The sequence below is a fragment of the Ixodes scapularis genome, unplaced genomic scaffold (genome assembly GCF_016920785.2).
Source record: "Ixodes scapularis isolate PalLabHiFi unplaced genomic scaffold, ASM1692078v2 ptg000943l_1__unscaffolded, whole genome shotgun sequence".
Lineage (NCBI taxonomy): Eukaryota > Metazoa > Arthropoda > Arachnida > Ixodida > Ixodidae > Ixodes > Ixodes scapularis.
Window position 1 is genome coordinate 491,317 of NW_024610073.1, and position 144,179 is coordinate 635,495.

The window sequence follows — 144,179 nt, forward strand, 5'->3', positions numbered from 1 at the left end:
AGAAGGGGCTTCTCGTGGCGACGGTCACAGTGCACCGCCAGGTGGCCAGACGGGGACTGACCGATCGCCACCGCACGCTCTCTGACCCTATCACAGATGCACCTCCATGTTTCACCAACGTTCACCATATGACGGGGCAATTTCGTACGAGACGCTAGTGGTGCGCTCGTGGAACTTAGCGACACGTCGTTTTTTGCGGGTCTCTCCCGGTCTGCTCTTGTTTGTTTGGTGCAGAAAAAACAACCGGTACGTCAAAGCGATGGGCCACCTTGTTCAGATTGTGGGACATCTTGGGAATACAAGGCAAGACGACGGACCTACCCACCCTCCCGAGAGCCCCTTCGCACACTGCACCGTTTTTGTCCGTGTTTCTCGGCGTATTATAGCGTGACTCATAACAACTAGACCGTAGCTAATTTAGCGAAGTAAAAAATGAGGCAAATAAACTTTGGCCAAAAACTAAGTAGGAAAAAGCACCCACAACCGACAAACTGGCCAGCCCACAACTGCGTCGAAACCGCGAAGAGAACCAACCCCTCGCCAGCTTGTCGCGTGGCCTCGGTGCACCCGCCCTCCGAGGGCGGAGTTTCCACGGACGGAACCGTCTTACGCCGGCCACGTACGGCAAAAGCGACATGTGCAAGCGCTGAGAGAAGACTTTGAGTTCCGGTCGTGGAACCCGTTAACAAATCTCGCAACCCGCTCCCGCAGCTTGTGACCAGTCTGTGTTGGCCCACCGGCAGAACCCCTCGTCTGCCGACTGACGGGGAGGCGGTGCTGGAAGGAAGTGTGGCGTCCGAGCAGCTTGGCACTGGTTCTCCGCCAGTCCTCCAGGCCCAGTGCGGCACTCAGAGGTCGTCGTCTCCGATGCCTTCGAAAGCGTCGTTCTCCATCGTGGCTTTCGGAGATGTGAGAGACGTTCCCCGTTTTCCGTCCTTGAATGAAACGGTTCATTTAGTCAGAGGGTCTATTTTTCTATTACCATTATTACTATTAATAAGACAAAGAGCAAAAGTTGCGGGAGACCAACCATTCTCGGCTAGACTGGTTGCGCTCCATGCGGCAGAGACTATCCCATTTTGCCAGTTTCTATGTCTTCCCGGCTCGCAGCCGCCCGTTAATATTCGTAATCGCTTAGAGTCCGTAATTGTGCAACCGCTTTACCGTCTCCCACTGGCACGTGCAACCAGCTTTGCACCGGCAAGTTAGGAGCATTTGGGTTTCCCCCGTTGGCTCGGAAAGCTCTCTCTCTCTCTCATGTTCCGTCCTTTCAGAGTTCATTTTCTGTCAAATTTATCAATTTGCAATACTAACAAAACTAATTAGGTTACATCAGAACCAAGTACATATCGTAGTCAGATTGTAATGGCAGATAAGCTATGTAAATTTAACTTTCATTGAATCACAAGTTATAATAGAAAAAAAAAGTCAATTAGAAACAACTGGATTTCTTTTTTTCAACACCCATTTATGAAAAGGTTAATTTTATTGCAACAAGAAAAATGTCACACACGTGAACAATAAAAAACGGATGAAATAAAAGATCAGTCAATAAAACACAATTCCAGGAGTGAAGTTACAGACCGTAAATGAAAGTACACAAGCGGAGGTGGGTCGGCAAGCCCCAACACAAAGTTGAAGACCGCGTCGTGCAGCTGCACCGACTTTGTGCAAAATCCTTTTACGCAACCACGTGAACGTAAACTGAAGTACACAAGCGGAGGCGGGTCGGCAGGCCACAGCAGAGTTGGACATCATGCTGGGGGGATCGGTGGCCGAGTGGGCTAGCGCAGAGCACAGAGTGAAACCTTGCGCTGCGGAACCTAGGATCCTCGGTTCAATCCCCACCCCTGCCCGTTTCCATCCGGATGAGCATTGCACCGGCGTGCGGTCGTGTATCACTACGGCCTGGTGCACGTTAAAGGGGTACTTCAACGAAATTTGAAATATTTCCGTCGCGTTCAAAAAAAGGTTGAATATGATCCACAATATCCGTAAATGACAATTGCACGTTTGACGTTTGTATTTTGAGCCTGCTGGCTGTATTTTTCGTTATAAACGGCCCACTCTATGGCAAGCGCTCGGAGAAGGCCTAGCGGAGACCATGTGACATCCAACGCAATCGTGACGTAGGTCGTCTCAGTACGAGCAAAGCTACGGCGAGGCTGACGTCGAGAGGATGGCCTAGTCATTCCAGCCACCGAAGCTGCTGCTTTTGTACGAATTTTGAGTGACGGGTTAATCTTCTGTAATCTTGTAGGGGGACAATAGCGACTTCTGCGACACACAAAAGGCATTCTCGGGAAGAGGGGAGTACCTCCTGCCCCTCTTCTCTCGTCGTGGGCGGAGGCGAGACAACCTCCGTCACTAGCTGTCAAGGTTTCTAGACGGGCATTACAAGCGAGACGTTAGCGACATCCACCAGGTGCTCTTTGCTAATCGTTTAATTCGTTTTGAAATTCCTTTTCGTGACTTTTTTAACAAAATATTGGAATGTTCGATGTGATACTGCTTCTTTGAACACATATAGGCCAAAAAATGAGCGCCAAAATTTCGTTGTAGTATCAAATTAAAAATACATTGTTTTTTTTGTTTTTTTTTTTTCGAAGGGAGCAAGTCTCCTTTTTATTAGTGAAAACGGGTAGAAATAAATAACAAACGAAATACCGGCAAACTGATGAACCGGAAAATCAAGCGGGAAAATAACACGAGTCTGATATCGCCGATAGCTGTGGTCGGCCGTAAATCTGTATCCGAATCCATAGTAGTGAGAGTGGTCCGTCGCGTTTGTGCTTACAACGATGCACGTGCCGTTGCAAACTTCATCAAATCTATCGCAGCTTTTGCGTCACAACCACTTCGCTAACTCCGGAATCCAGACATCATGGCAAGCAGAAGACAGGCAGATTTGCGGTAGTGTGATCTGTTTGCAGATCGCACTACCGCAAATAAGTTTCCAGTGTACCATATAAAAAAAAAGGAACTTAGGTTGGCTTTTTGAGTTTGTCCAAAAACAAGACAGGGAACTCGACCACGAGTTGACACTAATCGGCGAGTTCAGCATTATTCGTAGTTTCCAAAGTATTAAAAAAACTCGAATACTTCCAACAGCAAAAGTGCGAAGCGAATCGAATCGAATAGCAAGCATTATTCGCTTACTACTCCCAAATAGCTCGCATGTTGCCTGCACTAAGCATGCCAAGCAATCTCAAACTCTACCCTCATTTTGAATACTATTCACTGTAGCAGAATGTGTCCTGATCCGTGCCATCAGACAATTGCCAATGCAGCACTTTGCATAAGTGTTTCGTTGCATCTGGAAAGCTCGTGGTCACAAATGACTGCCACCAAGGGCAGCTCATGATGAACGAACGAGGGCAAACAACATGCTAAGGTTGAGTCTGACTCAGTTCAGCCGTTCAAACAATGCAAAGACCCAGAAAAGAAGTAAGGATGGTCAACTGGAGAGAAGTCCCTTGGAGAGGAGAGCAGTTCTGGGGAATCTACGACTTGGGACGCACCGCCGTCAACTCAAGTATCATTCCTACTTCGCCTTCCCTTTGATCTCCATCTTAATGCGGGTAACAGGCGAGGAAATAGGCTACTTCTTTTATTACCCCCCCAGTACAATCCTGAAAACTAGTACTCATTACCGAGGCTGGTTCAATTAAATATTTCTTTTAAGTCTTTTGCGCTGTTCCCGTCTATTTTCATGGCAATCGTTACTGTTTGTGCTGCCCCCCACTTTATCGAATTATAAAATTGTTCTTTGTCCTTTAGACTTTCTTTAATGAGAGACTATGGTAGCCATATTAAAAAAATCTATGGGCTAAATTCTTTAAATTCACTTCTCAGAATGCAGCAAGATCAGAACTCACGGTCAATTTTTTGGGGAAATCTCTGGGCCTGGGCTTTGAATCTTCTCCCTGGAAGGAATAAGGGACAAAGATGCTGTCAGGATGTTGGTGCACACAGGTAAGCCTGCTACATGCACGACCAAAAGCTTTACTGCGGTCAGCTTTCCACGACTGACAAAACCCTCACCAAGATGTCCGTAAAAGGCTTAATTCTGCTTTCATGGACCGAAATCAGAGTTATGTTAGACTGTCCACTTTCTAAGCTTTTAGCGCTCTTTACAGGCACCATTGAACACTTTGTTTGCAACGGATACATACTTACAATAGTGCCGTCACAGGCAGGAACCATAAGAAGCTAAACATTTCATAGCCAACCAGATATTTATCTCGCTTTAACTCTGACCTCAAAACCCACACTGAAAACAATCCATCGTGAGAACTAAGATTACGCAAAATTTGACTGCCACTTTGATGGAGCAACTTATTCTAAGATAATGATAAGATATCAGGTTGACAAAATACCGAGGCATTCGTCATGCGGTTCTTTCTTCCTCGCCCTTCACCGCAAAGTTACTGTATCGAAAGGATGTCAATTCAGAAGCATAAGTTGATGCTTTCAAAAATTGATGCTGACATAAAGTTGGTACGGCTACAACACTTTGGGAAAAGTTTGGCAGAGATACGACACCCCTAAAAAGCTTGCGGCGGCAAAGTAGGCACCTGTACTCAAATCTGTCCTTGGCGCTACTTATATCATTCATAGGCATAATCTTCTCTTGCCATAATTTACACAGGACCTATACCATAACCTACAAAGAACCTATACTGTAACCTATACAAAACCTGTACCATAATCTACATGTAAATCATAACATAGTCTACACGGAACCCATACCATAATCTATGTGGAAACATACCAAAAATTATGCAAAATCTACATCATAATAAAAAACAAAACAGTGGAAAGATGAGGACAAAGTGAAAGGTAACCAACAGGACACGTTTAGCATCCACAGGGTGGCACAAAAAAAAAAATATGCAGGGTTTCTTTTTACCGCAAAAATAAACTAAGCATCGCCGAACGCTCATTCTCAGCCCAAAGGTAGCGCTAGAGGTCACAACCAGATGCCAAAGTTTCAGCCCGATCCGATGCCTTATTCAAAAGTTATAAGTGATTTTCTGAAAATTTCAATGGGAAAATGGAGCCCATTTTTGTCTGTTTTCGGTTTCTGGTGCCATAGAGCCCCATGTACTTGAAAACTCCGTCGGCCGCCATTTTCCCAACAGAGTTTGTGCTAAAGGTAACTAGACTGCAATCTACACAAGATCTCTACAAGAGTTGTCCTTCCAGCAGGTCCAAGTTGGACTTGTGGCTCCCCGATAAGCGCACTAGCCTCCCCAAGTTTGATTTGACTAGACCTTAGCTCAAAAAATATCTTGGGAAAGATTCTCAGTCTCGGCTAAAAGATGTGCCAGAAACGTCCTTTTGCGATTGACGTGCTGAGAGGAGGCTGCTCAGCCAGGAAGACGTTGCACGAGATGTAGGAGCACTCAAAGTGCAACTCCAAGGAGACCACGGGCTGCGAATGGGGAAAGTGTGGGGTTACAGCAGCAGGATGTATTCCCACGTCAAGCTGGCCAGCTAGAAACTTGCGTCGGTGTTCGCATCAATGTATTCTTGCAAGGCACTCTGCTCAACAATGGGGGCGGTCAAATCAAAAGGGCGTGCGACCCCGACGGGCAAACACCCACGGACGTCGTTTGAGCTAAACAACAGGGGGCTTGATTCACAAATGATGCCCAATGAAGGAACATAATGAGCAATCAATTTATGAGTGGAATTCCCCGTGACCGGCGAGTAGTAGGAAAAAAACTTTCAGCCTTTCCACTCTCGTAAAGAAGGAAGACCAGCAGAGCTGTACTTGACATACTGCCACAACGCGCCCGATTCCAGCTTCTTCTTGTCCGACACACCGCCAATCGTGGATACGTTTCCGGCGAACCAGAGTCGGTCGCACACGGCGCACGTGCCAAACAGGTTCTCCACGAACTCCCTCCGGAACCTCGCCGTGGCACCCGGGAGCTGTTCAGCTGGTGTGGAGTGCAGTCGTCGCCGGGCCTCACGCTTCCGCTTCATCTCCGTGGCACGATCAACGTCCGTGGTGTTGGCCCGCCGGTGCCCTTTACTTCGCTGGTTCTGTTCTCGGCGGCAGCGTTCCAGGCGAGCGATGTGCTCTTTGGCAAGGGAATCTGAAGCGCAGGACGCAGTGAAAGTCGAGGTGACAGCAACTTGGTGGCGGTTGCGGACCCATTCACGCTGCTGCGTACGTCGCCACTCCTTCCGCAGCCTGTCTCCTTTTCCCGAAAGGGCATGCGGCCGACCCATCGAGAGTCCAAACCGAAACTGATAAAAGCGTGGGAAAAAGCAAGCAAAACAGACGAGGACGAAGAAACAAATATGACGAGCGCTGCGCTCGTTATGTGTGCTTCTTCATCGTCGTCGCCTGGTTTTCGCGCTGTTTCCTACGATGAATTTCCACCAACGCGCCCAACTATCAATTAGTCTATGATAGCTGGAAAGGCTGCCACCATCTACGAGTGACGGCGGAAACCATACTGGTTGTATTCTTGCCGCTGTGGCCTATAGATGGCGGTAGCTGTCCAGGTAGGTTTGTGTCCACATACCGGACACGATCCTGGGGAACCTAGCCCTTAACAGCTCCGCTGTAAAAGCTGTCATGCCGCCTTTTTGCTGTGGTTATTCGTCTAAGATACAGTAAAACCTCGTTATAACAAAATGGGATATAACAAACTAATGGATATAACAAAGCAATCATAATTCCCCTTGCTTGCTAATAGTGGAGAGATGGACATTGGCTATAACAAACTAATGGTTATAACAAAATAATTAGGACCGCTCCTTCAACTTTGTTATAACGAGATTTTACTGTACTTCCTTGTCATGGCTTTCTGGCCGCGCCACACCTGTACGGTAATGCAAAGCCAACCAGAATCTACCCAGAATCTATAGCATAAATGCGAAGCCAGCACAGAGCTGCGGTGGGAGACTCACGGCGTCCCGGACGATGCCGTCGCTGGAGGCGGAGCGGCTGACCGAGATCTGGTAGCCGCTGCCGTCTCTGCGCAGAAAGCTCCACGAGCCCCTGCGGCCGGCCTTGGGGTGTGAGAGCCCACCAGGTTGGCCGGGACGGCTGGCGCCTTGCTTCTTCAGCAGCAGCTCCCCCACCATGCCCTGGAGGCAGACGCTCAGCAGGATTGCCTGCACCCAGAGACCGCCATCTTGGCCCTTCTAAGACCGCTCCATCCGCGTCATACTCCACTTGGAACATGGATCACTGTAAACAAACACCTACCCCCAAAACACTGCCCATCCCGTTATCCTATTCAATTATCCGCCGAGCAAAAACGATCGACGCAGTACCAACAAATGCAATAGACTCACGAAAGAAAGAATAGCAACCATCCCTGATTACAGAACTAATTACAAGATTCAAGTCATTTTCAAGGACTACAAAATAACCAGGATTTCAAGGCCCTGTTGTTACAAATGGTTTCCAGAAGAAATAATCCGGTGCATTGAGCTCGCTAAAATGCAGAAAAGGCAATTTTTTTACAAAAAAGAAGACATAAGGCAGTGCATTGAGCTCCCTAGGATGGGGGAAAAGCAATTTTTAGATAATTTGTATAAGAAATAAGACAATGCATTAAGCTCTCCCTCCCCCAGAAAAATATATATGTTAAAAAGGTTCCTAGAATGCAGAAGCAATTTTATACACCGCCCCACACTGCCCCGCCCCGCCCCGCCTTGCCCCACCCCGCCTTGCCCCGCCCCCTCCCCCCCCCCCCAAAAAAAGAACTTTTTAGAGAAGTACAGTAAACCCCCGTTAACTCAAAGTCCTATAAACCAACAAAAATTTCGAGAAAAACAAAATATTCGAGATAAGCAGTGTACTGAAATTTCCGAAGTACCGACCACGAATTTAGAAATTCTAGTGCTTCCGAGAATCATACCAATCGCAGCTTACTTTTCAAGCAAGAAATCGCTTACTACAACGAGAGAAAATTAATTAGAAACAAGCGTACCTGGTACGTGCAATGCGAGCGTCACGGAGCTGTGAGGTGTTGCGATGAGCCTTTGCAATAATATCGGGAAGCAGGTCACTGCACGGCTACACATTTTATTTCTCCCACTCACTTATTGGGCACTGAAAAACGTCGCAATATCCATTTGCTTCGCGTTTGGGGCCACAAGAGCATCTTAAAGCATTTTCAAGGAACGCATCACTCACTGCCGCTGCACTCAACCTTGTTCCGGAGTAGATACAGCATGTTCCACGTCTCGGCCGACGTCAAAATCTCTCGAGGTGGTTCATCGTCCTCCTCTTTGTCGTCCACATTGCCCAAAGCTGCCAGAATAATATCAGCATCGGTCATGTCGCCGGTCACTGGGACATCTCTCACGTACGAAGCACACTCCTCAAGGTTGACGTTGCCATCCGCTCCGTTGTCCGCACAACCGGTAAGACTTGGTCACAGAGTTCATCCCAGTCATTGTACTTCCGCATGGCCTGTGTCTCTAGCGGGGTGCGAGACAACCCTGCATGCCTGAAGCAGTTCGCAATCGACGCTGGCATGACTTGTTTCCAGGAGTGCTCGATGAGGTGAACCGCGCCTAGGAGGTCGACTTTGTACCCCTTTCCGGTCTCGTAGGACAACAGAATCCGTCGGAGGAGGCTTTTACAGCGGAGCTGTTAAGGGCTAGTTTCCCCAGGATCGTGTCCTCCGCAAAGAAGTGAACGCACTGAACTCTGGACACCTACCGCCATCTATGAGCGACAGCGGCAAGCCACGTATCTGGTTGCCGCCGTCGCTCATAGATGGCAGCAGCCTTTCCAGTCTGGCAGAGCCGTCTATGGGGAGAGCCTGGCCAGTGGGTGTGGCGACAAAGGCACTGGAGAGGAGAAAAGTGAAGGCAAGGGAGAACACCAAAGGAGCGACAGAGAAAAAAGGCAGCAAAGAGGAGACGACCGCCATTTTGACACAACACTGTCGGTGCACCGAGCACTGTGGAGGCTACGCATCGTCTGCTACGGGCTTATTTCTTTTTCGCCTCAATAAAAGTTTGCGTTCAAACGTAGAGAAACTTTACTCATTAGCTCTTCAAGCCACCGAGGAATAACACAATGTGAGCAGAACGTAAGGGCGCAAGTGAGCTGGTGTATATCAAACATTTTAGCGGAAAACCCGAGACTGAGGTATTGACAGACGACGACAAAAAGAGAAGGAGAACGTCCCTCCTTCTCTTCTTTGTCGTCGTCTGTCAATACCTCAGTCTAGGGTTTTTCACTAAAATGTTTAACACTAAATCACTTTCTTGCCAGAGCCTGCCCAATAAAAAGAAAAAACCGAAATTCTGATGTCGATCCCATGCATTCCGCCGGGCGAATGAATGAAAATGGCGGCCCTCCCCGCTCAGCTGAGAGCAGCCGGGAGTTTATGCGTATGCCTTCATGCGCAAGCAGTCACGACTCTCGCTCTGCGCCGCGGGCTGACTGGCGTTACGGCGGCGAGATCATAGACTGGCCAAACTCTTCCCATATACGGCTCTGCGCTCTGATTTGCCGACTTGTGGCCGGCCATCACTTTCCATTGAACAGCTCTGCTGGTCTTCCTTCTTCGCCAGAGTGGAAAGGCTGAATGTTTTTCTATACAGCTTTCGACTTATTTCGATCACTCCTCGATCCATTGGCTGGAGAACAGAGGTCATGTTTGGGAGCAGCAACTCCAACTGTATCGCCTTGAGGTTGTCGATCCTCCCATGTCCTGAGCAATCGTCGACAAAAAAAAGTACTTTGCGCTTTTCTTTTGCCAGTTTGCGATCCAGTGCACGCACATATCCCTCAAAGAGCCCGCTCTCATCCGGGCCGTCTTGCTAGATTGGTAGATCACCTCCTTTGGCAAGCGAGCATTTCGGAAGCACACGCCGGTTATCCGCAGCCGCTCTTTGCATGGACCGCTTTGCATGGACCGGTTGCGCCGGTTATCCGCAGCCGCTCTTTGCATGGACGCCACATTGTTTCACTTCTTGAATCAATCGAACCAGCCCTTGTTGCAGCTGAAGTTTGCCTATTTGCGGGACCAGGGCGTCTGCCTTTTCCATTATCACTGGGCCGCTCACTGCAAGGTTGGCCGCGCGGACATTCTGTAGCCATTGCAAAACCGCTGCTTGGACGTTGGGAGTTACGCTGCCTCCCAACAAAGGAGCAAACCTTTTGCTCGAAAAGGTTTGCTGAAATCCTTCCAAGACTTTGTCCTTGTTCTTGACGATTGTCTAGAGTGTTGACGAAGGGAGGCTGAACTCCTTGGCGATGCTTGACTTTGTCCGACCCCCTTTTTCAACTTCTTAGACGAGGGCCACTTTCTGCTCCAAGGTCAACAATCTGCACTGCCTCGGCTCTGCCATCTTCGCGATGGTCACGATGTGGCAGAAAACAAACAGACGACACTGCCACTGCGATGACACTGTCGAAACGAGATGGGAGGCGGCGCGTCCGCAATGCTTCCTTCTTTTTTTTTCTTCAACGGCTGTCTTTTTGTTAGGGTTATTTTTAGGTACCAGCCACTTCGTCCGCAATGGAGATAACCTTTCTTCTTTAGCCTTAATCTTTTCAAGCATTTATTTTTTTTTTTTTTTACATACAAGGTTTTGAGATATTCATTGATGCCCGTTTCAGAAACTTTTCGAGATAAACAATGTCAGAATACATGGTGCCCATGGGGATTGATTTCACAATGTAAAAAAAGATAAGACTTAGCCTATCTTTTGAGATATCTGTGTTGGAGTTAAAGGGGGTTTACTGTAAGTGCGTGTATTGAGCTCCCTTTAGTTGGTAACAGGGTTCAGGGGAAGCTGGTCCCTGCCCTTTAGCAGGACAAACGACAAAGGTCGCCTCCATCGTTGGCTCTGCTGGAAAGAAGTGAGAGGAGCTTCCCTTGAACCAACATAAAATGTATAAAGAAAATATTGATTGCAGGAGAGAGCCGGTCACCTGGCTGCTGACCACAGTGACCCACTGGAGCTTGTTCTTGCTCATGAGGTACTCAAAAGAGAGCTCCAGCCTCTGCTGGGTGTGCCCCTCTCCATTCACCTCCTCTCCCACCTGCAGGGGAACAAAGACTCCTTAGCATAACCCATCTCTAAAAGCTCACTCTCCCAGCACAAGTGCTCCTTGCATCAGTCAGATTAGCAGTTTTCTGTCGCTCACATGCTCGGGTAATAATGAAATTACGGAAATTTGATTACTGTTCTTGGTCGGGTAATCAATAGCTGTGATGAACTGCTTTTAACCCGCCATTTTGAGCCTCGGTAACTAAAAAATTTAAACTCTAAATCACTTTTCCAACCTGCGTTGGATGTCCCCAGAGAGGCGGCTGCGGTGCACAGGAAGGTACTCACGGCGGTGGTGATCCTCCAGCAGCGTATCCTCGTCACTCGGAAGCTGACCTCCTTCACTTGGTCCTGGGGGGAAAGAACTCGAGCTCAGGCCCCCCTGCCCCCGATCTCCAGCAAGAGTCGAGCTCTCTCCATATCAAAGGCACTCCCGTCGTTTCTAGCCGGGTCCTGGCAGTCCTTTATACCATGCTACGAGAGGAGACCCATCTCGCTGGCCACTATCACAATGCTTAGGAGGGTCTTTTTGCACGCGCGACAGCCCCTCTGCGGTGGTGCAGACCATGAGACGGCACGAAAGTCTTGCACGCCATCACCCACCTCCCGCAGACGAAACTTACGGGAGCGTCATGCGTGTGCCAAATGCTCGGAGATATCGGCCCATTCGAGCGCTTGTCTCGGGAGTCTGAGCTGCAAATGGTGGCTCCCACTCCCGAGCCTCTGGGCGGCCGATCGCAACGTGCGAGATGTCACGACCGGCGGCCAACACAAAATCGAGCGGGAGTGGGGGCTTTGAGGGTACGCCGGTACGCCAGCCGCCGCCGAGAAAGGGAAAAATGTGCAATGCTTGACGCCCCAATAGACTCTTTTTACAAATGCACCCCCGCAAATGGCACTTTGGGATAGCAAATCGCCATGTTTCGGTCAGCTTCGTCCACAATGAGCTGAACCGTATCGCGCCGTTACATCGGAACTCTGTGTCGTCAATTTCATGATATTTTGCCACACGCAGCTCTCTGCCTCATCATGAACGCCGCCGCCATCAGTTTCTGCGGTGCACCCCTTGCTGTGTTGTAGGCAGCCAAGTTATCTGCTCGTACGCGGGGAAGGTTCGTAGTTCCTCTACTTCTCCCACCATGTTTTATGGCATCACACTAATGTACGAGGCATTGAGAAAAAAAATTTATAGAGTTTTTTTCATTGCAAAAATAAAGTATGCATGGCCAAACGCTCATTCTCCGCCAAAAGGTCGAGCTAGAGGTCTGACCCAGATGCCAAAGTTTCAGCACCAACCAATATTTTATTCCAAGGTTATAAGGAGGGTTCGGAGTTTTCGGTTTAAACCGATAAAAGTTTGCCGAATCCATTTTTGGAAATTCGGTTTTAACCGAAACAGGTCAGTTTCTTAGGGCTGCATCGAGGTGGGTGGGGCAGGGGGGGACAGAGAGAGAGGGCTTTGCAAGGTTCGACATTGTGCGACGTCTTCATGATTGCCCTCTTCCAAGGTTCAACATGCAACCAAAGAGGTCTTGGATTGGCCTTCACGGGGCATCTGTGTCCTTTCTGTGATCGGCCTTAGTGTGTCAAGTTCACGGTCCTAAAAAAAGAAGTTTAGATGTGGGCTAGTATAAGGTTTTTTGCTTTATGCACTTCAAAGGACATCGACAAAAGCCCTTAATACCTTTGTTAACACCCCCTCTCAAACTTCCCTATAGTTAAAAACATATATACAATGGAATTTTTTTTTTTTTGTTTTTACGATTTCGTTTGTTTTTGTACAGTCATCACTTTGGATCGTCATATCATCAGAATGAAAGGGAAAAAGAAGCGTGCTGAAGATTAAGCCCGCGAATTCCGCGATTTTGAGGTGTGTCCTGACGGAAGTGGTAGCGAAGACCATGTATGTGTATGTGTCGTTATTCTTTGAGTGATCACAAATATCACAGTGGCAAGGATCATCTGATCCGGTGTCCGACAAGTTTTCTTCCATATTCACCGAAAAAAAAAATAACGGTAAACTTTTTGGGGAAGAAATATACACCAAAAAATACCGAAAATTAAATTTTAAAATAAACACTGAAAAAAGTATGCCAAATTTTGAAAAAATAAAAAACCAAAAAAGTGGAACAAGTTATTAAAATGCAATTAAATGCAAAGGTGCAAGCGAGCTGGACAAGAATGATGAAAATAATCTTTGGAGAAGGGGCACAAGAGGGACAAAGGACAAACACAAATCTCCAAACACAGCTAGGTGACTGGTGTGCGACCGAAAAATCCGCCTGGTCCTGGTATCGAACCAGGGACCTCTCCATTTCCAGTGGAGCGCTCTACCAACTGAGCTAACCAGGAGTTAGACATCAGTAGAGCAAACAGGTTTCTATCAGCTGCCACCAGTCAAACACCAACAAGGTTGAACGGCCTGCATTTTTAAAGTTATGATAATAATGCAATTGAATGCAAAGGTGCAAGTGAGCTGGACAAGAATGACGAAAATAATCCCTGGAGAAGGGAAACAAGAAAAAGAACAAACAAAAAAACTTCTAGCCTTTCCACTCTGGTGAAGAAGGAAGATCAGCAAAGCTGTATTATGGTGGAACGACTTCAAGGACGACGTCAGGGACGACGCCTAGAGGACGACCTCAAGGACGACCTTAGGGACGGTGTCTAGGACGACCTCAAGAGCGACGCCTAGGACAACCTCTGGGACGACGCCTAGGCCAACTTCAAGAATGACGTTTAGGATGACCTCAAGGACGACTTCTAGGACGATCTCGAGGATGACATCTAGGACGACGCTTAGAGAAATTCAGCCTTTCCACTCTGGTGAAAAGCAGAGTGGAAAGGCTGGAAAGGTTGCCGCCATCTATGAGCGAGGCCAGCAAGCCGGTCGTGTGGTTGCTGCCGTCGCTCATAGATGATGGTACCTGTCCAGAGTTTTGTGTCGACATTTGTTTAATACCGGACACGATCCTGGGAAACCTAGCCCTTAACAGCTCCGCTGTAAAAATCTCCCCAACACAGCTAGGTGACTGGTGTAGTGTTGTGCCCATCTAACAGATGGTGCCACGGCGGTATTATTGTTTTCTTCCCGGGGGCAGCGGGGAAATAAAACCCCTTTTTGTTTGGCAGTCACTGGGTGTGCAGCTCTCTCGATCCCTCCTCGACCACCTCAGGTGCTGTCTTATCGTAACCGTCTGGTCGGCCTGGTCGCGACATGGTGTCAGAACTGGAATGGCCTAGCGTGGGCCGCCTTCCATGCTAGGCTTCCCAGGGTTCAACAGCCTCAAGCCTCAAGCCGCCTTCACGCTGCTTCGCCATTGCGCTGCTTCACACCATCACGCAACCTCGTATCACATTCATCTCCAACGTGGTGACCGCCTCTGCTTCTGCGTTCCGCCATGGCGGAAGTTGAGGCGGCACGAGAGTCTGGCGTCCCCCCTGTCGCCGTCACCTTTCCAAGTGTGGGCCTGGCTCCGCTGCCCAAGTTCAACTTCGCTAACCCGGACAAGTGGCCACACTGGATTCTTCAGTTCGACTATTACAGTTTTGCGTCGGGCCTGCACCAAGCGTCCGGGGAAGTCCAGGTGCACACCTGCTCTACACAATGGGTTCCGAAGAAGCGCGTCGCATTCTTGAGACGCTAGGCCTGTCTTGTCGGAACTCCCACTCCAGACTGTCCGTGGCAGCGAGTCGAAGTGGACCTGTTTGAACTGAAGGGACGGCACTATGTCGTCATTAGTGGACTACTTACTCTCACTTCCTGGAAGTGGTGAGCCTTACGTCTACGACATCAAGTTCCGTCATTGCCGCCATAAAGAGCTCCGTCACTTGTTTTGGAATCCCGGACTCTGTGGTATCAGACAACGCTCCACAGTTTTCTTGGACAGAGTTTGGTTCCTTTGCGGCCACCTATGGGTTCGCACATTAGACAAGCAGCCTGAGGTATCCCCAAGCAAACGGGGAAGCAGAGCACATGGTCCGGACGCTCAAGGCATTTTGTCAAGTTGGACAACCCGCACATGGCCTTGCTGGTCTATCGTGACACCCCTGGCGTGACTGGCTACAGCCCCTCGGAACTGCTGAAGGGCTACAGCCCCTCGGAACTGCCTACAGACTTGGCTTCCAGGGGTCACCAGATCACTCGCTTTCAAGTGGCCATCGCCAAAGGTCGTCAGACGCCGAGACAAGCTGGTGCGAAGTCGTCAAAGGAACGACTTGGAAGCAGGCGAGGACGCTTGGGTCCAGGACATTTCGTGTGCGGCAAGACCAGGCACAGCGACCCCGTTCCTACGTCATCGAGGCGCCTAGTGGGGCGGTGCAACGCAACCGCAAGCATCTGGGGCCATCCACTGCCAGCCACACCTGGTCAGTCAAGCCCCGTAGCTGCGCCGCAAGCGAACGCTCCGACTCCTGACTCGTCGGATGTGCCTAGCACCTGTGGGATTGCTCAAGGTGTTCGGGTACCCCGTTATGGGTGGCAAGTGGAGCCACCAAAGAGGCTCAAGTTATAAGCTCAAGGTTTGGCTGCAGAAGACACTACGAAAGAGGGATGTAGTGTTGTGCCCATCTAACAGATGGCGCCACCGTTCCACATGGCGTTAATATTGTTTTCTTCCCGGGAGCGGCGGGCAAATGAAATTCCTTTTTGTTCGGCAGTCATTGGGTGTGCAGCTCTCTTGATCCCTCCTTGGCCACCTCGGTTGCTGTCTCATCGTGACTGTCTGATCGGCCTGGTCGGCCTGGTCGCAACAACTGGTGCGCGACTGAAAAAATTTTTCTGGTCCTGGTATTGAATCAGGGACCTCTCTACTGGAAATGAAGGGGTCCATTTCCGGTGGAGAGATCCAGGGATCTCTCCACTAAAAATGGAGAGGTCCCTGGTTCGATACCAGGACCAGGCAGATTTCTTTCGGTCGTGCACCAGTTAACTAGCTGCGTTTGGAGATTTCTGCTTGTCCTTATTTTCGTCATTAAATTATTTTCGTCGTTATAAGAGATTTTCCGAAAATTTCCATAAGAAAATGGGGCTCACTTTTGCCCACTTTCGGTTTCTACCGCCAAAGAGCACCATGCATTCGAGAGCTCCGTCATCTACCATTTTTCTATTGACATTTTCAAGTAGTCATTTCTATCTTTCAAATAAAATATTGGTTTGCGCTGAAACATTGGCATCTAGTTCAAACCTCTAGCGCTACCTTCGGGCAAACCTTCGGCGATGCGAAGTTTATTTTTGAGGTGAAAAAAACCCCGTAAATTTTTTTCGGGGACACCCTGTACATACGCATCGCGGTTTCTTGTTTCCTTCGAGTCCAGTAGAGAACAGCTAGAACCGTCCCGCTTCATCATGCCCCAATTCTGTATGAGCAGTTCCTGACATCGCTCACCTAGCTCATTCTGGCCATCAGGCGTGGCCAGCTGACACTACACATCGGCGAATGTGAAATGCCGGGCAACAACAGCATTGTGGCGTCTGCTATAGCGACCTAAACATGGCAGCCTGTCCCAGTTGGCACTAGGGGCGCCCTTTTACACGTGGGGTCTATTGGAAGACGGTAGGTCCCTTTTGGTTGATTCGGTGGAGAAGAATACATCAGAAATGACTAGGGGTGTCTGAATACCGAATAGTAGTTCTCGAATAGAATACCAAATCGAATAGTGATTTTATTTGTAGAGATTTTTCAAAGTGAGCTGCGAATGAGATTATTATATGTGCAAAGTATGTGCCTGGGGCAGAATATCCTACCTGCCGACCTAGCAACATAAAAATTCGGGAGACCGCCGTGCACAAGGGGGTCAAAACAATAATTTTCTTTTTAGTTTGACAAAGAAACCACGTGAAGAGGCACTCAGCTCAGGCCAACTGCCAATGGTGCCCTTCTACGGCACAAACATGGTTCTGATGCTTTCGTGAAGCGATGTGTGTCTTGATGTCAAGCTTGCCGCCGTGCAAAACGCTCACACATCACAGCCGCACATGATACAGAATCCATACTTGTCAACTTTCTGTGAAGCGACAAAAGCATGGAAGCTCAGTCGCCTATTATCTCAGAAATACTTGCAAGTACTTCCTGGCTTTTGAAAGCGCCATCGATTGTTCCAACTAAACTCGGGGAAACACTAAGAACAGTTCGGTGTTCCGCACCTCACTCGATGACTTGACAAAGCCAACTGAAGCCTAGCGCACCCATGATCATATAAAGCCGTGTTCGAAATGCGCTCAAGCTTCCTCAGAAGTAGAGGTTTCGTACCTTGGCGTTTGAAAATCTACCCTCATTTTATGCGGCTGCTCTGAGTTTTCATGAGGTAACCCGCTGGAGTAACCTAAACCTACTCTCAAGTAACTCGCACTGACACGTGCGTGATGATTTGAGCAATAGGGCGGGCGTCATAAAAAAGTAAAAATAAACCTAGAGTGGCCATTCTTCGGGAGTTTTGAGGTCGCATCCGTACAATCGGGAGATGCTATCAAGATTCGGAAGGCTCCCAGATGATTCGGGAGAGTTGGCAGCTATGAAAAATGGATCTCTAAGGAACAAAAGCTCAAATGTATAAAAGTTCTCGTGAAGAAAAAAAAAACAGCTGCTGATGGATGTTGGGCACTAAAGATCCAATTTTATGCTGCAAACATAATCTATCTACCCTTAACGTCACAAAGACCCCAGTTACAGCCACGCGTGCCTTTTTTTCTCATTAAAAGCATGACCTAACAGCGCGACATGTCCTTTTTTTAATATTTATATATCTCAGAAAAGGGGCATTTTGCAATATGTGGTCTCAATTTTAAGGGAAAAAAACGGCACCTGTATATATATATATATATATAGAGAACGAAGAGGGGAGAAGGTGATTATTGAATTTATTGCATTAAAGTTAGGGAAAGGGAAAGGGAAAGAGAGCTGGCGAAAAATTGGGCCAGGAGCGGGGACTGAACCCGCAACCTTCGCCTGACCGGGGCGACGCCTTAACCGATTAGACCATCCTGGCCACTGGTTTCGGCGGACTCAATTTCTGACCAGCTCTCTGTGTACTGTTTAGTTTCGAATTCGCTTAACTGGGTAGACGACAACCGTTGCTGATTTAAGGCCCGCGCTATTTCCGACATGCGGCAGTGACGTGGCACGTCATCTCAGCTTGCAAATGTCGGAAAGGGCCCGTCTTCCAGGATATCTAGGGAACCACTCCTCCGCATAGGGACAGGCTGCACCGTATATATAATGGGATTGAGTGAAGATTGACAAGTGCAGCCGTAGTAATATTGAGAACGAAGAGGGGAGAAGGTGATTATTGAATTTATTGCATTAAAGTTAGGGAAAGGGAAAGGGAAAGAGAGCTGGCGAAAAATTGGGCCAGGAGCGGGGATTGAACCCGCAACCTTCGCCTGACCGGGGCGACGCCTTAACCGATTAGACCATCCTGGCCACTGGTTTTGGCAGACTCAATTTCTGACCAGCTCTCTGTGTACTGTTTAGTTTCGAATTCGCTTAACTGGGTAGACGACAACCGTTGCTGATTTAAGATATCCTGGAAGACGGGCCCTTTCCGACATTTGCAAGCTGAGATGACGTGCCACGTCACTGCCGCATGTCGGAAATAGCGCGGGCCTTAAATCAGCAACGGTTGTCGTCTATATATATATATATATATATATATATATATATATATGTATATATATATGTATATATATATATATATATATATATATATATATATATATATATATATATATATATATATATATATATATATATATATATATATATATATATATATATATATATATATATATATATATATATATATATATATATATATCTTCACCCGACCGGACATTGGGAGGCCCAGAGTTCAAATCCTGGCTCCGCCGTTTTTTGGCTTTCGGCGGGTTCCTGAAAACTTGGATTCTTTAATTCATTGGATTAAGTATGGTTCATTCATCTGCACAAATTTGTTTATATTTATATATATATATATATTTAAAGATAGCTGTTTAATCTCAGCAAACAGGCTTAAACAATATAATCGGAAGTAAGAAAAAAAAACGTGGTTAGGTGGCGCAAGTCACCGTCCAACTGCCGCTATGCATCAGTTCCTCCGTCTTAGAGAGCCTAGATTTCAAAGAGGGAGCAAGCAAAGCTGAAACAGGGGAGACGGCTTCAGCGGAGATTGGTCGTAAGTGTGCATGCCTTGTGTTGTCGCGTGCAAAGAAGGCAAGCAAAGGGAAGAGCGACGACGACTGACTGGTCGACGCTTTCATCCCTTTCTCACAGTTTGCAACTCAAACGCGGTTATCAAACGGTTGGAAACCTTCTCAAATCTAGGCACACTATTTTTTCCTTCCATTTCAATCCAAATGAGAATTTGCGGGTTGCGGTTCCGAAAGAACGAAGAAGTGAACTCGGCTGGTTTCGTCGGCGTAATTTTTTGTGGTTTTCTATATGTGATCTTGCAGTCGCCGATTTCTGCGAGCGTGGCAAGTGTGTTCTACATCGGCGCTTCAATTTGAAACGAGGGGCTTTACTCGTGAAAAGAATTAGGCATGACGCGGGATTCCGGCGTCCCAACAATTCCTCTCTGGAAGCAGCGCAAACGGGGTGTTTCGGTCGTGATTCAAGGTTAGATTTTGTCACAGTCATGACTAAATCTCTACGCTAAGAAGCTTGTGGCATCCGTTTTCTTTTGTCAAACCTGTGCGTTAGATTCTTGTGGAATGGTAGGACCAAGAGGTGTTTCTCGCATGATCTGTCGAACACGACGGTGCTAACATCGGAGAAAAAACGGCTCTTTTGTTAGCTCCACGCCGACCGTGCCTCGTTGGCTCAATATATGGAATATTCGAGTGTCCGAATACTAGGAATTCGATTCACGAATCCAATTATTCGGGAACTCGCTATTCGCTTCGAATTCATGTGTTTGAGTATTTGCACACCCCTAGAAACGACTGCTCCCAAAGCCTTCCTTTGTCCTTTTGTAGGGCTCCCAGAGAGCGGGGAGCACCCTCCCGTGATTGGGGGCTGCCCAAAGTATTTCCGAGTGCGGCGAGTGTAACGTCCACCCCTCTCAGGCAGCGTGTGACGTACCTGAGCCAGGGCCAGCCGGAAGTTGAGCTCCCTGCCGCCGGCGCTGATGAGCACCCTGGTGTCGGGCTGCGGGTAGTCGCAATGGCAGGGGGCAAACTGCAGGTAGCCGTAGTACTTGAGCGTGCACGCCAGCTGCAGGTACTGCAAACACGGCCTCCTTCAGCCCCTGCTTCGCTCCAGGCAGGCTAACATCATCAAAGGGAAGGTTACAGCGCAAGGTCAATCTCAGAAAGACAAGCATAAGCGCTGTGTTTGTCCTTCTGAGATTGATCTTGCGCCGTTTCGTTAAGACTGGCTAACATGTTCACCGTGTCTTCCTCACCAAGGAATGAGCCAACGCAGCATCCCAACTGGCCGGCGCCAGCTTCCCAATGTTGTCCGCTAACGTGAGCGCGGCAATGCTAGCCAAAGTTGAATGTGCCGTTGCGGAGGGAAGCCCAAACCGGACAGCGGTCGTCTGGTGAACCCCCGGCAGTTTCGACGAGCTTCGGTGCACACTCGAGTCCCAAATTAGGGTAGGCTTGCCCGAGCGAAGGGTGACCTCTCGCAGCACCGTCTTTTTGGTAGCCTAGCTGGGAGCCCAAACTTGAGTTGCTGCATCGGTAGCGGACGCCGTCTGGAAAATGGTGCAGCTCTAACTGGCTTCACACACCAAGTCTGCAGGCGCATCTATTGACATTCCATGATCATGGTGGACGGACTTTATCACGCAGGAGAAGGCGGTGTGGCGCAATCACGCGCATACTTGGGCTCGTTTGCCGTGCTCTCCAATGGGCGAAGAAAGTTTAAACTAAGGACTTAAAGCGGACGACTGATTTTCTCAGGAGCCTAATATACTAACGAGCCTTACAAAAAAAGAAGAGGTTTACAATTCTTAGTAATGCCGCATTAGAACGCAGCTCTTGAGGAGGAGGAGGGGAATGTGAGGAGCAGAGGGTATGCCCCACCTCCTAGCTAAATTTAGCATCGAAATGTTACCACTAAATTTAGTGGAAAAATTTTCCCGTCACATTTAGCGGAAAAATTTAGACAAAATTTTTCTCCTAACTTTTTGAATTAGCGGGGAAAAGTTTTCCGCTCATTTTAGAGGGGAAATTATTCTAGTAATTTTGGTGAGTATTTTTCTGCTAAATTGAGCAGGAAAAGTTTTCCGCTAAATTTAAAGAAAAAATTTTTCCGCTAAATTTAGCGGGGAAATGTTCCTCTAAATTTAGTGGGAAATTTTCCCACTAAATTTAGCAGGAAAATTTTCCCATAATGCAATGCGCAGCTACGTCCGCTTGGATTATTCCCATAATGCAACAGGCGCAGTTACGTCGACGGCGACGCCGCTCAAGCTGGAAACGGGCGCCTGAGAGCTGCGCTCTAAAACACTTTTTTTGGCCATTCAAGGGGCAATTTTTTCCCGCTGGAACATGGGGCTAAAGCACCAGACTGGCCAAATTTCCAGCACATTTTGGTCCAGAGACTCATCCGAGGGATTCCCAAGCAGGCTCCCCTTCACTCAAAGTAGAAGCATGCTGCGGAGTCCCTCCTAACCCCGAGTCTGCCTCGCAACAGAGATAGGGCTCTAAATTTGGTTTATTTATCAGGAAAAGTTTTTGTGACAGACCTGTCCTATTCATGCATTTACAAAAATGCTTTTTTTTTAGTTGTGTCCTTTTATGCCTGGTTATGTCCTAGAAGTGTGAAACCTGGTTATCAAGCTTCTAGAGTTTAAGAGAATGGCCTCCAAAAGTCTATTTTCTCAAAGAGACACTGACAGGGTATGTAGTCCAGCAACCCAAAGCCCACATCTCAAAATTCTTTTTCTTTTACTCCAAAAAAACTACCAACTGAGAACTGGCCAGTTTGAGCCGTGCTCACGCTCTTCTCCGTGGTCACCTGCCAGTCAGACACACCAAATATAATCGAAGCAGTGGATCACCAGACACACGCTCAATATTAAAAAAAAAAAAAGAAACCCATTTTTTGTGGCTTTTAAAAGCTGCAAATACTTTGATTGAAGAAAAAAAAAAGAAATAGCACGGAGTACATATACTGTGCACTTCTCAAACTGGTGTCGTATCGCAGGAGCCGCAAGCTGGATGAACCGGACCAAGCGATGGAAGCAGACGACGGGCGTGGGACCTCTACCTCAGAACTGTCATTCGCGGTACCGGTGAATCTGTCTATCTTCGAAAGGAGAATTTTATTGTTTAGCGATCGAAACACGTAGGGTTTATTCCGTACGACACACCCGACCACCAAGCATGATTCGCACGAAGATGTCGCCGAGTCGTTGCCCCTTCTCGTGGCTGAAGACATTGCTCGCCTTACGAACACAAATTGGTAAGAGCTTAAAAAACGTACAAATGCCAAGCACAAAGTGCTTGATGTTTGTGCAATATTCATTCGCTTCACAGAGCCAAAGGAATGTAGGGAAAACAAAAAACTATGTGGCCGGCTGTAGCGGTGTGATTTCCGGCAACTCTCTCCTCTACATTTCTCCCTCCTCCCCAGTCCCCTTGTCGCGGCCATTAACTCCGTGCTCACGTATCAACTTTGGTAACGAGCGGTTGCGTTATTTTTTTATTTTATTTTGCTTTATTAAAAATTTATGTGACAGTGTAGTAAAATGTTGATTGGGTGGTCTTCCAACACCAGCAAAAATTAAAAAAATCTTTTCGGGAGTGTCAGTGTTCCTTTGTATTGCATCAATTTGATGAAATCGAGCATATTAATCTCGCTAATGTAGGAGACAACAATAACTTAAAAAGTCTAATTTTGCGTCAAGTGACAGCCTCACCTGCGGGTAAAAAGTGGAATCGATAAAAAAATGGTAAAATATAAGGAAAAATGTTAACATTCCTGCATGGGCATAATGTTGAGTGACTACACTAATTGCTAGAGGATCTCAAATAAATGTTTGACGTCACATTCAACATAAAAATTAACAAGACAAAAAATAACTCCCTTTTTTTTCTTTCCGGTTTTATGAAAGTCTACACTTTCTTGGCAGTCGTATAAATAAGCTTAAAAAAGGAAGCTATGGCAATCCACTCCTCATGCCTCGACTCCAGTTTCCCTCCTCTTGTGAGGCGCCACGCGGGATTCCGAGACAGCCTCTCGCCCCCGTGGCGCACCTCGACGGTTGTGGGCTTCCAAAGCAGTGCGTATCTCCCACACATATTTTCTACACTTTTAGGACAACACACATTTCCTACACTATTGCAAATAGAGATTGCCATTATTAGATGCACATTTTTTATGGAACATTCCAACTCATAAAGCAAAACAAATAAAGGAATAAATTGGAACGAACACAATCAAATTAAACGAAAGCAAAAATTTGAATTAACCGAGGTCGAACTAACGAAAGTTTACTGCAATAGTTTCCTCTCGTCCATTCATTTCCGTTCGGAAAGGAGCTCTGCTTACATAATCTCTTCAAAACTCATACAATATTCTGTTTTCTTTTGGGCTAAGTAATGCTTCCTCCAAGTATTTGCTTCTCAGCCCTTTCTCATGTCAATCAACCGGACAACAATACCACCATACTAGGCTAAAAGCACGAGCTTCGCACAAAGAGGCACCTCTGCTCCATCAACTCTACTATAAAAATTGTTAGCAAAGTAAAAGCTGTTGCATGAGGAGATATTTGTTTCCATGACTGGTGAGCCTAGTGAATTGAGACTACAGCGTGATTGCTCTTGTTCTATTGAAAACGGACAGCATGTTGGTGCTCTAAATCGGATCAGTCGTGGGACCAAAGTATATGCAAACCAAAGCAAAAGATGTCACTGGCAAAACGGCAAGCTAACAAAAAGCAGAGAGCACGAGATCCCTTCTCTGGAATATACCTCCGGTATTGCTGGGAGAGTCGGCTGCTTTCCAATATAAAACAAAATTGCTGTTTCTTTTTTATCCCAACCCTTTCCGGTTAACCCTGGGCCTTTTGGGAGTAGGCTATCTGGCCCCCCCACAACAATGAGTTTGAGACTCCTGCCACACATGAACTCAAAACCTCCTTCGCTTTGAAATAGAACATCCCTGTGGCATCCTGGCACGATAATAATAATAATGCCTTTATTTTTTCATCACACCGATGATCACGTTGAAAGCACTTTCCTGCGAGCGAGCAACCAACCCGTCAGGCCTTGACTGAGGAACCTCCTTCTAAAGAGATAACAGAAACAAATTCTGGAGGTGTACTCACCAGTAACCATACTTAAAATTATGACACATTTTGAATTCCATTATAGAAACTCCAATCCTGGAGGACCGGGAATTTACTCTAATTACCTGATTCTGACGCGCACATTTTTTCAAGAAAAATATAGCTAGAAATGGCATGCACATTACAATCCAATACGAAACTGAAACAAAAACCGAAATCACGCTACCAGCAGTCCCACTGTCATCGCTATTACAAGATGCCGGCGTAGCCTCTGCGCCCTGTGCGCAACCACACGTCACCCTCCGGACACAGAGCGAGTTGCGCAGGTTAAACAAGGATGGCGCCACCATAGAGGTGTACAGCAGCGCTCGCGTGGTCGGAGGCGCTCATTACTAAAAACTAAAGAAAACAAAAATGAATCAAACCTGATTCAACTTTAGTTATGACTGCATATTATTTTACTAAATACAAATTACGTATGCTTAAAAATATAATATATTTTTTTTAAAAATTCATGTCAACATCACACTCTCGAGATGTTGCTTTTCTCTGTTTTTGCGTTTCTAAAACGAAACCGCTGCCAGTTCACCGGTGGACCGTTGTGGAGGCGTCCGTGGGTCTGCTCGGTGCTTTCGCTCGCCTTCGGAGCGTCAAGCTTCGGCACCTCGATCATCGCATTGCACGAGCCTCGCACTTTCGGGCAAGTGGAAAGCTTTTCGTGTCTTTGAACCACCTCATTTGTGCGGTTACGCAAAGTCGTGCCCAAGCAGCGTCGGGGACAAGAAGCACCCGTTCGTTTGGATCCCAACTGACGACGGTGAGTTTGAAAGTTTTTACCCCAATTGAAACTTTTCCTAAGCTGATCTTCCAGCCACAAATGGACCTTTTTCCAGTAAGGAGTGCCCCATGACGGTTTCGCCGCCTACTACAAATGGAGGGCAACCGGACTCGCCTTCTCCCATAGGAACAGATTAGCGTCACAAGAAAACAGTGCCCCCCAAAAATGGCGAAAGGGCGGTCAAGGTCAAGTGGAAAAGGTGTGCGCGTGCGCAGACGCTTAAAGGGGTACTCCGCCGTTTTTTTCATAGTCCCCGATTTGCCTAAAAGCTTGCTAGACACACCAACAAACATCGCTGAACTAGTAACCCAAATATTTGGACAAAATAATGTTTTTTCGTGCAGTTACAGAATTTACAATTTTGGACCTCATCGTGTTTTTCAAAGTGAAAAGCTCTACGGGCAACATTGAAAAAGTGACGTCATGGTTGGGTAGGAGTTCACTCTTTGGGCTGTAGACTTTGTTCACATCTGATTACAAACAGTTTCATGGTGTCAAATGAATGCTTTGGAAGGTCGCTCCAGCCCCCGCGCAGCAGCACGATACAAATGCTCGGCATAGTTCAGATTTAGACTGCCTGCTCGAACTGCAATCCAGCCCAACCGTGACGTCAGGGCAATGAAAAGCGCGGGTATATTCGAATCTTCGTTTTGGCGTCGTTTTCATTTGCCGATTTCACAAAAACTATTCTGAATTTCGCGATACTAAATAGCATACCGAAAAGAGTAACGGACGGCGATTTCGAATATATGGTTAGTTGGGGTTGCTCAAAATATCGCCGGAGTTCCCCTTTAATGGAAAAAGGTCAATTGCACCATTCGAGGGTTTTGTACTCTTTCAGGTAATTGAATATATTGTTTCATTTTTGAAATTTACAAAATGTCACCGTGATTTCATTGCGATGTACCCGTTTCGGCAAGCATTCTTAGCACGGTTTTGTGAATGAAGACCGTCCTGCAAATATTTCATGATCTGTAGACTGTTGGCGAAATATCACCTCCTCTACCTCTCGTCGATCTCGTTCACAGCAGTGTCGATCCCCGTCGAGTTAGTCTCTATATACAGTATAGACCACTTACAACGAAACCGCTTATAGTGCAGGACCGGGTATAACGCGGCTTTTTTAAACCACCGGTTCGCCTCCCATAGAACTCCATGTAATTACATACCGCTAAAGTGCAGGCACGCGAAGGGAAATACCGGTTATAGTGCGGTTTCTCGAACAGCCCGCCGACCGCGCCGACACTAGATAACGGCGCTAGCCGCGAACGGCACTCGCGGGGCAAGGAGGTTGCTCGAAAAAGCGGGGAGAAGCGAAAAGGGAAACTTCAGTTGCCATAGCAACGGAGGGACGCATGCACGTGTCGTTCATGTGCGTGCGTGCGTAAGTCCCTCCGCTGTGTTGGAAACAACCGCAACGACAGACCAATCGCAGGTCGAGGAGAAGTGTTCGCGCGCGTTGCATGCCGGTCGCGGGCCAGCTGCTTCTATCCGCGAACATGGCGTCGGTTGTGATCATCGTCGTAGACGGCATGGTGGAAGTTCATCGTTCCCCGTAACAGCGCTATCTTTGACTGTGAATTTTCGTTGTGTGTCGCTATGATAACCCAGCACGTACTAGAAGGGAACATCCACCTACTCGTGCGGCGATGTTGTGGCGGCACTCTCAAGATGGCAGAAACGCCCGTATCGTCGTGTTTGTTTATTTCGACTACAGTGGTGCTTTCTAAACATTTGTGTTTTCGAACATCGCCCGGATTTCTTATTTGGAGCATTTCGTGCCTGTGCCCAAGTGGAAGGTATTACTGGCGCGTACCTTATAAAGGATGCGAATTTTCATGCGTTTTCATCGCCGGAGAAAAGTGATTAGGGTTAGCATTCCCGAATGCTCGCAACGTCCGTCCGCAGGCCGCAACGCCGTTAAAAGGCTGCGCCAGGCAAAAGTCACTTATTTCTTTCAAAATAGGTGACACACTTGAGAGAGAAGTGTACTAGTCTGGTGAAATAAAGACTTTCCTCAAACTAAGCTGTATTTTTCATCTAACATAGAAATAAAATCTTTTACAAAGGTAAGTTGTCTGATGGCATGTATTTTGGCCTGAAAAATTGATGCTTTGGTTATAGCGCGGTACCGCTTATAGTGCGGATTTTAGCGACTCCCGCGACATACGTTACATGCGGTCTACACTGTAAATATTCTTCTCCCAGTTTTATAATATTTCGGAGTTCACATTTTATAATATCCGCCCGTTTTTATTGATGTGTCTCGTGTAGATTCTTTTACAGCCCTGCGACTAGTTTTGCCACGTTTCATTTCTTTCAGAAATAAATAGAAAACTAGATAGTAAAATAATTTTTAAAGACACTTTTAAAATCTTGAAAGATTTACGCATAGAAAGGCGGAATGCAGACAGCAGAGCTCGATCGCGAGATGTGCTATCCGTCCTTCCATGTGCAATTCTTTCGAAAGTTTTTACACCCCCCAACGCACTCCCCTCAAAACAATTAAAACTCGCATTAGGCATTTTTTTCGTTGGTTGCACATAAAATAACATTATTTGCATTGTTGTTTTATTTTCTTTTTCTTTTTGGTGTATTCATACAGATCCTCAAGGCCTGACAATCACTCCAACAAGCCTCAGGGACAGGGAACCCCAATAGACAAAAGGTATGTCCGTGGTAACTTTTTTGTGAAGTGCACTTGATTGTTGGCCAACCTATCAAGCTTCCTGAATATGTAACCATCAGCATGCTAAGTTCCGCCTTAGTGATCTATGCAGTCTAATCTACGATCAACTGTAATGTAAAACGAGAGTGGCTGGGGCAAAGAGAATTACAACAAAAACAAAAGGATAGTAGGAGCAATATTTCATAGCCCCGTTTCTCTTCTGCAAGTGTATGTGTTGTGACGAGACAAACTAATGTGTTCTTACATTGTCCTGTGCAGATCCTGAGAGGATAGAGAACACACATACAGGAAAAATGAGAAAGAACAATGAAGTGGCTGGTCCATCCCATGAGCATCATAAAATCTCGGTGGCCACAACAAGAAAACCTGGTTCAACTCGTGGTTCAACTTGACGGCGCAAGCGACAGGTTTTGGAAGCTCATCAAGAGGCCAAGAGAAATGAGAAATGCCAAAGTGGTCTACAGAGAGCTAGGTCTACACATTATTAAGTCTCTAAAGATTTTGGTTCAGGCCTGTAAGTAAGCAACAAATAAGTTTGCCCGAATTACAATTCATTGTGTTAACTGTTTATTTACATGGACCAGTCAGAATGACACGAGCTTTCAACTAGGCATGAAATCTTGTGGCTGTGCTTCTTGAGACCCTCGAGAGACAATGTTGTCCACTGCGTCAGCAGGTTGCTCCTTGAACGATTTTTATGGAGCAAGATCATAGACTAACAGAAGCCTCTGAGCATCCACTTTGTTGAGATGCATTGTTAGCCTGCTGGTGGCCAACAACCTCTAGGCAGTTTTCTTTTTAGAGTGGGAGGGCGAGGGGGGAAATATCTGTTGCTTCGAACCAGTGATTCCAGGACCTTTGGCAGCTAGAATTCAAACTACCGTAATATCCCGAGTCATCGCCCACCCCCCAACCGCCTGAAATTCGTTAAAAAAGTGGGGTGGGCCATGTCTCGGTGGGTGAGCACAAACACTTAAAAAAAAAACGGAAAAAACCGCCTATTTTTTTCTGCGTATCTAGCGCTGATGCAAAAGAGATACATCAAACTCAAAACTCGATTTAGTTTCATTGTTTTATAGAAAAACAAATGCTCACGAAAGAATGTTTTACTATAGCGAAGTCCGTTGCTTGCATACGCGCTAGAAACACCGCCGATCTGCATTTAGCACGAGCGTTTGTTCCGTGAAAGAATGTCACCATTATGTTTTCCTAGTTAGTAAAAAAAAAAAAAGAAAGAAAAGTTTACAAGAAAATAGAGAAACCGACCAGGCGCAACGAGCGAGCGAGCCGACCAAAGAAGCGACCAAGAGCAATGCTGGGAAAGCGGGAAAGCCGGCGGTCGCGTTGGCAAATACTTTGGCGTCGGGCCAAGTCGGGCGCCTTGTCAATTGCAAGCTCTTGCGCAACTTTCTTGTTTGGTGCGTACATACGTGCGTCCGTGCACGGCGGGCTATCAATGCACGGTTGGGACGCTCTGCAAACGTCTGTGTAGGACGTTCCAGCAAAGCTTTATTTACGCTTTGGCTTTGCCTAAAATATTGCACAACAGCGGTCGCGACGGGCGGGAAGAAGGAGCGGGTTCGCGGTGACCTTACTTCGGGGGAGACAGACTTTGACCTAACACTCCGCGGTTACGTTAACAAACTCTTATTTTGTTATCTCCATCGTTTTCTTTTCGCACGGATACACGACCACTTTGGGGTCGCTCACGGAGGAAATCCGTAAACAAAAAGAAGTGTCTTTCCCTCCTTCGTTTTACTTTGTCACGGACGTCCTCCAACTGTAAGGTCCGCGGCCGCATCATTCGGGTAGGTTGTGTGTTCGCAGATCGCAGAGTCCGCGCTGGGGTATTTGAAGGGGTGGGCGATGACTCGGTGTTTTTTTGGAAATCGATATTGGCCCAAAAAATGGGGTGGGCGATGGCTTGGGGATGGGCGATGACTCGGGATATTACGGTATGTATTTGGAGAGTTTCACTCTTTAAGATCTCAAGTTTTGGTGGACAATATCTGACCCACTAAAATTTTGCATTATTGTCTTATTACACAGGTTGAAGAATTGATGTTTTATCGTAATATACGTTCAAGTTGGCATTTGAGATTCCACAACCTATAACCATTTAAATATCTTCTTAGACATACCTCACCGCAGGAATGACTGAATAAATGCGTCAACGAGTGCGAAAAATGCTGCATCTGTTTCGATTCCCTGGAAGACGCTGACGACAAGTAACGGACTGTCAACTGCTGGACACAAGGTAGGCAAGCAGAACTTACAATTCTTTGCCGTAACACGTGGTATGGCACGCACGAACCGTAAATTTTCAAACAAAACCTACTGCGGTACCGGCGGTACCACGGTAGGGAGCAGCGGCAGGGCACGACGGAAGGGCTGGGCCATATTGGATTTTGAGCGGCTTCGTCTTCGCAAACAGCTAGGAAGCCGCTCCAGCTAGCTCGACGGCGTCAAAAGTAATTATTAAAACGTTAGCGCTTCATTTTATGAACATAATTATCGCTGCTTATTTTAGTTTCGCAATCTATTAATAGAGCAATGAGGCTTCGATTCGTTGCAGTAATGAGCGCCTCCGACCACGGAAGCGCTGCTGAGCGCCCAGTTTTCCCAGAAATCGACTCCATTGGGTCTATGGCAGTGACCGGGTACTGCACACGTGGTCTCAATCTCGTCTTGAATTTCGCAACCTGAGGAGCTGCTCTAGCGATTTGCTTTGTTGTCAGTCGTCAGCGCCGCCGAGACAGACAACTCGTACTTGCGGAGCTGAAATGGCCGCCGCACCAGCTAAGGCGCGGTGTTTTCATTACGAGGCCGGCCTTAAGAAGAAAGTTTGTTTATTTGCCGAGACGAACGGCAACAGAGCCGCTTCGCATACTTTCAGTGTGGCCGAAACTTGTGTTCGTGACTGGCGAAAGCAAAGAGAAAAGATTTTCGCAAGCAAGTCGACCCGGAAAGGATTCAATGGGCCACGGACAGGGCGGTTTCCCGGCGTCGAAGATGCCCTGGCCGACTACGTGAAGAAGCTCAGAGCCGACCAGATGCCGGTGACAACTGAGATAGTGAAAGTCAAAGCTCTCGAGCTAGCTCACCACCAAGGCATACCCAGAAGCACCTTCAAGGCCAGCAGAAACTGGATAACAAAGTTCATAAAAAGGAAAGGGTTCTCTCTTCGGAGGCGGACTGGAATCTGCCAGAAGCTGGCTGAAGTTTACGAAGAGAAGCTTGTAGTCTTCCAATGGTTTGTAATATCAGTGCGCCAGAAGCATGGGTATCTGTTGGGACAAATCGGAAATGCAGATCAGACATCGATGTACCTACTTCGACATGCCCGCCAACACGACAGTGGAGGTGAAGGGAGCTAAACAAGTTTGCGTGCTGTCCTCTGGACACGACAAGACGCGGGTGACGGCAATTCTCCGTTGCACAGCGGACGGTCACAAGTTGCCTCAAATTTGGACTTTAAGCGGAAGATGCTTCCGAAAGACGCGACACTTCCTCGAAACGTCGATGAGCGAGCCAACGAGAACGGATGGATGGACACCAATCTGGTCATCGATTAGATAAACTGTGTGTGGCAGAAAAGGCCCGGCGCCGACCTGGGAGTGCGAGCGATGCTTGTGCTCGACGCATTCAAGTGTCACCTCGACCAGCACGTGAAGAAAAAACTTGCCGCGTGCAACACACCTTGTTGTCATCCCAGGCGGCATGACCTCCCAGCTTCAGCCACTGAATGTGCGCCTCAACAAACCCGTGAAGGACTGGGTGCGGGTACTCTTCAACGAGTGGCTGATTAACGGCCCTCACACGTTCACGCCTGCCAAAAGACTGAAGCGTGCGTCTCTAGAAGGGATGGCTGGATGGCTTTCCAAGGCGTGGAGCACAGTCCCATCTGCTATGGTCGAGTGCTCGTTCAAGAAGTGCGGAATTCCGAACGCGATGGACGCCACCAAGGACGACATGCTGTGGCACAGGGAGCGCGACAAAGAGCTGTCCTAGAGTGAGGACGAGTGATATGCTTATGAGCAAAGTGCTTACATGTAAATAAACTTCCCTTGTTCTTCGTGCACAAACACCGATTTTTCTTGCACATGAAAACCGGGTGCGCGTAAGAATCGAGGGCGCATTAAAATCGGGTAATTACGGTATGCAAAATCTTATGACTAAGTGATGTTCACTGTGCCTCGCTCCAAGGGGAAATAAAGCTAGAAAAACTTGAGCGCGCTGTTGGCGGTCTAAAAGAACTTTAGGTTCGGGCGGAGTCTCGTAAGAAGTGAACCGCTATGCCCCATGCTGCACACCATATTTTTCCAAGGCACCCCAAGTCCAGGCCCTACCTCCGTCGTTCTTGCAGATCCACACAGTTCTGATACCAAAGTCCAAAGACCCAGCAAACTGAAAAAAGTTGCAGTTCCATTACAACTTGTAATGTGGACTCCAAGATTTCTGCTAATATTCTGACCAGTGGATAACAGTTTGCCGCCTACCGTTTAATAGATGAACGGAGCCATGGGCAGCAGCATACCAGCAAACATGCCCGTTGCTCGGGCAGAAACGCTCCAACTTGGTCAAAGTCTTCCACCGTGTAAGCCACTTCTTTTCTAACTCCTCGAGCACAAAAACATTGGGTCTTTGCTACCAAGACTCCTCAACAAAGACTGACTGTGAATGGCACTCTTTCATCAGCAATGAATCTTGAGGTTTCAGTAAAACAGGGTTGTCCTTCATCACCTCTCTTATTTGGAATTGACTTGGAACCTTTAAGTGTTTTGGACAGCATAGAAATTTGTGGATATAAGCTGCCACTTATATATGCGCAGCAAGCTTTAGGCACGAGGGAAAGGTTTTGTGCCGCAACTGGGGCAACCATCAACGAGAGCAGAGGCTCGTGCCTAGGGTTCCGGGCTAGGACACCCAGACAGTTGGTCCGCATTTCATGGTCGGGTACTGCGTCTGAGTACCTCTGTGCTACCGGGGCAATGTGGCAAGACAAGTCATATGTCCCGCCAACCTTGTCGACAAATGTGATATGTCCATATTTGGAAGAGATGAAGCCCACAACATTTTCCTCGTAACTAAGCTCCAGTACATTCTCAGAATGCTTTGTTATACACAATGTCATCTACGTGCGCTTCACCGCATTTTTGCCACATTCGTACGAAGCTCGTCCCAGGAGCGCCGCGGTAATTTGTTTCAATCCTTGGATACTGCAGATGTCGACCTTGCGCGTCCTTTTGTACAATTAGTGTCTAGGTTTACATTCCTCGGAGGGTTGCCGTTTCTTACGCGTATTTTTGCAACTTGGCCTTTGGACGCATTTGCCGCATTGGGTTGCTTCAACGTGCCCAAACAATTTTGTGCGTTTCTGTAAAAGAAGTTGTGGACACAGCTAATTTCCTTAGTCCCTTAAGGATACCTGTCCAAAAGTGGACGAAAGTAATAATACAATGAGCCTGTCGAAAGCTCGCTACCACTGCCAATCCTACTAACCTCTAAACTGGGGCAGGACATATTAAGACGGGCTGAAAGAATGCGAATATCCCCAACAGTCTTTTCTTTTTGTAAACTTGGGTACATCGAGGCTGTCCGTTGAAATGTGGCTCAAAGATGATTTATGACCAGCTTGAAAGCAGTGTTTCCTAGTGCTTTTCCTGGGACGTCCTACAAAGACCCGTACGGAATCTGCTTTTTGTCAGCCAGAGACCCCCTTTGAGCTTCTCTTCTTGCTGTCATCAGCCTCAATGCAGCTCCAAACTCATTCTTAGGTTGGCAAGGAGTGCTTAGCTGCCACTGCTGGACCTGCCTCAACTTTCAGCCTTGTGCGTTGCATGAAATTGCTCGTAAAGGGTTTTCCTAATTTCCATGACCTCCTTGGCACAGTGGTCAAGTGTTGGGCTCACAATCTTGGGCTTGTGGGTTCCCCCTTGGAGGGCGGAATTTTGCTTCAATTTATCGAAGGTTTGTATTTGTTTCGCGTTACTATTCCCGATTTTCCTGCGAGGGCTACCAAAATAAATGCTAGTGCATTTATAAGCTTACTTTTTATACAGCTCCATACATCGCATAAATCATCACGGTAATATTCACCTAGGGCGGATCTTGTTTTTTAAAGCGCTGCTCTTGGGCACCCATTTCCTTCTTGAGCAACATCGGCGTACCTTACACGTTGCATTATGTTACGTTTCCCATAATGATGTCACACGTGATGTCACAAGAGTCACGAGTGACGTCACGAAGGTCACTCATGAAGGTCACGATGAACATCATGACCTCCACAGTGAAGGTCACGGCCTTCACAAGTTACGTCACGAGGGAGGGAGGGGGAAGGGTAGAGAATGAGAGGAGGAAGATCCAAGGGGAGGGGAAAAGGATAAGAGGAGGGGCATACCCTCCCATCCTCCTCCTCAAGAGCTGCACTCTGGTTCGGCAATACAGGGAATTGTAAACATCTTTCAGTTTTAGAGCGCAGCTCTTAGGTGCCCATTTCCTTCTTGAGCGGCGTCGGCGTACCTTACACGCTGCCTTATGTTACGTTTCCCATAATGATGTCACACGTGATGTCACAAGAGCCACGAGTGACGTCACGAAGGTCACTCATGAAGGTCACGATGAACATCATGACCTCCACAGTGAAGGTCACGGCCTTCACAAGTTACGTCACGAGGGAGGGAGGGGGAAGGGTAGAGAATGAGAGGAGGAAGATCCAAGAGGAGGGGAAAAGGATAAGAGGAGGGGCATACCCTCCCATCCTCCTCCTCAAGAGCTGCACTCTGGTTCGGCAATACAGGGAATTGTAAACATCTTTCAGTTTTAGAGCGCAGCTCTTAGGTGCCCATTTCCTTCTTGAGCGGCGTCGGCGTACCTTACACGTTGCCTTATGTTACGTTTCCCATAATGATGTCACACGTGATGTCACAAGAGCCACGAGTGACGTCACGAAGGTCACTCATGAAGGTCACGATGAACATCATGACCTCCACAGTGAAGGTCACGGCCTTCACAAGTTACGTCACGAGGGAGGGAGGGGGAAGGGTAGAGAATGAGAGGAGGAAGATCCAAGAGGAGGGGAAAAGGATAAGAGGAGGGGCATACCCTCCCATCCTCCTCCTCAAGAGCTGCACTCTGGTTCGGCAATACAGGGAATTGTAAACATCTTTCAGTTTTAGAGCGCAGCTCTTAGGTGCCCATTTCCTTCTTGAGCGGCGTCGGCGTACCTTACACGTTGCCTTATGTTACGTTTCCCATAATGATGTCACACGTGATGTCACAAGAGCCACGAGTGACGTCACGAAGGTCACTCATGAAGGTCATGATGAGCATCATGACCTCCACAGTGAAGGTCACGGCCTTCACAAGTTACGTCACGAGGGAGGGAGGGGGAGGGGTAGAGAATGAGAGGAGGAAGATCCAAGGGGAGGGGAAAAGGATAAGAGGAGGGGCATACCCTCCCATCCTCCTCCTCAAGAGCTGCACTCTGGTTCGGCAATACAGGGAATTGTAAACATCTTTCAGTTTTAGAGCACAGCTCTTAGGTGCCCATTTCCTTCTTGAGCGGCGTCGGCGTACCTTACACGTTGCCTTATGTTATGTTTCCCATAATGATGTCACACGTGATGTCACAAGAGCCACGAGTGACGTCACGAAGGTCACTCATGAAGGTCACGATGAACATCATGACCTCCACAGTGAAGGTCACGGCCTTCACAAGTTACGTCACGAGGAAGGGAGGGGGAAGGGTGGAGAATGAGAGGAGGAAGATCCAAGGGGAGGGGAAAAGGATAAGAGGAGGGGCATACCTTCCCATCCTCCTCCTCAAGAGCTGCACTCTGGTTCGGCAATACAGGGAATTGTAAACATCTTTCATTTTTAGAGCGCAGCTCTTAGGCGCCCATTTCCGGCTTGAGCGGCGTCACCGTCGGTGTAATTGTGCAGTGCATTAGGGGTAAATATTCCCACTAAATTTAGCGCAAAATTTTCCCCACTAAATTTAGCAGGAAAATTCCCCTGCTAAATCTAGCGGAAAAATTTCCCCTAAATGGAAGGCAAGCAGGAGAGGAGGAGGGGCATAGCCTCCTCTCTGTACCTTGCGGGCATCTTCTAGCTCCGATTCCCACAGACCCTGTTCCCGTATGAATATGACACTGGAATACTTCGCTCTCGGCAAAAGGGTTTATTCACTCACTCATTGCCTTGGGGGGTTTCGGGATCGGGGGACGGTCAACAGCGAGGCCGGGGGAGAGTCCGCTGCCACAGCAGCTTCTCCGAGTCCCAGCGGTGGTCGCCCACACCGCGTCATGGGGTCATCGTCGTCCAGGGTCGCTGTCCGGTCCGTTTGTCGAGTCGCCACTCGACGTGGTGCCCGCACTCCCTGCGCCAGCGTCCAGCGCCGTCCGAGCTCGCCTCCATGACCGGTCCCTTGTGAAGTCGGCAGCCCAAGCCCAAGCCCTCTTCCTTTGTCTCCGTTGCCCTTCTTAAGACCTTCCCAAGTCCTTGTCCCGCCGACCGTCCAATCGGGAACCTGCCGCGAGCCGATCCTCCGACGTCAGCGCTGGGTGAGGGGGGCGCTTGCCCCGTTCCTCCCGGAGAGCTCGGACATTCCGCGACAGGTTGGCGACTGGAAACGGGAAGGTCACAGGGAACGAAGGAGCGCCCGACAATACGGCGGCGGGGACCGGCAAGGTCACGGAGCGCGGAGGAGCCAGGGAGAGGGTCCCCACACCTCCCCTCCCTCAAGGCTCGGACCCTGGGGGGCTTGAGGTTGCGTGGTCCCCAGGACCCTGGGCAGGGAGCTCGTTCAGCTGAGTGTCGCCGATGACGACGAGCACCCTCGATGATGATGATGGCATCAAACCAAGCAGGTCAGCGGTGAACGTCCATTCACTGGGAAGCTCGTGACCGACGGAACACGGTCCACGAGCTGGTCCGGAGCACCACAGCTCACAACACGGACGGGCACTCAGGCACACACAACACGCCGGCACTTAAAGTTCACTTCCGTCCCTAATGTAGCAGACAGCGAATCGCGCAAAAACGAATACCGGCACCCTATATCAGACAGCGAGACGAAACCAAAATCTTTCGATCGTTGGACATGCCACGAAATAAAAACGAAACTCTTCATTTCAATACTAGCAGGCAGGCAATCATCAAGAACATCACGCTGCGCGTTCATGAGGTACTTAAGTGGAAAACCATTCCTTAACCAAAAAGTATGAGCACTCAATGCATACTTAAATCGTACATACGCCCACTATACAACATTTGCTCCTATCAAACTCAACCGCATCTTTTAAAACAGAAAACAATCTACCAGAGCGTCACAACCGCACACTTCTGACAACAATGTTAATCTCTAACACAAGCTCGAGAAACGCATAGAGCTTCAAAAACGAACAACAACCTCCCGTAAAACAGAAACGGCCACAAATCCTGCCCCGTTCGCGAGGTGCGACTCGAAATATCTACGGAAAATGAACACGCAGTCAACAGTAGCAATTAACCAAGACAGGCACCCATGCACTCGGCGTTCACGCTATCCGAGCTACAAACACGCTACAGCCAAGCTACGCAGCACGCCTTCATCAGAAGGGGTAATCACCTTACTGAGAGGCCGTTGTTCCGTGGTACCGGCCACTTACACCAGTACAAAGGGAACAGTACCTGGATCGTGCGAACAGCAGATCTCATTGGACAGCCTATTTACAAAGCTATGTCCGTAACGTTTGGGCATGTACCAGACGTTACCGCTTCACTGCTCGGAGGCGACCACCCAACAGGAGCGACGAGCGCGTAACGGCGGTCCGCACCGAACGCCGCACGGGCTCGACAACCGCGATAAGCGCATCGACGCACGTTAGAGTTCTCCCCCGACCAAACCCCGACACCGCATAACTAAAAAGTCTTCCAGCTGATGTCAAGGCCGGCCGGGATCGAGCAATAAAGGTACGCCGTCAACGCGTCTCGCGACTTTTCGACGTTCTCGAATCGAGCAACGTGACCACATACAAACGCAGTAGGCTACGCACAAAGCTCGCCCCCAGCCAAGTCAACACGCCGCATGACTGAAAAGTCTTCCTGCGACTGTACAGACAGGCAGGGTTCGAACAATGTAAGTATCCCACACACGCACCTCTCAACTTCCGCGCAACGAGCGCGATACCAAAATGCCAAATAATCTAACCGGCCAGTCTTGGAGATGGACGAGCTAATAAACTATATTTGCTCTGCATAAACAGTTTCCGCAGCGTCGAAGTGTCTACAGCATTTACCGCCGCATTCCAACACCCGCTACCCATTCATGCAAAGGCTGCAGTTTGTACAGCGACGGGCTGACCCAACGCACAACAGTTATAGGCCGCCGACGGCCATGCCGCTGCCATAATTTCTAGGCTTCCCGGGCACGTACCCGCCGACGTGAACCGTACGTTTTCCCGGGCCAACCGCGCATCTGTACAGGATAAAACTATGAACAACTCGTCACATCATCGCAAGACCGCCACTCCCCTCGTGCAGGTTTTGACTGCACGAGCCCAGCTCTTTCCTCACCTAGCTGTCTTTTCTCCCCTAAATTTATAATTTCACTCCAGCCCAGGTCTCTGCACGACCAATTACGCTCTCTACGCCTTCGCGTCCCAACGCGAACCAAAGCACGGCTGAGAACCGTATCCGGCGGCAGCGCAAAGCGCGCGCTGGCCGCCGCTTCTCCGGACCCGGAGAAAACGAAATAAAGAGTAACTCCCGCCTCGAGGCTCAACCATCGATATGGCGGTGTGAGGATCCGGAACCAACTGTGCGCACAATTAAACAGAATCAACCTCACGACTCTACAACCAGAAACGCACGGGTCATCCCCATCGCGTCAGACTGGACTCCACGGAGCATTACACACGCACAGCCACTGATAAGTGAACACGGAAACTCTGTGGCTTTCGGGATTCCGATGCCCACGCACCGGACATCGCGTACCCGGCACGATTTAGTGGGCTCAGCCCCTAAATGTAGCCTTTGGCCACAAGGTACTCGTTCAAAGCGATCTTGGTCGGAACCACAAGAGCGCATCCGTACCTTAAAACGCTGTCAACGACGCTCAAAACCGCGCCGACAGCTCAAGCAAGGCCAACTGGGAGCTAGCATGCGATCAAACCGAGACGCTAGTCTCCTCCCGGACAAAATGCAATGCGGGAATAATTTCCAAACACAGTCCATGCAACCGCCATCCGCAATGGGTGCGTTCTCCACCCGGAGCGATGCCTCTCTAACGCGTCCGATCGGTAACAAATGTTCCAAAACATTACATCGATACGCGAGCAAAGGCGGTTAGGCGCGTCACATCCCCCAAAGCGTGAGCTGGCATCTTTCCTAGCAGACGTGGACGGCCGGAGGCGTAGGTGGGGTGACGCCCGACGCTACATGCCTCGAGGGGTGCGGTAATTTCGACGCACACAGCGCTCTTGCGTAGCAGGATCAACCTGCCAGCAGCGAACGGTGCGCTGAACAGCAAACACTCAAGGCGCTTCTCGTAACGGGGGATAAGTGAATTCCGGACATTCTGCGAAAAAGGGTTAATCCCTAAAGACAACGGTCAAGATCCGCGCCTCCTCGTCAGGCAGGCGATCATGTCAGGGCCTCCGTGCGGCGCTCCCGCAACGAAACTTCGTGCGGCGCTCCCGCGACAAAGATGACCCCCAAAAAGAGCGCGAAACAGTGCCCCAATTCAACCGGAAACAGGTTGGGAATCGAAATGCCTGCCTGATCAAAAATCAGGCCCCACGTTGCGGCGCCAGTTTATGCGGGCATCTTCTAGCTCCGATTCCCACAGACCCTGTTCCCGTATGAATATGACACTGGAATACTTCGCTCTCGGCAAAAGGGTTTATTCACTCACTCATTGCCTTGGGGGGTTTCGGGATCGGGGGACGGTCAACAGCGAGGCCGGGGGAGAGTCCGCTGCCACAGCAGCTTCTCCGAGTCCCAGCGGTGGTCGCCCACACCGCGTCATGGGGTCATCGTCGTCCAGGGTCGCTGTCCGGTCCGTTTGTCGAGTCGCCACTCGACGTGGTGCCCGCACTCCCTGCGCCAGCGTCCAGCGCCGTCCGAGCTCGCCTCCATGACCGGTCCCCTGTGAAGTCGGCAGCCCAAGCCCAAGCCCTCTTCCTTTGTCTCCGTTGCCCTTCTTAAGACCTTCCCAAGTCCTTGTCCCGCCGACCGTCCAATCGGGAACCTGCCGCGAGCCGATCCTCCGACGTCAGCGCTGGGTGAGGGGGGCGCTTGCCCCGTTCCTCCCGGAGAGCTCGGACATTCCGCGACAGGCCGGCGACTGGAAACGGGAAGGTCACAGGGAACGAAGGAGCGCCCGACAATACGGCGGCGGGGACCGGCAAGGTCACGGAGCGCGGAGGAGCCAGGGAGAGGGTCCCCACAACCTTCCCCTCATCCTCCTCAAGAGCTGAGCTCTAATTCGGCATTACAGGGAGTTGTAAACGGCTTTCTTTTCTTTTTAGTGTCATCACCAAGCGTTCAGAATGTAGGCTCAACAACGCAGCAAAGATGTGGGGTGGCGCCAAGTGGGATGAAAAAGAAATGCGTATCTCCTCGCAAATCCGATTTTCCGAAAGGTTCAACCGCTCGGCAATGCCACTACTCTCCGAGCGGACATGCGAACGTGCGAGAGCTTTTGCCGACAACCCCAAGGCAGCATCACGAGGGCAAGAGGTCGTCACTTCGTCGTTCACCTTCTGTCCATTCGGGCCTCGGAGATCTTCACCCGAGGTTAGAGATCACAACGACACGTCCCGGTAGGACGCCCACACCCGAAGGATCTGGAGGCCTCGGCTCCAACTCAGCCATGGCACAATTCCCCCTTCTTGCCAGAGGCAGCTTCTACCTAAGGGTATCCCTTCCAGAACCGGGCTTCCAAGAATTCGTCGAGGGTTATGCACCGAGCTACGCATAAAACCAAAGACAACAAAACATTCTTTCCAATCAGGGGAAAGAATGTCTTGTAACAATAGTCAATTCCGTCTCGTGGGGACGGTCACATTGTTCGTTAAAAGGGGATATTCATTGAACGGGATTTTGCCCCGTAGCGGTTATAAAAACGTGCGGAACAGATTGGGAGATTGTCCGAGACTTGCGTTCTATTTCGTGAAATGGTCCTCTTTCTAGCATATGTAGATTATATCGGCGTTTGAACGTACACACGTACCAAGCTACTAAACAAAGTCCGACGGTGCGGGGGTAAGGCGCCGCATTACCCAGCGAAGCGAGTGGCTCCAGTCCCGTCTTGCCAAGACACCGCGCTTTCATTGCGACATCTCACAATGCTCGGGCCCTAAAACCGGTCTCAGATAAATCACTTTCAGAAAGTAATTTGTTGAGGTTACGGTTAGGCAATAACCCAAAAAAGGGCGGCGCAGCGATGCATTGGGTTCGCTTGACGCTGAGGCTGAAAAGCCCGGGCAGACTTGGAAACAGGGCCTCCCCCTGTTCACCCAGAGAGAGCCGTGGCCACCCACCTCCCTCTTGGAGCCCTTGGCCTGTAGGGCTGCCAGCTGCCTCTGGGTCTCCTTGGGGGCCAGCACCCAGCCCCGGTCCAGGTCGCTCAGGGCCTGCACGTAGCCCAGGTTCAGGGCCACCCGGTCGTCCAGCAGCGCCCGGTCCCAGCCACTGTCCCAGTAGCTGCACCAGGGAACTTGCTCTACAAATGGAAAGTTCTGCCCCCTTTCCGCAATAACTCCCACTTTACTATCTTAAAACCCTGACATGCCACACTTCATTACAAGTGTTCACATTTTTACTAAACTCACTCGGAACATTCAAGCTGCATACCAAACTAACGACGTTAACAGAAACAGTGGGATATTTGAGATGTAACTTTTCAAAGGTGTATTCCTCTCTCAAACTAAGAATGTATAGAACGCTAATTCGCCCCAAAACTTGAATATGCTGCATCAGTTTGGAATCCTGGCCATGAAAACTTAATTTACTAGCTAGAAAGGGGTAAAAATAACTCCCTTCCTTTTATACTCTCTAATTATAATAGAGCAGCCAGCGTAAGCACCGCGAAATTCAGTCTCGATCTACAATCTTCAGCATTTCGCTACAAAAAGTTTTGTCTCGGTCCTTTTCACGAGCTACATCGCCACCCGTACCTTGGCGACAAACTTATTTTTCCTCCTCGACACATTTCATGTTGATTAGATGGTGCTCGTAAGGTCGGTGTTCCATTCTCCGGATGTAACGCTTTCTTTCGGTTTTTCGTACCACGCACACCCGAAGAGTGGAATCCCGTTTCTGGATCAACAGCAACCATTGAAGATCATCGACATTTCAAGAATGCATTAGCTAACGTCATAAAGTAGGAGCCTTTCTAACCATCGTATCTCCTATATCTCCACTCTGCTATTTTTTTAAATAAAGTCGTCGTAACCATTCCCCTCTCTAACGCGCCCTGGCCCCCGAGGGCATTTTAAATCAATAAAGTAAGACTGGCGGGCATCTTTGTGGCACAACGTCTTTATAAACTGTCCGACGCTCGAAATTCCGACCGGCGTGTTCACCCTCATCCAAAACATTTTTTTTTCGGATGCGGCAAGCGCGCGGGTCGGAGTTTCGGGCATCGGACTCTCGATTTACACTCGACCTCGTTGCAAATGCGTCGTTCCGTCACCAGCCATAACCCTGGTGGCGTCGTGGCGGCGGACGTGGCACACGCCCATTCTCCTCCAAGTCGCTCTCCAGCTCCATGGTCCGCAAAAGCTTCGGCGGCCGGGTGTCGGGACGCCCTGGCGACCCTCGCGTTCGCTCGTGCCGTTTGCCGCAACATCTACGACCGAGCGCCAGGGTCGCAACGACCAACTTTTGGGACGTCACTTGCCGCCACCTGGCGATGGCTTTCGTCGCGTGAGGGAGGAGGATGCGCAACAGACCGGTCCAAGACGCGCTCCATGCACTCTGGTGGGGCCCAGCTTCTACACGCGACGCTCTGGACGACCGCGTTGCGGTGCCCCTCGGGAAGCCACCCAGCAGCCTTAGGGTATATTGGCCCGTGCCTGATCGAGAAGATCCGTTCATCTAGAACAGGGATTCTCAAACTTTTTGGTCTCACAGAACCCCAGGAACCCTCAAAAAATGCTGCGAAGGTTTCACGCATATTTCTTTTTCTTTTTTTGGCTGCGGAGGTTTCATGCACTCATAGTCGGAATTAATGAATGCACCACCTTCGGACACCAGGTAGTAAATCCCAGGGCGATACGCTGAGAAACCTATTTTTGCGGACCGTTCAAAGTGGGATCGAAGCGTTAGCATACATGCGGTAGACACTCTGGCAGCCGCAGGGGTGCAACTGCCGCCAAAGTGCGTGACCAAGTGACACTATGCCAACAAGGACGGTCATCCTCCTTGTCATTCCGCTCTTTCGCGGCGCAAACCATCCGAGGGAGAGGCACCTTTTCGGATAATTAAAGCGAGCGTCGGCTATTTCGGTCAAGAGATGCGCGGCTGTGTTGTAGCTTCTCTGCACTAAAAACGGAGACAAATAGAACAGTAGGTCTTACGAAAGCCAATATTGTACGCCGCATGATCATCGAGTGCTACATATAACGAATTATGGAGGTATAAAATACCGTAATATCCCGAGTCATCGCCCACCCCCCACCCGCCTGAAATTCGTTAAAAAAGTGGGGTGGGCCATGTCTCGGTGGGTGAGCACAACCACTTAAAAAAAAAACGGGAAAAAAACGCCTATTTTTCTTTGCGTATCTAGCGCTGATGCACAAGAGATACATCAAACTCAAAACTCGATTTAGTTTCATTGTTTTATAGAAAAAAATGCTCACGAAAGAATATTTTACTATAGCGAAGTCCGTTGCTTGCATACGCGCTAGGAACACCGCTGATCTGCATATAGCACGAACGTTTGTTCCGTGAAAGAATGTCACCATTATGTTCTCCTGGTTAGTAAAAAAAAAGAAAAGTCTACAAGAAAATAGAAAAACCGACCAGGCGCAACGAGCGAGCGAGCGGACCAAAGAAGCGACCAAGAGCAATGCTGGGAAAGCGGGAAAGCCGGCGGTCGCGTTGGCAAATACTTTGGCGTCGGGCCAAGTCGGGCGCCTTGTCAATCGCAAGCTCTTGCGCAACTTTCTTGTTTGGTGCGTACATACGTGCGCCCGTGCACGGCGGGCTATCAATGCACGGTTGGGACGTACGCTCTGCAAACGTCTGTGTAGGACGTTCCAGCAAAGCTTTATTTATGCTTTGGCTTTGCCTAAAATATTGCACAACCGCGGTCGCGACGGGCGGGAAGAAGGAGCGGGTTTGCGGTGACCTTACTTCGGCGGAGACAGACTTTGACCTAACACTCCGCGGTTACGTTAACAAACTCCTATTTTGTTATCTCCATCGTTTTCTTTTCGCACGGATACACGACCACTTTGGGGTCGCTCACGGAGGAAATGCGTAAACAAAAAGAAGTCATGGATGAAGAAAGAATAAACAATTAAAACAGGGACAACACAACCACATCTTAAACCACTTAAAGGGAAGATGGGGCACTTCTACATTTGAGAAAAAACGCTTGAATCGCGTTCATTTGGCCTTTAGATTAACAGATATCAAAAATGTATTTCAATGCGACGTGCCGGAGAGCCATACGAGCAATTTCAAAATAGGGCTGAAGCCCCGCCTCCCTAGCCTTGGGCAGCCAAAAGAGCCGTCGATGACGTCACGGACAGCGACTGTCTTTCGCGTTTTTCTCGCGTTTAACAATACTTACGCAGAAAATGGTTTGGGTATTCTGGTTCACGGGGTAAAAATACACTAGAATTCACTTGTAACTCATTTTTTCCGAGAAGCTCCGTAGCTTCCCTTTAACTTAAACAACTTAAACCAACACGCTCTTCTGCCAAGCAAAAAGAAGTGTCTTTCCCTCCTTCGTTTTACTTTGCCACGGACGTCCTCCAACTGTAAGGTCCGCGGCCATGTCATTCGGGTAGGATGAGTGTTCGCGGATCGCAGAGTCCGCGCTGGGGTATTTGAAGGGGTGGGCGATGACTCGGTGTTTTTTCGGAAATCGATATTGGCCCAAAAAATGGGGTGGCCGATGGCTCAGGGATGGGCGATGACTCGGGATATTACGGTATATTTCCTATTCCCCGTTGATTTCATTTTGACCGTGCTGAATCGTACAACACCGAGAAAGAATTGCGCACCAGTTTGAAACGTAAACTCCTGGAGACGACGACAGACGGCTCGGTGAAAACAAGACAAGAGGCAACGCTCTCCCGTTGCGGGCAGTTGGGTTGTACTCGTGCCGGTCATCTTTCCCGTTCTGTCTACGTTTCACCGTCAAATATATATGTCAAATAAATATGTCGGGCGTCTCAAACACACAGCCTACAAGGCTAAGAGTCCCGGCTCAGATACCTCGAGCGCTAGAATGGCACGCACCATCTCATCTCGCCCAACCATTTTCGCTCCAAAATTAGTTCCGCTCTTTTAACCTATTCGCATAGTTTATACTTGTTTGCGTGCATTTGCGTTTCTTTTTTTTTTTTCCGATTTATTTTTAGCTTTCCAGCTCGTAATGTGCAACGACTCCTGCTAGTCTGCGAGCACCTTGTCAAAAAATACATCTCGGCTGCGCAAACTCTCGACGAGCTAGACCAACTACCCAAGACAAAGCAATGACCTCGGGATTCTCGCCTTTAAAAAAAGACCACCATTAAAAGACGAGTACTTGTTCGGAGTGTCGCGATAAAAATAGTCGAGAAAAAAAGAACCGTTAAATTAGCCGTTTGTTTTTCTAGCAACACATTGAGCTCGGTTGATCCCCTGGTGAACTGAGCAACGGGAACAATGGTGGACTTCCTTCCTTGTTCTATGAAAAAAAGCCAGCGGACTGGCAGGGCAATGGCGTCTCCATTCTCCTTATCACATCGGGTCAGGGCCTAAAGTAGTCATGTAAACTAGGGGTGTGCGAATACCGAATAGTAGTCTTCGAATCGAATACCGAATCGAATCAAGAAAAAAAAGCCGAATATTGAATCGAATATCGAATAGTGATTTTATTTGTAGGAATTCTTCAAAGTGTGCTGCGAATGAGATTATTATATGTCCAGAGTATGCACCTGTTGCAGAATATGCATCTTGTGCAGAACAAAAGCTAAAATGTAAAAAAAAATTCTGGTGAAAAAAAAAAAATTAATAAAAGCAGTTGCTGTTGGATGTTGGGCACTAAAGATCCAATTTTATGGCACAAATATAATCTTACAGCCACGCATGCTTTTTTTAAGCCCAACCTAACACCGCGACTTTTTTTTTTATAAATGTTTGCATATCTCAGAAAAAGGGCATTTTGCGATATTTGGTTTTCATTTTAAGGAAGAAAAAGGGCACCCGGGATGTTATTTCACGTAAATAAACAGATAGGTGTTAAATCTTAGTAAACAGGCTTAAACAATATAATCTGAAGTAAGAAAAAAAAAACGTGGTTAGGTGGCGCAAGAAACCGTCCAACTGCCGCTATGCATCCATTTTTCCGTCTCTCTATCCTGTTTTAGAGAGCCTTGATTTAAAAGAGGGAGCAAGCAAAACTGAAACCACGGAGACGGCTCCAGTGCAGATAGGTCGTAAGTGCGCATGTGTTGTGTTGTCGCGAGGAAAAAGGCGAGCAAACAGAAGGGCAACGACGCCTACTCTCCCTGCCGTGTCTGCCTGCCCGATCCCGATCGACGCTTTCGTTTTTTCGTCACCTTCTCGCAGTTCGTAATTCAAACGCGGCTATCGAACGGTTGGAAACCCTCTCAAATCTAGGCACACTATTTTCCCGTTCCGTTTCGTTCCGAATCAGAATTTGTGGCTTGAGGTTCCAAAAGAACGACGACGATAACTCGGCTGGTTTTATCGGCGTGTTTAACGTGGGTTTCTTTCTGTGATCGTGCAGTCGCCGATTTCTGTGAGTGCGGCAAGTGTGTTTTACATCGGTGCTTCAATTTGAAACGAGGGGCTTTACTCGTGAAAAGAATTAGGCATGGCGCGGGATTTCGGCCTCCCAACAATTCCTCTCTGGAAGCGGCGCAAACGGGATGTTTCGGTTGTGATTCAAGGGTAGGTTGTATCACGATCGTGAGTAAATAGTAAATCTGCGTACTATAAAGTTCGTGGCGTTCGTTACTTTTCTTTTTACTAACCTGTGCGTTAGATTTTTGTGAAATGGTAGGACCAAGAGCTGTTTTTCGCATGGTTTGTCTAACAACACGGCGCTTACATCGGGGGGAAAAATGGCTTTTTTTGTCAGCTCCGCGGCGACCACGCGTCTTTGGCCGAATATATCGAATATTCGAGTGACCGAATACTAGGAATTCGATTCGCGAATCGAATTATTCGGGAACTTTCTATTCGATTCGAATTCGTATATTCGAGTATTCGCACACCCCTAATGTAAACTAATCAAATCTAAGGGTGCTACTGGCAAAACTGTCAGTTTCCAAAAGCACGGAGGGCAAGATCTCTTTTAAATCTTGCGAACCTCTACCTTTCAGGCGTGGGCTATCTGGCCCCCACACTCAAACGAGTCTGAGACCGCCGATATATATCCTTATCACCCTGGCAATATATAGGACAGAATGAAAACAATGCAAGCGTCCCCCAAGCTAGGTATGCTCCGAGAGGGAGAGAAGGACACCAGAGGGGACGTTGAAAGCTCCGGCTGCAACGATTGTCTCCATTGGCCGAACGCATTAAAACGCGAAATGCCGGCGCTTGGCTCTCGCATTCCAACACATCTGACGAGCGCAGCGGGGACAAAGGCTTTAGGCCTTCCCATTAACCGTTCCAACCGGAGCCTCTCCTCTCCTCCCCCCGTTTCTCGGCGCATTTTGTCCATAAAAACGCCCAATCGCAGAGGCGAAAACGGACCAAAATCAAACCTCGGGTGCGAGCGAGTACAAACAACGAGAAAAAGATGCTCGTCGAGCCTTTCTTCTCTTTAAACCCGAGCTTATCTCGATGTAATTTTCCACTTTGGTCGAGTCGGAGGTCCTCCCGGAGGTGCTTTTCTAAGGCTGCAACGCGACCACCAGAGGGCGGGGCAATCTAGGAACTTCACTCGGCCAGGGTGCGGAACCCGTCTCGGACCGCTGCGTTCCACCCGTACACCAGAAACGCTTGCGCAAATGATGTTGCGCAAGCGTGAACTAGGACTCACTGTTAGCGACAAAGTCCCGGCGAGAAATACGAGCCAAGGAGAGTCTCACCGGGGCGGAGCCAGAGAGTGACCCGCAGCCGAGAGGGACGTCGTCGAGCGTAAATGAAGGGAGCCTTAAGGATGGGCCTACCTCTTCCGGACGACCACGCAGTGGCCGGGGCCCGCAGACGCCAGGGACAGGTGCGGGGCCTCAAAGTTCTCCAGGCGCCTCAGGACTGCGGTGGGACAGACAACCGCTTCAGACACGTGCAGGCTGTGTTGCAAATCTTAACCAAATGAATCCGAGTTACTCTGGCAGGTCGCGTCACGTCACAACACAGACTAAAAAGCACTGGACGCGGGCAGGTTTTGGGACGCTAAGGTACAAAACCCTTACCCTGGAATGAGATAGAGTAAATTTTGGAACACGGCCGCAGTCTTCTCCGACGGTCGCGCACTGCTTCGATGCATCGACACGCACAGCCCCAATGGTGACCCCAATTACGAGTCCGAGCAACTGTTTTTGCAACGGTATTTGACCCAAATTTGGCTCTCACCTTTTTTTTTATTGAAACTGAAAGGCTCTACAACTGGCCACACTGAAAACGTGTTGACGGACATTATGGTTCGGGCAGTGGACTTTGAAGGAGTGAAAGGAATGCTGGAGAAGCTCACTCTCGCGAATAGAAATAAAATGTGCGACGAGTTTGGTTTCTTAAATTGCCCGCCCGACCTGCAAGCTTTACAATGTGCGACGTCCTCTCGCCTGAACACTACTTTTATGGCTGCGAGAATGGGTTATGGCGTTGTTTCTTACATTTAAATAAAATATGATGTACGGTTAGATGGCTATGGCGATGCTCACACTCCATCTTGGATGCGCAAAATAGGACACATTATGACCAATCCTAAGACAGAACTCTCCCTATTTATGCGCTTCAAGCTTCTCCATGCTACTCGTGTTGCCATTTCTGCATTACGGAACCTTTCCCTGTCTCATCTTTTGGGGGGATTTCTCACGGGTCCACAAAGTGTGCGACAGCAGGGCGCCTCGCCTGCCTCCCTATTCCCAGGAACGCTAACGTGGCACCCAGCAGAAAATAATTTCGTACCCACCTTGCCCTGGCAGAGATTATCGTGTTTTGCGGTCGAGTAACCGAGGGGTTCGCTGCTATATTCCATGAAACAAGAACTTGTAAAGCCCGGCATTTGTTCGACCAGTCTTCATCAACATCCAAGATTTTCGATCTTGCTCCATCAGAGTCCCAAACTGTTTCACCTCGGAGCGATACTATGCGGTCCAGGAAACGATACGCGACTCTACCCGCAACGCCGAAATCCGAGCAAAATCGGTAAATTCGAGCAGAAAAAAACGTGCCCCCCTTTTGTGCCGGACAGATGAAGAGAGAGTGCGGGGTTGTGCGAATACGTCCACGCAAGAGTTTGTCGCTCCCAAGCGGCTGACAAGTGCCGTCCGTCGCTCGACCCTATTCAGCGAGGTTCGCTAGCGCCATCCGTCGTTCTGCGCCGACGGTAAGTGTCGGGAGCTCTTATCCCTTTTAAAATGCGAATCGGCTGTGCGTTAATGTCAGTTTGTTATTATTGTTTGTAGATTTGGTTACATGTCCCATTTACCATATTTATTGGAACATAGGTCAACCCTTTCTTATAGGTTGACTAAAGGTCAACCTATAATCGTGATTGGAGAATTTTGACCCACATTCTTGATCCAATTTCGTGACCCTACGGTGCACATATTGAGTCACAAAGCCGGCGTTGCCGTAGCGCCGCTTCTCCTTTCGGAAAGCTTTCGGTGCACGAAAACAACCGAAAGACCAGCAGCCGGCAACCCGCCATGGCCACCGCTCGCGCGCATCCTTCCGGCGTCGGGTTTATTCCTGATCGACTTTTTTTGTTTTCATTTCAGTGTCTTCTTAGGTTTGTCGTGTGCAAGTTTGTAGAGCGGAAAATTAGTCTGCAGTCTGGTGTTTCAACTTTAGACTTTTCCAGTGGTGGTACTACCGCTAGTCTGGTGTCTATAAATTGCGCAATGGCGAGTACACAAACACGCGCCAATAAAATTTTCATTTAGAAAAAACAAGTGGCAATGGAGCCGAAGGTGCCTGGATTCTGCGGCGCAAGCTTTCGCCCCAAGTGCTTGGAGGCGCTAGCGGACTAGGCCTAGGCACCCTTTGAAGTCAATTGACAATGTATAAAACCTAGTTTCTTTTATTGATTTATTATATTTGGCGCCATTTTATTTCTTAAAACACCTCGAATGTCGCGCAGATACGTCATATGCGATAGTACAACTTCAGTTTTGCGTAATCGATTTTTCGCACTCAACTACAATCAATTTACCTATACAGTTGAACCTCGATGTAACGAAGTCGGTAAAATTCGCAATTTACTTCGTTACACTGAAATTTCGCTAAATCGAAATTTGGCTTTAGCATGCGAAAAAAAAAATTCCGAAACATTTTACGGGTATGAAAACTCACCGAAAATGACATTTATTTAGAGGCAAAGTAGTCCGCGAGTTTTGCTTGCGCCTTGTCCGACAGTAGCAGCGGCGTCGGCGGCGTCAGCGGCGACGGCGTTCGAGCGCCCAGAGCGCTTGCACGGCATCTTGCTGCCCATGCGACGCCGTGTACCTCCTCAGTACGTCCATTGCGTCGAGCACTTCCCGAGTGCTCGTGATCTCGGCAGTTTCTTCAGGATGGCGTCCGAAACGTTTGCTTTCTCATCCAAAGAAAGAACTTTACGTTTCCTTATGGCAGCAAGCACGTGAGTGAACCGCCCAGTTGAAAAATAGAGCTGTTTAGTTTAGGCGGTGCCAATGTTTCCAACCTACACAGCACTCTTGACCGCACAGTTTACTTAGGGAGCCTACATACTCGCCGACTCCGCTCCCTAAGTTTACTTGCCCCCTTGCGCCCACAGTGTGCTTGCGCCTTTGCTTTACATCACGCTCGCAAGACGATAATCTGTCTTTTCGGTCTTCTCCTAGATGGCACTGCCCGTGCGGTCGCGCGGTCGCGCCATCACGTCGCTCCCCCGCTGAAGTTGGCTCCCGCGCTACCCGCGATACAGTGGACTATGATGATCAGTGAATGTCAGTGGTGATGCTGTTATGCAGTGTTAACTTTTTGCTCGGCATTTTCTGGCCAGCCTCGCGGAATCCGCTTTGCCGCATGCCTCGCCGGCGCTACCGGCGCCGCATCCTCGGGCAGCCTAGGAACGTTGGAAGGCCTGTCCCCGTGAAGTAACCTATCAAGCGCTCGCGTTTGCGCATAATTTTTTTTTTTTTTTTTAGCCACAATTTTTTTGCGAAGTTGTTTTTTAGAGTTAATTTATTTATTTCCTTCTATGGCAATGGCGCTTCGTTATATTGAAATAGCAGCAAAATAGACTTCGTTATATAGGGACTAAAAATACATGGGGTCTATGGGCAAGAAATTATGAAAAATAAAATACTTCGTTAAATCGAGGATTTCGTTACATTGAAGTTTGTTATATCGAGGTTCGACTGTATACTACGAAATTTTTCACCGGTCCTGCGGATTTCGTTATAAAGGTGCACACTCCATTTTACGAGTAAAAAGTTTCGCAATAGGATCGGTGAGATCTATCTTTTTGCAATCCTTTTTAGTTTGGAAAAATTAGTAAGTCATTTACAGCAACCGAGAGAAGAAAGAACGAATTTTGGAACACTGCCTAATGAGAGTCATGCGCAGGAACCAGAGATTTCAGGCCCGACACCTTACAGTTGAGCCCGATTGTATGGAACCCAGGTATTTCAAAATATTGTCTATTTCGAACAGCCAAATCATCCCCTTGGAAATCCCATGCAAAAGTATAAGTGTCTTATGCATCTGTATCGTACTTCATGACCGGGGACATTGGAAACATTAACCCTGGTAAGGGGGCTTCCCCCAACACTGCCATCGCAGCGCGGTTCGCACACGCCGAGGATAAACCAGTCTGGCCACCGGCAGTGCGCAAAGAAGCAGAGAAAAAAACACTCGCAACTAGACTACCCCCTTCCCTTCTCCCCAACCCACCCACAAGAAATAAAGAGTATTTGGCAGGTTGAATATGTCTCCAGTGGTTGCGTAGTTGCACTTTGAACACCTCGTTTATCTTTGTTCAGCTTCCTCTTTTGTCGCTTTTGCTTTGTAGTTTTTCTTTCGGTGCAAAATTTTATGCCAGCTCTTTGTTGGTGGCTTGCTTTACGTTTTCCTACGAATCAAGACAGAGCTATTTTTGGTTGAGTTTTTATGCATCCCACTCTTTCAGTTTTTTTAACAGTTCTTTACTATTTCCACTTTCCATTCCCCGTGCTGTCAAGGTCGCTGCCACATGCATGGGCGTAAAAGCGGGGCGCAGCGAGGTAGATGCGATCTAGCGGCTCTTGGACAGCCTATTTCAGTAAGCTTTCGTTTGTCACAATTTTCAATGTCAGCAGGCACGCACAGAAATTTCAACCGGTGCTTAAAGGGACACTGACAGGGTATCTATGCTCGCCAAGGTTTTTTTTTTTTTTTTTTTTGACACATTACATAGCAGAGCTCAGCTACCCAAAACACAATTTGCGGCTCAAAATTTGTTTTTTTTTCCTCCCAAAAACCATCGATCGAAAATGGTCCGGATTGAGTTGCGCTAACTCTCTTCCCCGTGGTCACGTGCCGTTCAGACACGAGTACCAAATGTATTAGTGGGTCATTAAAGGCACACACTCCATATTAAAAATTTTTAAAAATATGAAACCCATTTTTGTGGCTTCTATGCAACCGCAAATACATTGGTTGCAGACAGTACCAGCAGTACATGTACTGCATACTTCTCAACATGGTGTCGTGTCGCGGGAGTCGCAGGCTGGACAGCCAGACGAAGAGGACCAAGCGATGGCGGCGGACGACGGGCGTGGCTCCTCTACTCCACAACTGTCGTTCGCGGTACCGGTGAGTCTGTCTAGCTTCGGAAAGGGAATTGTTTAACGATCGAAACAATTAGGATTTATTCCGTACGACACGCCCGACCACCAAGCTGATTCGCACGAAGACGTCACTGAGTCGTTGCCCCTTCTCCTGGCAGAAGACATTGCTTGTCTTACAAATACAAATTCATAAGAGCTTAAAAAATGTGCAAACGTCGAGCACAGAGTGCTCAACATTTACGCGTTTTTCCTTCACTTAGTACAACCAGAAAAACAAAGAAAGAAAAAGAAAAGTGGTCGGGTGTAGCAACATGATTTCCGGCAACTCTCTCCTCTACGTTTCTCCCTCCTCCCTAGTCCCATATTACGGCCATTAACCCCGTGCTCGCACTTTGCTTTCGGTTTCGGGCGGTGCTGTTTTTGGAATTTATTAAAAATATACGTTACTCTGTAGCAAAATATCCATTGAGAAACTTTCTGACACCATATTAAAATGCCTGGCAAAAAATAAAACAACTTTATTTGGGGGTGCCAGTGTTTTTTTTTTAAGTTATCTTATTTTTGCCTTTCAAATTACCAGTACATATATAAATATACGACGATTCCCTTTGAGCGTATCCAGGTTCTACTGTATCGCAGTGCCTAAAGGGAAATTCGGGGAGCGGCAGTTCCTTAGCTCCGCCAAGGACAGTCGTTTGCATCTCGTCACTGGATTTGAAGGCACCGGAAAGATTCCTAAGAGAGCGGGAACCTTAAATCACCGAGTCATCGGACGTCCACTAGTATCCTAGCAACCAATTATTTTCCCAAACTCGGAAGAAAAATGATTCTCAACCACACCCTGCAATTCTCGAGGGTGCCGGTGGAAGCGGATGGCATTTGTTTCCGTGCATGTTGCCTCGAACGACGCCTGCACCGCACGAGCACACATGGTCAGCGAGGAATCTACGCCTCAAACAGAGTACAGTCTGCGTACACTCCAGTACACAGTTGACAGAGTGATGGCACATGCAACTGACAACGAAGGAGGATGGCCAAAGCCCAAGCACTGCTCCAAGGGGAGAACCTACTGGTGATATCCGTGTCCCCCTTCTTCACCAGGAACAGGGCGAAGTAGCAGACCAGGTCCAGTGGCAGTCCAATGGCCCTCGCCACAGCCTGGGCAAAGATCAAACTCTTCACCTCTTACGACCCATCCTCAATTCTGATAGAATCCTCGACAGAGGTTCACAAACTCGGGATGCAAAGCATACGCTTCGTATCTGCGTGCGCAATAATCAACTTCAACTCAATGTCTTTTTTGTCAATTTCCTTATTAACAGACTCCAAGTATGTAGATAACCATGATGATCTTAGCCCGAGAGTGGGGTAGAAGGAGGAAATCATTTTTAACATTTGAAGACAAAGTAACAGGAACGGACAGCATCTCTAACTCTGCTAATAATTTTATTCAACCAACCTTCCTCTATACAGAACTACAACCACCACAAAACCACCGAACAACCTGTTTTCGAAGGTCGCGCGCAACCCTCAGCACCAAAACAAAACAAACTAAGTGATGCCCCCTTCAAGGCGCAACCAGCTTACAGTATAGACAAAAACCTTCTAGGCAGCTAGAGGTTACAAAAATATACAATAATTTTAAACTACAACATAAATACACACAGGGATAAATTCAGTTGGTTTGGGCAAAAAGCTTCTTCTGAACACCTAAACCAACTAAAGTTATCACTGTATGTGTATGTCATAGTTCAAAAAGATCCTATATTTTTTATCACCTCTAGAAAGTTTTCTGTCTGTATCGAAAGGTGCTTGTGCTTTGTAGCTGGTATCACTTTGTTTTGTGTTGTGGGTGAAGGTTGTCCGCACATCCTTGAAAAACAGGTTGCCTGGTGGTTTTGTGGCGGTTGTAGCTGTCTATATAAGGAGGTTAGTTGAATAAAATTATTAGCCAAGTTAGAGATGCTGCCTGTTCCTGTTACTTTGTCTTCAAATGTTAAAAATAATTTCTTCCTACCCCAGCATCGGATTATAATCGTCATGGTAAACTTCCTGTGCACTGACTGTAATTTGGTTATGTAGATAAATTTCCCTCGGGCAAATTATAATAATAATAATAAAGCAAAGAGTAAGTTGTCTGTTTCTTGTGCAAGGGTTGCGGTAACATCAGAACAACACCGAGGTCTGATTGGCTCTGACTGAAGGATAGTGGGTAGATGCCTCGACGTCTACCCACTATTTTTTTCAATTAGCCAATAAGAGCTCGGCATTCGGACATCATCGCAGCCCATGTGCAAGGAGCAGACAAACTTGCGCTCCACATAAAGCTCTCCTGAGTTAAAATAAATACCAATATCAATAATGCTTTATTTTTCCTCAGTGCCCACAAACAGCTACAGAGTCTTTTTTGTGTGGTGCACTGCTAGTTTGTGTTTACAGCAACACAATCTAAAATGTACAGAAACATGGGAAAAGACACAAATACAGGTTTGAGAAGCTGATACAACTTGTACACAAACCATTTTGAAGCCTGAGACTGGGGCGAGAAAATTAGAAACATCAACCGTGGAAGAGGCAGAAAAGGAGGAGGAGAAAGTCTCAATTGAGAGTCCCTTTGAGACTGTGTCCTCCCCTTTTATTGTCTCTTCCACAGTTGAGGTTTCTAGTTTTCTTGCCCCAGTCTCGGGTGAGCCATCACAATGGTAAATATACGCCAGGTTGCCTGCGCTCTCCCAGTGATTTCTACACAAACTCCGAGTCAGATCAAATGCCCTTTAGCGAGGCTGGCTTAAATTTACCAAAACCAAGGAAATGATAGAATTCACAATTGCCTATGTTATTAAAAGCAGACTGCATTCGAGATAATGGTAACAATTCACACTTTTTCGGGGGGTAGCTCTCATGAAAGTCTACAGTAACGAGTGAACTCTCAGATTTAATAGTACCGTATAAAGAAAGTGAATATGTTTGATTGGCCTCCTCATTAAAAGCCTTTCACTAAATAATGATAGCAAAGAATGCTAACTAAAAAACAATTTTCGATCAATGTATCAGTCGTAAATAATTCAAATAAATTTCTCGTACACATTTTCAATCCTTTTTGGGTTAAAGATAGTGAGTTGCAAATAACTGAAGCCAATTCGAGCCCAGTGTGTAGGAGGCTGCAGAAACGATGCACCACAGATAATGGTGACGTGAAAGAATGCGATGAACGAGTGCTCATTCCCCACTTTCTCATCGCTGAAGAGATAAACAGTACAGTAAAACCTCGTTATAACAAAGTTGAAGGAGCGGTCGTAATTATTTCATTGTAACCATTAGTTTGTTATAGGCAATGTCCATTTCTTCCCACTATTAGCAAGCAAGGGGAATTATGATTGCTTTGTTATATCCATTAGTTTGTTATATCACATTTTGTTATAACGAGGTTTTACTGTATGTTGCAATACCCTCAAGCACGTAAGAAAACAAGAAAACATAGTTTTCTCGATAAAGAAATCAATTTAGTTTTCCCTGGATTTAGCGATAAAGCGATTTTAGCACACCACTCGAAAATCACACGAATATCAGTTTGCAATAAAAATATAGTCAGCATAGCTCTCGAAATTTAAAAAAAGTTTGATGTCACCAGCAAAACAGAACATTCGAATGCATGATGCGTGAAACTATATCGTTTAGAAACAAAATAAACAACAGTGGTCCAAGGTTTGACCCCTGGGGAAGATCCGAAGTCAATATAAAACGCTTTGAAAATGAGTTTGCAACAGGAACAGTGTTACTGCGTAAACTCAAATAGCTCCTGGACCATTCACGAGCCTAGGGCCATACAAAGACAGCTTGCAAAAAAGAATGATCTACACGGCCTTTGACTCTTCAAAATATACAGCATCAATATGGCCTCCGTTTGTGACTATTGGTACAGAGAAATCTAGAAAAGAGCAAAAATTTGTTTCTACCAAGTTTCCCTCGAGAAAACCATGCAGTACTAATTTTTTTGCTTAGAGACCTAAAAATGTGGTTATGCATAACCATTTCGAAAGCCTCCCCGAAAGTGCCCAATAATGAAACGGGACAGTAATTATTAACTAGCAACACCAGCTTTAAAGATGGGTACAACCATGGAAGACTCCTGTCACGAAACAGTGGAGTCGGGGAAACCGTTGGACGAGCGCAAAGCCAGATTCGGACGGAGGGACCTCCCGGGGGACGAAGGGTGGGCTAAGGCACCTTGACCACTTGGAGAGAGAGGACAGCGGGGGTGACGACAGCAGCAGCAAGCGATGGTACTCCGGCGTAACAGCTGGCTACCGCGAATGAAGCGGCAATATATCGACTATGCTAGTCATCTCAAATATTCAACCTAGAATGTTCGGAAAAGAGCTAAGACGACACTGATTTGGCAATGTCATTCTGGCCCCCTGAGCCTTTACGCAAGAGGTAGGAGTGTACATATCTTCTAGATGAATGGAGAAGCGTACCTTCTCCATCATGCACGCGGGAATATCATTCAAATATCTATATGGGCTGAAATTGCACTCAAGCTGATGCACACTTTCTCAAACACACAAATTTTGGACTTCTTACAAATTTTCAGGGGGGATATCTGAGCATCTAGGACAGACAGAAAGATAACTTTTTTAGCACCATGTAGCTAAATGTGCAAAGCATGCAATGTTGGGGGCAGTATTTTTGATATAGTAGTAGGAAAATTTTGAACCAAAATAATGTTTTATTGTCACACTCTGGGCACTGAACTTCTCTGTGTTCTAAAGTCACTAATAGTGGTTCAATCTAAAAAAGCTTCCAACATTGCATTTTTCATAATTTGTAGTATATGATCATACAATAAAACATTCTTTTTTTTTAATTTTTTTTTATTATTTTTGGAGACATATTGAGCATATTGGGAGATACTTTTATGTGTAAGTGTACTTTGGCAACCTAAATATTGTACAAATGTACCAACTAGAGGTGTGCCGCTATTCAAAACTTGGAAGAATTTGCAAAGTATTGTTTGTTATTCTATTTGATTAGCAGCACATTTCTACTGTTTCAAGTATCCAAGGTTTTCAAAGATTAGAAAATCACGAATTATGTCTTCAGAATTGTCCAATTTCTCCTGTTTTCAGCGACCTTCTGGGGTTGTTTCGCTCTGTTTAGTGGGCTGGCTCGGGGCCCCATTTCTCTCTTTTATGGGTCTACGAGAGTCCTTCAAAACACTACTGGCCATGAAACTTCTCTGTAACACTATAGAAGACATCTGAACGTGACCGAGGGTCGTGCAGGACCTGTGCATCGTACAACCCTCAATTGGGCTCTTTCGAGTTTCGGAACACGCCCTACAACGCCCACAGGGTTCTCTGCAGGAATTGTTGGGGGCGGATAAGCACCACGGGGGTTCTTTGCAATACAGCACCATCTGGCTTGCCGACAGAACGCGCTTTGCGTAGGCAGCTTGAGGGCCCTGTGAGTGGCGCCACACCCCGGTGATAAAACAAGATCCAAATTGCCTCGGAAAAGAAAAAAAAGTGGGAAGGAAAGGCGGGAAGTGAGCGAAGAGGCCAAGATAAATCGGGCCACGGCGCGAGCAAGCATGAAGCAGTGAAAGAAAAGTCCTCTCGGCTTTCTGCTCTCTGCCACTCGCCGCCTGCGGAGAGAACTGCTGCGCGGTGCGCATTGGTCGCGTCTGTTTATTTGGTACTTCTTCTCGGCCAAGCACCTCCCTCACTGCCAGCGGCGCTCTCTGCCCTCGTATGAGAGTGGCGGCCGTCGGTCATGCAAGAACACGCGATAAGGTGGTGGTGTGCAGGCCTGCCGAGTACGACCGTCTGCAGCCACGCGCACAGGCAAAATCACATCATCGTCCTCGGGCATAATCGAGCAGAGGACAGCAAAGGCACTGCCGCCCACCGTGAGGACAACCCTGGATGCCCAGCCTGTTGCCTAGCATCGTACCGCAACAACGCCGTTTCATTCTTTCTGCCACCTTGACATTTAACTCTGACTTTCCCCCGGACCGTTTTTGGACAATGGACTTACACTCGCATTATTTCGAATCAAGTCGCATCGAGAAGACTGACGCCCAAGTGGGAGGTCGCACATTCTACACCGTCAACTATTGTCGAGAATGCCAGCAAGCTCCACGACATACTGAATGACAACGGCAGTGGTCGGAAAAGAATCCAAAGTGCCGCCTGCCCCCCCTTAGGAGTGGTGCTTGCACAAAAACATTCGACTGAGTGGCTATGCTACCGATACGGGGACTGCCCTTGGCCACAACAATCTCTAGCTTTTAAATAGGAATTAAAATTTTTGTTTTTAATGAAATAAACAAATTCCCAGGATATGAAGCTGCGTGAAAGTGGCACTAGCGGGCGCGAACGTTTCGTCAATCTACGGTGGCCTAGACAGGGCTCCGAAACAGGGCCCGTCGGGAGAGGCCCTCACCTCCGTGACGAGCCGAGTGGGGTCCGTGGAGCAGACGCGGACGGTCACCTTCTGCCAGCTCATGAGGAAGACATCGAGGTCCACCTGCTGGGGCGACACTCCTTGGGTCTCCTGCTGGGCCGACAGCAGGAACCCCGTGAACACCTCGTCCGAGCAGATGCGCATGTCCTGGCTCGCTGCGGACAATAACGCGCATGTTGCCGGATCACGCCCTCGCCCTGGACGGCTCTTCGACGAGTGGCCAGCGGCAGCCCGTTGCACTTCTCTACGCCTCTCTACGGAAGACACGCTTGTCTAAATCTGTTTTAGAACAGCTTCGCCACCGATCCTAGTTCCGCGCCCGTGGCAAGAACCGATTTATGAATGCGTGGGAACGGAGAGATCTCTGGTGTCCGTACGCCAGAGATCTCTGGTGTCGGCGCGTCTACTGGTAAGCGTCCGTACGGTTACCAGTAGACGCGCCGAGTGGAAAGCACATGCTCCCGAGTGCCGTGGCAACGAGACATTTAACGCAGAATGTGTTTTATGGCGCATTTCCTACGAGAACGTCGTCCTGAACGAGCGCCATATTGAGCCTCGTAGCGAGCGTCACCAACGAGCGACACGCCGGGAGCGTTACGGACAATAACATTTTATAGAAAGTTAATAAAAAAAATTTCGAACCCAGGCGGGGATCTAACCCGGGTTGGTGTGGTGGCAGTCAGATACTGTAGCCGCCGAGCTGTTAGCGCAGCTGGTCCGGAGGGACCATTGATTTTTATTTGAATGCAAACTTGGCGGCAAGAGCGGCAGGTTTTGGATCAATATAATAGATAAAAATAAAATATATTAATAATAATTAAACAATTAGGAAAATTTATTTATACAGATATATAAAATTAAAATTCATTAATAAAATAAACTAACAAAATAAAAAATAAAATAAAAATATTTAAAAAATAAAAATAAAACTACAGGTTAAATGTACCTAAAAAAATACCTAAAAATAATAATTTTTTTCACTTGCACAAGTCAGACACGGAGTGTGGTTTGTACTAGTCGATTATGCTGACCAAGGCCATGTTCCGAGCTCCCTGGTCAAGATAGTAGTATCGAATTGTCCAGTTGCACGGACGCGTGCCACGAGGTCTTTATCCGTTCGACCGAGTAGGAGCAGGTTGTCCCATTGACGTTCAGCGCATCTTTCGGTAACACATGTGTACGTGCCCCCTTTTGCTGCGCCCAAGCAAAAGAAGGTTCGAGGGATCGCTGTGTTCCCCTTATGCAGGGTGCCCCTTCTCCATGGTGCCCAGCGAAGAGCGTAAGGACCTAATTAATGCGCCTCACAAGTGTCAACCTGCGACAAGCACCCCAAAAGTTTCAAGCGGTGTTGGCGTTAGACATTAAAAACAAATCAAATACTACGTAATCCCAATGAATAATAGAAGGTTTCCTCGCGCGAGTCTCGTGGCAGTCCAATAGCAAAGCCACTAGGACAAACTCGACTGGCAACTGGGATGGAACCGGCGCAGTCTTCCTCAAACAACGGACGATGTACGGCGGTTTAACCCCGTGTCCAAATACCTCGTCCGCAAATGAAAGACAACGCCGTTTGGCAGCTTCCCCGCCGACCCGATACAGCCCGTGGAGAAAGAAGAGGACCTCTGGCACCCACAATGCGTCTCCCACCCGTCCTCAAAAGTGCTTCCTCCCGCCCGACGTCGTCGTAGGAGTGTCGCGCCGTCCCGGACGTAGCAGACGCCCGTCCTGTTGCAGGCGTCTGCTACGTTCCCTGACTGCAGCAGGCAGTTGGGGCAGACACATTCACTCTGTGTTTTTGCCGGTACATCTACTACCGTCGGGACGTCTGACAGCGGGACCTCTGCGACGTCACTCGTTGCCGCTTCGAGACCACTTTTGATGCGAGGGCGGGACACACGAGTCGGATGTGCAGGCGCTGTAATGCTGGACCCTCGGGTGGCAAACCTCAGCCTTGGGGCGGAAAGGAGGCTCACGTACCCAGCTGGATGTACTTCTCGAGGAAGCATCGGCGCTCTTCCGTCTGTGAGGGAGTCAGAGGCAGCAGCTTCTTGGGAGGGAAGGGCGGGAGGGCCGCCGAGCCAAATTCCTTTTTCAGCTGAAGCAAAAGAGAACGCCCCCCCATCCGTTCACGCCCCATCTGCTAAGTACCTATCAATCCACTCAACCCCCAATCCCAAAAGTTTGTCACTCCGTCCACCGGTACATTTTCCACTAAATTTAGCGGGGAAATTGATGTCACCTGACATAAAGACCACTTCGGTTTCCCCGCTAAATTTAGCCAAAAAAAGACATCACGTGACCTACGTACCAAGTTTGTTCCCCTGCTATATTTAGGGAGAAAATTACAGAAAAGCTATAGGTTCTTCTTCACTCCTCGAAACAACTGCTTCGTGTCTTTTTAACCCTTTAATTGCTGGGTTATTTTTTTTTTGTCCCGCATGCATTAGGGTGACCACCTTCCTGCTAGCGAAATGCGGGACACGCTGACCCATGGGGGGGGAGGGTGTATAAGAAAAGAACAGTATTATATTTCAACTGCGTCAACTGCAAAAAAAAAAAACTTAGTGCACAGCCGAGCTTGTGTAAGTTAACCATTGATGCTTTTTAACCTAAGACTGGGGCAGAAGGACAAACATTTTTTTCCCTGCTCTTCAGTTTCAAGTTAAAAAGCATCACGAAAAAAACACAATTGAGGAAAGTTATCAACACACACCACGAAATGTGACTCTGCCAACACGTTTAATATCCTGTCTTGTCCAAAAACATATTATACAGCTGCAAATTGTATTGCGGCAATTAGGCTCAAATAACTTTTACTCCCAGCGATATATTTTAAGGTTTAATGCAACACATGTTAATAAATGTGTCAAAGTTGAAAACATAATATCGACTGCAGCAGAACCCAACTAATCAAAAGGAAAGAGGAAGCAGTAAATATTTTGCGGCTTCTTCTTTCTTGTCGATTCTTATTTTTACCAACATGCTCCTACACAAATTTCAAACCCTATGTTGTTGTTTTTGATTTTTATGAGTTGCAGTCTTTTTGTCTTGTGAAGTCGTTTTCACTAAAAAAAATCTTTCCACAACAACATTGACACAGCATGAAAAAAAAGTTAGGGCGCAGGCGAGCTGGTGTAGGTTTACCATTTTTTTAGACCACCTGAGACTGGGTGGAGGAAACAAGACGACATACAAACACAGCTAACCACTTTCATGATTTTAAAATAATTACAATAATTTATTTTCAACATTTGGCGAGCCATTTTTTCTTCCAATATTTTGCCACCAAAAGAAGAGAACGGTGCATGCGCATTAGTTCTCCTGCAGGAACGTTGATCACTTCCCGCAATGCTTGGATAGGAAATGGTGTACCATCGCGATTCGCACGTTTACCAACGACCACCACACTTCACCGTGCCCCGTTCTTCGGCAGCGCCACGAGATGCGTAGTGAATTTTACGACAGTGTGATGAAAAGCGGAACATTTTAAAGATTTTGATACTGCTTGCGGGACGCGAAACACGAGCCCTTAATGCGGGACAGTCTCGGAGTCGCGGGACGGGTGGTCACCCTAGCTTGCACCCTGTGCCAAGTTTTTTTACGCTGCACGAAAATATTATTTTTTTTTTTTTGCTGCAGAAATGCAGTTTTATGTTTCGAGATGTCCGTTTATTACCAGATTATGTTGCTTTACGTTTAGAGTTAGAGTCGAGCCCGGTTATATCACACCCGGGTATTTCTAATTATTGCTTATATCGAACGGTCCAAACATCCCCTTGAAAATCACATGTAATAGTATAGGAGCGTTGTCTTTTTGTATCGAACTCCCATGGGCTCCCATGGCGGGGACACTTGATATACCGAACTAAGCAGAACTAAGCATGGCGGCCTTTCGCTTCTCCCCCAGTCAGATTGCGCCCACGGAGCACATAGCTCGCGTTGCCGGGCTGTCCGCAGAGCCAGCCTACGCCCAGGGAAATACTCAACAAAAAGCAATTGTAAAAAAAAGTGGAGGATGGCAAAAGCAAAGGAAAAGGCACACACGCGAGGGAAGGCAGGGAGTGCTCCTTAGCCCCAAAATAAAAGCAAAAAAAAAAAGTCTTTGTCAAGTTGAGTGTGTCGACAAACAACGGTTGAGCAATCGCACTTTGAACGCCCTATCCTTGTTTACCCTTTTCGTTTGCCGTTTTTGCTTTGCGCGTTTCTTTTTTTTTTTTTTTGCTTTTATTCTTTTGCTGCTTGAATTTAGTGAGGTTTTTTTGTTGCTTAACTTTATTTTATGGATTAAACGTTTTTTGTTTGTTTTTATGCAGCTCGCTTTTTCCGTTTTTTCATTTTTTTTAATTCGTGTTTTGTCGCCGGTGCTGTGCGAAAATCGCGCGCGCGTAAACGATCGCAAACATTGTCCCGTAAACGCGGCGGTGTTTGTGATCTTCACCAACTAAGCTCTACAGTATTTAGCGGCTCTTAGAGGCTGTATTTGGTAAGGTCCCGTTTGTCGCCGCCTTCAATACTAGCAGAGACGCGCGGAAAGTTCAAGTTGAGCTTAATTTAACATATTTTTGTATATCAAATTATCGATATATCGAACTATCTTACAAACCCCTTTGAATTCGATATATCCGGGTTCGACTGTATTTAACTTCTGAATTGAAGTAAACGTTGAGACCAAAGTCACCTGGAGGAGTCCAGTTAAAACAAATCATAGAGTTCTATTTTTTTTTTTTTTTTTTTTTTTATAGTGCCGTTTTGGTGGTGTTGACTCGTCATCACTTTCATCCCTACACCGAGCACACTCAGTTTCACTGTTATCAGATTCTGAATTCAGTAGCAGTTCCTCGACTAGATCATCCGTCGAGGAGCGCCAAGTTGAAGCACATGGGTTCGCCATTCAAAAACAATGTTGACTCAGAAACGCATACGGAGAAAGTTGCCTCCACAAAACTCTCCACCTGGCTTCAAAAGGTGAAACCACAACTAAAAATTATGGCATATTGATTCGTCCATAAATTCCAGCAAAAAAAAAAATTTCGTCAGCCTGAGTTTAGTTGAAAGTGGCAGGGAATAAATTTAAAACTCGAAACAGCAGGGGGTGTGCCGGGGTTAAATACATAAGACCATTGCAACACAAGGTATTGAGCACAGTGAGGATAATTTTGCATGGGCTTAATCTAACTTCCATATCCTGAAATATTCCAGTGTGCCCAGTCCGGATTACACGAGCACTTTCTTGTCACCGACATCGTCAATGAACAGGCCACTTCTGGAAACACCATGAAAACACGATGCTCAACCACACACGTATAGCCGAATGGCAACATGGCTGCGAGATGCACTTTTGGATACTTTCGGCTTGGATTGGAATGGGGTCTACGACTTTACCATTTGTAACCAAACTTAGTAGCTCTAACTCAATCTAGCCTAGTGTCGCGCTTTCAATCCAATCCAATCTGAGGTGTGGACTGGATTTGTCGGTTGTTCCCTTTGCATCGGGTAGCACACTCCACATCGGGTGAGCAGAGCTCGTGCTCCGCTCTAGGCAGCCCCAGATCCACAAGTCCTTGCTCAGGACACTCGATGGCGTTTCCGGCTCATTTTCCCTGACTGGGCTCGTTTTTTGACAATATCCCTGACAATTCCCTGATTTTTCCCGGGAATTAAAATTTCCCCGACAATTTCAGGTTTTCCCGGTCGCTAGACACCCCGGTTAAACAAATTGAACCGATGGCACTGGTCCTTAAATACTACATTTCATGCCTTCTAGAGCGTGGAAGATAAAGGTAACTGCCAACTTTTTATTTCTATGAGATGCACTATACAAGTTAGCCAAGAACCAAAGCATGCCAATAGTTTGCTATCGCTAGGTGTCTTCGATACCAGTTTCTTTTTCGAGTCGCTAATGGTTCTGCAGCATTTGTTTCGACAGGAAAGTTTGGCGGCTTTCTACTTACTTATTTTGCTGATACAAACATCTTGTCACAATAAAAGAAGTTACCAGCAACCAATCCCTAAATGAGAAGGGGTCCAACATTTCAAAACCAACTTGGTTTCTTCTCTAGGGACGACTGTTAAGGATCAGCTTCTTCCGAGAGGAGGTGTGACCACTGAACCACAGCAATTTCGAAAGCATTACCTGTCTGATGGAGCGAGTCGACGTCATCGGCTTCGAAACCGCGCCAAACGGCTCTTAAATCCTTCTCGCCAGCTCCCAGCTATGAAACCACGTGCAAATAGCCAACGGCACCTTTTGCATTTCAGCCCCATTGGCTGGCGCGCGTCGATCAGGCTCCCATTCGCCGGAGAGGGAGTATGATGTACATGCTTTCGCATTCAGAACTTATAAAGAGTGCTTAGGTGTACCTCGAGCCTTTTTACCTTTTCCTTCACTGTTCGTAATGACTTTAATGGTGACTTCTTCTATCACAATTTTAATCCAACCAGGCAGACTTCTGTCGAATGGTATATGTTTACGACATTTTGAGGACATTTTGCTGTTTTGAAAAGAGCAAAATAAACCACAGGGTATGTTGCTTGAAGTAAAGTAACAAAGACAGATTAAAGGGAAGCTGAAGAGGTTAGCCCATTAGTCTGAGGAATGAACTGAGTCTGACCAAGTCGGTTGGCACCTGAGCACCCAAGGATTGCCTCCAGTATAACTCGACTGGTGTCCCTTGCACTCACAGGGTGGCCCAAAATTGACAGCTCTTCAACATCAAACTGCTTCAGCTGGAGGCCCGCATTGGCAATCCATCGCAAGACACACTGCAAGCGACGAATGCATTCTTCCTTAGTCTTCACAAAAACTACATCTTCGACGTGAAAGGGGACGCCGTTGCAGCCCTTCAAGATACACTGCATCATCCGCTGAAATGCGGCAGGCGCCAATGTGAGTCCAAAGCCGACAGATTGAAACCAGAAGAACCCTTGATGGGAGACAAACGTCATCATTGGCCAACTATCCTTTGAGGCAAATGCAAAGTCCAGTTTGGAAAACCGTGCCACCCTACTCAGTGCACGCCAGAGTTCCCTGCCTAAGGCCAAGGAAATCCGTCCATGACAGCTGCCTCGTTCGGCTTCCGCAAGTCTAGACAGAGGCAAAGCACTCCCTCCTTATTTTGCCACAACTATCGGAGACACCAGGGGTAGAGCCAGGCCACACGCATCAGCATTCCCTACATCGAGGAAAAGAGTGAAGCTCTGGCACGGGTGCTAGACAAGGAGGGCATTCAGATGGCCCACAAGCCAATTTCAAACATTGGACGCTTTATGCTACGACCAAAAGATCGGCCCCCTAAAGAAAAAGCGCAAGGTGTAGTGTACGAGATTCCTTGCACGGAGGGCCTGACCTCGTACATCGGCAAAACAAAGAACTATCATTAACGGATTCGTCAACACAAGGCTGATGTGCGCAACTTGGATCAAGAGCGCAGCGTGGTCGCTGAACGCTGGGAAAAAATTGACCACCGCATTTGACTTGTTTAACACGCGCATCGTGCACATAGAAACTAACCTCCGCCGGAGTCTCTTCCTTGAACCATGGCACATTCAGACCACGCCAATAAACATTATTAAGTCTCTTGGCGCACTGCCATCTGTGTATCTGAACGGGCTCTACCACGTGTCATCAAAAAACGGCCATAGAGGAAGAAGAAGAGATTGTGTGCATTTGCCACCGCCATAGAGGAAAAAGAAGATGGCAATTCCTTTCCTCCACAGTCGCCCCTGATTTTGGAATTGGTTGGTCGACTTGTTTTAATAATGATTTCCCCCAACCAAACAAACTTGTGTCTAATGTTTACTTTCAAGAATGGGACAGTATTGGTAATTTTCGTCGCCCCTTTTCGAACTTGTCTTTGTATTTCGACTGCAAGGTGCTGAAAACATTTGCAGCACTTTACGGCCAGTGAATGTGCGGCAACAGCTCTGAGCTGGCCTCTAGGAGTCGTCTACTTAGCAGAAGCTGCCAATAACCACACTGTATACATACCTACCAGGGCTGGACTGAGATACAGTTAAACCTGGATGTAACAAACCTGCGAACCTGGATGTAACGAACCGGGAACATGCGGCAGCTATGAGAGCAAGCCCGTCTGGTAATCTAGCTGTCCATTGTAGTCGCTGCCCGTGCTCACCAGTTTTGCATGATGTGAAGGTTCTGGCAAAATATAAAGATAAAATATGCCGAGAAGTGCACGAGGCGTTTGAGATTAGAGCAAAGGGAGATGACTGCGTTAGCGAGCCTTCCCTTGCCCTCTCAGGGAGAGAGTTTGATTTTATCAAGAGGTCTTCTGGATTGATGGGATGAATAGGCGTTTTTAACGGCCTATATATTATGTGTTTTTTCATAAATAAACTTTAGTTGCGAGTGCGCCTCGTCCAGTTTACTCTCGTCTTTGTCCTGTCGTTTTTTGGCGCTGTATTTACTGATCATGAACCAACTAGCCCAAATTTCTACTTTGCTGCAGTTCATTTCTTTTACAACGGGCTCTTCTTTATGTTCCCCCACCCACCATCAATCAGTGTACCCTTTAATCAACCTCATCGCCATTACGTGCTGCCGCTCAAGGATTTATGCCTATGCCATTCGGCACGGATGCTACCCAGATGACGTCAACGCTCTCTTCCTTGGTGCACAGCCTTCCACCAGTCACGCCAAAAGAATCTGCCGAATTCTTCGATCTGAAGCATGGAAGCAGGTAGAAAGGTACAGACAGTGCCTTTGGGTCTGTTGCTATCAAAGGGGTGCAGCACGAGAACCGTCTGAGAGAGCCTACAGGGATCACCCAAGGACTGCCGCTCAATATACGGAATTCTTCTGGCAGCAGACGAGGCTGACGCTTCCCAAGAAGCAAAAACGAGGGGAACCACGGCAACAACAAGTTGCCACACTCGGGGATGTTGTACTTCCCCCCAACATCAAGTCAGCACTGGACAAGGGACCCAAGTTCAGCCAGGAGCCGAAGCTGCGATCTGTTGCCAAACTGGCTCTCTTGAGAGGCATAGCGGAGAAAACAAGCCCTGAAGACAAGGAAAGGTGCGTGGCGGACGGTGTTGATGTGCTCTTGCGTACTTCGGGACAAGCTGTGAGGTGCAAGAAAACGTCGCACATCATAGACTACTTTAAAGACCAAGACTTAAAACTGCTTATGTCAGATAAGGAGGGTGGCTTTGTAGTGGCGCCGCGGGACTTGTAGCATGAGAAGGCTCAGCAGGCTGTTCTCAAGAACTTCAAGAAAGTGAGTCCGGGACCTTTGACCAAACTCAAGACGCGCGCTAAGGAACTTTGCAGTGAAATGAACCTTCCTGGACTTCTGAAAAGTGTGCAATCTAGCAAGGGACTCCATTTAGACATTTTCTTTTCTGCCAAGACGCATAAGATAGGTATTCCTTTTAGAGCGATTGTTACAGAGAGGGGATCTTGGCAATCCCAGCTGTCCAGCTTTCTCGCCAAACACCTGTCGTGCTTGGAACTACACGACCCTTTCTTGATTAGAAATTCGGAAACGATTACTGATTATTTGAAGGGAGACGCTAATGGGATGCGTAGTGCTTTTTCTTTGGATGTGGAAGACCTTTTTTATTCTATACTGCACGACCATCTCTTTTCGGGGGTTAGAAAATGCATAGAACGGAACGGTGAGGTGTCATTTGCCAATTCGAGTGGCATCAGTGCAGAGAGTTTTTTGGAAATGTTGTCGTTTTATCTGTCGCACACGTATGTTTCCTTTAAAGGTGATATGTACGTCCAAAGGAAGGGCATTTGCATCAAGTCGTGTGTCGCGCCGGTGCTATCCAATATTTTTTTAAGCCAATGTGACAACACCATTGCCGAGAAGCTGGGGCACGACAACAGCATAAAGATTTATAGGTATGTTGATGATTACCTTGTGTTCAGCGATTTGGCAGAGCGATCGCTGGATGGCGTCGTAACCCAGATGCTCGATGCGTTTTCCTCGTGTTCTGGAGGTCTGAGGTTTACGCACGAGAAGCCGGTAGAAGGGACACTACAGTTCCTTGACCTAAAACTACGCTTTCTGGAGAGCCACATATGTTGGGCGTACGAGCCAAGATCTAAGAAATGCATCCTGCCGTACGAGTCTGCCCATTCAAGATTAGTAAAAAGGGGCATTGCTAGCACGTGTTTGGAGATGGCCCTTAAACGATCTTGTGATCATTCTGTGCAAGACAGCTTTAACCTACAGATTTCACGCCTGCAGAAGGCAGGTTTCCCACAAGGGTGCCTGACTGAGGTTGCGGAAGGATTGTTAAAAAAATTCAAAGGGGCAACCAATCGGTCAAGAGAGAGGCCAAAAACGAGACCGGTAATCATTCCGTACTTGCATGCCATGTCCCATAATTTAAAGAAAGTAGCACAGCGGTTTAGATTACCCGTAGTATTTTCAGCTCCAGAAAAGATGGCACGCTTGTGCCGTAGAATCAATAATCCCCAGACAGACATGGAGCAGTGCGGCACAAAACACAAAACCAAATATGCTGAGTGTGCCGTCGGAGTGGTTTACGAAATTCCGCTGACTTGCGGCTCCGTGTACATCGGCCAGACTGGCAGATGTGTCAATGATCGTGCACGAGAACATGCGGTTCTGAGAGCAAGCCCGTCTGGTAATCTAGCTGTCCACTGTAGTCGCTGCCCGTGCTCACCAGTTTCGCATGATGTGAAGGTTCTGGCAAAATATAAAGATAAAAAATATGCCGAGAAGTGCACGAGGCGTTCGAGATTAGAGCAAAGGGAGATAACTGCGTTAGCGAGCCTTCCCTTGCCCTCTCAGGGAAAGAGTTTGATTTTATCAAGAGGTCTTCTGGATTGATGGGATGAATAGGCGTTTTTAACGGCCTATATATTATGTGTTTTTTCCTAAATAAACTTTAGTTGCGAGTGCGCCTCGTCATGTTTACTCTCGTCTTTGTCCTGTCGTTTTTTGGCGCTGTATTTACTGAGGTAACGAACCTGTATACAACAAAACCCTCTATTTAACTAACTTTTTCAATTCTGCGACGAAATCTTCATAGAAGCACTCGTATTTGTGAACTCCATGTAACGAAGCACTCGAACTGGATAACCTTGATTTAATAAAATCGCTCTGCCGCAATCTCCATTTTTTTTTTTTGTTTACGGATTTTGATAATTTGGACTTGTTCGATATTTCGGACCTAAAGGTGGAACCGTGACTTATCCATAGAAATAGTGTATATTCACAACCAATGTTTCGGACAGCTTAAAGTCCAAAAGTTTGATTATTCGGACAAAATCGTCGCGAGCAATCAGCGGAAAACGCCATCGAGAAGCGGCCATTTTGATTTTTATGTTGGCTGCAAATGGATTGGCTTGGTTTGGCAGCACTACTGGCGCTACTTGAGTACTCCTGAGTATTACTGCTAGGTGACGCTATGCTAGCCCTTTTTTTCCATTTAGCTGCACGTCATCATCATCATCATTATTTTGCTTTTCCCATTTTACCATTTCTTTACGTCGCCAGTTGCCATTTTGCGCTCATGGTTTTGCGCCTCTTATCTCATTCGCACAACGCTGGCTTGGACGTCATAGCCCCGTTTGTTCTGCCGCCGCAATGTGTCATTAAGAAGCGCAGAAAGTACTCGACCATAACGCTAGAAAAGAAGGCAGCGATTCTCAAGCTAACACAAGGTTGCCGAACGGAAACAGAGGCGTAACCTGAAACAAGGCACTGTTTACAGATTTTTTAAGCCCAGTTGGAAGTAATAAAGGCAAGTTTTTCAATCTGCTGATTTTACGGACTGCCCTATTATTCGGACGTTTTTACGGTACCTGCAAAGTCCGAATAATCGGTCGGCGACTGTACCTAAAATGCAGATATATCCTTGTCCAATTGCCACCAAAGGCGAGCAGCCTTTGGTGCCTACCGTGAGGGAGGTCTTGGATGCCATCAATGTATTACGCCGGATCGCCGGCAAAGGACGACGACGGCGCTCTAAACGCTTTGGTGTCCTTTGAGCGCTGCGTGCTACCTTCGCTCGTGCGAAAGACACAAGGCAAGCTTACAGACTTCTTTTCCACTAAATAAATGACGTGATGAGTTTGCCCACGTGGATTTTTAATTTTCGCTTTCTTTCCACGTGTCCTTTACGAGTTTTTCCGCGAAAACTGCATGTAACGAAATCCTCCATATAACGAATTATTGCAAACTTTTATCAATTTCGTTGTATCTAGGTTTAACTGTACTCCAAAAAGTATTCGGGAATACAAATACTGAGATACATGTGTTTTAAATACAGATACAGAGATATGCTTGTCTTTTATGCCATGGGATATCCACAAGATACTTCCGTAAAACCAGCAAAAACGTATTCCGGAATATAGATACTTATAGAAATAACTTTGTTCTTAAATGGTGCTAGGTGTAGTTTGTGGCAAATATGAATGGTCGTTTATGCTTGCGCTCCTTTTCCGTGTCATTTTATGCCGTTTCCCTCACCTCGAACTCTTTATTTATCATTATTGCTGTTAAAGAAAACATGTCGCCCCGTATTTATCATTAATGCCTGCTATGCTTGACAAAAGACGTCTGCCCGAAATGAACCCTGTTTTGCCGCGAGGGTGCATCTCAAACTGTCGTATTATAAGCTTCTGAGATCACCCATAGTGCAAGGAGATTGGACAACAGGACCATACTTTTTCTTCACTCAACTCCTTTACAGCGTTCTCTCTGCTAAATTGGAAAGAGTGGAGGGCTTTGTGAGAAGAGCTGATTTTGTTATTTTGCATGTAATCTTTTTCAAACCAGTTTTTTTTTTTTTTTTTTTAATGTTGGTGATTGAGATGAATTATGTTGTAGGGGTGCTCATATTCTAAATTATGAAGCAACTTGCACCAAACGGATGTTTTTATCTTTTGAATTTATCTTTAAAAGAACAACAAATGTAACGAGATACCTAAATCTGGGAAATTATTGCGATAGGAACGATACATTTCAAATGTATTTTACTACCGAGATACCAATAATTATTTTAATGTATTTCGATACAGAGATACAGGTACTCGAAAGTATCTCTAAAATACTATCGCAACACATTTGTATCGCGACACTGCCCAGCCCTGATACCTGCCAAGTTGGGAGAAAGGAAATCTGGGAGGTATTTTAAGCCTTCATTAGATATGTATCGCACTGCTCATGCTAGCGAAGCACAGCTGGGCCTCGCTATCGTTGCTGTCACCTGATGCAACGGCAAAAACTCCTCGTTTAAATGCGAGAGGGCTACTTTGCGCTTTCCCAGAGATTTTTTTGTCAATCGTACAACTGTATGAAATGGTCGAAATTCAGGAGTCTCCCAGGAATGGGATACGGGCCGTTCGTCTAAAGACAATTCGTAATAAGGCAACTTGTAGCGTGGCAATTCATCACACAGGGCAATCAGTCAAAGGGCGATTTGTCACTGGGAAACTTGTCGAAAAACGAGAAATAATGCTCGAAGATCTTGTTGCCCGTGTACTAGCTTTCTTAGCATTCGGTTGCATTTGTTGTTGAGTTTTTGTGTAGAGTCCCGTTTAGAAAGTTTACTCAATCGTTTCCTTTCAGTTGATAAACATTTTAGCGCATAATTCGATGCTTGGTGGAATGCCGCATAGCAACATCAGTGAGGAGGCATTACGGGCTACGGGTAATTGTCCATAATGTTCTTTATTCACCTTATTTATCCTGCACGCGCAATCGCCAATTTTTATCTCATATTTATAATGCCCCCAATATAATTATGGACATCCACTGTAAGTTGTACTTCACCGAATCTCCAGGCATTCCTGGAGTCACTAATAAATGAGTGCACTATGAGGGAAATGTAGCTCAGCCAAGCTGCGAGTGGGGCCATCTCCACGGGCGTAGCGTGCAACAGGGGACGTTGGGTGATTCCCCATCGCTACGATAGGAGCAATAACATGGACATTGTCGAGGCATGTGCCAGGAATGTATCACTGTGAATGAATATCTCTTCGGTAGAATGACACCAATAAATAAACGTCCATTGAAGATACTTAAAGGGACCATGAAATGATTTTAAAATCGAGTTTCATCCACCGCACGTCGTAAAAGGTGTGAAAAGAAACACAAAAACACAAAATAGGGAGCCCAAAAAAATTATTTGCTATAGAACTTTTGAAAGAAAACTGGACTCTTTTGCGCCTTCCTTCCTTCGCCTGTTCACTACGATGCATACGCAGAATCTGTGCACGTCAGCCGAATCCACATCGCCTATTGGGTAAGAGCCTACCTCACCAGCACCGCGATCGTAAACAATAAATAGCCGGCGAATGTTTCCTAAAAGTTTTGTTAAATAATATTCAGATCCACATTTTGTAGCATAATTAGAGATGTGTGGCGAAAATTGCCAAATTTGATAATGCTGAGAGCCAAGCGCCATCTATCGTGTGGTAAACGAAGCAACCACTGCGCGTGCGCAGTAGGGCAGGGCCGCCAGTTAAGGGCGAAACACATGTACGACGAAACCGTCCGATCCGACGTCCGACCGCGCAATACGACTGTCGGAGGCGAGGGTTTTCGTAGCATCGGAGAGCGTTGAAAACCCTCGCCTCCGACCGTCGTATTGCGCGGTCGGACGTCGGATCGGACGGTTTCGTCGTACATGTGTTTCGCGCTTAACTTGGGTGTCGGCGACCGACGAACATTTATTTTCTTTGTTTTCCTTCCTCTCAAAACTCTGACTGACTGAACGTTTATTTTTCTACGTGTTCTTCCCGCGCGTGCCGACTTCAAGCAGCAAGAAAACAGTACTTAAAACAGACCACGACGAACAAGAACGCTGGATTCACCGACTCCGACGAAGCGTATAGGCCTAGCAGGCATTCCGACTCGGCGCTGCGTTGCTTCGTCGCAAGACCGTCTGCCTACGACCGGCTGGCGTGCTAAAAGGAATATGCCCGCGCGACCCTTGTGGACCCTTCCCGTATTATAGTTTGATCACTGACCTCAATTCTAGATTAAGAGGTGAGGAGGTCAATCTCTTCCCCTTGTTTTCCGAGGCAGTGTTGACGAACACTCGTCGAAAAGGGACTCTCGTCGATTCTATCTTCTTGTTTTGTGTGATATAGAGCTGAAATAAACGCCGTATGGATTGCCTTCGTAACACGGTATGTACACTTTGTTATTGGTATGCCATTTTTATTCTGACAGACTGCACGTCACTGTCGACCCCGGTCCAACCTTTCTTTGCCGAGTGTCGCGTCAGTATCGAGTTGCAATCGTAAAAGAACGGTCCCGAAGCGCTTACCAACAGCGCGAATACAAGACTTCCATCAAGCGCGCGCGTCCGCTCCGAGTGTAAGCAGGTATTTACGTGGCTCTTGCTGACACTCGTAGTTCAAACGTATCTTTTTTAACGTCGGCTCGCTCCTGCATCTCCGAGGCCGCGAAAAACGCCATCTACGTCGCTTTGCAAACGACTGACACGGGCCGGCCCTTCTGCCAACAATGACGGGGTGGTGACAAGACTCGCTGCACTTCCCAACAGGCATACCGGCGTATGGGACTAGTCCCATGCTGTCGCTGTAGCGCAACATATCTCATTGAATTTCGCTCAGCTGCGATGCGGCGATGAGAGGCGCCGATTCAGGAAATACGTCGGTGATATCAGCGCAGTAAAACCTACCGGCGCACCCCAACTCGTTGCCGCTAACACTCCCATTCTCCTACTGCCGAGAGAACTTCCGGTTCCGGAAACGGTCTACGTCACGGCTTCTTTTGCGGTCAGTTGGAGAGAATGAAAAAGTCGATATTTCAATAATTTTTTGTGTAAAAGTTAATAAACCGAGACGAAAACGGATGCCTGTTCGGCATTCAGTGAACATTGACGGTTTAATGTAAAAGTTATCTGGAAAAAGTAAAAAGGTCATTTCATGGTCCCTTTAAATAAGTGCTCCTTCTTTATTAGTGTCAAACATTCTTTAGCTCTTCACTAGAGTTTTATTGGGACGTGCCGTGGCAAAGACACAGTCTGTGCTGCGCAGACACAGACTGCACATGTGCAATACAGACAGAAACTATGCATGCACGATAAGGAAAGAATGTAGCTCATCCACGTGCGCAACACAAACTGCAAATGCGCGACGCAGAAAGAATGTAGCCTGTCCCCGTGCGCGACACACGCAGACTGCGCATGCGCGACTGAAACCTTTCACGTAACACCCCACAATTGCCTAGCAATTTGCTGTCCATTAATGACTGAGAGAGGTGCCAACATTGTGGAGGACAAGGCCTAATTAGTCAGTGTCTATTAGAAATCGGTAAAAATATAATTTCTTGAGTCGAGGAAAAAGTTATTAATTCGAGGAAGGGGGTCCCTGCTAATTGTACTCACTTGGAAAGACATGTACAAATTACTCGAAAAAGGTAATAAAGTTAAGTTACTGAGTATCGACGCCAAAAGTAATTGGATTGGAGTAGAAATTACTCATTTGTAATAGCAATCGAGTAAACTACTAACTACTGTAAAAAAATAGCGAGTTACTTTGAAGTTACTTCCCAAGTTACTCTTTTATATTTTTGTGGTAGCAAAACGAACAGCAGTTATGATCCGTAAAAAAAACGTCGAGCCTAAAATAAATGCAGTCATTTTATGGCTTGCGTTTTAACCAAAATAGATTATTCACTCGTAGAAGCAATTGACTCTCAAAGTTTTTGATAGGGGAGTTTCCCTCTTTTCCTCCTAAAGACGTCCCCAGCCAAGCTAAAAAGGCGTTCCACCGACGTGCTGGATGGAACGGCAGCAGCGTTGAATTTGAGAAACAGGCTATGCAGGGTTGGGTAAGCGAGTGTCGACATCTTAAGTGTCCATGACGAAACATGTGAGGTTGCCCTCGGCTAAAGGGTCCTTTATAACAAACTCTCCTCCTTTTTCTTTTTTTCAGCAAGTTGAGATTGTTATGACTGGCCCTTCTTTATTCCCCTGACGTTCGGAGAGTATGCTGAGTGAGTGCACCTGATTGTCATGGGTTCAAATCTCGCGCCACGACGATGACATCGTCCTGACGACTGCGCGTCTCATTACAGTGCTAGTGCTATGCTACTGAAAAGAAATTGTTTTGGTTCAACAGAATATGAAACAAACTATACTTTGCCGCTGACGCCGCGGCCAAAAAAAAGGATCCCCCAAGGGTGACTCGCAATTTTCGCCGGCGACTAGGTTTCCTGACGCACCTGCCATACCTGAAAAGTAAATCGTTTTCAACAAAGAGGAGGTCCCCTGGCGTAGAAGGTCGGAAGGACGCAAAGAATTACGTGAACAAGCATCGTTACTCGTACAGTTGCAGCTGGAAGCGGGAACGTGCTCCCATGAACGGATTATCCGTGTCTGCATTCGAGCGCGGGGGAGTCCTTCTTTGCAAGGGAGTATGCACTGACGACGAGGTGGCCATGGGAACAGGCGCCCAGCTGCGAGGTCATTCCAGTGGAACCCCCAAACCGCTTGAGGCAGAACTCACTAAAGGCAGTCAACATGAAAACAACAACAATCTTCGGAGTGTCCCCGTCTTTCGCGGTTGCAGCTGGAGTCGCGGCGCCTGAGTGCATTACCGGATTAGGTCAATACCCGACCAAGACTTGGTAAGCATCTCTGCCTGCGTTTGTGCGCGCCGGTGTTCGTTTTGGCTGCTCATCGCCACCTTGGCTTAAAGGGGCGGTGCAACAATTTGCGGACTTTGGCTAATTAATTGCGGGAATTGATCCCGGCCACATATAAAACGAAGGACCGAAAACTATTCTTTCCTGCTTGCCCTAGTTTTCATTAAAAAAAATAAAAGAAATTGGTATCTCTGGCACCCCTCAACTCAACATTGAAGCGGCACCAGCTTCGCCTGTGACGTCATTCGGAGTGGCGTTGGTTTTCGGTTGGGTGCTTCTGGCTTCCGTTTCCCCAGCGCTCGCCGGCTCGCCAGGCTCGCCGCTCTCCCGTCGATTCCCGACCAACATGGCGGCATGGGCGGACGGCCTGAGCGACGTCGAGCGCAAGATGCTTGCGTATAGTAAGTCAGTTGGACTTGTGCGGCGGGCAGTCGTAGTCGAGGTCGAGACACCAGGAACAATAACGATACCACGATACTACGGACCCCACGACCAACGCACTCCGTCGAGCGAGGGAAAGACGAAACGTCCGGGTTGCTCGTGTAGCCGCCGTAGGTGCCTCCGGCGTCGACGGATGACGGCGACGGCAGCTTTGGTTGACTTGCGGTAGATGGCGCCACAAATCTTTTAGCGGCAATATTAGGCTTTTGAAGCGTTTCTGCATGCCTAAACAACAAGATTTTTTTTAAACTTAACCTCAAATCAAGCTTACAATTGCCTAACACTATCACTTACAAAAACCACTCCGAATGACGTCAAACCACAGGTTCCATTTGCGGCCACCATGTGGCCGGAGGTTGGGAAAAAAAGTGTTTTTTATTTTGCGATTACGCAGCGAAATAGAGGTATTTTGGGGTATGGTGGCACTTTTTCTCTTACTTATGCCGAAGTAAACAATATAAAAAATTCAAGCTGCACATTCATTCAGTGTTAAAATCATTGCACCGCCCCTTTAAGGACGCCTGTGATGCAGTTTCTACGGCTGCTCAGTACAAGTGCGTGGGAACGGAATGTGAGGGGGCCCCTTGTTTGGGAATGCCACTTCATCTGCCGGCGACTTACTTATTTCTGTGCTCAAACTTATGTGATGAGCACAATTAGCACTATATTTTGAAAAGACTTGGTAAGCATCTCTGCCTGCGTTTGTGCGCGCCGGTGTTCGTTTTGGCTGCTCATCGCCACCTTGGCTTAAGGACGCCTGTGATGCAGTTTCTACGGCTGCTCAGTACAAGTGCGTGGGAACGGAATGTGAGGGGGCCCCTTGTTTGGGAATGCCACTTCATCTGCCGGCGACTTACTTATTTCTGTGCTCAAACTTATGTGATGAGCACAATTAGCACTATATTTTGAAAGTAGTTAGTAATTTGAGTGGAAGTTACCTGAAAAATGTAGTTAAATTAAACTACTAATTACCTAAATAAAGTTGCAATAGAAAGTTACCAAGTTACTCGGAAAAGTAGTTAAACTACAGTAGTTTGATTAGAGTAGTTGAACTACGTCCAAGTCTGGCAGAAGAACTATGCTCGATAAACATCAGAAATGCTACAAAAATAAGAAATATTTGTTAATAGTTTGACGAAATGACAATGACAAGCTGCCTATGAAGAATTATCCTATACGACGAATAGCCCTGCTACCAGTTGACATGTAGCGAACTGTCATTCGACAAACGGTCTTACAGCCCCCAGATAATACAGGACACTTGGCAGGTATGACTAGGGTGTATACTTTCCGGCGTTCATTTATGGCAAAAATCGGCGGATGTTTTTTGGTGTTTAGGCTCGTGTCTGTCACTGACGCTCGCTCCTTCCTGGTGACGACGCGAAAGTTCGAGAATGCTCGCTCAACATTTGTGCTGGACACGGGAAGCCCCAAAACGTCCAACGAGGCTTGGGACAGTCCTGGTCAGCTGAGGCTAGCCTCTCAGGCCACTGATAGTGATCTTCAAGCTCAGCGGCCCTGGAGGACTGCTGACCTTGGATAACAGTGAAACAAAGCTGCTGTCCTCCAAGAGTCCAAGACAACGTAGGTCACAAAAGAAAGACAGGAACAGTACATGATTCCGGGTAAGATAATGTGTTCGATGGAAGTTGGCGTAGGAGTTTTTTCAGTGAAAAAAAGCAACATTTCTAAAAAAAAAAATTTAGAATTCAGTCTTTTTTTTTTTTTTTTTTGAACAATTTTTATTTCCGTTACCGGCGGATGCTTATTGGTGTTTTTTGGTTAAAACTGGGAAGTATACAGGACTTTTTCGGTGAAAAAAAAACAGCACTTGTTTGAAAATATGAAAAAAAAACTGTGTTTTTCAGTTTTAACCAATTTTGTATTTTCGGCACTGGCAAATGTTTATCGGTGTTTTTCGGTTAAAACCGGAAAGTATAGAGCCTAGGTATGAGATACACCCAGCTCACATTTTACGTTCCTGCAAAAGTGCACAATGTATCCCTTACCTGTTCATGAAGGTTGTGTAGCTGCTTGTAGCGCACGGTGCAGTGGAATGCTCCATTGACATGGATGTTGTATGCCTATGAAAGTGTGAACAGAGCACCCAATGAGAGCCCATAACTGGTAAGAACACTGGACAGCTCAACACCTAATGATAATCATGATGTTTAAAGCCCGAGACTGTGGTGAGGGAAAGAATAGGAAACTTTGAACTTGAAAAAGAAAGGCACAGGAGAAGAAGTCTCAAATGTAGCTAAATCGTTTCTATGGCCCCAATGGACACCAACTCCTCTCACAAACATACAGTTTGATCACGGTGCACTGGGTGAGTCACTGAATAACCTTTTAGCGATGTGCACAGTCAGCAAGACAAGGACAAAGGGAGGACAGGACACAAATGAGTGCCTGTCCTGTCCTCCCTTCGTCCTTGTTCTTGCTGCTCAATTTTTATCAGACTCAGGTTTTACACAAAGAGCCTTATGATATTAAGAGGATCATAAGAAAAACGATAACAATCAAAACAATAGAAAAATGTATTTCCCAGGCCTCGATGCAACTTCCAATTGGTGCATTGTGAAAACAGTGTATGTACGGAAGAAGGGTTCTTGGCCAACGTGTTGTTTCTTCGTCCCCTTGTCCCTGTTTTTTAAGCATTCAGTTAAGAGGGTTGTTGGTGTCTACCATCAAGGATATAGAATGAGCGAGAAAATAAACGATTTAGCTGCTTGTGAGATGTCTTCTCCCTTGCTTTTGTTCTTCGACTTCTCAACCCTCACCACAGTCTTGCCTGCACACTCACATTCTTCTCATTAACCTAAAGATAGACTTTTTCCAAGTAAAGGCCAGAAGTCCACACACGAATCAGTCCCAGGGTGGTGCAGAGAAAAAGCTTAACTACGTATGCGGACTTGACGCAACGAGGAAAATAAAATCATTAGACATTTCGCCTCCCAAGCGGGAGGCATCAGACGGGAATTGGGAATGACCGCACTACAGGCCGACGCATCCCTGTGGACGAAGCAAGTCCTCTCCTCCCTCACCTGACAAATAGCCGTGTTAAGGTCTCGCTTCGTACACACTGGGCGACCCACGTGGGAGACCAAACGACGAATGATTCTGTTTTCCTCATTGCGTCAAGTCGGCATACTTATTTTAATAAAGACGTCTCCCGGCTTCTAGAGTAAGTTTGCAGCTATCTAGCATGTCTGCTTGTACCTGTGTAGCAGAGATACAATATTGAACCAGGTAACCTTAGTCCCGTTAAATGCCTCGCTTGCCAGACGACAAGTGATGCCCATAAAAGGGAAGTTGTCTGGTGCAGTACTCTCTGTTAGGAAAACAATGAATGAACAAACACCCCAGTTGCCTCCAAAAGAAGCATAAAGGCCACTGCCCAAAGTACAGTGGGTGCTGCCGCGAGACAACCCAAACACCTGGCAGATCTCGGTCAAATTCAAATGTGAAGGACGTAACTCTTTGTTACTGAGAAGACACTGCTCCAAGGTACCTACGGCATGATTCCAGCCAAAATAACTGAATAAAGATTGAGCTTCCATGGAGCTACGAGCACTAGGAGGAACATGCGTCTTCCGACGGAGTGCAACCCTCCTTGTCAGAGGTATCTCTAGACCAGAGGTGGCCAGGCTGACCCAGCTTAAGAGCCGCAAACAAAACCACGAAACTTCCAAGAGCCGCACGGCGGGCGGGTCAAACTTTTGTCCAGAGCAATGAGCGAAACTCGAACTACTTTTAATCTATCCGGGTCAAAAGCAGTCCAACTGTACGTAAGTTAGCAGTAGCACGGGTCTACCAAACCGCAACCTGTCTTTTGATGTAAAACGCGTTCCATTTCTCTTTTTGGGGAAGTACTCGTGTGAACAGGAAGGAGGCAGGGCATAGGGGGAGGAGTGGGGAGGGGAGGGAGCCACGAGCCGCACTTTAACATGCAAAGAGGCGCATGCGGCTTGCGAGCCACAGCTTGGCCACCCGTGCTCTAGACTCTAGGGCTCTCTATGCCCTTTAGATGAGGCCCATTCCTACATTACGGGTTCTCAAACTGTGCTCCTCGGAACTCCAGAGTACCCAAATCTCCTCAACAGTCTCTGCCGGTGTGTCATTCTTCTTTGTTTAGACACCATTTTAGGAGATCTGGGCCAGCCGCTGGTGCAGTGGTTCTCAACCACCCATGTTTTGGGGAGCCTCTCTAGATCAATGGAAGTGATGGGGAGGGGTGGGGATAATAGGCAATTACAATGACAAAATGGTAAATAAAAAAAGGAAATGCATGCAAGTGAATTTTGAAGCCCTGGAGCATACACTAATCAACCCTACTCACTCGGGGCATATGTAGGACTGTCAGCATGGACAAAAAATACATTTTATTGCTCAGCCCTAAGAAGGCCTTTGGGGACCCCCATCGGAGAACCACTGCACTGGTCCATGACTAGGAGCCAATCACTGCCTAGCATGTGTGTTTACAAGAGGCTACTTTCTGGTATCAATACCAAGACCAGGAAGGGTTTAATCGAGAAAGATGCCCCTCGACAAGTTTGAAAATCTGTCCCATACAAATGTTCAAGCAAAATCTATCGAGGGCATGGAGGATCAAAAACTTATGGCGACAATGGTCAACCAGATGCACAAGTTAGCTGTACTACAAGCCATGTAGGGCACTGTGCTAATCAGTGTCAATCTCAATAACATGGCACGTTCAAATGACGCTTGAAACTGTTGAGAATGAAACACGTATCAAGCATTGTTCAATTTGTGCCGTGCCCTCTTGTGGTAAAAAACAGAAATGAGTATCTACCCAAAATCCTACAGATTAACTGTTTAAGCTAACTCGCATGGACCGTAAGAGGAAATAGCCTAATGTTACGATGGTTTACCAAAAATTTTAGTTGACAGACCACCCGAGGCACTATGGTAATCACCATCAAATTATATAAATGATGTCTCAAACTGTTGGGAATGAAACACGGATTCAACTGTTTTAAATTTATGTTTTGTCTATACACAAAAAACAAAAACGTGGGTCGTGTATCAGCTACAGAAATCTTTGAGCAAGTATCTTGCAATAAAAAGGAAATCTGAGCACACTAATAATCTCTTATGTAACTGGACAATTAGTATGTTGGAGTAAATCAGTTTGATTTTATTGGCCGCTCGCAGATAAATCCCGTCGTTCCATCCCTCAAGGCGTTTGTTGGCAGCGCAGCGTGGCAAATCTGGTTTGCAACGGTGCCCTTCGATCGGTGCGCGAAGCCAGGACGCGCTCAGCTGCACAACCTACTTCTCGAGCTGCGCACCAGTATTTCCTCACTCACTTCGGACGCAAGTTGAGATCAAAAGGACAGCGACCGTCGCGGCGGCAGCGGAGAAACTGAAAAAGTCTAACCATATCGAAAGAAAAATGCGCCCGAGATGAGAACTGCTACAGTTGCAACACGCGTTTGACGAGCTGTCTTTGCGTCGTTCTTTAGCACGAAACACGAGCAGCTCCCCAACACATCGCGATTCTGATCAAGGTCTACCAGATACTCAACACACACTGAGATCAACAGATCCATAAACAGTGAACGACACTTACAACGTACGACGATCCGTTTTCGTCCTTGAGCTCTTGGGTGTCCGGTATGGAGAAGTGCATTTTGGAGCGCGGAAGTCAGCAGCGTACGAAGCACATCAGAGGCATTCGGGCCAGATGGGGCGCAGATAGAATCTCGGGAGTAGGTCGCCACCACACAGTCGCCCACTCGGCCATGCCCCTTTCGCGCTCTGCCAGCTTCTCGCTTTCCTGCGCCCAGTGTACCCAACATACACAACGTTGTGTCAATGGGGTAATCGCTCTGTAAATCTTCCCGATTATTAGCTAACTGAAAATAAAATATAAACGCGAATAGTTCTTGGCGTTATATTTTAGCAGAAGCACGGCGCTGTATACAAATAACCACAAAGAAGAGAGAAAAACAAAGCAAAAAACTTGGAGTTGCTGGGGTTGCAGGAGTCGACTGCGACGACTGCGACCGAACCAGCCGAGGTTCGAGGCAGGGGGGTAAAGGTGGGTGAGGAGGAGTGGCAAATCCCGTGCGCCGACATCCTGGGTCCCGAGTGAACGAACGCAAAAGAGAGCGACAGAACACGAGAGAAAGAAAGCAACGTTGCCATGGTAACGCGAAGAGTGAAAACTCTTAGCAATATAAACAGTGATAATTTAACGTTGTAAACTAAATTATGAGCTATTCTAACGCTTATAAAAAGCAATAAACTCATTACGCTGCATTAACTTCCCTTCTGTCGAAATCTCGGAAATCTGGTGGTTGCGCAGTTTCGTATTCCTCAACCGCGCCCAGCCGCGCCCCACCAGCGAAGCCGGGTATATGGTTTAGTTTAGCGTTAACGCGAGGCCGTACATCTGCGCGCTTTTCAAAAAGAAAGCTTCGAAAAAAACGTGAATATCTTTCCACCGGTAAGTTCGTGAATTGTTGAAGTTCACGAAACTGCTCTGATGATGTAACCGTGTTTGGGACCCAGAAGGTCTGCCTGCATGATCCGCCGCTTGCGGCAGCCAGAATGTATGGGAAAATGGCGGACCTTTTCCTCTAGAGTTAGTATGTATGATCTCTATGGTTCGAGGGTTCGAGTCAGGGGGGTAAAGGCGGTAAAGGTGGGTGAGGAGGAGTGGCAAATCCCGTGCGCCGACATCCTGGGTCCCGAGTAGACCTGTGCGCCGCCGCGCCGCGCCGCCGCCGCCGCCTGTTTTGCTCTCGCCGCCCTATGCCGCCGCCGGAATCCCCAGAGCCAGCACGCCGCCGTCGCCGCCGCACAATAAATCCGGCGCGCCGCCGGCGTCGCCACTTTTTTTTTTTTTTTTTTTTTTTTTATGGGGGGGGGGGGGGGTGGGGGTATTGGTGTTTTTTTTTTTTCTGCTTCTATGTGAGTTTTACCTACTATATTATGCATAAAAAATTGATAGATTGTTTTGCCTTTCATTTTTACTCCTGTAAATATATCAATAAATGTAGTTCCATAAGAAACGGAGACACAGAACGATAAAAAAACGGACAAAACAACAAGTCTCAAACACCGTTTGTAGTTTATTTGAACAACGAACGATGTTACATATACCTCAAAACCCTCACCACCAAAAAAGAAACACATCCCCATCACTAGGTCACCGAGAGCCGGACACTCAGACAGAACCCATATGATTCATGATTCAGACATATCTAAATGATTCACACCAACCAGCCACCCTGATGACCTCCCTTGAGGGCTGACCAGCCACATTCGATAACAGGCAACTCCAGCTCCAGCACAGCCCTTACAATTCTTAGAAAACACACAAAAAACGCTTCGTATCACTGTCCAACGCCAAGGACGGTGTGCTTACTCAATTACCAGAGGTCAAAATATGCATGGTCTCCCTCAGAACTCTCCTACCATTGCTGATTGTTGGGCGAGTTGGTATTGTGCGTGAGAAAACATGATCGCGCTTTAAGACGTAGAGGAAGAACACCACAGAGCGCTTACTTTCAACTGATTTAATCCAAGCGCCTCAGCGTAGATACACACTGCGTCATCGCACCACATCGCAACCAATCCTTGGCCCCGCCGCGGACCGCAAATACACTATCTCTTTTTCTGCAAAGTCAATTGAAACCACGCATGACTGCAGGTGCAAACCATTATTTGCTTCATCCACTGTTCTCGCTAGGCACAAAGATAAGACTGCTAGAGAGATAATTGAGGCGGACGCCATCAATAGTTGCGGCACGTGTTGTGCACGTGTTTTTTTCTGGTACCCCTGAGGACTACCCCGAAGAGGAGGTTAACCTTTCTAATTTGTGCTGAGCTTTAAAAACTAAATTTACATCGAACCTCTCTGCCACTGATACAAAGTTATGAGAGGTTCCAAGGTAGTAAGGCACACACACAACATTCCTTACAACCCGTTTTTTCAACAGGAGCCGGATTAAACGTATGTACCTTACACCTTGAGCACAACTGTAACAATCCCATCCTGGTGTAATTGTTCAAATGGTTGTGAACGAAAATTGAGCTTGGCAGAAGGTGTTGTCGGTTTTTATCTAGAAATGCCTGACAGGAGTGGAGCAACAGCCCATTGTCACTCAAAAACTCTGAGCAATTGATTGAAATATTGAATCCGCATCATGGGAGAAGGTGCGATGTGATAACTGTAGACATCAAGGACTTATGTTACTCTATGGATTAGTCGGAGCTGTTAATAAGGGTCAGGAGGTGGTGTGATGATAATCTAGTGAAGTTGCAGTCTGCCAATGGGAATGATGTAGATAGTTTTACAGCATTCTGGAGTTTCATCTAGAGTCCACTGCCGTAGACTTTGATGGTTCTCTTTTTATTCAAAAACAGGGTGTGTGTATCGGGTCGTGAATTTCTCCAGTGTTGTCCGAAAGTTTTTTGACAACGAGACTTATGTACACGTTGACACGGTTGTGCGGTCCTTGTCGATTGGACCGCACAACCCTGCCATCACAACAGTCGAATTAAGTGCTTATAGACCTACTGTTGCACACAGGGGCGGATTTAGAGGGGGGGGGGGGGGAGGGGGGGGTCCGGATGTCCTGACCCCCCTCTAGATTTCTGCATGTGTAAAATTTAGGGCGTTAAACGAGGGTGTTAAACGAGGTTTCTAAACATATGGTACGCTTACCAGTACCTGACCCCCCCCCCCCCAATCAGGAAATTCCTGCATCCGCCCCTGGTTGCACACGGTAAGGGGCCTGTGCTGGATGTAGGGCAAGGAATCAGCCAAGCCTCTGTTGGTAGCTGAGCTGTCACTTGAAAATAGTTAAGAGTGGTGTAATTGCGTCTGCGATGGATAACGCTTGTAAAAAATCCCGTATGTTTTGGGTTGGTGAGGCAGTTGAGTTGCAAAAGATGCGTCGTTTGGAAGCGGGCCATCACCATGATGTAATTGTTAGAGATGTGCTCAAGGTGCTGAAGGTTTAATCCGGCTCCTGTGGAAAAACCGGTGGTGAAGAATGTTGTGTGTGTGCTTTACTACCATGGAATCTCTCGTAACTTTATATCAGTGGCTAATAGGTTCGGTGTAAATTTAGTTTTCAAAGCTCAGCACAAATTAGAAAGGTCAACCCCCTTTCTGGTGGTCTTCAGGTGCGCCAGAAAAAAACTTAAGAACCCAGATGTAACTTTTCAGGCAGGAGTGGTGTACGGGACCCTTTCATTTCGTCGAAACTCGTTTCGTGGAATTAAGTATCGCAGACAACATTTCATGGGCACACGTTTCACAGACACACGTTTTGTCGACACGATCGTTTCATCGACACTCGTTAAGCGAATTGCACGCTGTAGGGACATTTCGTCACGCGTGTATCAAATTAGTAAGGGTTCTGATGGAGTTGCCTGTTATCGCATATATGGCTGGTCAAGCGGGGTCGTCTGGGTGGCAGGTTGGTGTGACCATGAATGATTTGGATCTGCCTGAATGTCCGGCTTTCAGTGACCAACACTCTTAAAAAAAAGGGTGTATTCTTACACCTTTGTCTTATATAAGACACCCCAAAACTTCAGACGTCGATCTGACGGTACTAACTTTCACGAGAGGCTTGATAGCCGTGTGGTACAATTTATTAAAATAGCTAATGTACGTTTTAATGACTACAAAAATAATAATAATCGGGGTTTTCTTGGCCCTGCTGCAAAACATCAGTGTTTTCTTTCTGTGGTCTTTGGTACGTACTTTAGCTATTTAATCAGTTATATCGCTCCGTTATCAAGCCTCTTGTAAAATGTGTGGCCGTCTGTGCGCTGTGCGTCAAACTAAAGTTTTGGGGTGCGTTATATGGGACAAAAGGGTGTATGGTGATACCCATTTTTTTAAAGAGTACTTTTTTGGTAGTGAGGGCCTTGACGTATATATAAGAGCGTTCCTTGTTCAAAGAAACTATACCCGTTTTTTCAAGAAAAAAAGAAAGTTTTGAGCGTTTATTTATTTATTTATTAAAGTACCCTCAGGACCCGAAGGCATTACAGAGGGGGAGAGCACATACATGAAACAAAGATGTTCGTATACGCGACGCAAAGTCTTACGAGATTTGGCTGTCGGAGAAAAAAGCAATGATTTTGGCGCTGGAACGTGTACGTCTTGATAACATATATATAGTAGAATCCAGCTACATATATCTTAATTCTCCACATAAAGGTGGAAATTAGTAATGGTTCGCAAGGAGTCGGACTCTTTTTACGAGAGTTCTTGACGTGAAAACGGGTATAAAAGCTGTGTTTGAGACTTGTTGTCTTGTCCGTTATTTTTATCGTTTCGTGTCTCCCAAGTTCTTCACCAGCTCGCCTCTATTTTTAAAGTGTTATAACGGAATGAAAGGTTTTGTAGACCGCAAAACGATTTAATGAAATTTTTGTGAAATAATTTGATACAGAAGGGCTATATTCGCGTCCGTTTTCAGGCTTCTTTCAAACGTATTTTATTTTGATCCACACGCCTGGCTTGTTTCTGTCACATCGTGTTTCTAAGGGTCCTTCTTTCTCGTTTCCACGCCGGGATCCAGCATCGGGGGTCGAAGTAGAGCCCCCATCCGGTCGAGTCGGGGAGGCTCTCCTTACGGGTGTTTGCCGCCAGCGTATTTGCTTACACTCCCGAGCTCAAAATCCTTGCACCCTCGCACGATCCTCTGTTATGCGTCTAGCCATCGTGGAGGGCGGCGTCGGCGTGATGCGCTTGTAATCGGAAGAACTGTCGGGGTGCAAGGCGAGTTGGTTGAAATCAACGTCAATCGCTGCAAATTGTTCGTAAAAAACAAAACAAAAAAAAAAAGATCTATCGCGCGGCAGCTTGGCGGCAATCCGGTGTGCCTTGAGGGGTAAACCCGGAAATGGTGTAGGTTTAATTGTTCACGTTGGTGATGAATTAAGTGTCCGTGGAAAAGCAGGCCAAGTTTCGAGGAAGGAACGTGTAGAGTCCCCGGGTGTGGGGACGTGTGTGAAGAACGACCAGTCCAGTCGGAGCTCTCAGGAAGACTGCTTTATGTCACGAGACATTCCCATTATATCCCAGAATGATGATAACATGACAGATAGGACAACACAGAGAAGAAAAGGAAGTGATAACGAAACATGATGAACACAACATTTCTCCCCCCCTTAAATGACAAGAAAACTAAAAGTGAATATATTACAGTCGAGAAAAAAAGAAGGATAGAAATAGGACATAGCGTAGAAGACACATAACCAACACACCATCAGTTACATATATGTCAATACAGTTTCAACACAGTTTTAACACGCATGCGAACAATACAGTTATTACATCAAAACACATTCACATCATTCAGACTTAGGTGTTCCTGGCCAGGAACTATAAAGCTAATCACGCTTACTTACACGCATCGATTTCTATGAACTCCTATGTACACTTCGTTAATCAAACAAAATCGCCATAGTACAAAGGTGGTCGACGGTTTCGTCGTGGCCTTTGCCGTCCTGGCAGTAGGGGCGTTTCCATTGCACTGTCTGGCGAATGCTCTGCCCCTTCGGAGGGAAAAGGCTCACCGACCGGCGACTGTCCCCTTTGTCCCGAGCCACGTCCCGACGGCGTTGCACAGGGTTCCATCCTGAGTTCACGTGGCTGTCTTGGGGATTCGAAGGGTGGCGGTGTATAAGGTCGACGCTGTTGTCTTTCCCACCGTATCGGACTAGTCGTGGAAGGCTGTATCTGTGGTCGGTGCTGTTTTCGCTGCCACTGCGTGGGAGTAGCGGCGTTTGGCTGCCAGTCATGGTGGCCCCATCTTGCACCTCCGGTAGGGGTTACACCTTGAGGAACTCTTTTGGCTTCACTTGAAGTGGGCTGTCCAAGTGTATCGTTCCTCGTTGCTGGCCTGCTCTGGTTGCGCGTGCTCGTCTCGGGCTCTGGGACGACCGACAACTTTGAAGCGTTCCACGCCCTGCCATCCTCAAGTTGGTACGTCCATCTCCCGACCTGCTTGATTATTCGCATTGGAGGAGTGAACGCTGGGCTTCCCTTGCGTATATGGCCCGGCTTCTTTACCCTAACGAGATCACCCACTCTAAAACGCGGTGTCTTGGCCGCCCGTCTTCCGTCAGTGTAGAATCCGCTCTTCTCTTGTCGTTGCCGTACGCGGTCGCGCATTCGCTGCATTTCCTCAACAGGGTTCTTAAGGAACTCCGTGTACGAGAGTCCAAGGATGTGTAGCCTGTTGCGCGGCTTGCGACCGTGGAGGAGAAGAGCGGGAGAAAATCCCGTAGTCGCGTGCGGTGTACACCGGTAAATGAAAATGTAGTCAAGAACTGCGGCTTGTAGCGATCGGTTCTCGAGTGAAGCACACTGTACGTAGGACTTGAATGTGCGATTAAATCTTTCAACTTGCCCATTGGCTTGCGGATGGTAGTTCGAGACCAGCTGGTGCTTTATACCACGATGAGCCAGGAACCTCTTAAACTCCTCGGACGTAAACTGGGGCCCGTTGTCACATACGACACTCTCTGGATACCCCTCACGCGTGAAGACCATATGTAGAAAATTTGTCACCGCCTTAGTGGTGACGTTGGGGCAGAAGTGTACTTCCGGCCACTTGGAGAAGTAATCGACCAACGTGATTACATAGCGGAGAGCCGGTGGTGCTCTCTCGAAGGGACCGACAATGTCAATTCCGACCTTCGACCACGGCCGCTCTGGCAGTGGGACTGGTTGCAAGGGTGTTGGCGATGTCTTCGCGCTTTTGTCAGCGGTTCTGCAAACACCACATGCTTGTACCGCCGCTTTTACGTCCGCGTTCATGCGTGGCCACCAGTAGAGATCACGAAGGCGAGCCTGTGTCCTGACGATGCCTGGGTGACCCTCGTGCGCCCGCGCGATGAGTGATTTTCTCATGCTCGCAGGAATGACGAACTGATCACCCCGTAACAGTAGACCATCGTACACAGAGAGTGTGTCTTTAATGCTGTAGAAGATGGCTTCGTCAGAAGACGGCTCCCTCCACGGTGGCCATTCCGAGGTGATAAAGGACATCACGGCGGTCAGTTCCGGGTCGTCAGCTGTTTCCTGTTGAAGCTGAGCCTTTGTGATGCATTCGTCTTCCAGCGCGGTGAAAGACACGATCTCTTCGTCGAAATCTGTGCCACCTTCGTCAGCTGGTACAGGGAGCCTGGAAAGTGCGTCCGCGACCTGATTTTCGCTGCCCCGCTGGTATTCCACTTGGAAGTTATACTTCAGGAGGCGTGTCGACCACCGAGTGATTCGGAGTGGACGAAGTCCAGTTCCTCGCGTGCTCAACAACGACGCGAGAGCCTGGTGGTCTGTGCGTAAGGTGAAACGGCGACCCCAGAGGTAGGCGTGCCATTTCTCGCACGCCCACAAGCAGGCAAGGGCTTCTCGCTCTCCCGTGGAGTACTTGCGCTCAGCCGGAGTGAGCGTACGTGAAGCAAAGGCGACAGTCTGAATCTCCTTGCCGTGAAGCTGCTGCAGCACTGCTCCCAGTCCATACGCGGAAGCATCCGTGGCTACGATGATGGGCAGGCCTGGATTGAACATCTTGAGAGTTTTAGCCGATGACAGCAACCTCTTCACACGCCGGAAGCTCTGGTCCGCATCTTGATCCCAAATGTAAGGCGTGTCCTTTCGGAGGTACCTACGCAGAGGCTCCACCTCTGAAGCCAGATGGGGTAGGAAACGAGAATAATATTCAACCATACCGAGAAACGATCTCAGTTGCGTCAGATCTGTTGGAATGGGAGCAGCCTGTAGGCATCCACCTTTGGTTGCAAAGGGGCAATTCCGGCTCCACTAACTTTGTGTCCCAGAAAAGAAAGTTCTGTGACGTCGAAAACACACTTGTTGTTTAGCTTCAGGCCCACGTCAGAAATCCGTTGGAGCACTTCCCGCAGACGTTCCAGATGTTCTTGTGGGGTCCTGCCGAACACGACAATGTCGTCAAGGTAAAACAAAACCCCTTGACAACCATGCAGGATCTTGGACATCATATTTTGAAAGATTGCTGGTGCGGAAGCCAAGCCGAAACATACTCTTTTAAAGCGAAACAGCCCTTCGTGTGTGATGAACGCTGTGATATCACGGCTGTCGGGATGTAAGGGCACTTGGTGGTATGCTGCTGCAAGGTCCAATTTCGAAAAGTGATGTGCACCGTGAAGCGCATTCAGTAGCTCTTCGATGTGTGGGAGGGGGTAGCTGTCAATTACCACCGCTTTGTTTGCGCTACGGAGGTCCACACACATCCGAATGGTCCCGTCCTTTTTCTGCACTACCACAATGGGCGACACCCATTCTGAGGCATTGATGCGTTCAATGACCCCTGCTTCTTCGAGACGCTTAATCTCTTCCGAAACCGGTTGGCGAGCAGTTTGTGGAATTCGCCTCATGCGATGTTTGACAGGTGTAACTGAAGGACGAATTCTCACCTTGCACTCGATTCCCTTGACTCTACCCAGGCCAGGGGTGAACAGGTGATTAAAGTGCTCGAGACACAGTGGAAGTTTTGGTTGTATAGATGCAGGCTTTGCCGGCGTAGCTGCGGACGGTGGCATCACTGTCGCCCGTGCTTGTGGCTGTTGCCGAGCCGCCCACTCTTCCTCCAGCGCCGCCGAAAATTCACCCGGTTGTGACGGTACGGCGGTTGATATTGAAGAATCTGGTTGTCGACCTTCTACAATGTCAGCAGTCTGTGTTTGTAACAGAGAAGGATCTGACGGGCTCGATGACGCTTCGTCAAGTTCGCCGGTCTCCGTGTAGAAGCACGTTTTGGTCGCTCCACTCATTTGAATGTCCAGTGCCACTATAGCGTCCATGCCAAGTAGCGACGTGCCTCTGTCTGCGATGTAGAACAAGACTTGTGCCTGTCGCGTCTTGAACATTACTGTCGCCGTGAAGGCACCCAGGACGTTGATGGGTTCACGGGAAAAGTTCAGTAATGTAACAGGGGGGTGGCACTACTTTTGCATCACTGGCGAATCGCTGTGTGAATGTGGACTTGTCCATTATAGAGACGGACGATCCCGTATCTAACAAGAACGACAGTGGTGTCCCAAACACTTTGACGCTGATAAAAATACGCGTTTTAGAGGCTCCCGTAATGTGATTCACGAGCTCTGCTTCATCGTCGTTATCGAAATCTGATAGAATTTGTTCAACTTCTTCGCACCGGCGCCGCTGAGAGTAAGCTCTGCGCACGCTTCTGCAAACATCGCCGAAATGACCTCGACGGCCACAGTTGTAGCAGTAAAGGTTCCGTGCTGGGCAGGTGTCATAGCTCCGGCAACGTTCCCAGCCGTGACCGCAATTGGAGCACGTGCGCCCATGACTTCTTGTGTAGTCCCGTCGGGGGGACTGCTGTCTCGCGAAGTCTTGCCGCGAACAAGTTGACGGTTTAAACTGGACCACTCTGCGGTCCGACGACTGTATGAATCCTGAGTGTCCACCTCCATAAGATTGGTCGCGACCGGTACCGCCGCAGGCTGTACAAGACGGAGCAGTCGAGGTCTGTCTGTCACGCATGCTGCGGGAGGACGATCTTCGCCTGTCTGTCGGCTGATGCCTGGAAGAACGACTACTGTACCGGCGCTGTGCCTCCCGAGGTGGCTCATTTCTTGAAGACGGCGGAGAACGTTGCCATGAAAAGTCTTCCCTTGCCGGTGATCTTGCTTCAAAGACTCTATTCCTGGTGGTAACCTGACAAGTTGCTTGAGCGTTCGCAGGCGGAGTTGTCAGTGACGCCCATTCTCGCACCTCACGTCGTGAGCGTTCAAGGTTCAGAACCGTTTGGATGACCACGTCAAATGGAAGAGCGGCATCCAGAACCATACGCTCCTGAATTTCGGTCGACGCGACACCAACCATAAACTGCTTCGGAACCTGCTCTTGGGTTTGGTTTCCGAAGTTGGCCGGAATTGCAAGTGCTCGAAGCGCCGACAGGAAGTCTTTGAGCGACTCACCCTCTTCTGGTTTCCGACTGTGAAATTTAAGCTATTGCAGAGTTACGTTCGTAGGTTGCGTGAACTCTGCTTCCAGAAGCCTTACGGTCTCTGAGTAGACGTCTGTCGCAGGTTGACCGACAGCATCTCCGCCGCTTGCTGTTGCCGACGTTGCTGGCGCCCGTTCAACAGCAAGCTGTGGCACTGGTAGGGAGTCGAATATTTGCTGACCGGCCTGGCCGAGACAGTTGAGCAGCATGGCTTGCCAACGCTCTGGGTCGTAGTCTCGAGCACCAGCGGCCAACAAATATTGCTCGAACATCCGAATCCACTGTTCCCATGGAATAGGCGGAGGACCCGGCTTTGTCAAGAACTCCGGAAGGAGACGGCCACCGGACGCCATTGTCGAGGTGGCTCTGTATGGAGGCCGTTCTATTCAGCCGCCATCTTGATTGTCGCTGGGACGAAGAAGGCTTGTCCAGCAGGATCACTCGTCGGGGCCCAACCGACGAAATCGGAGACCGAGCCGTTGCTTGCCCAGGTGAACGGTAAGGCCCAGGGACCTCCTCGTCGCCAAAAATGAATGTAGAGTCCCCGGGTGTGGGGACGTGTGTGAAGAACGACCAGTCCAGTCGGAGCTCTCAGGAAGACTGCTTTATGTCACGAGACATTCCCATTATATCCCAGAATGATGATAACATGACAGATAGGACAACACAGAGAAGAAAAGGAAGTGATAACGAAACATGATGAACACAACAGAACGCCGTTCGTGTACCATACCCTGTCCCTAACCCTGAATGGAGCTGGTCGATGTTTTGCATCGTAGGAACGCTTCATGCCGTGAAGGTAAGCGAGGTTCGCGTTTGCAGCGTCGCAGTTCGCGCGGACGTCGCCGCCCTCGTCGGGAAGCAGGGAAAATTCCATTGGTCGACGTGGGACAAAGTTGAACAGGAGTTCGAACGCTGATGCCTGGAGTCCGGCGTACGGCTGCTGGTTCACTTGAAAGCTGGTTGCCTGGAGATAATCGCTCCAATGGTCGATGTCGCCGTTGACGTTCTTTAGCGCAGACATGGAAGGATTTTTCCGTTGGCGCGTTCGACAAAGCCGTTAGCTTCGGGAGCGTAAAGTACTGTTAGGGATGCTCTGAATATGCCTGTCGGCGAAGTACCGCGAAGCCGAACGAGAGGTTAGGACCCTGTCGTTGTCGGTGATGACGGCTTGCGGCGTATCGAATGAGAGTACGAGTTCTATAAATCGAAGGACGTGCTCGGTCGACTTGTTAGGCACGGGGCGTGCGACAAGCGCGTGGTGAGGTGGAATGCGGTGACAAAATACCTGTTGTCGTCGGTCCTCATCTTGCGGAGGATCTTGCGCCGCGGCTGCCAGCCGGCGACATATTCTCTTACAAACGAGAATAAACAAGACGCCGAAGTACCCGATTCTTCTAACGGACGCACTCTTCACAGAAAAAAATAAAATAAAAAAGTGTGTTCCTTTTTATGGTATTTCCATCTTGATTTCCAAATTCAAACGACTCCTTTCTCTCTCCTCCTCACTCTCTAATTTACACCCCCCCCCCCTCCCCTCTCTCTTCCGCACCACGCCGCCGCCGGTCCGTTGATCCCCGCGCCGTCAACACGCCGCCGCCGGAGGTGTAAACACCGGCGCGCCGCCGCCACCGATTTCTGACCGGCGCACAGGTGTATACTCCGCGACAACTTTTCTTGGCAATGCAGTGGAAGGTACAGACCCGCGTCCCCTCTCCCATTTTGAGTGTACGGAGGCTCTCCTCCTCTCCCCGGAAATGGGGGAGGAGGAGAGCCTGCGTACACTCAAAATGGGAGAGGGGACGCGGGTCTGTACCTTCCACTGCATTGCCAAGGGGAGAGGAGGAGAGCCTCCGTACACTCAAAATGGGAGAGGGGACGCGGGTCTGTACCTTCCACTGCATTGCCAAGAAAAGTTGTCGCGGAGTATACACGTTTCCAAAAACCGCTCCTAGGCCGCCGCCATGTTGCTGATGCTGATGCTGTTGGTGCGACTCTCGCGCCCTCTATCAGCTAGAAATTTTCTGCCACTCTCTGGGACTGTGAAGACCCGCTCAGCGCGGTTCTCTACCTACGTTTTTGCGGTTTTGCATTCGACGTTTTCTCGCCCCTCTTGAAAGTTTCCACTGAATTTTTTTTATGCGTGCTGCGTACCCTTTCTGTGTTATCTTCCATTGTCAGAAATAAGGCTGGTAAGTGCCTGCCATTCAAGCTTTTCTGCTCGACATTCACGGGAAACGAAAGACGTGAAGGACGTCGAACGACCCTCGACGCGATTTTCCGAACATTGTCTCCCCCCTCCCAGAGATAATCCGCGTAAAATCCTCAGCCATCTCCAAAAATAGTTGCCCGAGTTAGGGTGAGAAACGGGTCAGTCACGTTTGTTTCTTTGCCGTGGTGCGGTTGTGAAAAAAGGAAGCTCTCCCCAAGACGTGCCCCAAAACGAAGTCATCCCGGATTCCGTCCGATCGTCAAGATGTGACTGTCGTCGACTGTGACTGTGTTATTTGAGATCTTTCTCAAATAAATTCGTTTCGGATAACGCTGCATCGTGTGGTACGTACGAATGTTAGCACTCCCTCAATTGCATGTCCGTGTCCTGTCCGTCGGTAAACACGTTATTTGTGAGCGTGAAAAATGCATGCCTTTCGGCCCTCTTCTGTTACAATTTATTTTTGACAGCAAAGCCCTTTGTCGTTTCACATGCGGCGAATCCCGCGGTGCCGTCAAAACTTATCGCAAGAAAAAAACAAATAAGTAGAACTATTCATTCCAGTCGCATTCGTTCTGTCGCGCGTGTACCCAACAAAAATAGTTTAGATTTTTTTTTTTTTACTTTTTTTGTTTTTTTAAATGTAGCACAATGCTTTCTCAATGTCCTCGGGAACATACATGTACCATGAAACACAAAATATAGCGGGAAAAGAGAAGAATTTAGCCGCCAGCAGCGTTTGAAACTGCACCTACGCAGGCTGCGCCTATGAAATCACAGTCCACTCGGTTAGGGTTAGGAGGGACGCCGGTGGGAGTCTAGCCTCAAACTCAGTGACTGGGCTCACAAACGGTTTGTTGCCCCTGGGGTCGAGTGTTTTTTGGAAAGGTGAGTAAACCTGTGCGCCGCCGCGCCGCGTCGCCGCCGCCGCCTGTTTTGCCCTCGCCGCTCTGCGCCGCCGCCGGAGTCCCCAGAATCAGCACGCCACCGCCGCCGCCGCCGCCGAGCAATAAATGCGGCACGCCGCCGGTGCCGCCAATATATTTTTTTTTTGGGGGGGGGGGGGTATGTGTGCGTAGTATCGGTGTTTTTTTTTTCTTCTGCTTCTGTATGAGTCTTACCTGCTATACTATGCACAAAAAAAAAGAATAAATACACTGGGGTTTATATGCTTTTTCCCTTTCTTTTTCTACTGTTGTAAATATATCAATAAATGTAAAAGTTCCATACTAAACGGAGACACGGAGCGATAAAAAGAACGGACAAGACAACAAGTCTCAAACACAGTTTCTAGTTTATTTGAAAACGAACGCTCTTATAGACCTTCACCACCAAAGAAGAAACACCTCCTTTTCACTAGGTCACCGAAAGCCGGACACTCATGGCGAATTCCACTGGTCGTTTTGGAGCGCGCCGGGATCGACTTTTCTGGAGCGAGCCTATTTCACTGGGCGATCGGGATCGAGACCGACATGTTTCACTGGTCGTTTTGGATTAGCTCCCACTCCAGATCTTGATCTGGATCCGATGGCGAATTCACCTGGGCGTTTTGGAGCGCGCCGGGATCAGTTGACCAGATCCGGAATGGAGCTCACAATCCGTACAGGGTCGCGCCGGCGATGGATCCCCGTGGAACATGACCACTGCTCCGGGGTCGGCGGATGCCTTCCCGTCATTCAACTGCCCGGGAATCCCCTTTTCGCGGCCGCCGCGGTCGTTTCGAAGACGCGTTTTCGCAATCGCGGCGCTAACACGTGTTCGACGCACGAGCGGCAGGAATGGCTGAGGAGCTTCTAGCAAAGATTGCCGGGATGCCCGTAGAGCGGCAAAAACGTTCTCTTCTCCCTCCTGGAAAACGAACCGGCTGTCGAGCCAAGAGGTAAAGGTCCTGTCACACTGAGGGGACAGTTGGACAAATCTATCCGGCAACACGGGGAAGTCGTGTTGCCGGCGACCCTGTCACATCGCGGCAACAACAACAGTCGGGCAACATGTTGCTGCCGCCCGCCAACAGTGTTGCCCGATTTGTTGTCCGACAACCCTGTCACACCGCGCTGACGGCGAGGACAACGCGGGGACGTACACTCCGCCATCTTGATTGTTTACCTTCGTTCGTGTGCGGCACGGAATCGCTGGAAATGTGACTCTACAAAGTGCTACTGCGTTGGAAGGGCCGGGAATTACCACGGTACGACATCAACCAGTGACTGTGATTAGAAAACTTGACACGGAGAGTATTTTCCGCTCTTTATTTTATCGAGATGTTCTTCATTCGCTGACAAAGCAGATAGCCCTAACCGAGGAAATTTAGTGACATCGCTGATATATGTTCGGCATTTACGCCACCGTAAGAAGTGTTTCTGTCCGGTTCTTTCAAGCAATTCCTATTTCTACTGTGAAATTGAGTTAGCACCGGCAGTACCCCAAACCGTCTTTTGTAACGTGGTGTTGAGCCGAACTGACAGTGCTTCAAAACTGCGACACCGACACCATCGGCCTTCATAACAATCGGTGGAATAAATATTTTTCAACGCTGTCTACTTGTCTACCGCCTGCTATGTGATCGATTCATTCCCCCAAAACGTCCTGGGTATTTTTGAAGCAAATCAGGTGTCTGGGGGGCTATGTTGCGCTTTTTGCACTCCCAGGAGACTTGGAAGAGGGAAGTGACGTCAACGATACAGCAAACGCAGATTGGATGTTGACAGAGAAAACAAAATCAACATCCAATCTGTATTTGCTGCGTTGTTGACGTCACTTCCCTCATCCAAGTCTCCTGGGAGTGCAAAAAGCGCAAAAAGCGCAACATAGCCCCCCTGGTAGCGGCTGGTTCCAAGTTCCAAGCATCAACGTTTTCGAGATCGCGGCGCTAACACGTGTTCGACGCACGAGTGGCAGGAATGGCTCAGGAGCGTCTAGCAAAGACTGCAGGAATGCCCGTAGCGCGGCCAAACCTTCTCTTCTCCTTCCTGGAAAACGAACCGGCTGTCGAGCCAAGGGGTAAGCAAGCGGCCATTACCATTTCTTCTGAGGCGAGACCAGGCGAGATGCCCGTGAGAAAGGAAGTCACGTGTGTGCGCCGGCGGCTGACCCGGCTGGCTTCCGGTTGAATCCGCCAAAATCGGGGGAGCGACTTTTCTCGGATCCAGATCGAGATCTGGAGCGGGAGCTAATCCAAAACGACCAGTGGAACAAGTTCGTCTCGATTCCGAGCGCCCCGTGAATTAGGCTCGCTCCGGAAAAATCGATTAAGCGCGATCCAAACCAACGCTTCTTTTTGCGCCTGTAGGCCGTGCGGCTGCGGATGTGACGCATTTCGTGGCGTTTTTACTGTTTCCGGGCGCGCTTTCTGAGTCAGAACCGTGCGCTTTGGTTTGGACGGGCGAAACTTCGGGCGAGCGCGCACGCGCGCACGCAGGCACGAGCGCACAAGCAAGGTGCAACTACGACAGACTGGCCGGCCAGACGGCGAGAGGAAGAGAGAGAGAGAGATCGCGTTGTCATGTTGGAAGAGAAGGGGGGGAGGAGAGGGCAGCCAGACGGCGAGAAACGTGGAGCCGGAACTAGCTTGCCCTCCACCGATTGGCCGGGACACAGGAGCGCCCTACACGTCACCGCGCGTTTTTGTGCGCGTTGAGAAAGAAGTTGAAATCGACCAACTTTCTTGTGCGCGCCCGGAAGGAGCGAAGAAGCGGCGCGACGTCACGAAAATACGTCACATCCGCAGCCGCACGACCTACAGGCGCAAAAAGAAGCGTTGGTTTGGATCGCGCTTTACGGCGCGCTCCAAAACGACCCGTGGAATTCGCCACGAGAAAAGTCGCTCCAACGATTTCGGAGCCCTCGGCGCACACACGTGACTTCCTTTCTCGTGGGGCATCTCGCCAGATTTCGCCTACTGTGATTTCGCCCATCTCGCCTCAGAAGAAGAAGAAGCACGTCGCGGGCTGGGCTCCTAGATTGTCTCGACATCAGAAGAATTCGTAATGGCCGCTTGCTTAGCCATTGGCTCGACAGCCGGTTCGTTTTCCAGGAAGGAGAAGAGAAGGTATTTGCCGCGCTACGGGCTTTCCGGCAATCGTTGCTAGAAGCGCCTGAGCCATTCCTGCCACTCGTGCGTCGAACACGTGTTAGCGCCGCGTAGCGAAAACGTCTTCGAAACGACCGCGGCGGCCGCGAAAAGGGGATTCCCGGGCAGTTGAATGACGGGAAGGAATCCGCCGATCCCGGAGCAGTGGTCATGTTCCACTGAGGATCCGTAGGCGGCGCGACCCCGTTCGGATCTTGTGCTCCAATCCGGATCTGGTCAACTGATCCCGGCGCGCTCCAAAACGCCCAGGGGAATTCGCCATCAGACAGATCCACTGATCTCAATGACAATTGCTGGATCGCGCTTGCCGCTCCCGCAAGTGAAGCCACCGGACTTCACTCGCTTGGGATGCGATTTGCCGTTTTTGCTAGCCTTTGCTACGGTTTTCCAGCGTGCTGTGGACACGTTTTCTACTCGTTCGTCGTCATTCGCCGAAGAAGCTTTTTGAAGACTCTGTGTATTGTTGAGACTTGCCGTCGTGAACACGTGGAAAATTTTACGAAAGTGCAGTGTCGCAGGAAAAAGGCACAACGCGTCGAAAGGAAGGGCTGGCGGCGTCTTCAAAGCTTCCTTGGCACGCCGAACTGCCGTGTCTCTGTGCCTTCGCACGCTTGGATACCGACCAAGAATCGACGCCGTGTGGATGTGTTTTGCGAGTGCAATGTGCGTGAAGCCGTGTCAAAAGGTACAACTCGTCGAAAACAAGTGTCGCCGGTGTCGCGGCGTGATCAAAGCTTCCTTGGCACGCCGAGTGATGCATCTTTGTGCCTTCGCACGCTTGGATACCGGTCAAGAATTGACGCCACGCCAAAGTTATGAACGTGTGTCGCGCGTAGAAGCCTTTAGATCATGTATATATATCGGCCACGGAGTTCTGGATCGTCCAGCTGTTCCGGTGAGTTGCTATCAATAAAAGGGGGAGATCTGTACGTGTTCTTATGTACTATATTAACCATGGCTATGTCCCAAATCTACTCTAATAGATTCCGTGGGAGCACGAATAGGACAACGTTGTGGAGCCAGGGGGGTTTTCGAAAGCAAAAGTACAAGACTGCGAGAATGAAAATCTTTGAAGCGCGGCCGATATGGTCGTGTGCAATCTGTTGACCAATTACAACTAGGCGAGCCGCGCTCAAACGTCAAGTGCAATTAAGTAGGTTGATAATAAGCCAGCACTGATCAGTGATGAGGAGCTGTTGTGCACGGTATTGTGTAAATCGTCTAAGGACGAAAAAAAGACGTACCTTCACCCCATCTTCCGTCGCTAGTGGACGCTGGATTAAGCTCGTTCCTAAACCGCGAGGGGAAAAGACGCTGATCCAGAGGCACGAACAGCTTCACGCACATTGCACTCGCTAAACACATACACACGGCGTCGGTTCTTGGTCAGTATCCAAGCGCGCGAAGGCACAGACACACGGCACTTCGGCGTGCCAAGGAAGCTTTGAACACGCCGCCAGCCCTTCCTTTCGACGCGTTGTGCCTTTTTCCTGCGACACTGCACTTTCGTAAAATTTTCCACGTGTTCACAACGGCAAGTCTCAACAATACACAGAGGCTTCAAAAATCTTCTTCGGCGAATGAAGACGAACGAGTAGAAAACGTGTCCACAGCACGCTGGAAAACCGCAGCAAAGGCTAGCAAAGACGGCAAATCGTATCCCAAGCGAGTGAAGTCCGGTGGCTTCACTTGCGCTGCAGCGAATCAATCAATCAATCAATCAATCAATCATTTTATTTTTTCAAGTCAAATACAAATTCGACTTGAACGGTCCGCTGGCACAAAAGGCAAACAGGTTGCCTGACGAGGTGCCAGCGGCCGGCAAGGACGGCAAAATCCAGCGGCAAATACAAAAAAAGCAAAAAGCAAAAAAAAAAAAAATCCGCGCATGCAGAAACCCACAGTAACACAACATCGTGATAACACCCAGACATCATAAAAGGCAAAAAAAAAAAAAATACATATGCGTACAAACAACACCAGGAAGCACAATAAATCACACCGCCCGCCATTAGACATTGTTAGGGAGTGATAGAGAAGAAACACAATATGTAAATAAGACAAAAAAAAAAAGGCCTATAAAGTATACTATGTAAAAATGAGTATACGCATGAATTACATAGTACAAAGTACATAGTGTAAAAAATAAGTATAATGCTCGTGTATGGAAAGCATTCCACAATTAAAAAGTACCATATATTTTACGGTCGTCAGTCAAAAAGACAATCTAAAACAGTGACAAATAAAAAATGGTCAGGAAAAAAACTCCTTTCCCATAATTCACCTTTAAAACAATAAAAACATATGCAGGCAAAAGTAAAAACCATTAGTATATTTATATTTACACAATACGTATCTCATGTTCGACCAAGAAGGAGCGAAGCTGTTTTTTAAAAGCCCCTGTGGTGCCGGCAAGCAATACGTTGTTGTCTAGAGCGTTTAAGAGTTGGGGTATTTGGAAATTGATCTTTTGGTTGCCGTAATTCGTCCTAGTTCGTGGTAGTTTGTAAGCTGACTTTGCCCTTAGGTTATAGTCCGTTAGATTTGAGGGAATTAAATCAAAGCTATTTATTCCTTTTGCATGAACTAGCTGTCCAAGTTTATAGTGGTATAGCCTATTGAGCGGTAAGATGTTAAGTTTTTCAAGTAATTCATTAGCATTGCTATCGTATTTTGCGCTGGCTACAATTCGTATTATGCGTTGTTGTAAACGAATGAGCCCATTATAGTTTGTTTTGCAGGTGGTACCCCATACTAGAAAGCAATAATACAGTTTTTGATAAAACAAAGTATAATATAGTTGTACTTTTAGCCAGGTAGGCAAGATATACCTTGTTTTATAAATGGCTCCTATAGCTCTAGATAACTCTTTCTTGATGTTCATGGTCTGTGTAGTCCAAGATAATTGGTCATTGAACCATACACCTAAAATCTTGCAGTCAGATATTTGTTCTATAGTGCATTCATTTATTTTCAAGCGTGGTTGTCTGGCAATCTTTTTATTTTTTGCCCTGAATAGCATATATTTTGTCTTCTTAGTGTTTAGTTGCATTTTATTTGCCTCCAGCCAGCTGTTTAAAGTTCGTAAATAATTATTTGCATCGCGTTCAATGACGTCATTAGTAGTGCCAGAAAAAAAGAGTCTGGTGTCATCTGCGTACATAATTAAACTTGGAGAGTTTGCGATGTTGACTATGTCGTTAAGGTAGATAATAAAAAGTAACGGTCCTAAAATGGAACCCTGCGGAACCCCATACTTAAGTGTCATGTGGTCGGAACAAATACCATTGATTTGTACATATTGTTCGCGATTTTGCAGAAAGCTATTTATTAAATCTAGGGCCTTTCCCCTAATGCCATAGTGAGGCAGTTTGTGTAATAAGACGTCATGATTGATGCTATCGAACGCTTTTCGGAAATCCAAGTATACTCCAAGTGTAAGCAACTTGTTTTCAAAATTATTTAGAATCTTATCTTTGATGTGCAATAGTGCATGCTCAGTTGATTTGCCTTTTTGAAACCCGTACTGTGCTGGCGAGAGTGCCGAGAAAGATGTTAGAAAATTTCGTACTCTGTTATTTATTAGATTTTCAAAAACCTTGGATAGAATTGGGAGTATAGAAATCGGACGATAGTTACTGATGTTATCTTTGTCGCCACTTTTATGTATTACAGTTACTCTCGCAGTTTTTAACGGACTTGGGAAAGTACCACTTTCAAACATAAGGTTTGCTATGTGTTCTAGTGGCTTACTTATCAACGAAGACATGTGTTTAATTGGTGCAACTTTTATATTATCATCTCCACAGGAGCCCTTATTTTTCAAAGTCCTTATTATCGCTTCAACTTCAGTGGAAGTAACAGGATATAGCATAATTGTATGCTTAGGTGCGTTTGCTCGAGGGTCTCAGGTCCGGTAGTATTTTTACCATTGTGGGCACCAACGTTTATAAAATATTCATTTATTGCATTAGCCATGTCACGTCCTCTGTAGACATCGGACCCCATTCGCAGTTCATTTATAGTGGCAGACTTAGAATTTGGCATTATAATAGATTTTAGGGCACTCCAGGTACGTTTTGGATCATTTCGAAGATTGTCGAATTTACTAATATGATACTGCGCTTTCGCCTTCTTAATGTCACGGTTCAGTGCATTCCTGTACTGCTTATATTCTTTAAATACGCTGTTATCGCGAGTCTTCTGAAATTTTTGAAAGATCCTATTTTTTTTATTTATACGTTTTACCAAGTCATTCGACAACCATGGTTTTCTGCATTTTTTGCGTCCTACTCTAAATTTCTGCAAAGGAAATGCTGCGTCATAGCACTTTTGCAGTTCTGCAAAAAAAACAGCATAAGATTCTTCGACATTTTGACAAGACATCGCGTCTTCCCAGTTTGCTTCAGATATTAGATTATAAAAAGTTTCTAAACTGTGGTGATCAATTTTTTGAAAAAAAAATTAATACTTGATTGCGGTAAACTGCGGGAGGGTTTAAGGTGCGAAAGGAAGCAGAACAAAGGGAAATGGTCACTCATATCCGCCAAGAACACCCCAGGAACGGCGTCCAGTGGGTTTATATTTGTAATGCAGACATCGATAAGGGTGCTACTCCGTGACGTCACTCTTGTTGGAATATTTATCAAGTTCGCACAGCCGTAGGACTGTATTAGGTCGTGGAATTGCTGCTGATTAGTTGTATCACAAAGTAGATCGATGTTGATGTCTCCCATTATTACAATATTTTCGTTTTTATACAAGAGGTTCGTTAGTATAGATTCAAGGTAGGAGCAAAACTTTCCGAAATTTCCGGATGGGGGGCGGTATAACACTACAAAAAAAGTGTCACGGTGCTGGGCAACAAGGCATTCAACATCAGTAGTTATTACCGAGCAACTCTCGATTACAGTCATTGAAAGTGCATATTTGTGATAGATAGCTACGCCACCTCCAGACTTGCTAGTTCTATCAATATGCAAGCACGTATATTCTGGAAATTCTATTGGTGATGCCTTGGCTGAATACCATGTTTCTGTGAACATTAACACATCAAATTTTGTGTTTAAAGGTGTAAGAAATATTTCTATGTCATCTATTTTATTTTGCAGGCTCCTTGCGTTCATATGAAAAACCGAAAAGCCAGGTTTGGCAACCACATCAAGTTTGTTAAAGGTATCAGCGGTATAATAGTTGCAGGAAACCTCCGGTTCAGGAATGGTGAATTGTGTTTCTGCCATGATAGTTTACACGATTTTTTCTATGTCTGACATGTTTTGTATGTTTACGACCCTAGAGTTTTCGGTTTTCCTGGCGTACACTTTTCCATTCTTCGTCCACACAAACTTCCAACTTTTGCCTTTCTTTGCCTTGATTGTTTCACTTAGGAGCAGCTTGTTCGACAGGGTGAGATGCTCATTAACAAATATAGGAGACGTTTGTCCGGGGATGCCGATCATTCCAGTGGTTAGTCGCTTCTTCTTGGCCGCGTACAAGACCGCGTCTCTCTTTTGGCGTGTTGTAAACTGCACAACAATGTGCTGTTGACTGGGCTGTTTAGTCGGTACCCTATGACAAACGTCTACGTCTTGCATCTCGAGAGGAACCGACAGTGTTTCGGTTATCTGTTTTATGACATCCTGCACGTTTTCGTTGGTGTTGACAGGGACGCCCTTTATTTCTAAGTTCTTTAGCCTGCTGTATTGTTCCAATTCAGCAATTCGGTTCACTGAATTTTCTAGGCTGCTGCGCAGTTCTTTATTCTCACTCCTCAACTGCTCATTTGCAGCATTCAGTTGGCCTAGTTGTGCCTTGAAACTTTTTAACTCGTTCAGGGCAGTCTTGAACTCGTCGACTGACTTCGAACAGAAATCTGTGCTCTCTTTTAGCTCAGCAATTTCAGATTTTAGTTCCTTCTTTAGTTCTTCAATAGCGGACAGTACGGGGAGCGTGTCCATTTTTAGGTTTCGCCTATAATGCCCTCTCCGACTATGAATTACAACAAATATGCATAAACAAGTAATGAAAAGAAAACAAGCGGGGAAGTGCGATCCAGCAATTGGCATAGAGATCAGTGGACAGATCCAAATGATTCATATGATTCAGACAAATCCAAATGATTTTTTCACACCAAGCAGCCACCCTGACGACCTCGCTTGAGGGCTGTATAGACCCTTTCAGGCAACATTTCATGGGCGCCGCCATCTTGACGTCACGTGACCCTGCCGCCATAGCCGCCCTTTAGTTTCTCGCCGTTCCTCCGCGTTGTGTGCTGCACCGGCCACTACCGGAGCTTTGTTTTCGCGTTCTTTTACGTTCCCGTTGAAATCGTGTGTTTTCTTTAGGTCTTTTCGATATTTCGGGCTTTCATCTAATCATTTGATGTCTATATTTCAACATAGCTCTTGAATTTTCTTATTTATGAAATGGAATCGGACAGCGAATGGGTCGACGATACAAGATTATGGCTTCAGAAACCATATAAGTTCATCGCATTCTAACGTTTTTCTCGCTAATAAAGGGCAGTCAACACCATCGCGACATATGCAAATTTCAACTGACGCAGAAAGGCTATCCAGTCGTGCTGCTTGCTGCATGTGCGCGCTCGTTTCCGTAAAGCCGACCCGCATGTAAGCGATTTAGCCTGCGACGAGACGAGCGACGGCGACGACAGTCATCGACGAAGATTTCTCACTGTCGCCTGTTACATCGCTTGGTTTTTTGGGTTTCGTAGCTCACCGTCTTGGTCCCTTGCTCCCGTCGCTTTCATGCGGTTTGCCTCGTCGCGCGACTGCCCGAGCAACAGCGAAGCGGGTCACCGTCGCTTGTCTCGTTGCTCGCCGAATCGCTTGCTTGCGGTTTATTCTTAATATCTAGGCGCCAACGGTTACATACTGTGTGCATCAAAATTAATTGAGTATAAACCGCATGTAAGCGATTTGGCGAGCGACCAGATAAGCGACGGCAACCCGCTTCGCTGTCGCTCAGTCAGTCGCACGACGAGGCAAACCGCATGGAAGCGACGGAGCAAGCGACCAAGACGGTGAGCGACTTTTTCTAGAAATCCAAAAACCGAGCGATGCGACGGGCGACAGTGAGAAATCTGCGTTGCTCGTCTCATCGCACGCTAAATCGCTTACATGCGGGTCGGCTTTACGGAAACGAGCGCGCACGTGCAGCGAGAAGCACGACTGTGATAGCCTTACTGCGTCAGTTGCAATTTACATATGTCGCAATAGTGTTACCGCCCTTTATTAGCGACAAAAACGTAAGAATGGCATGAACTTACATGGTCATTGAAGCCTCATAATCTTGTATCGTCGACCCATTCGCTGTCCGATTCCATTCCATAAATAAGAAAATACAAGAGCTATGTCGAAATATAAATATCGAATGATTAAATGAAAGTCCTAAATATCGAAAAGACCTAAAGAAAATACGAGATTTCAACGCGAAACGCAAAAGAACACGAAAACGAAGCTCCGGTAGTGGCCTGTGCAGCACACAACGCGGAGCAACGGCGCAAAAATGAAGGTCGGCTATGGCGGCCCGGAAAGCGCGCGAAGGGCGCGCCGACTGGTGGCAGCTCGAGTAACTGACTCGCTGAAAGCGTCTTAACTCCAGCTCGAGCACAGCCCTTACCATGAGCGTACCAACCTGGGGGGGGGGGGGGGGGGCAAAGGGGGCGCTTGTCCCCCCCCCCCCCCCAAGTTCTCAGAGTAAGGGGGGGCAAGGCATGTCTTTTGACCCCCCCCCCCCCCCCCCCCCCCCCCCCCCCCCCAGAAAAAGCCGCCACCGGGCAGGGCACACACTGGCCGGCGGCACCTAAGGAATACCAAGGCCCCCCGGCCCCGGGGGTCTGGTTTACCCTCCCACTCAAGAACAAGTTGGTACGCCACTGGCTCTTACTATTCTTGGAAAGCGTGCACAAAACAAGACCTTAGAGACACAAGAAAACGCTTCATATTACTGTTCAATGCCAAGGACGTGACTGTGAATGCAAACCACTATTTGCTTCTTCCACTGTTCTCGCTGGGCACAAAGATAAAACTTATACAGAGATAATTGAGGCGGACGCCATTAATAGCTCCGGGACGTGTTGTATCCAGCACTTGCGGTCCGTGGCGGGGCCATGGATGGGTTGAAATGTGGTGTGGTCTTGGATTAAATCAGCTGAAAGTTATCGCTCTGTGGTGTCTGTTCTTCCTCTGTCCTTGTCTTAAATGCAGTCATGTTTTTTCTCCTACCATGTTATTTATTTTGGTGCAAAACCTCGGTATACCCCCCCCCCCCCCCCCTAGCTGACAGTCATTACAGTCTACAACATCTATAGCGATTTCCGAATTCTGAGCCTTATCTTCTACTGCACTTTTATGTTCCAAGAGCCAATTTTATTTATACAACGGCCAGTTTGCCCAACATAGGACAACACACATCGCAACGGAATGTCGTACACCATTCCTAGTTGAAATGCATCTGGGTTTCTGTTTTTTTTTTTTTTTTTTTTTTTTTTTTTTGGGGGGGGGGGGCATTCCTGAGGACCTTCCGGAAAGGGGGTTAATTTGTCTAATTTGCCCTGAACTTTGAAAACTAAATTTACACCGAACCTCTCTGCCACTGATATAGTTATGATAGATACCAAGGTAGTAAGGCACACACACAACATTCTTTACAACCGGTTTTTCCATAACAGCCGGATTAACGTTCCTAACACCTTGAGCACAATTCTAACAATCACATCCTGGTGTAATTGTTAGAATGGTTGTGAACGAAAATGGAGCCTGGCAGAAGGTGTTCTCGGTTTTTATCCAGAAATGCCTGGCAGGAGTGGAGCTCAACAGTCCATTGTCACTCAAAAACTCTGAGCAATTGATTGAAATATTGAATCCGCATCATGGGAGAAGGTGTGAGGTGACAACTGTAGACATCAAGGACTTATATTACTCTAGAGATAAATCGTAGCTGTTAATAACATTCATAAAGGTCAGGAGGTGGTGTGATGATAATCTATAGTGCATGAAGATTCAGTCTGCCTCTGGGATTGGTGTAAAGAATGTCACCAAAAAAAAGTTGTTTTTACCACAAACATAAAACTAGGCATCGCAAAACTAGGCTCATACACTCGCCCAAAGGTAGCACTAGAGGTCACAACCAGATGTTAAAGGGACACTGACACCCCCCAAAATTTTTTTTTAATTTTTTGCCAGGCGCTTCAATATGGTGTCGGAGGACTACCCAATTAATATTTTGCAACAGAGTAGCGTATTTTTTTAATAAAGCCAAAAGACGCAACTGCTCGAAATCGAAACCGAAACCCGACGGAGGTCGGAGAAGTGGAGAGAAGAGAGTGAGTGGCGGAAGTCACGTGGCTACACCCGACCGTTTTTTTTTTTCTCCTTCCCGGTAGCAGACGACATGCGGCGTATGGGAACTGTTCGCCGTGGGATTCTTTTGCAGTTATGTATGTTCCGCTCGTTGTTCTGTACTCCAAGATGAGTTGTTTTGTGCACTGAGGAGTTGGAGATGAGTAGTGAGTGCCCGTGGTGAATCTTGATCGGCTCCGAAAAGAATACACCCAAGATGTTGCGTGAAGAGCTGGCTCACATGTCCCGCGTCCGAAACAGAAGTGGCATTGTGCGACAGAGTTTCCGAAAGATCAACGGGATCGGGACCAATGGCTGGCTGCAATTCCTGTAGACCATTTACGGGCACCTCGGAAAGCGGACGCTACCTGATTTGTATGCTCCTTGCATTTTGTGGAAAGTGATTACATTGAGTTCGCAGGTGTCAAAAAGGAAATCCCATACCATTTAATTCAGCGACGTGCCGTCCACAACATTTGTTTCTAATATTTCTTTTTTGTTTGTTTCTTCAGTAATAATTGTAAAAAAAACAGAAATGTAGACATCAAAAAATATTTGAAAAAAAAAATGGTTTTTACGGAAAATCGAATCAATATTGATCGAACCCGGTCCTACCGCGTGTGAAGGGGACGTCTTTCCCACTGAGCTACTGGGGCATATCGAAACTGCGGTATCTCTTTCCTTAGTAATAATTCAGCCGATAAACTGTAAGTTGGAAAGTTTTCTGCCGATTTTCCTCTAGCAAAAGCACTCCCGGGTCGAAGTCGGGATGCACCACGCATTGGCGACATTCTCACCTAGTAAAGAAATCGTACGCGTGCATATTCAACTCGAAGGAGACACGTCGCGCTTGACGTTTTCGCGAGCGATGTCTTCAGCCACAAGAAGGGAGCGACGGCTCGGCGACGTCTTCGTGCAAATCGGCTTGGTGATCGGGCGTGTCGTACGGGATGAATACCAATTCTTTTGACCAGTCCCAAATTTCTCTTTTAAAGGCAGACAAAATTCGCCGGTACCGCGAACGACAGTTCTGAAATAGAGGTCCCACGCCCGTCGTCCGCTGCCATCGCCGTCCCTGCAGTCCCACGATACGCGAAACGACGCACGCACAGAATGTTTCCGGTTGTCTGTGGAACTTTTTTTTCAATCAACGTATTTGCAGCTTTTTAGAAGCCGCAAAAAATGGGTTTCATATTTTTTTCTATTTTTAATATTGAGTGTGTGCCTTCAGTGATCCACAACTTTGATTAAATTTGGTGGTCGCATCGATACCTTATAGCGAGTTCGTTTCACGGCACTCGTGCCCACGCGTGCCCACTCGCAGCGTGGAACGGGTTTGTTTCGGCCGGCACTCCACGAGTGGTTGCACTCTCCGAGTTCGTTTCAGCGCTGACACCCCACGCGTGCATGCACTCGCTGCACCGAGAAAATCGGGAGTGCGCCAAGATGCAATCCCGTCATGCCTCGCTCCGGCGGGGCCGGCGAGGAGCGGGAGCAGACGACGAGGGTTCGTCTGCTACGATGTGTCGCGGAACCGAACGGGAAAAAAAGTAGATTTTCTGATAAAAATCGGGTCCCGCGGGCCACGAAATCAAACGCAAGCTTGAATTGTGAGCGTCTGCTATTTCCCGAAGAAAGCAATTGACAACCCGTGATTTATTTGCAGGTTTTAAATCGCTCTGTTGCCGTACAAACGCTGAAATATACCAGCGTGTAAAGAAATGCTCAAAACAAACGTAACAGCGGCCCCCGAGATGTCTATCACCATCCGTGTGCGGGTGAAAAATTTAACATTTGTCGACAAAACTCCCCCAGCAGAAACCTCTGACTACCCAATAAGCATCAGAGAAGGCTAAAGATGGTAACTTTACCCGAGGATTGGGCAACATCATCATGTTTAACATTTACCTACGTCAGATAACTTGCCCCGTCGTATTTTGTTCGAGAAAGCTCTCGTTCTCGACGCCCTCACCAAGGATATCTGATCCACCTATAATGACGATCCAAATCGAAAGTCCCAGTTTTGCTGGATATTGCAACAGGCTAGTTTTAAGCCGTACCCTTTCAGAGGTTCACGCATAATACCATGCTCAAACGGATCAAGCCTCTGCTCGGACAGCATCATCAGTTTTCTTCAGTGTAAACGGTTATAAGAATAACCAGCTGCTTTGTAGACAGCTGGTTGCGGAAATTTACGCCGTCTGTAACTACCTCTACGGCAGCCAAGCTGCTTGAAGTCATCGCAACTATAAACTACAGGTTGCAGCGACCAACGTTCGTAAATAAACGTTGGTAGCGACTGCATTCACGCATTCCCACGCATCACTCCGAACAGAAAGGCGCTAGTTTCGGTTTGAAGTCGGTGCCTTTTCTACAACATAGATGGCGGCAGCATCAGTCTTCTGCACTCGGTGCATTTGGCGTGTTCGTTTGAGTCCAGTTTTCCGTGCAACACTCTGTGAGTGCGATGCATTCTGGGAGAGAACTCCAACGGTGCCAGTGCGTGTGAAACGAACTCGCTATTAGAAAATGGCCCGTGACCGCGGAAAAGAGAGTGAGCGAGACTCGAACCGGCCAGTTCTTGATCGGCGGTTTTCGGGCGGAAAGAAACCGAATTTCGAGCCGCAAATTCTGTTCTGGGTAGTTGAGCCCTCATATGTCACGTGCAACTAAAAACCTCGGCGAGCATAAATACCCTGTCAGTGTCCCTTTAAAGTTTCAGCCCGATCCGACAACTTAATCAAAAGTTATAAGTGATTTTCTGACGGAGTTTTCGAATACATGAGCCTCTATGGCACCAGAAACCGAAAACAAGCAGAAATGGGCTCAAAATCACTCATAATTTTTGAATATCGGGCTGAAACTTTGGCATCTGGTTGTGACCTCTAGCGCTACCTTTGGGCGGAGAATGAGCGTTCGGCGATGCCTAGTTTATTTTTGCGGTGAAAAAAAACCCTGTAAATTTTTTATGAGCATTCTGGAGTTTTATTTAGAGTCCACTGTCGTAGTCTTCGATGTCCAAGATTTTTTAAAGCGATATTGATGTTCACGGTGACAGGGTTGTGCGGTCCTTGTCGAGTGGACCGCACAACCGTGCGGTCGCAACAATCGAATTCAGTACTTAGACCTCCTGCTGCACACGAAAAAGGGCTTGTGCAGGAGGTACGGCAAGGAATCAGCAAAGCCTCTGTTGGCAGCTGACAGCTGTCACCCGAAAACAGTAAAGAGTGGTGTAATTGCGTCGGTGATGATAACGCTTGTAAAAAATCCCGCATGCTTTGGGTTGGAGACGCAGTTGAGTTGCAAAAGATGCCTATTTTGGAAGCGGGCAATCACCAGGAAGTAATTCTTAGAGTTGTGCTCAAGGTGCTAGGAAGGTTTAATTCGTCTCCTGTGGAAAAACCGGCTGGGAAGAATGTTCTGTGTGTGCCTTACTACCATGGAATGTATCATAATTTTATATCAGTGGCAAAGAGCTTCGGTGTAAATTTAGTCTTCAAAGCTAAGCACAAATTAGAGGTTAACCCCCTTCCTGGTGATCTTCTGGGGTGCCATAAAAAAAAAAAACAAGAAAAAAACAAACATAAGAACTTAGATGTAACTTGTCAGGCAGGAGTGGTGGAAACTCGTTTCGTGGAATTACGTATCGTGGACAACTTTTCATGGACACACGTTTCACGGACACACGTTTCGTCCACGCAATCGGTTGATCGACAGTCGTTACGCGAACTGCACGCTGTAGGGACATCTCGGACATCTCGTCACGCGTATATCATTAAGTGCACGTTAACTACTCCGGCTTGTGTTCGCGCCACTTCGCGGCGACAGTCTGCGGAGGCTCATTAAATCATTACAAAAATGTTAACCCACTTGATGGACGCATACACGCCGCTTCGCGGCAACACTCTCATGCAGCTTATTACAGAAAAAAACAATCTAATTTGATAAACGTCGTTTGATAGACTGACTGCCACCGGTAATGTGCGACATTTCGTTGCGGTGTGGATTGTCCTATGTTGGGCAAACTGGTCGTTGAATAAATCAAAGGCTCTGGAACACAAAAGGGAAATAGAAGCCTGTTAGCGGATACCCAGGTTTCGCACAAAGAGAAAAAAAATGGTAGGAGAGTTTTGAGGGAGACCATGCGTATTTTGACCTCCGGCCATTGTGCGTAGCACTGTCCTTGGCATTGGACACTGCTGTGAAGAGTTTTTTTTTTTTTTTTCTGTCTGTAAGATCTTGTTTTGTGGGTTTCCCAAGAATGATGGAGTTGCCTGTTATCGCATCTGGCTGATCCGTCATCAACTGAGGTCGTCATGGTGGCTGGTTGGTGCGACCATGATTCATTTGGATCTGTCTGAGCTGAGCGTCCGACTTTCAGTGACCTAATGGAGTGTTTCTTTTTTGGCGGTGAGGGTCTTGACGTATATATAAAAGCGTTCGTTGTTCAAATAAACTATAGTTGTTTTTCTGAAGAAAAAAGCAAGTTTTGCGCAATGTTTATACGCGAGTAACGCGACGCGAAGTAGTTCTTACGAGATTTGGTTGTTGGAGGAAAAAGGGATGATTTTGACGCTGGAACGTGTACGTCTTGATAATATAACATATATGTAATCTAGAATTTACCAACGTATATCTTAATTCTCTACATAAGGGTGGAAATGAGTAATGGTTCGCGAGGAGTCGGACTTTGTATTTGAAAACGGGTATAGAATCTGTGTTTGAGACTTCTGTTGTCTGTATTTTTTTTTCGCCGTTCCGTGCCCCCGGTTACTATGGAAGTTCTTCATCAGCTCGCCTGTGTTTTTACCCGTGTTATAACGGAACGAACCGTTTTGTAGGCTGTAAAATGATTTAATGAAAACTTTGAGAAATAATTTGATACGAGAGGGCTATATTCGCGTCCTTTTTCGTTCCTGTCGCTCGTTTTTCTAGGGGTCCTTTTTTCTGATCCCCACGCCGGGATCCAGCATGGGGAGTCGAAGTCGAGCTGGTTAGGCTTCGATCGCATCCGGTCGAGCGGGGAGGCTCTCCTTACGGGTCTTCGACTTCGCGCCCTCGCGAATTTTGTTGATGTTGTTGTGATCCTCGGTTATGCGTCTAGCCATCGTGGACGGCGGCACCCGCGGGAAGCGCGTGTAATCGGAGAATCTGCCTCGGTGCAAGGCGAGTCGGTTGCGTAGCGGTACAATCAGTGTCAGTCACTGGTTGTTCGTAAAAAAAAAAAAAAAAAAAAAAAAAAAAAAGAACTAGAGCTGTTGTGTGGCAGCTTGGCGGCAAGAAAAAAAACGTATTTCTTTTTCAGGTGTTTACATTTTGTTTTCTAAATTCAAACGACTCCTTTCTCTCTCCTCCTCACTCTCTAATTTACCCCCCCCCCCCCCCCCCCATCCTCCCCTCCCTCTTCCGCGCCACGCCGCCGCCGATCCGTTGACCCCCGCGCCGTCAACACGCCGCCGCCGAAGGTTCAAACACCGGCGCGCCGCCGCCGGCGATTTCTGACCGGCGCACGGGTCTAGTCCCGACTCGAGTGAAAGATCGCGAAAGAGAGCAACTAGAGCACTATATAGCTCCTACGGAGCAGAGTAGCGCAATCCTTTGAACCTCGTGTTTTGCCGACAAGATGGCCGACAGAGCGGCTCGGCGCGAGTCACGTGGTACTCAGGGTTCCAGGAGGCGGCCCGCCCTATGGGAGAATACATGGAGATCGACATAACACGGCTGATTAAAAAACTAACGGCGAGTTCACATTTTTCAAAACTAGCCTGTCGTGAAGTTAGTAAAGCGCTAAACACTTTATCAAAGTTTTAATAATATCGGATGCGTGTGCAAATTTTGAGAAGGAAATTTCCAAGGCAATGGTGTTTGAAGCAGACGATTTTTGCTCGCAGCGGAGATGGGCTTTTCGGGTTGGCCGGAGCGGGTGACGTGAATGGTGTGACGTCGCCGTGTCGTCTGCTGCATGATGCCGCTTAAGCAATTTTTAAAAAAAAGTCAGGTCCTTGCGGGGCACAAAACTTAGCGCAAATTATTCTAAAATGTTCCATTATTATGTCAAAACAATTCCCACTCCGTACACCCCCACAATACTGAAGAAACAGCGATTGTCTCACGTTCTCCATGCATTTCTGACCGTAGTTGGAACCTCCGGGCGTTCGCCGCTAGTCGCCGAGAGGCGGCGTTCTAGATTGCGCTACTCTGCTCCGAAGGAGCTATATAGTCAAGGACGTTTAATCAGACAGGACCCGGCATGACGTCAGCCTGAGTGAAGCCGGAAGATGCGTTTAATCCCAGACTGCCTTGCGCACCCGTTCCGAGGCCGTGGGGTAGCGCACCGGCGGTTCGTCTGCTTTCTAATCTGCTCCGGCGTGTGCTTCACGAGGCTAGCTTTCGATGCGGCCGACGTCCGCCGTGGGCGTCCACGATGCAAATGCTTTGCAGCGTGAGTGTTTATACTTAGTTCCACATTATGTGCGAGCGAAGTCAAAACTGGAAGCGCCAGCCCGTTCTGTGCGCTCCTGGCTTGCATGCGCGCTCGTGCGACCTGCTGCTGCTGTTTATTAAAAAATGCGTTGCGCACCGCCAAGTCCTTCACGGTGCGTCGTCTAGAGCGTCTCAATTCTAGTCACTTACTTTCTGCTGGGCAACCAGGCGTTCGTTTTTAATATAAAAGTCTCCCGTTAAGCGCTGTTTCAAATAACAGTGGGTGCCGCCATTACTTTCGGTGCACACAGTCGCGTTGCCACGGAAATGTCATGGCAACGCGGTTGTTTGCACCGAAATTAATGGCGGCGCCCACTCACTAGGCTTCCCATTAGTCAAGAAATGCTCGTTGCGGCTCGTGGTTACGCCTACTTCCGTTACACTTCGCTCCATGCATTGGGGATAGGGACGCCACCTCCTGCCCATTATAACCTCCTTGTATATAGTGCTCTAAGAGCAACAAAACACGAGAGAAAGAAACCAATGTTGCCAGCTGAAGGACGACAGTCGCAATGGTAATCACGAAGACTGAAAACTCTCAGCAATATAAACAGTGATAATTTAACGTTAAAAACTAAATTCTGAGCTATTCTAAGGTTTATAAAGAGCAGCATACTCATTACGCTGCATTAACTTCCCTTCTGTCTAAATCTCGAAAATCTGGTTGTTGCGCGGTTTCGTATTCCCAAGCGCGGCCACCTGCGCCCGGAAATACGAAACTAAACCGGATAACCGAATCCGGTTATCTGGTTTAGTTTAGTGTTGACGGGAGGCCGTATATCTGTGTGCTATGCAAAAAGAAAGCTTCGAAAGGAACGCGAATATCTTTCCACCGGTAAGTTCGTGGATTGTTGAAGTTCATGAAACTGCTCTGATGATAAATTTGTGAAATCGAAGGCAGTTGGCAACCATGTGGGATCCCGAGGGTCTGCCTGCATACTCCGCCGCTTGTGGCAACCAGAATGCATGGGAAAATGGCGGACCTTTTCCTCTAGAGTTAGTATCAGAGCCGTAAATGTAGAGAGTTTGGCCATTCGCTGGGAAGTATAGGAGACAAATGAGGAGGCGCCATTGGCCGAAAGCGGGCTGGGCGTGTGGCAGGACGTCTTCAGAAATTCGAATGTGACCAACCAGAAGCCGGAAATAATTCCCTGGCGGTGGTCGCGAGAAATAAACCTGATAACTGCATTGGAGTAACTCTCGATGGCTGAAAATATGGTTCACGTGATGTTTCAATCACGCTCATCCGAAATGATGGTGGAAGAGTGCGACTAGCGGAACGATCGACATAATCCGTACGCCAAGCGCCGAGGGCCGGGAATCTGCCGTCCGAGCGGTCACACTCTGTCCGAGCAAAACAGAATTGAGCGGCGGATTCGTTTCTTACATCTTTCTGTATGATCATGATCGAAACATCACGTGCACCCTATTTTCAACCACAAAGAGTTACTCTATTTCACTCTTACGCGCTTATTAAAACCATTTACGAACATAGACCTTTGATCAGAACTGTTTCTCGCTACCACCACTAGGGGATTTTTTTCGGCTTCTGGTTGGTCAAGAGAGCATGCCAAGCCTCCTTCCGAGTCTGCCGCACGCCCTGGCTCTGCCCGCGCCTCCCATTGACCAAACTCGCTCAATACACGGCTCTGGTTAGTATGTATGATCTCTATGGTTCGAGTAGACCTGTGCGCCGCCGCGCCGCGTCGCCGCCGCCGGCTGTTTTGCTCTCGCCGCCCTGCGCCGCCGCCGGAATCCCCAGAGCCAGCCAATACCACCTAAAACACAAGGCCTGCGCGTTTCCTCCTCTAAACGTCATCACTAGTAGATCCCCTCAGCGCCCCCTAGCTAGCCCGGATGAGCAACATCGTCTGCTACATCGTCTGCTCCATCGCCTGCTTCAGTGGTTTGTGTAACAGATAATGAAACAGATGCTCACGCCGAGTGTCTCTTGCAAATAGCATACGATGAAGTTAGACGTTCACGTGGAGCGTCAAATGCTTGAGCGAAATCGCCTTACTGCTGCGCGAAGGGCTGAAAAGCCCTTCGTTGGACGCTGGACGCTGACACTGGACGCCATTTTCGAGGGCGCTGTTTATACCTCGGGTAGCTACTTCGAAGCGTTCTACCGCAGAACGAGCGCGCGCGCTTGAAATGCGCGTCTCAAAGCCAGGAGCGCGTGCTAGCTCGCGCTCCTGGCCGAGGGAGCGTTCGCGTGCACGTCGCAAATGCACTTGGGAGCTCGCTATCAGCTCGCGCTCAGCAGTCACGCACACAGCTGCGGCCGCAAATGAATGCGACGTAGTTGCGACGCGGCCCCTACTCTCGTCAAGCTTCGGGCTGTTTGCCGCTTGGGGCGGGTCGGGGATCTACTAACGAAACGTCATGCGCAGGCCTTGTCTTCTAGGTGGTATTGAGCCAGCACGCCGCCGCCGGCGCCGCACAATAAATCCGGCGCGCCGCCGGCGCGGCCGTCTTTTTTTCTTTTTTTTTGAGGGGGGGGGGGGGGGGGCGGTATTGGTGTTTTTTCTGCTGCTGTATGAGTTTTACCTAGTATATTATAGAATATATTTTTTTCTTTCATTTTTACCCCTGTATATATCAATAAATGTTGAAGTTCCTTAAAAAACGGAGACACGGAACGATAAAAAAGGGACAAAACAACAAGTCTCAAACACCGTTTGTGGTTTATTTGAACAGCAAACGTTGTTATATATACCTCAAAAATCTCAACACCAAAAAAAAACAAAAAACCTCCTCTTCACTAGGTCACCGAGAGCCGGACACTCAGACAGAACCCGTATGATTCATGATTCAGACATATCTAAATGATTCAAACCAACCAGCCACCCTGATGACCTCGCTCGCGGGCTCACCAGCCACATGCGATAACAGGCAACTCCAGCCCCAGCATAGCCCTTACAATTCTTAGAAAACAGACACAAAAAACGCTTCATATCACTGTCCAATGCCAATGGCGGTGTACTTACTCAATTACCAGAGGTCAAAATACGCATGGACTCCCTCAGAACTCTCCTATCACTGCTGGTTGTTGGGCGAGTTGGTATTGTGCGTGAGAAAACATGATCGCGCTTTAAGACATAGACAGTGGAAGAACACCACAGAGCGCTTACTTTCAACTGATTTAATCCAAGAGCCGCAGCGTAGATACACACTGCGTCACCGCACCACATCTCAACCAATCAGTGGCCCCGCCGCGGACCGCAAACACACTATCTCTTTTTCTGGAAAGTCAATCGAAACCACGCATGACTGCAGGTGCAAACCATTATTTGCTTCTTCCACTGTTGTCACTAGGCGTCAGAGAGATAATTGAGGCGGACGCCATCAATAGTTCCGGCACGTGTTGTGCACGTGTTTTTTTCTGGCACCCCTAAGGACCACCCGAAAAGGAGGTTAACCTTTCTAATTTGTGCTGAGCTTTGAAAACTAAATTTACACCAAACCTCTCTGCCACTGATATAAAGTTATGAGAGATTCCAAGGTAGTAAGGCACACACACAACATTTTTTAAAACCGGTTTTTTCCACAGGAGGCGGATTAAACGTACGTTCCTTACACCTTGAGCACAACTGTAACAATCCCATCCTGGTGTAATTGTTAAAATAGTTGTGAACGAAAATTGAGCTTGGCAGAAGGTGTTGTCGGTTTTTATCTATAGAAATACCTGGCAGGAGTGGAGCAACAGTCCATTGTCACTCAAAAACTCTGAGCAATTGATCGAATTATTGAGTCCGCATCATGGGAGAAGATGCGATGTGACAACTGTAGACACCAAGGACTTATGTTACTCTATGGATAACTCGGAGCTGTTAATAAGGGTCAGAAGGTGGTGTGATGATAATGTAGTGAAGTTGCAATCTGCCATTGGGATTGATGTAGATAGTTTTATTAGCATTGTGAAGTTTTATTTAGAGTCTACTGCCGTAGACTTTGATGGTTCTCTTTTTATTCAAAAACAGGGTGTGTGTATCGGGTCGTGAATTGCTCCAGTGCTGTCCGAGATTTTTTTTTTTTTTAAGCGAGACTTATGTACACGCCGGACACGGTTGTGCGGTCCTTGTCGATTTGACCGCACAACCCTGCCCTCGCAACAGTCGAATTAAGTACTTATAGACCTACTGTTGCACACGGAAAAGGGCCTGTGCTGGAGGTACGGCAAGGAATCAGCCAAGTCTCTGTTGGCAGCTGACAGCTGTCACTTGAAAATAGTTAAGAGTGGTGTAACTGCGTCTGCGATGGATAACGTCTGTAAAGAATCCCATATGTTTTGGGTTGGGGAGGCAGTTGAGTTGCAAAAGATGCGTCGTTTGGAAGCGGGCCATCACCACGATGTAATTGTTAGAGTTGTTCTCAAGGTGGCTGAAGGTTTAATCCGGCTCCTGTGGAAAAACCGGTTGTGCAGAATGTTGTGCGTGTGCCTTACTGTTAGCGGAAAACAAACAGCGCAAGGACAAGGACAGAGTAGAAGGCGGTAGACACACACAGCGCTGACTTACAACTGAGCTTTATTGGCACTGACAACATGTATAAATACACAATTTGCCCTGCCCAAAAGCCAAGAAAAGAAACACAAGAGGAGGACTACACGTGTTCCTAGAGTCATTTGCAGGCGCCGTTGCTCTCCGATCTGAGTAGAAAAATACACTCCTTTTCCGTCAAGGCAAGTGACGGGGCACTAACACACTCAGAGCCCGATTGTCTAATGGCGCGGGCTTCTATAATCTCACGTGTCAGTTTATCTTTTTGTTTACTGATGACCGTGCATCGTTCAAAAAACGGAGTACATCCGCAATCGCGGCAATGCACCCCAAGGTGCCCCGACACAACCTGAGACACATTATATCGATGCTCTCTTAAACGCTCATTAAGACAACGTCCCGTCTGCCCTATGTATCTCCGGCCACAGGACAGGGGAATAGAGTAGACAACACCCGCAACGCATGCAACAAACTGGCTTTGGTGTTTCTTGGCGCACACCTGTCTCTCTATTACATGAGAGTTCACTCTTTTGCACATCATAGATAGCTTGTCTGGAGCCGAAAAGACCACGTGAACACCAGCTCGGCGTCCCACTTTTTTCAGATTATGGGATATTTTGTGTAGGTACGGTAGTACTGTGATGTTCCTGTTTTTCCTGTTAACTTGTTCAGCATTCTCAATCCGTCTTCTCTTTAGTAGAGTTTCTGCGACTGCCGTTAAGAGGCGCAACGGGTAGCCCGCGGCCGTGAGCCTCGCTACTTGATTCTTAAAGCTATCCTTGACTAAGTGAAAGCATGATTTATTAAGGGCGTTTTTAAAGCAAATGTTGATGATTCCCCTTTTTACCAGTTTAGAGTGGGCAGACGAAAAAGACAGGAGGGGTTTATTACTCCTTGGCTCATAAAGCCAGCAGGTGTGTGTGGGGAGACACTGCAGCCTAAGGTCTAAAAATCTTATGGAACCGTTTACTGGTAATTCATGCGTGATAACCAGTGGTTCCAAGCATTTACTAAAAGTGGCCAAAACCTCAGAAATTTCGCCAGCAAAGTGGTCTGAGTCACAGTCAACAAGCACTAAGTAGTCATCTACAAACCTAAAAACCTTTTTTACCCTAGAGCCTTCAAGTCTATTAGATAAAATTCTGTCATAAAATGCAAGATAAATATTGCTCAATACGGGAGCTAAACAGGAACCGATGCATATGCCGTTTTTCTGAATGAAAGTCTCTCCATTCCAAGTTGTAAACGTCGACTTTAGATAAAAGGTTAAAAGCTCCAAGAAGTCTCTTACCCCCAGACCACATTCATTTTGAAACGCTACACACCCGTGGTTGTCAATACACTCTTCGACGCACATTAAAAGCTCCGTGTGTGGAATCGAGTAGTATAAGTCCTTAATGTCTACGGAACATGCTGAGAGGCATTGGTCAGGGCATTGTTTAAGGAAGTCTATTATCTGCTCCGAGTTTTTTACCTGAAAGGGGTCGTCAATAACTAAAATGTTCAATTTCGTTTGTAAAAACATGGCCACCGACTTCTGCCACGTTCCAAATTCCGATACTATAACGCGTAGCGGACAGTTGGCTTTGTGCGTTTTAGCTGAAAAAAACAGATCCAGATTCAGGCCTCTGCCCTTATCGACCGCTAGGGCTAGTTTATCTAAACTCAGCCGTTTGCAAAGTTTACGTGCTTCAATTTTTACTTTTGCTAGGGACACGTCATTCCTGCGTACAAAAGTGGCCTCTATAGCGTCTAAAGCTTTTGAGTTGAGCATGCCTTTGGGTAGTACTACAAAGCCCCCCTCCTTATCAGCAGGTAACAAGGACAGGGCGTTATCCTTTAGGTAAGCGACTGTGGACCGCACAGGGACCCTGCTACCAGACGGCCTGCACTGCAGCAATACGTCTACACCATCCGCAATGCACCTGTCCGCCTCAGACTCCGCAGCTCGTCCCGACACTTGCCTTACCAGAGACAACAACTCTGGGGGCGACTTTCTCGGCTCGACGGCGAACTTGGGGCCGTGGCTCAGTACTTGTTCCACTTGTTTTGGAAGGCGGACGTCACCCAACTTGTGGACCTTGTTCCCCGTAGCCGCAGGACGCCTCCCAGGGATGCTCGCTCGAAGAAGAGGCAGTGTTTGCTGCCAGAGGAAGTCAGCCGTTCTGTCGATGGTACGTGAGAGCTCCCGCCACCGCGATCCACCGCAGGACGAACGGTCACCCGCACGAAGACGTAGGTGTAGGCACTCACGATACAGCCGTATCTGCCGCTGGCACTCGGTGCGTAGGATCTTGCATATCCTCATCCCATGGCCAGGCGAGGGCTGGCAACCACCGAACAATATCAGGACATCCAGTGGCAGGATTCGGTGACGAATGGAAAAAGCCAGCACCCGGGAACGGCATACAGCGCCAGCAGTTATAGCCACCAGGACACTCGGGTCCACGGATAAACACTGAATAGGGCCCGTTGTATTAGAAATGAAGTTCAGTAGTGTTGACGATTGGGCTAGTTGGTCATTCATATTAGCGGAAAACAAACAGCGCAAGGACAAGGACAGAGTAGAAGGCGGTAGACACACACAGCGCTGACTTACAACTGAGCTTTATTGGCACTGACAACATGTATAAATACACAATTTGCCCTGCCCAAAAGCCAAGAAAAGAAACACAAGAGGAGGACTACACGTGTTCCTAGAGTCATCTGCAGGCGCCGTTGCTCTCCGATCTGAGTAGAAAAATACACTCCTTTTCCGTCAAGGCAAGAGAACAAGTTAACAGGAAAAACAGGAACATCACAGTACTACCGTACCTACACAAAATATCCCATAATCTGAAAAAAGTGGGACGCCGAGCTGGTGTTCACGTGGTCTTTTCGGCTCCAGACAAGCTATCTATGATGTGCAAAAGAGTGAACTCTCATGTAATAGAGAGACAGGTGTGCGCCAAGAAACACCAAAGCCAGTTTGTTGCATGCGTTGCGGGTGTTGTCTACTCTATTCCCCTGTCCTGTGGCCGGAGATACATAGGGCAGACGGGACGTTGTCTTAATGAGCGTTTAAGAGAGCATCGATATAATGTGTCTCAGGTTGTGTCGGGGCACCTTGGGGTGCATTGCCGCGATTGCGGATGTACTCCGTTTTTTGAACGATGCACGGTCATCAGTAAACAAAAAGATAAACTGACACGTGAGATTATAGAAGCCCGCGCCATTAGACAATCGGGCTCTGAGTGTGTTAGTGCCCCGTCACTTGCCTTGACGGAAAAGGAGTGTATTTTTCTACTCAGATCGGAGAGCAACGGCGCCTGCAGATGACTCTAGGAACACGTGTAGTCCTCCTCTTGTGTTTCTTTTCTTGGCTTTTGGGCAGGGCAAATTGTGTATTTATACATGTTGTCAGTGCCAATAAAGCTCAGTTGTAAGTCAGCGCTGTGTGTGTCTACCGCCTTCTACTCTGTCCTTGTCCTTGCGCTGTTTGTTTTCCGCTAATATGAATGACCAACTAGCCCAATCGTCAACACTAGTGCCTTACTGTCATGGAATCTCTCATAACTTTATATAAGTGGCAAATAGGTTCGGTGAAAATTTAGTTTTCAAAGCTCAGCACCAATTAGAAAGGTCAACCCCCATGGTCTCCAGGAGCGCCAGAAAAAAACAAAAGAACCCAGATGTAACTTTTCCGGCAGGAATGGTGTACGGGACCCTCTCATTTCGTCGAAACTCGTTTCGTGGAATTACGTATCGCGGACAACTTTTCATGGGCACACGTTTCACGGACACACGCTTTGTCGACACTATCGTTTCATCGACACTCGTTAAGCGAATTGCACGCTGTAGGGGCATCTCGTCACGCGTGTATCATATTAGTAAGGGTTCTGATGGAGTTGCCTGTTATCGCATGTGGCTGGTCAGTCATCAAGCGGGGTCGTCTGGGTGGCAGGTTGGTGTGACCATGAATCATTTGGATCCATCTGAATGTCCGGCTTTCAGTAACCTACACTTTAAGAAAAGGATGTATTCTTACACCCTTTGTCCTATATAAGACACCCCAAAACTTCAGATGTCGATCTGACAGTACTAACTTTCACGAGAGGCTTGATAGCCGTGTGGTACAACATATTAAGATAGCTAATGTACGTTTTACTGATTACAAAAAAAAAAAAATAATAATCGGGGTTTTCTTGGTCCTGCTGCGAAACCTTAGTGTTTTCTTTCTGTGCTCTTTGATACTTACTTTAGCTATTTAATCAGTTATATCGCTCCGTTATCAAGCCCCTTGTAAACTGTAAGGCCGTCTGTGCGCTGTGCGTCAAACTAAAGGTTTGGGGTGCGTTATATGGGACAAAACGGTGTGGTGATACCCTTTTTTTTAAAGAGTTCTTTTTCGGTGGTGAGGGCTTGACGTATATATAAGAGTGTTCCTTGTTCAAATAAACTATACCCGTTTTTTTTTCAAGAAAAAAAAATAGAAAGTTTTGAGCATTTATTTATTTATTTATTTATTAAAGTACCCTCAGGGCAAGAAGGCATTACAGAGGGGGAAAGCACATACATGAAACAAAGATGTTCGTATACGCGACGCAAAGTCTTACGAGATTTGGTTGTCGCAGAAAAAAACGATGATTTTGGCGCTGGAACGTGTACGTCTTGATAACATATATAGTAGAATCTAGCTACATATATCTTAATTCTCCACATAAAGGTGGAAATTAGTAATGGTTCGCAAGGAGTCGGACTCTTTTTACTAGAGTTCTTGACGTGAAAGCGGGTATAAAAGCTGTGTTTGAGACTTGTTGCCTTGTGCGTTATTTTTATCGTTTCGTGTCTCCCGTTACTGTAGAAGTTCTTCACCAGCTGGCTTGTGTTTTAAATTGTTATAACGGAATGAACGGTTTCGTAGACCGCAAAACGATTTAATGAAAACTTTGTGAAATAATTTGACACAAGAGGGCTATATTCGCGTCCGTTTTCAGGCATCTTTCAAACGTATTTTATTTTGATCCCCACGCCTGACTTGTTCCTGTCACATCGTGTTTCTAGGGGTCCTTCTTTGTCGTTTCCACGCTGGGATCATCCTACACCGTGGCCTTCGCGTTTGCAGCGACGCAGTTCGCGCGGACGTCGCCGACCTCGTCGGGAAGCGGGGAAAATTCCATTGGTTGACGTGGGACGAAGTTGAAGAGGAGTTCGAACGGTGATGTCTGGAGTCCGGCGTACGGCTGCTGGTTCACTTGAGAGCTGGTTGCCTGGAGATAATCGCTCCAATGGTCGATGTCGCCGTTGTCGTTCTTTCGCGCAGACATGGAAGGATTTTTCCGTTGGCGCGTTCGACAAAGCTGTTAGCTTCGGAAGCGTAAAGTACTGTTAGGGATGCTCTGAATATGCCTGTCGGCGAAGTACCGCGAAGCCGAACGAGAGGTTAGGACCCTGTCGTTGTCGGTGATGACGGCTTGCGGCGTATCGAATGAGAGTACGAGTTCTATAAATCGAAGGACGTGCTCGGTCGACTTGTTAGGCACAGGGCGTGCGACAAGCGCGTGGTGAGGTGGAATGTGGTGACAAAAAACCTCTTGTCGTCGGTCCTCGTCTTGCGGAGGATCTTGCGCCGCGGCTGCCAGCCGGCGACATATTCTCTTACAAACGAGAATAAACGAGACGCCGAAGTACCTGATTCTTCTAACGGACGCACTCATTACAGCGAAGGCAATGTATACCTCTCCAGAAAACAATAAAATAAAAAAAGTGTCTTCCTTTTTGTGGTATTAGCAATCTTGTTTTCCAAATTCAAACGACTCCTTTCTTTCTCCCCCTCACTCTCTAATTTACACCCTACGCGTACATCCGGGACCTTTCCGTGTCGGCGCCTGATCCCACTACTATGGTGCCTCGATTGCGTCTTCGACTGGTGTGTTTAGCGCCCTATCCCGCCCATACATCAAAAGTGGTCCCAATGTGGCAACAAATGACGCGAGTGTCATGCTGTTGCCTGTCGCGATCCTGGCGGTTGACCGTAGAAATGCTGGCGAAAAGCACGAGCGGACTCGAGTAGCGCTGTCGTCACGGCATCGCTTCAGGCGTCCCAACTTCCGGCTGTCCTAGCATCCGTGAACTGTCACAATGGAAAGCGCCCTGCAGCAGAACAGGCGTCTGCCAATTTTACCACAACTGTTGGGACGCCGCCAGGGTCGCGACCGGCGACAGCATGACACTTTTATGACGTCATCAGGCGGAAATCGAGGGACCACTTTTTTGGCCGCGGTAAACACACCAGTCGGAGACGCGTTCCAGGCACCGTACCACTACTCCTTTCTAGTATGCGCCGCCTTTTCCACCGCTTGGTGGCGGGTATATCAACGAGTAATTTCTTGTTCTTGTACTTTATAAACTGCATTCGTTTCTTTTCTGATCTAAAATACTGAACAAAAAGTACTTTTATAAATAATTGAAAGGGTTTGCGCCAGTTATATTTTGCATTTCGGTTAAAAAGAAGTTTTTAGCGGCTCTGACCAGTAGTAAACCCAGGACCAAAGACGTCACATTTTGCGCGCTTTCGGTACCGTGGGTCGCCCTCGTCGGTGGAGGAGGTTTCGCGTCGTCCGGTTAAAATATGACGGACTGATATTTAGTTACTCTCTCCGTGCCCGCTGGCTGGCCCGAACCCCAAGAGACGTGGAAACCGCAAAAAGGTAGAGGCTGCAAGGCCCCTTTAAGGAAAAAGCTGTCGCTTGTCCACACAATGTTTGGGTAACTGAAGTCTCCCAAGAGTATTGCAGGGACATTCGGGAAGCGACACATGTGCTCTGAACAGCACATGTGTTTTGGTGGCCTGGTACGTCCGGCTCGGGACTGCTGGAGGCAGCGGTGGTCGCGGGTTTCGAAGCTCGCCGACAGGCCCTAGCGCTGTTTCGTTGTTGGCTGCAGCCAGTGGCGTACCAACTTGTTTTAGAGTGGGGGGAGGAAACCAGACCCCCCCCCCCCCCCCCCCCCTTGGGTCGCATAGTTTTACTATAGTCAGTTACAGGTTAAGAAGGTAGCGGCAAATGCCTCTCAAAGGGAATCAGATACCCCTCCGCCACCTTTGCATCCAATAGCGTCCCACCGTTTCCGTGACGTCGCGGACAACGCGCGAGGAGGGTCTTGCCTTTCTGTACATATTTGCTTTATCTTTCGACTTTGACTTAGCATTGTGGAAGCCACGAGAGGGAGATTAGAGTTCTCCCCCACCGACGGAAACAAATACGACTTTCGGGGATTAGCTTCCCCCCCGATAGATACAAAGGCTACTTTCAGGGGCTCGGTTCCCTCTCCGACGAATACAAAGGTCGCTTTCTTAAAAAGTGGGATCGGAGACAAGTGGGAATCCATTGAAGCGGAACAAGGAGCGTTTCCAGTGAACTCTTCTTTCGACTGCGGAGAGATTTGAAATGGGCGCATCACGCTTGTGGGAGGAGCTTCTCCTACCTTCTTGACTTGTAACCGACTATAGTGATGGGCCGAACTTGTGCCGAATCGAAAATTCGGCGCAACTTTTGCCAAAAGTTTCTAAAGATTTGGCAATGATCCGGCAAAAATACAATGTTACCAGACTTTACATTAATATTTAGTTTTTTTTCTAATGAAAAGAATTTGTTTTTTCTTCTTAAAATAAATACAACATGTAGTGCCTATTGAAACAGTTATGACTAACTGAGGTGATATTCTACAAGATAATTGTATCGATATCGATTTTGTGTGTTTACTGGCAATTTTAGTGTTTGCTTGCAGAAAGTGGTGTGACAACGAGTTTGGGTAGCAGCCTTCGCAGTCACGAATCACGTAACGTGAGTTTTGATTTTGAGGCTTCATCAGTGCACGCCTGCAAGTGTGTTTACATTGCTAAAATAAAGGCAATCACTGCGTTCTTAATTTCTCTGGGAGTCACCGTTTCATGCGCGCAAACGAATGCAACGGTTACTGAGCCTTCACCAGAAGAGATAACAATAGTGTAAATATGCATGTTTTTTCGATTTGAGTCATTTGACGTCAGTTTTGCAAGAAAGTGTGCGTTCCATATTCGCAACGTGCCGTATTTAACCTTTAAAATTCCGGTTTCTGGTGTTAGGACACACACGGATGTTTAAGAAGATGGGGATTGTGAGGAATGTCGGATTTGCAACGTCGAGCATGAAAGTTCTGTGTTTAGTTTTATGCAGATTCATGGAAAATCGCTAAACGACGGGAACTGAAAAGCAATATAATTCTGTTTTGCACAAACTACTTATGAGCCGAAAACAGGATTGTTATAATAATAATAATAATTTTATTCGCACACATTGGAAGGGGTCCATGTGGTGGTGCGCTGGGCTAGGCAGATAGGTGAAAACACTGAAAACCCTTACGCAGAGCGCCTGCCAGCCAGACTTAGTTCAACTACTTTACTCAAGTTGCTGTAGTTTAACTACTTCTCTGGATAGTTTAGTAACTTTCAATTACATTTCTATTTTGGTAATTAGTAGTTTATTTTAACTACTTTTCCGATTGACTTCCACTCAAATTAAAAATTACTTTCGAATTTTAGTGGTTATTTGCCTATCAACAGAGATAAGATGTTGGAAGATCAGCTGATATTTGCAGAGGAGGGAGCATGTGGCGTAGAAAAAGGGGGGGGGGGGGGGGGGAGGAAGAAAGTGATTCGGATAGTCCAAAACCCCCCAAAATTATAACGAGCACCCCACAGCAACAACACTGCTATTAGGCGCGGGGAGTGAACAGACATGACGCAAGAGAGGTCGAGTAACTGTGGGATTAGCGCCGAAGACTGGCTTTCCTTTGTATGCCGAAGCTCGAGGAGACTTGACGCATTTGAAAGGGCTTTTCCCCGCTTCTTCCCAATGTAGGAATTCTTGCCCTCTACACACTACATCCTCGCTCAAAAAAGGTAACAGAGTGCAGCAGCCGCTCTGAAGTTCATCTGGTGCTTCTGTATAGCTTGTGCTGTCTTTTGGGACGTCATCTGGTCATTTCTCCGAGCGAAGAAATTGCGGCTATAAGACCGACACAAATAAGTGCCTTATAAGTTGATTGTGTTAAATGGTTCGTCACCGAGAACAAAACAATTACTCTATGGCATATTAGTCGCCGACATTTCCAAAAAAAAAAAAGAAAAACTGATGCACCTCCGATTTTGCCGCCCTTCCCGAAAAAAACTGATGCACCACCGATTTCCCCTAAAGCAATGCATACCGGCCAGAAAAACAAAACAAAAATAAACGCTGTGTAGGGATTGAAAGGGCATTCTGAACATCCGAAGTACATCCTTGACCGAAAAGAAGTGCACAACAATAGACCCTTTCCGAAATTCAGTGCCATCTGGAGGCTGAAATGGCGGTTTAACTTTTGCCATACGAATGGCGGCAATGAACCCGTAGCCTGCAGTATTTTATCGGGCACCGTCACTTTTGCATGTCAACGGCAGACGAGAATAAACTTTTTGCTATACAGGTTTTTCTGGATCATCTCTTCCAGTGTCGATTTACACAACGATGCAACCAGTCAGAACGAAGCGCCAAGTCAAGGGGTTTCGAAGTCGATTTTGTGCCACTAACAGGTTCACTGGGCTCGAATTAGAGAAATGAACACTTACGCAGCGCTTGCATTCGATTCCGGTTTCGCAACGTGCTAACGTCTAGAATGTATAGGCCTCGAATCCTCAGCTTAGAAGTATCTTCAACATGTTCCTTCATCAGTAATTAGAAAGCCGCCATTCGTATGGCACATATACCATTTTTCAGATGGTGATGATAGTGATCGAAGTGGCCAGACTGAATTTCGGAAAGGGTCTATTAGGCACGCAGAAGCAGAATCAGCTATTAAAGCATCTCTGTGAAAACACAATCCGCTTTATATTCGGCTAACAGAATTTCGCTAACGCATAAATGTAAGTGTATGTAAGTACTTCCTTGTTAGCATGGAAAAAATAAAAGTAACTGCAAGAGTAAGTCGCTACTTTTCTACGGTAATTAGTAATTTACTGAATTACTTTCCATTTGAGTAATTTCTACTCTACTCAAATTACTTTTGAGGCTAATACTTAGTAACTTAACTTAATTACTTTTTTTGGGTAGCTTGTACATGTGTGCTGCCAGCCCGCCACCACATATGAAAGAACAAAACAGACAAATAAATGTACAGAATATACACAGTGTAGTGATCAGCCGGCGCGAGAAGAAGAGGAAGAGGACAAGCAGCACGAGACAGCTTTGGAAACGACGTTCGTCCCAGCTTCGCCACTCGGCCGCTTAACGCTTTTTAGATGTATATATGTATATATTAAATATTTATGTAGTCCACACGCTACATATTGGTGACCCGATCTAAACGACATCAGCCTCCTGCAAGCTGCCTATAATCAGCTGTGTTCTTGGTGAGCTACTCAACACATTCATTTTTTCACAATGGACGTTCGCAACGACGTGGATTCTTCTGAAACGCCCACCGCGGTACAGGCGACGGCAGCCCCGATCAAGTTTCCAGAATTTTGGTCTTCGGATTCAGAACTATGGTTTCTAACTGCCGAGTCGATATTTCGCAAACATCGCATCACATCCTCTCTTACCAAGTTTGACTACGTGGTTGCCGCTCTTTCCCAGTCAACCGCAGCCATCGTCCGTGACATCTTGCGCTCTCCGCCTGAAGAACAGCCCTACGAGACGTTACGTACGGAACTCGTGCGGCGTACGACGGATTCTGAGCCTCGACGGATACAGCAGCTGCTTACAGCCGAAGAGTTGGGAGACAGAAAACCCACAGAACTTCTCCGACGAATGGAGCAACTTCTCGGTGATAAGGCAGGGACTATGGACACGTCAATCTTGCGAGAACTTTTTCTCCAACGTCTGCCGCAGCAAATTAGGCTCGTCCTGACCACTACCACCACGGAGTCCGTCACGACACTGGCTCGCATGGCAGACCAGATGATGGACGTCTACTCACCTGGAATATCATCCGTCCATTCACAGACGATCAACCCGACGTCACGCCTATCTGTGGCTGATCCCAACGCCCAGCCACAAGCCCCGGATCTCCTGGCAGCCTATGTGCGCATGGAACAGAAGATCGACGACCTCAGCAGACAGTTTCGAAACATTCAACAACGACCCTCAAGATCATCGCGCAGTACCGAAGTCACTACTGCCAACCGTCGAGTAAATGTCGACAACCGAACCACCACCTCGTCGAGTGCCTCTACTCAGCAACAGCAGTGCTGGTATCACCTCCGTTATGGGAACGCTGCTCGCCAGTGCCGACAGCCATGTTCCTTTTCGGAAAACGGGATGGGCACTCGCTGAAGGCGGCAAACATCGAGAGCCCTACATCATCAAACCACCTGTTTTACGTGACCGATCGTTCAACCAAAGTTCGCTATTTAGTAGACACTGGCGCCGAAGTCAGTGTAGTCCCTCCTACATCAGAGGATCGCCGATATCGACAAGAAACTCCCCCGCTTCAAGCGGTGAATGGATCCACAATAAAAGCCTATGGAGAAAAGTCACTGACTTTGAACATCGGTCTCCAGCGGACATTTCGTTGGATCTTCATGATCGCTGACGTGAGGCAGGCCATCATCGGGGCGGACTTCTTAAGACGATTCGGTCTCACCGTCGATTTACGGCACTATCAACTCATCGATACCGAGACGCAACTTCGCGTCCAAGTGTTGGTATCCAAGACACCACCTCTGAGTCCTTTTCTTCCACGTGCGGAGACCGACTCAAAGTGGAAAAGCATCGCGGACGAGTTTCCCTCTGTGTTCGGGCCAAACACGGTTCAACGGTCGGTTGAACACAATATTACCCACCACATTAAGACAACAGGCCCTCCTGTCTTTGCACGCCCACGTCGCCTACCACCAGAACGACTTCAGATTGCCAAACACGAGTTTGAGCATATGCTTGAACTCGGGTATGTGCGTCCATCTTCGAGTCCCTGGTCTTCAGCTCTACACATGGTGCCAAAGAAGGGGGGCGACTGGCGACCATGTGGGGATTATCGGGCCCTCAACCAAGCTACGGTTCCCGACCGTTACCCTATACCCCATCTTCAAGACTTTGGTGGATTACTTCAGGGTGCTACGATCTTCAGTAAAATAGACCTCGTCAAAGCATACCACCAGATTCCCATCGAACCCGAAGACATTCCAAAGACTGCAGTCACAACTCCGTTCGGATTGTACGAGTTCGTGCGAATGCCTTTCGGCCTTCGCAACGCAGCTCAAACCTTCCAGCGGTTCATAGACCAAGTGCTGCGTGGGATGTCCTTCTGCTTCGCATATCTGGACGACATCCTGATTTTCAGCACCACGCCTGAAGAGCATGCCAGCCACCTCCGGCAACTGTTCACACGACTGGCAACATATGGCCTGGTTGTAAATGCGACGAAGTGCGAGTTCGGTGTCAAGGAGCTAGATTTTCTTGGACATCACGTAGATTCTCGGGGAATCCAACCGCTTCCTGACAAGGTGGCAGTAATTCGCAGTTTCCCCCAACCACCAACAGCAACCAAACTTCGAGGGTTTCTTGGACTCGTCAACTTTTATCGTCGGTTTATCCCTCACTGCGCCCATATGTCCCAACCGCTATACGACCTCCTCCAAAACCCAAAGATGAAGGCAACACCGCTGCAATGGACGCAGAAAGCGGAGGACGCCTTTAGAGCAGTGAGAGAGGCCATCGCAAATGTCACCATGTTGATGCACCCTAGAAGTGACGTGCCCATTTCTCTTATCGTCGACGCCTCAGACACCGCCGTCGGGGCTGTCCTCCAACAACTGGTTGGGAACACCTGGCATCCTCTCGCATTTTTTCGAAGGGTTTAAGTGCCACTGAAGCTCGCTACAGCACATTTGGTCGAGAGCTCCTTGCTATTTACCTCGCCATACGACATTTTCGACACTTCATCGAGGGCCGCCAATTTTATGTTCTCACTGATCATAAACCTCTCACGTACGCACTAACATCAAACAGCGCGGCACATACGCCTCGAGAAGTACGACACCTTCTCTATATATCAGAATTTACTACTGATATTCGATTCGTGAAAGGTTCTGACAACACCGCAGCCGATGCACTTTCCAGGCTAGGTGTCAACCTCTGCATCTCCGACTGTCCCGAGATATCCTACACGGAACTTGCGGCAGCCCAACGAGAAGACACAGAACTCCAACGCCTACGAACATCATCTAAAACACTAACCTTCGAGGACATCCAGATGCATGGTTCTTCTGTCACTGTGGCCTGCGAAATGTCCACTGGCCGTCCCCGCCCGTTTGTACCCCTAGCATTCCGTCACAAGGTTTTTGAGGCTGTCCACTCACTGTCTCATCCCGGAATTCGGGCTACACAACGACTCGTGGGATCTCGGTTCGTTTGGCCACGCATGAATACAGAAGTGCGAGAGTGGACAAGAACATGCATCCAATGTCAACGAAGCAAGGTTCAACGCCATACTGTGACCCCGCTGACCGCCTTCAACCCTCCTGACGCGCGATTCATCCACATTCATGTCGATATTGTCGGCCCGCTTCCCCCATGGCACGACTGCCGTTACCTGTTGACCTGCGTTGACAGGTTTACTCGATGGCCAGAAGTGGCCCCCATGAAAGACATAACAGCACAGACTGTCGCCCGCACGCTCGTCGAAATGTGGATAAGCCGGTTTGGCGTACCCGAGACCATTACAACAGATCGCGGACGACAATTCGAATCGCTACTGTTTCAGAATCTGTCTCAGCTCTTGGGCACACACCACATACACACTACCGCCTACCATCCGATGTCCAACGGAATGGTCGAACGTTTCCACCGGCAATTGAAAGCGGCCATCAAAGCCCAAGATAAAACACTTTCGTGGACAGAGACCCTTCCCTTGGTTATGCTCGGCATTCGGACAGCGTTCAAGAGCGATCTGAACTGCACCGCAGCGGAGTTGGTGTATGGGACGTCCCTTCGCATCCCGGGAGAGTTCTTTCACAAAGCCAGCAATCCCGCAATTGCCAGCGCGGAAGATTATGTTCATCGGTTGCGGCTCCTGATGCAGGACTTGCGGCCTGTGCCTTCACGAGTTCCTTCCACACGGAGCACCTTTATCAGCACAGACCTCGCAAAGTGTAAACACGTTTTTCTTCGAAACGAAGGCGTCAAAACGCCACTCCAACCTCCGTATGAAGGTCCGTTCCCCGTTATACACAGAGATACAAAGACGTTCACGTTCCTTGTTAAGAACAAAGAACAAGTGGTAGCTATCGACCGAGTCAAGCCCGCCCACCTGGACTCAACCGCAACACCGCCTTTCCCACCTCCTCCTCATCCGACCTCGACCAGGCGTCCCCAGAAAAACTATGCGTGACACGGTTGCTCTTAGCGCTAAAAAGAAAACGCTTGGTCACTGCGCCTCCAAGCTAGGGGGGGAATATTGTAGTGATCAGCCGGCGCGAGAAGAAGAGGAAGAGGACAAGCAGCACGAGACAGCTTTGGAAACGACGTTCGTCCCAGCTTCGCCACTCGGCCGCTTAACGCTTTTTGGATGTATATATGTATATATTAAATATTTATGTAGTCCACACGCTACAACAGTACAGAAAGTATGTAAAAAGGAAAGAAACGAAGGGAGAAAACATGTATCACAATATGACGAGGATGCCAGCTGCATCCCATGCATTCTGGCAAGCTCTCGTGACTCTGCCCCGTTGGTCGGCAGTGGCTGCGCACACTGAGCGTAATTGTCAGTTGTCAGTCAATGTTTCAACTAACTTGTTGAATCAATGGAGAGGTCAAATGAAAATCAGGTTATCCAGAATGCATCGCATCATTTGTCACTTGCGCAGTGAACTACGTAAATTACTGCTCGATCTTCTGTTCTCGAGGCAGAAAATATTGAAGAGAACCACACTCGCAAAAGCTCACAAACGCACAGTTACCGTATAGCCTACTCCAGACCTCGCCGTAACCGCTGGTTTTACTACACTGTGCGATGGTAACCGCGCGACTGCGCGGCGTCCATTTGCGATTCATGGCCCCGTCGCGTTCGTGCGCGTGCGCAGACATTTGCCAAATTTTTGCCGAATCTTTGCCAAACTTTCCTTCAAAATATCGGCATGTGCGGAACTTTGCCGAATCTGAAGTTCGGCAGGTTCGGTCCATCACTAACTGTGTGTGTAGGCGTTGTAAAAGAGTGTGTGTGTGTGTGGGGGGGGGGGGGGGCGGAGGAGGAGGGGAGGGGAGGGCCAATTGCGTACGCGCACCGGGCGCCTTGGTCAGTGGCTTCTTTTACGGCGCAGGCGATAGACCCCCTAGCAACGACGCTCACGCCGGATTGGCTGCTCGGCAACGCAACTTAAATTTCGGATTCGGACGGCGGGTGTATCACTCGAGGCGCGTTAACCCACCCCGACGCCTGCGTTCACGCCGCTTCGCGGCGACAGTGTGCGGCTGCTAATTATATATCTATTAACCCACTTACCCCCCCCCCCCCCCCCCCCCCCCCCCCCTTCGGTACACGCCGCTTTGCGGCGTCCAGTCGGCAACCCAAGCCCCGCTCTCCCCCATGCACTTCCGTAAACAGAGTCCCATACGACTTAGTTCAGCGATGCTTCGTTAACAACATTCGTTTTTTTCAGTGCTAATTGTAAAAAAGAAATGTCGTAAACATCGCCAAATTTCTCGACAAAACAAAATGTTCGAGAGAAAAAAAAAATAAAACAAGTAAGCCTTACCATAAATAGAACCCGGGTCTGCTACGTATGAGGCAGACATCTTACCACTAAGTTACGCTACCTCTTCGGAAACTCGCAATGTATCCGCTGCCAATGTTGACGGCGGCGCCGCCTATCTCCACGAGCCAGGCAATCCGGCGTGAGCGCCGTTGCTAGGGTCTGTATCGCCTTTGCGTTAAAAAAAATACCCGCGCAGATCAGGGAGCGGTGCCCTTGGTATTCCTTGGGCGCCGCCGGCCAGTGTTTGCCCTGCCCAGTGGCGGCCGGGGGGGCAAAACACATGCCTTGCCCCCCCCCCCCCTCCCCCCCACTCACTCTGAGAACTGGGGGGGGGGGGGGGGGGGGGCAAGCGCCCCATCTGCCTCCCCCCCGGTTGGTACGCCCATGGCTGCAGCAACGACAGCAAGCGTTTTCGGGGTTTAAGCTTCTTTGGGTGTCCTTCTACGAGCCTGCACTCGACGAAGCGGCAGCTCTGGATTCGGGCGATCCAGCGAGACAATGCGGACGGCTCGTAAAGGCAGCCTTCAAAGCACTCCCGCGTTTGCAGTTGCCACTTTAAGGAAGGTTCATGTTTTTCTTCCTTCGTTTTTTATTTCTGTGTAAATACAAGTCACCAGATTGGTTAGGTATGCTGTCGTGTCGCTTATGTGCCACGCAGAGCGAGCGCCTCGCTCTGAGTTGGCGTTTCTGGGACAGTACGTTTCACTGACACACTTTTTTGTTTACCAGTGTGACGGTCTCGCGTTGCTACGCAAACTGCCTGCCTCCTTTTTGGTTGTTGTAAACATTAGAATAACCCACAATTTTCAAATACTTATAAATCATTGAGGTAAAGTGGCTATGCTGCACAGTTTGTTGCTACGTGCACACCCGAGGGCGTTTACGAACGCACTCAAAAGGTCCTGCCATCATGCAATGTTCTTGAGTCTGATTGCACAAGACAAACGCTTGCAGCGTGCCGGGTTTTCAAGGGCTGTGATTATATCTAGCAGAAGGCGTCCTTAAGAAAAATAGAAAAGACGTTAGCCCGCGCCCAAAGGCAGGTCAAGCGAGACAGAAAGTTGCGGTTGTGCCTTACATGCACAGAACAGCGCACAGTCTGGGAAAAATAGCGAAACGTGTAAACGTAAAAGTTGTTTACTCTGCACCCGAAAAGATCGCAAACATGTGCAAGATGACAGACCCATTCCGCAAGGTACCGACGGGCTGCCCAATCAAGCACAGGAGTCCGTTTGTCGCTTTCATGTGGCAAGATTTATGTCGGCCAGACATGGCAGATGTTTGAATGTACGGCTAAGGGAACACTACCAGAAAGTGGACAGGGTTCGGGATGGCCATCTGCCGTGTCACTGTCATGACTGCGGGTGCAAACCATTATTTGCTTCTTCTACTGTTCTCGCTAGGCACAAAGACAAGATTGTTAGAGAGATTACGGAGGCTGACGGCTATAAATAGTTCCGGCTCGTGTTGTGTCAGTGTGGCGTCAATTGACTTGGCCGATAAGGGGTTAGCGTACTTGCGGGCCGTGGCGGGGCCACGGATTGGTTGATATGTGGTGCGGTGACGCAGTGTTTCTACGCTGAGGCTCTTCAATTAAATCAGTTGAAAGTTAGCGCTCTGTGGTGGCTGTTCTTCCTATGTCCCTGTCTTCACAGCGCAATCATGTTTTTTAACGTACCATACCAACTTGCCCAACAATCAGCACTTGTCAGCTCTTAGGGGCCCGTTTCCGGCTTGAGCGGCGTCGGCGTCGGCGTAACCGCGAGGTCACATGACCTCGTGACCCCTCTGAGGTGACGTGACCCCCCAGGTGACGTGACCCCCCGAGGTCATATTACCCCCTGAAGCCACGCGACCCCCCCGAGGTCACGTGACCCCCTTGAGGTCACGTGACCTTCCTGAGTTCACGTGACCCCCTCAGGTCACGTGACCCCCGTGAGGTCACTTGACCCCCTAAGGTCACATGACCCCCCTGACGTCACGCGAGCCCCCCTGAGGTCACGTGACCTCTCAGTACGCTTCCATCCTCCTCAAGAGCTGCGCTCTAACCGGCGTTAGAGGGAATTGTAAACGGCTTTCATTTTTTTGCTTCTCACCTTATTTCGTATTCTTTTTTTTTTAGTCAATTGAAATCCTGGGTGGCGGGCTGGCAGGCGCACTCGCGTATGGGTTTTAACCTTTCTGCACAGCCGTGCACGCAACCCAGGATCACATTTTTGCATGCAAATTATTAGTATTATTATTGTAATTGGTCAACATGTAGATTGCATCCGGCCATTTGGGCCATGTCCTTTCTGTTTTTGTGTTCTAGATATTTCTAAAGTTCAAGCTGATATAATTACAAGTATGTACCAACAACGCTTCAAAGATTTTCAATATCACCGTTTTGTACTTTTTGCCTCAAAAAACATTCTTGCTCCACAGCGTTGCTGTATTTGTGCTGCCATGTGATTCATTAGAGTAGATTTGGAACATAGCCATAGCATAAGAGCAACCTTTGAGATCCCCCCCCCCCCCCCCCCTTTATTTATAGCAACTCGCAGGAACAGCTGGACGATCCAGAATTCCGTGGTGACATATGATGCAAAAACATCTACGCACCACACACCTTCAAAACTTTGGCGCGTCGTCGATTCTTGATCGGTATCCAAGTGTGCGAAGGAATCGATGCAGCACTTCGGCGTGCCAAGGAAGCTTTGATCACGCCACGAGACCGGTGAAACTTGCTTTCGTCAAGTTGTGCCCTTACGCGGCTTTACGCATATTGCACACGCAAAACATACCCATACGGCGTCGATTTTCGATCGGTGTCCAGGCGTGCGAAGGCACAGAGACGCAGCACTTCGGCCAAAGGAAGCTTTGATCACGCCCCGAGACCGGCGAAGATGTGGCTTTTGACGAGTTGTGCATTTTTCCTGCAGCACTGCGCTTTCGTAAAAATGTCCACGTGTTGTCAACGACATGTCTCACCGCTTACACAAGGTTTTAAGAAACTCTTCGGCAAATGACGACGAACGAGTAGAAAACGATTCTTTAGCACGCTGCCGCCGGCCTCTGCAGCGCTAGCAAAACGATAAAATTTTGCATGCAAGATGGCCGTTTGGTGGCCGCACTCGCGGAGAGGGGAAGGACGATCCAGCAACTGTTATGGGATCAGTGGTTATTGCGAATTAATATACCAACCGTCAAGTATAAGGAGTATTCACTGGGCGCCATATTTGTGGGTGATGTCAAGAGCGCATGCTCTGAACGAGCCCACATTATTAGGCTGCAAAGACCGGCAATCTTGAGGGTGCGCAATGCACGTTTCAAAAGAACTGCGGAAGCTCACCATCAGCACGCGCTCAGCAGTCGTGCACACAACTATGGCCGCCAGTGAATACTTCCTATAGGGAGTATTCACAGGACGCCATATTTGTGGGTGCTGTTTCTAGAGCGCATGCTCAGAACGAACTCACATTAAGAGGTTGCTAAGACCGGCGATCTTGATGGTGTGAAATGCACGTTGCAAAAGAACTGTGGAAGCTCGCCATCAGCACGTGCACAACATTCGCGCACAAAGCTACGGCCGCCACTGTATACTCCCTATGGATGCAGAACAGACTACCTCTGTGAAAAAAGGAAGTACAAGAGGCCGAGAGAAAGAAAGACAAAAGTCGCCGTGTTGGACAGTGGTTTTGAGTGATGAGGTGACCGATTGACGTACCCTCGGAATAGTAAGCGTACCCTCAAGTTAGAATGATTTGTTACCTATCTTGATCGCAAGTCCGACGGCGACTTGATCGCAACTTCCAAACTGTTAGAAGAGATCGCGACTGTGCTTGTAACAACCCCGGCATTCCTCTGATATATTCTTCTATTTTTCTATCATCAAGAACTGTTATGTCATTAGGTGTACGGAAACGAACACAGAGAGTCGTGCCGGAGGCTCAAGTTTAGTCTCGCTTATAAGTCGTCAATCGCTTTCCTGGCTGTGACACCAACGCTAACGCAAATATTGAAACTCAACTTTGATTCGTTATTACGGTTTAACTTCTCCAGAGGGAGCCCCGGATTGCTCGACGCACTCTGCCACTTTCCCAAGGATCGGTTCGAGCCGCTCGGCAAGCGCTCCACCTTAAAGCCCCTCTATCCTGGGAAAAGTGGTGCCAAATGTTGTGTTGTGGAAATTGTGGAAGAACAAGGCGTCTGAAATCTAGCTCAGTGATTCGCTGTGCCGCCATGATCTTCCCGAGGGCTGCACGCGCCTCGTGCATCGACGCACCTTGCGCTACATTTAAAACATCAAGGGGCCTTTACTGCACCGGCTATATCCACGCTGCACACGGAGAGATGGCTGGCATGTCGCATCTGGCGAGTTGCATAAGCGCCTTCGTCGAGCGCGCGCAGAGAGCTTGCTCGTTGCGAGAAGAAGGATCGTCACCGGGACAACTGTTCCCAGCTGGCTTTGTGAGGCACTTTTGAGTTATCGCTGACCGCTATTTTGGTCGTTGCTGTCGTTTTGATCGCTGTGAATGGAACTGACGCAAATGTGTCGACCAGCCGCGATGCGCGACCGAGCAGGAGAAACGCCATTCGAGGCAACAAGCTCGTACTTGAAGTCTCAGCTTCGCCGACGTTTATGATGAAACAACTTTAATTTAAAAAAAAAGAGAAAAAAAAAAAAAAAAAAAAAAAACAACGAGAACGAAAATTAATTATTCGACAAGTTCGTGAAACATAGATAATTTTGACATAATACTGGAGACTTTTAGAAAATCCTGCCGATGACTCCGATTATGATACTTGATGTTCCGCCGCCGCCTTTGCGCAACCATCGTGACTTGTTAAGACTTGTTTTGGGTATACTCCGTTTCACCTTAGGATGTACCGCAGCAAAGGCCACAAGCGCGAGCTCCTTGCTCTAGTGGACATCTCGGCGGCACAAGTTCTCGTGCATTAAGAGCAGCTGCCGACGCTATGAGCTCGCGCTTTTAGTCTTCGCTGCGGTACAACATAAGGTGAAACAGGGTATGGTAGAAATTTGAGCGTCTCAAACTGCCACACTCTATAAGCGTTACTGCTCTGGTGCGGAGTGTGATAACGAGGAAAATACAGAGACAACAAGAATTCGAACGCCGTCGAAGCACAGGTAAAACGTAGGGAGTTTTAGTAGATCGTTTTCAAAGGCACGCTATACCGCTGCGGGCTTACGCTTCAGAGCATGCGTCGAAGTGGCAGCGCGAGCTCCCGCTACAAATAGCGTGGCCTGAAAACACGATCTACTAAAACTCTCTACTTGCTAATGGCGAATTCCACTGGGCGTTTTGGAGCGCGCCGGGATCAGTTGACCAGATCCGGATTGGAGCACAAGATCCGAACGGGGTCGCGCCGCCTACGGTTCCTCAGTGGAACATGACCACTGCTCCGGGATCGGCGGATGCCTTCCCGTCATTCAACTGCCCGGAAATCCCCTTTTCGCGGCCGCCGCGGTCGTTTCGAAGACGTTTTCGCTACGCGGCGCTAACACGTGTTCGACGCACGAGTGGCAGGAATGGCTCAGGCGCTTGTAGCAACGATTGCCGGAATGCCCGTAGCGCGGCAAATACCTTCTCTCCTCCTTCCTGGAAAATGAACCGGCTGTCGAGCCAATGGATAAGCAAGCGGCCATTACGAATTCTTCTGATGTCGAGACAATCTAGGAGCCCAGCCCGCGACGTGCTTCTTCTTCTTCTGAGGCGAGATGGGCGAAATCGCAGTAGGCGAAATCAGGCGAGATGCCCCACGAGAGAGGAAGTCACGTGTGTGCGCCGAGGGCTCCGAAATCGTGGGAACGGCTTTTCTCGTGGCGAATTCCACGGGTCGTTTTGGAGCGCGCCGGGATCGATTTTTCCGGAGCGAGCCTATTCCACGGGGCGATCGGGATCGAGACGAACTTATTCCACTGGTCGTTTTGGATTAGCTTACGCTCCAGATCTCAATCTGGATCCGAGAAAAGTCGCTCCCCCGATTTCGGCGGATTCAACCGGAAGCCAGCCGGGTCAGCCCTCGGCGCACACACGTGACTTCCTTTCTCGCGGGCATCTCGCCTGATCTCGCCTCAGAAGAAATGGTAATGGCCGCTTGCTTACCCCTTGGCTCGACAGCCGGTTCGTTTTCCAGGAAGGAGAAGAGAAGAGAAGGGTTTTGCCGCGCTACGGGCATTCCGGCAATCTTTGCTAGACACTCCTGAGCCATTCCTGCCACTCGTGCGTCGAACATGTGTTAGCGCCGCGATCTCGAAAACGTTGATGCTTGGAACTTGGAACCAGCCGCTACCAGACACCTAATTTGTTTCTAAAATACCCAGGACGTTTTGGGGGAATGAATCGATCACATAGCAGGCGGTAGACAAGTAGACAGCGTTGAAAAATATTTATTCCACCGATTGTTATGAAGGCCGATGGTGTCGGTGTCGCAGTTTTGAAGCACTGTCAGTTCAGCTCAACACCACGTTAAAAAAGATGGTTTGGGGTACTGCCGGTGCTAACGCAATTTCACTGTAGAAATAGGAATTGCATGAAAGAACCGGACAGAAACACTTCATACGGTGGCATAAATGCCGAACATATATCAGCGATGTCACTTTCCTCGGTTAGGGCTATCTGCTTTGTCAGCGAATGAAGAACATCTTGATAAAATAAAGAGCAGAAAATACTCCCCGTGTCAAGTTTTCTTATTACAGCCACTGGTTGATGTCGTACCGTGGTAATTCCCGGCCCTTCGGGCGCACTAGCGCTTTGTAGAGTCAGCGATTCCGCGCCGCACACGAACGAAGGTAAACAATCAAGATGGCGGAGTGTTCCCCGTGTTGTCCTCGCCGTCAGCACGGTGTGACAGGGTTGTCGGACAACAAATCGGGCAACACTGTTGCCGGGCGGCAGCAACATGTTGCCCGACTGTTGCTGAACACGTGTTAGCACCGCGATTGCGAAAACGTCTTCAAAACGACCGTGGCGGCCGCGGAAAGGGGATTCTCCGGCAGTCGAATGACATGAAGGCAAATGCCGATCCCGGAGCAGTGGTCATGTTCCACCGGGGATCCATCGCCGGCGCGATCCCGTTCGGATTGTGAGCTCCATTCCGGATCTGGTCAACTGATCCCGGCGCGCTCCAAAACGCCCGTGGAATTCGCCATCGGATCCAGATCAAGGTCTGGAGCGGGAGCTAATCCAAAACGACCAGTGAAACATGTCGGTCTCAATCCCGATCGCCCTGTGAAATAGGTTCGCTCCAGAAAAGTCGATCCCGGCGCGCTCCAAAACGACCAGTGGAATTCGCCATAAGAGCGTGAGCCAGTAGACGCCGCTGCACGCGTTCCAAAGTAAAGAGCAAAAAAAAAAAAAAAAGCTTCGGGAAGTTTGATATTTTGACACATCACCCAGAGATAAGAAACACATATCCTAGCGGTGGCGGCATGCATACCGTATTTTCGATTGTTTTACAGCGTTGAACCTAGCTTAATTCAGAAATCGAAAGGTGTTTTTCTGTTCATCAGCACTACACAAAAAGAAAAAAAAAAACGATTGGCGAACGATGCCCAATCAGATGAGCTTGTACTACCCTCTAAAATGATGGCGCCACAGTTTGCTCCAAGCTTGAGGGTAGGGCGTACACGAGTGGTTCAGCCATGTGTGTGCACGGATTGAGCCTCCACGTGTAGAAAACGACGAGGACCGACGTTCGTGGCGAGTGTTCCACAAGATAAATACAAGGCGGACAGTCGAAGGACAGCAACAAGACGGCGACCACCCCAGCCCCCGGCACTTACGTGAGTAACCGGAGAGCAACCTCACGAGCGAATTTCGACTTCAAAAATGCCCATAATACACCATTACGGTGTAGACAAGCATTTGTGCAGCCTTGATGCGATGCCTCTTCGCGTAGGAAACGAGCAGAGCTACTAAACAAACTATTCTTCCGACCGACTCTTCAGTTATTCGGGTGATTGAAGTCGCACTCTAAGAAAAACGGTGTCGTCTTACAACCTTTTGTGTCATATAATGCACTGCGAAACTTCAGTTCGACGTACAGCGCACCGACGTCGAACCGGCGGTGCGAAGGCCTTAGGTGCGATATAACTTAATAAACAGATAAAGTACGTATCAAAGTCTACAGAAAAGAAGAAAAAAAAAACACTAAAACCATTAAGGTTTTCCACAAGGGCCATGAAAATCCCGATTATTTGTTGGTAGTCAGTAAGTAACACGTGCGTTAGCTATTCTATTATGCTGTGCCACTCGGCTGTCAAGCCGCTCATGAAA

At 47.9% G+C, this 144,179-nt stretch overlaps 1 protein-coding gene and 2 non-coding genes across 3 annotated transcripts; all 3 read right to left on the reverse strand.

Annotated features, from left to right (window-relative positions):
- Positions 1-516: 516 nt before the first annotated feature.
- Positions 517-83,305, reverse strand: LOC8031267 (sorting nexin-17). The gene is made up of 13 exons (XM_042288036.1): positions 83,075-83,305; positions 79,491-79,565; positions 61,394-61,511; positions 59,396-59,571; positions 54,019-54,106; positions 48,161-48,245; positions 41,339-41,501; positions 20,127-20,267; positions 11,335-11,397; positions 10,928-11,038; positions 6,931-7,137; positions 3,879-3,926; positions 517-935 (listed from the first exon to the last, which is right to left on the reverse strand). The coding sequence occupies exons 1-13, from the start codon at positions 83,132-83,134 to the stop codon at positions 849-851; spliced, it is 1,422 nt and encodes a 473-aa protein (XP_042143970.1). The 5' UTR covers positions 83,135-83,305; the 3' UTR covers positions 517-848.
- Trnas-gga lies at positions 13,326-13,398 on the reverse strand. Its single transcript has one exon. It is a non-coding gene; the product is annotated as a tRNA-Ser (tRNA).
- On the reverse strand, positions 18,394-18,467 carry Trnat-ggu. The gene has a single exon. It is a non-coding gene; the product is annotated as a tRNA-Thr (tRNA).
- Positions 83,306-144,179: the final 60,874 nt, after the last annotated feature.

Bases quoted from the DNA above. Each gene is read 5' to 3' on its own strand.
- LOC8031267 (XM_042288036.1), bottom strand. From the start codon at position 83,134: ATGCACTTCTCCATACCGGACACCCAAGAGCTCAAGGACGAAAACGGA. The intron at 20,268-41,338 runs GTGGGTGGCCAC...CCGTGTTTGCAG, and splicing joins CCAAGGGCTCCAAGAGGGAG to TACCTGCAGCTGGCGTGCAC. The intron at 7,138-10,927 runs GTGACCGGCTCT...CTCTGGGTGCAG, and splicing joins TCACTGTGGTCAGCAGCCAG to GCAATCCTGCTGAGCGTCTG.